The sequence below is a fragment of the Podarcis erhardii genome, assembly GCF_964252035.2.
Source record: "Podarcis erhardii genome assembly, chromosome: 18".
NCBI classification, from domain to species: Eukaryota; Metazoa; Chordata; class Lepidosauria; order Squamata; family Lacertidae; genus Podarcis; species Podarcis erhardii.
Window position 1 is genome coordinate 10,952,658 of NC_138516.1, and position 139,394 is coordinate 11,092,051.

The 139,394-nt window shown below is 47.6% G+C and overlaps 9 protein-coding genes and 1 long non-coding RNA gene across 12 annotated transcripts in view; 4 read left to right on the plus strand and 6 right to left on the minus strand.

The window, feature by feature from the left end:
* Window positions 1-1,593: 1,593 nt before the first annotated feature.
* ANKRD24 (ankyrin repeat domain 24) lies at window positions 1,594-30,469 on the minus strand. 3 transcript variants are annotated; one of them, XM_081846052.1, is made up of 22 exons: window positions 30,369-30,469; window positions 28,727-28,997; window positions 26,768-26,823; window positions 21,498-21,628; window positions 20,351-20,439; window positions 19,867-19,931; window positions 19,319-19,376; window positions 18,019-18,089; window positions 16,999-17,105; window positions 16,122-16,309; window positions 15,113-15,141; window positions 14,899-14,991; window positions 14,449-14,559; window positions 13,529-13,636; window positions 11,544-11,582; window positions 10,623-10,721; window positions 9,612-9,684; window positions 9,254-9,375; window positions 6,835-8,448; window positions 4,708-4,872; window positions 2,383-2,448; window positions 1,594-1,738 (listed from the first exon to the last, which is right to left on the minus strand). In XM_081846052.1, the coding sequence occupies exons 3-22, from the start codon at window positions 26,801-26,803 to the stop codon at window positions 1,661-1,663; spliced, it is 3,342 nt and encodes a 1,113-aa protein (XP_081702178.1). In that variant the 5' UTR covers window positions 26,804-26,823; window positions 28,727-28,997; window positions 30,369-30,469; the 3' UTR covers window positions 1,594-1,660. The 3 variants fall into 3 exon arrangements, with proteins under 3 accessions (XP_081702178.1, XP_081702177.1, XP_081702179.1); XM_081846051.1 differs by lacking the exons at window positions 26,768-26,823; window positions 28,727-28,997; window positions 30,369-30,469 and adding an exon at window positions 25,775-25,961; XM_081846053.1 differs by lacking the exons at window positions 18,019-18,089; window positions 19,319-19,376; window positions 19,867-19,931; ... (3 more) ...; window positions 28,727-28,997; window positions 30,369-30,469 and having other exon boundaries at window positions 16,122-16,304; window positions 16,999-17,078.
* On the plus strand, window positions 30,375-36,974 carry SIRT6 (sirtuin 6). The gene is made up of 8 exons (XM_081846366.1): window positions 30,375-30,503; window positions 31,911-32,038; window positions 32,181-32,363; window positions 32,618-32,677; window positions 33,744-33,839; window positions 34,101-34,181; window positions 34,830-34,953; window positions 36,588-36,974. Exons 1-8 carry the CDS (start codon window positions 30,438-30,440, stop codon window positions 36,882-36,884), a joined length of 1,035 nt encoding a protein of 344 aa, XP_081702492.1. The 5' UTR covers window positions 30,375-30,437; the 3' UTR covers window positions 36,885-36,974.
* A 2,034-nt stretch (window positions 36,975-39,008) lies between these two features.
* LOC309333118 lies at window positions 39,009-112,283 on the minus strand. The gene is made up of 2 exons (XR_014152398.1): window positions 112,193-112,283; window positions 39,009-39,359 (listed from the first exon to the last, which is right to left on the minus strand). It is a non-coding gene; the product is annotated as an uncharacterized lncRNA (long non-coding RNA).
* On the minus strand, window positions 54,707-59,959 carry LOC309333079 (vomeronasal type-2 receptor 26-like). The gene is made up of 4 exons (XM_081846534.1): window positions 59,012-59,959; window positions 57,630-57,848; window positions 56,172-56,298; window positions 54,707-55,953 (listed from the first exon to the last, which is right to left on the minus strand). Exons 1-4 carry the CDS (start codon window positions 59,504-59,506, stop codon window positions 55,052-55,054), a joined length of 1,743 nt encoding a protein of 580 aa, XP_081702660.1. The 5' UTR covers window positions 59,507-59,959; the 3' UTR covers window positions 54,707-55,051.
* Window positions 60,548-68,180, minus strand: LOC309332793 (vomeronasal type-2 receptor 26-like; the record flags this gene model as incomplete). The annotated part of the gene is made up of 4 exons (XM_081845962.1): window positions 68,116-68,180; window positions 62,034-62,209; window positions 60,606-61,029; window positions 60,548-60,562 (listed from the first exon to the last, which is right to left on the minus strand). Exons 2-4 carry the CDS (start codon window positions 62,195-62,197, stop codon window positions 60,548-60,550), a joined length of 603 nt encoding a protein of 200 aa, XP_081702088.1. The 5' UTR covers window positions 62,198-62,209; window positions 68,116-68,180.
* LOC309332961 (procathepsin L-like) lies at window positions 67,876-76,183 on the plus strand. Its single transcript, XM_081846352.1, has 8 exons — window positions 67,876-68,012; window positions 69,585-69,719; window positions 71,056-71,178; window positions 72,852-73,010; window positions 73,706-73,927; window positions 74,690-74,849; window positions 75,727-75,844; window positions 75,974-76,183. Exons 1-8 carry the CDS (start codon window positions 67,893-67,895, stop codon window positions 76,065-76,067), a joined length of 1,131 nt encoding a protein of 376 aa, XP_081702478.1. The 5' UTR covers window positions 67,876-67,892; the 3' UTR covers window positions 76,068-76,183.
* Window positions 82,413-86,747, plus strand: LOC309333012 (procathepsin L-like; the record flags this gene model as incomplete). Its single annotated transcript, XM_081846446.1, has 5 exons — window positions 82,413-82,702; window positions 83,470-83,694; window positions 84,705-84,864; window positions 85,635-85,737; window positions 86,654-86,747. Exons 1-5 carry the CDS (start codon window positions 82,559-82,561, stop codon window positions 86,745-86,747), a joined length of 726 nt encoding a protein of 241 aa, XP_081702572.1. The 5' UTR covers window positions 82,413-82,558.
* On the minus strand, window positions 93,412-119,010 carry ELAVL1 (ELAV like RNA binding protein 1). The gene is made up of 6 exons (XM_081846380.1): window positions 118,875-119,010; window positions 108,800-108,989; window positions 107,721-107,824; window positions 105,216-105,369; window positions 104,117-104,342; window positions 93,412-97,158 (listed from the first exon to the last, which is right to left on the minus strand). Exons 2-6 carry the CDS (start codon window positions 108,969-108,971, stop codon window positions 96,834-96,836), a joined length of 981 nt encoding a protein of 326 aa, XP_081702506.1. The 5' UTR covers window positions 108,972-108,989; window positions 118,875-119,010; the 3' UTR covers window positions 93,412-96,833.
* Window positions 119,011-121,770: 2,760 nt separating this feature from the next.
* AP1M1 (adaptor related protein complex 1 subunit mu 1) lies at window positions 121,771-135,985 on the minus strand. Its single transcript, XM_081846551.1, has 12 exons — window positions 135,886-135,985; window positions 133,302-133,458; window positions 132,272-132,339; window positions 131,402-131,532; window positions 130,943-131,090; window positions 130,153-130,279; window positions 128,303-128,445; window positions 127,583-127,654; window positions 126,456-126,614; window positions 124,692-124,817; window positions 123,690-123,765; window positions 121,771-123,193 (listed from the first exon to the last, which is right to left on the minus strand). The coding sequence occupies exons 1-12, from the start codon at window positions 135,925-135,927 to the stop codon at window positions 123,171-123,173; spliced, it is 1,272 nt and encodes a 423-aa protein (XP_081702677.1). The 5' UTR covers window positions 135,928-135,985; the 3' UTR covers window positions 121,771-123,170.
* A 347-nt stretch (window positions 135,986-136,332) lies between these two features.
* Window positions 136,333-139,394, plus strand: part of RAB8A (RAB8A, member RAS oncogene family) — a 7,985-nt gene continuing 4,923 nt past the window's right edge. The window contains exons 1-3 of the mRNA XM_081845975.1: window positions 136,333-136,493; window positions 137,896-137,956; window positions 138,854-138,914. Of these exons, the coding sequence (XP_081702101.1) occupies window positions 136,370-136,493; window positions 137,896-137,956; window positions 138,854-138,914 (246 nt within the window). The 5' untranslated portion in view covers window positions 136,333-136,369. The remainder of the gene's footprint in view (window positions 136,494-137,895; window positions 137,957-138,853; window positions 138,915-139,394) is intronic.

Sequence of the window (139,394 nt, forward strand, 5' to 3'; positions counted from 1 at the left end):
TATGTGGTCCCGGTGGCCACTCCCAGTCCCCAGTCTGGCTGCCGCATTCTGGATTAATTACAGTTTCGGGGTCACCTTCAAAGGCAGCCCCACGTAGAGCGCATGGCAGTAGTCCAAGCGGGAGATAACCAGAGCATGCACCACTCTGGAGAGACAGTCTGTGGGCAGGGAGGGTCTCATCCTGCGTACCAGATGGAGCTGCCCTGGACACAGAATTAACCTGCGCCTCCATGGACAGCGGTGAGTCCAGAATGACCCCCAGGCTGCGCACCTGGTCCTTCGGGGGCACAGTTGCCCCATTCAGGACCAGGGAGTCCCCCACACCTGCCCACCCCCTGTCCCCCCAAAAACAGTCCTTCTGTCTTGCCAGGATTCAACCTCAATCCGTTAGCCGCCATCCATCCTCCATTCTCCTTCGAAAGGCTAATACAAGGAGACCGAACGAGCAAAGATCGGAAGTCAGCATAGATGCTTTATTGCCATGGGTGGTAAGAAGAAACAAGACAGTGACTTTCTTGAAAGCTCCTCCATTCAGCCCCCAACGTTAACGCAGACCCCCTCCCCATTCCCACCCCCCCCCCATGCTTGTGACCCTGACTCCCGTCCCCCAGCCATGGCCTGCAGACCAGATATTCAGCTGTCCCACTCCAAATATTTGTGGACTCCAAACCGAGTTTATTTCTTCGTCTTTTAATGCAAAATAAAAAATCAATCAATCAATGAGGGTTGCCAACTCCCCGACTGTTCGAGTGCACAGGAGCAGATCCAGGAAAGGAGTTGGCAACCTGTATTTTACTGACTCCATCAATCCACTCATTTTCATGAATCATACAGCAAACGAAACAAAACAGAAATCTTTGGGGTTTTCCTAAAAGAAAATAAAAGCTCAACAGCTCTTGCGGTGTCCTGGTTTTTTGCTTTTTGAAATATAGAAACCCTACATTCCTGCCCAAGAAGGAGGGAAGGAAGGAAGGAAGGAAGGAAGGAAGGAAGGAAGGAAGGAAGGAGGGAGGGAGGGAGGGAGGGAGGGAGGGAGGGAAGGAAGGAAGGAAGGAAGGAAGGAAGGAAGGAAGGAAGGAAGGGAGAGAGAGAGAGAGAGAGAGAGAGAGAGAGAGAGAGAGAGAGAGAGGCTGGCCCGGTGAGCATTGCGAGTGAAAGGGTTATTTGATCCCGGTTTCCGTCGCCCAGAGGCTCTAACCGCTACGCCGTGCTGCCCCTGGCGAGAAACGGCCTCTGCCCAACCCCGCAAGCACCTGTCCCATCTGAAGCATGGGCTATCACAGTGTGACGGCAGGTGGATGTTCCACAGGTGCGGCTTTGCCCAGAAGGGAGGTGCAGTGATGGAGGACAGTTAAACCTGGTGGATTTCCGCCTGCTGGAACGGCCCATTTAAACCCTTTGAAGGTGGTGATGGGGGGGCAAAGTCTTCCTCGCAGGCGCTCCCCGAGGACAGAAAAGGCAAAGTCCGTGAGGATAGGGGTCCAGGAAGACTCTTGAGCAGGCGAGGCAGGCAGCTTGCGTTCGAGGGGAAGGGAGTGGGAAGGGGCTGAGCTGCAGTGCAGGGCTGGCCGGCTGGCATGAAAGGAAGGGAGTGTTCTCCAATATGGAAAAGCCCCCCCCCCCCCCCGGTTTGAAATGGGCGGTCCTCTTTTCCCAAATCTCATCTGCCTTGTTCCTGGAGTCTTTGCATCTTCAGAATCTGGAAGAGGATTCTCTGAATGTCCTCATCCATGTGTCCCTGGAGAGAGAGAAATATTATTATTGTTGTTGTTGTTGTTGTTGTTGTTGTTGTTATTACAGTGGTACCTCGGGTTAAGTACTTAATTCATTCTGGAGGTCCATTCTTAACCTGAAACTGTTCTTAACCTGAAGCACCACTTTAGCTAATGGGGCCTCCTGCTGCTGCCGCGCCACCAGAGCACGATTTATGTTCTCATCCTGAAGCAAAGTACTTAACCCAAGGTAATATTTCTGGGTTAGCGGAGTCTGTGACTTGAAGCGTATGTAACCTGAGGTACCATTGTATTATCATAATCATCATCATCATTTAAAATTATTATCATTTAAAATGATTGTTGTTATTTAAAGTTATTATTATTTAAAGTTATTGTTATTTAAAATTATTGTTATTTGAAATTGTTATTATTATTTAGAATCATAGGCAGCCCTGTTTAGGGAAGTTTTTAATGTTTAATGCTTTATTGTGTTTTTAATATTCAGTTGGCTGGGGAAGCTCAGCCGGATGGGCGGGGTATAAATAAATTATTATTATTATTAAGGAGGATCTGTATGGACAAAGTCTCCCTCCGGGTTGCCCTCCAAGCCTCTGCCCGCCCCCAAACATACCCAGCCCCAATCCCGCAACCTGGCAGGTAAACTCACCTGGATGGCATAGAGAAGGTGTCCCCTGTACAAAGAAACGATATTGCCATGCCGTCGCTCAGCCTCCTGGAAGCAGAATGAAAAAGGTTTCGAACCCGGGAACCACGTCCCCAAGCCATCGTTGTAAGAATTCTAGGCTCTCAAATGGACCGCCCCCCGGCTGAAAAAGTCTGCTGACCCCTGGAATAGGATGTCCCTATTTTCAGGGGAGAAACGTTGGAGGGGATGGAATAGGACGTCCCTATTTTCATTGGAGAAACGTTGGAGGGGACGGAATAGGACGTCCCTATTTTCAAGGGAAAAACGTTGGAGGGGATGGAATAGGACGTCCCTATTTTCATTGGAGAAACGTTGGAGGGGATGGAATAGGACGTCCCTATTTTCAGGGGAGAAACGTTGGAGGGGATGAAATAGGACGTCCCTATTTTCAAGGGAGAAACGTTGGAGGGGATGGAATAGGACGTCCCTATTTTCATTGGAGAAACGTTGGAGGGGATGGAATAGGACGTCCCTATTTTCAGGGGAGAAACGTTGGAGGGGATGAAATAGGACGTCCCTATTTTCAAGGGAGAAACGTTGGAGGGGATGGAATAGGACGTCCCTATTTTCATGGGAGAAACATTGGAGGGGATGGAATAGGACGTCCCTATTTTCATTGGAGAAACGTTGGAGGGGATGGAATAGGACGTCCCTATTTTCAGGGGAGAAATGTTGGAGGGGATGGAATAGGACGTCCCTCTTTTCAGGGGAGAAACGTTGGAGGGGATGGAATAGGACGTCCCTATTTTCAGGGGAGAAACGTTGGAGGGGATGGAATAGGACGTCCCTATTTTCAGGGCAGAAACGTTGGAGGGGATGGAATAGGACGTCCCTATTTTCAGGGGAGAAACGTTGGAGGGGATTTAATAGGACGCCCCTATTTTCAGGGGAGAAACGTTGGAGGGGATTTAATAGGACGCCCCTATTTTCAGGGAAGAAACGTTGGAGGGGATGGAATGGGACGCCCCTATTTTCATGGGAGAAATGTTGGAGGGGATGGAGTTATCCGACCCCCGAGCCGTCTGAAGGTAGCCCTGTATAGGGAAGTGTTTTTTAAAATGTTTCATTTTATTATGCTTTTCATATATGTTGGAAGCCGCCCAGAATGGCTGGGGCAACCCAGGTAGATGGGGGGAGGTGTATAAAGAGTAAAATTATCATTATGCAATGGGACGTCCCTATTTTCATCGGAGAAATGTTGGAGGGTATGTTTCTGCGACATGTGTATGATATTTGTTGGGCGATTTCAGGGCTGGGCAATTTTGAAAGTCTTTTAAAATACCTTTGCTCTGGGTCCTCACCTGTTTGCAGGGGGGGCAGGCAGAACTCAGTTGCAACAGAAAAATAAATATCTTCCTTGCTTTCACTGGATTCTGCCTGCATCCATTCTTTTCTGACTTAGGGGGCACTGAGGAGCTGGGCTACCAAAGCAGACCCTGAATTTTTCCTATAACAGGAGTTGCGTGTAACAATATTCTGGGGACGTCAGCGAGAGATGAACTCCCCTTGGCTCACTCCATAATTAATCCCGTAAACCCAGATTACTTTCCCCAAACACTGACTCATCATGCAGGAATTAATCTGGATCGGCCAGGATTAATTACAGAGCCAAGCCTTTTGGCAAGAGGTCTCGGGACTGTGACATCACAGGCAAGGATCCGCCACGCAGATTACTCGGGCAGGGCGGCCGAATCATGTCATGTTTTCGGTAAGACTCCGTGCGCCGAATTTCAGGGAAGGAACTGGTCATTTTTAACGATGGGCGGCTAGCCGGCAGAACTCACCGCTACAAGATGCCGCGGCGGCCGAGAATGAACGAATGAATGAATATTTGCGTCAGCTGTGCTGATCGCCAAAGAATGGATGTTTTTGAATTATGGTGCTGGAGGAGACTCTTGAGAGTCCCATGGACTGTAAGAAGATCAAACCTCTCCATTCGGAAGGAAATCAGCCCTGAGTGCTCACTGGAAGGACGGATCTTGAAGCTGAGGCTCCAAGACTTTGGCCACCTGAGGAGAAGAGAAGACTCCCCGGAAAATACCCTGATGCTGGGAAAGATGGAGGGCAGAAGGAGAAGGGGACAACGGAGGACGAGATGGTTGGACAGTGTTCTCGAAGCTACCAGCATGAGTTTGACCAAACTGTGGGAGCCAGGAGTGCCTGGCGTGCTCTGGTCCAGGGGGTCACGAAGAGGTGGACACCACTCAACGACTCAACAACAACAACAACAGGGGATGGCCCCCATCGTCCGCTTCCTCAACAAGCTGGCCCCCACGAAATACTCACGGCCAACTGCTGCTCCAGATCTCGGATTCGGCCCTGGAGAGTAGCAACCTCTTGCCGCGACTCGACCTTTGGTGAGGTGGCTTTGGCCGAAGCCTCGCCCGACAGCTCCGAGAGGTCGTTCAGGGCTTCCTTGAGTTTGAAGACTTCTTTGGAAAGCTCTGTGATCTGGAAGGCAGCAAAGAGGCAATTTATTCTCCCGGTGCCCGCCCATTCCGACGTTTCCCCCCAATCAAAGAGCATCGCGAAACTAAAGTTGTTTTGGTATTTCCTCCTCCGTCCAAGCCCATTTTCCTTTCGTGCTGCGTCTCCCGCCCCAACTGCGAATCCGTAAGCTGCTGCAAATATTTTGCAAGGGTTCCTGGGTGCAGCTTCTTGCTAGCTTCGGTATGGAAACTGTGCAAAATTTGTGTACAGGACATTTGATTTTCCATAGTTGTAGCCAAAAGTTAGCAGCGTTGGAATAACAGTTGTAGTTTAAGGGCAAATTTTGGACACAGTGGAGAGATAAAAAGATTTGGGTTATTATAAAAGATTCCGGTAGGATATGATTAGCAATAGGGACCCACAAAGGGGAGGACGGAAGTTCGGGAGATTTTTGTCAACTTGTTTTTATGATTTATGTTTGTTATACAGTGATCCCTTGGTTCTCAAACATCTTGGTTCTCAAACAACTTGGAACCCAAACACGGCAAACCCAGAAGTAAGCATTGCAGTTTGCAAATCTTTTTTGGAAGCCGAACATGCTCAGTTTTGAGTGTTACACTGAGGTCTGTCTGTTTTTGCTATTTATTTTACGTTTTTGTTTCTGCGGCTCTTTTTCGTTTTGTTTTTGCGACTGTGCGGAAGAACCCAGTTCAGCTACTGATGGATTGATTGATTTTGTGACTGCAGCACATTGATTATTGCAGGCATAGGCCAGTTCCGGCCCTCCAGATGTTTGGGACTACAATTCCCATCACCCCTGACTGGTCCTGGGTCCTGTTAGCTAGGTCCTGTTAGCTAGGGATGATGGGAGTTGTAGTCCCAAACATCTGGAGGGCCGGAGTTTGCCTATGCCTGGATTCTTGTTTTTATTTTATGGATTGATAATCTCATTAGATAGTGAAGTCCATGTTAAATGGCTGTTTTAGGGGTTTAAAAGTCTGGAACAGATTAATCCGTTTTGCATGACTTTCCATGGGAAAGCGCGCCTTGAATTTTGGAACGCTTTGGTTTTGGAACGGAATTTCCGGAACGGATTAAGTTTGAGAACCAAGGTACCACTGTACAGTGGATGCTCAGGTTTCGAACATGATCCATGTGGGATGCATGTTCGCAACCCACAGCGGCACATCTGCGCATGCGTGGGCTGCGATTTAGCTCTTCTGCACATGCGCGACCACCGAAACCTGGAAGTAACCCGTTCCGGTACTTCTGAGTTTTGGCGGGTCCGTAACCCAAAAAAACCACAATCTGAAGCGTCTGTAACCCCGAGGTATGACTGTATTTGCAAAATTTCAGTTTGAAAAACCAACCAAATAAATACAGGTGAAACTCGAAAAATTAGTATATCATGGGAAAGTTCCTTGATTTCAGTAATTCAACTTGAAAGGTGAAACTAATACATGAGAGACTCGTGAGATGTGTCAAGCCTTGATTTGTTCTACAGGTGAAACCCGAAAAATTAGAATAGTGTGGGAAAGTTCCTTGATTTCAGGAATTCAACTTGAAAGGTGAAACTAATATATGAGATAGACTCGTGACATGCAAAGCGAGATATGTCAAGCCTTGATTTGTGATAATTGTGATGATCATGGCGTACAGCTGGTGAAAACTCCAAATTAACCATCTCAGAAAATTAGAATATTCAAGGAAATCAGCAAAACAAGGATTGCAAATTGAACGAGATTGGACCTCTGAGAAGTAGAAGCACATCTCGCTTTGCATGTCGCGAGTCGATCTCATATATTAGTTTCACCATTCAAGTTGAATTCTTGAAATCACGGAACTTTCCCACGATATTCTAATTTTTCGAGTTTCACCTGTAAATATTGGTGGGCTTCTAGAGATGAAGCCTTCCGATTTTATTTCCCAAACCCAAACAGATGTGTCTGCTCCTCCTCGGAGCGTATGCACGCCCGCACTCACTTTGCGGTCCTTTTCCTTCACCAGCTTGGCCGAGTCCTCGATGTGGCTGTGCAGTTCTCGGATCCGCTCTGACTCGGCCCGCAAGCCTTGCAGCTGCTTCTCAGCGGCCGCCAGCTGGGCCTCGGCCGCGTGCTTCTCGCTTTTCATGAAGAGGGCCTCTCGCTGGACCTGGAAGACCTCTGTGCAGGTCCGCTCGTGCTTGCGCCCCAAATCGGCCAGCTTGGCGCTCAGGGCGTCTGCCTCGGCCTGCAACTGGGCGCGGAGCTCCTCGTGCGCCTCCTTCGAGACGGCTCCCTTCAGAACCACCTCCAGCTCCTCCTTGAGTCCCGCGATCTCCTGGTCCTTGGCCTTCAGCTCTTGCTCCAGAAGCTTCGACTTGGCCTTCAGCTCCCACAGGGTCCCCTCCAGTGCCTCCTTGGCCCGGGCGTGTTCAGCGAGGGGCACAGACCCACGCCGACAGGTCTCCGCCACCTCCCGCGCTTCCGCCAACTCCTTCAAGGTGCCCTCGTGCCGCTTCTTCAGCTCCAAGAGGCTCTTCTCCGCCTCAGAGAGGGAGGTCCTCAGCTTGCCTGCCGCGTCCTCCTGCTTCTGTCGAGACGCCAACTCCTCCTTGGCGGACCTCAGCTCCTCCGCCAGTGCCTTGTGGCCTTTCCGGAGCTGTTCCGCCTCAGTCTCGGCCGCCTGGCGCTGCCCCTCAAGGGCGTCCAACTGGCTCCGCAGTTGGCCGGCTTCCTCCCTCAGGCTCTGACTCCCTTCCTCTTCCAGCTGCTGGGTCTTCTCCTTCAGCTCCCTCACCTCGTCCTCCATGGAAGCGCACCTTGCCAGCAAGGCCTCCTTCTCTCTGGAGACCTCATCTAAGGAGACCTTCATCTCCTTGTCCTCCTCCACGGCTGCTTTCTCCTGAGCCCTCAGACGTCCCTCCAGATCCTTCACCTTCCGATCTCGCTCCTCAAGGTCCAACCGAGCCTGGTGCAAGGCGGTCTTCGTCGTCTCTGGACCAGCTGCTTCCTCCTGAGCCCTGAGGCGTCCCTCCAGATCCTTCACCTTCTGATCTCGCTCCTCAAGGTCCATTCGAGCCCGCTGCAAGGCTGTCTTCGTCGTCTCCAACTCGGTCCTGGAGCTCTCCAACAGCTCCTTCTCCTCTACAGACAAGATACCCAGCTCCATCTGTTCCTGGAAGAGCTTCACTTCCGCTAGGGCTGCCTGGTACTTCTCCCGGGTGGCGCTGAGCTCCTTGGCCAGCTCCTCCATCTCCTCCTTCCTGGCTCCCGCCTCTGCTTGGCTTCCGTCTCCTTCCGTCCCCAAACCGGAGCTCCCCTCCGCCGCTGTCCCCCCGCCACCCCGAAGGGCCGGGAAGCTGCTTTTCTCCAGGGCCAGTTTGAGGGCCTGGATTTGCTTCTCGTGGTCGGCCTTCAGCTGCTCGTACGCCTCCGCCGGGATGAGCTTGCAGGACGACTCACCAGCTCCATCGACGGACTTCAGGGCCTCCTGGGCTTCTGCGTGTTGCTCCTTCAAGCGGTCAAACTCGGACCGGAGCGAATCGTACAGGATGATGGGGATGAAGTCGGCCGAGATGTCGGCGTCGCTCTCATCCTTCTCGTAATTCTCCAGGACCTGCAAGAGATGGGAAGTTAGTTGGTGTGGAGGACTCCCTGGTCCTGAATGGGGTGACTGTGCCCCCTGAAGGACCAGGTGTGCAGCCTGGGAGTCGTTCTGGACACCCAGCTGTCCATGGAGGCGCAGGTCAGTTCTGTGTCCAGGGCAGCTCCATCTGGTATGCAGGATGAGACCCTCCCTGCCCACAGACTGTCTCTCCAGAGTGACGCATGCTCTGGTTATCTCCCACTTGGACTACTGCCATGCGCTCTCCATGGGGCTGCCTTTGAAGGTGACCCGGAAACTGCAACTAATCCAGAATGCGGCAGCCAGACTGGGGACTGGGAGTGGAGACCCCATAACACCAGTGCTGAAAGATCTTCATTAGCTCCCAGTACGTTTCCGAGCACAATTCAAAGTGTTGGTGTTGACCTTGAAAGCCCTAAACGGCCCAGTATCCCTGAAGGAGCGTCTCCACCCCGGACACCGGGGTCCCTCTCCCGAGGGCCTTCTGGTGGTTTCCTCCCTGCAAGAAGCGAGGTTACAGGGAACCAGGCAGAGGGCCTTCTCGGTGGTGGCTCCCTCCTGTCGGATGTCAAGGAAATAAACAACTACCTGACTTTTAGAAGACATCTGAGGGCAGCCCTGTTTAGGGAAGCTTTTAATGTTTGATGTTTTATCGCGTTTTTAATATTCTGTTGGGAGCCGGCCAGAGTGGCTGGGGAAACCCAGCCAGATGGGCGGGGTATAAATAAGTAATTATTATTATTATTATTATTATTATTATTATTATTATTATTATAGCTGGGAGTTCTCCATTTACCTGTATCTTCTCCATCAGCTCCTTGTTCTTCTGGGTCAGGGAATCAACCTGTCCTTGCAAAGTCGCCAGGAGTTCCTCGGTGGAGACGCTCAAGCTCTTTTTAGAGAGCAGAAGCTCAGCCCCTGTCAAAACAAGAGCAACTTTAAAGAAAAGCCGAAATCCCGCGGCAACGCATTGCGCTGCAGAGTCCGATTTTGACTCAATTCGTCATATTTCAAATGAATCCCAATAAATAACAATAACATGACGGAACGTAACAGAACATCGCAAACGCCTGCCATCTTTGCTGATTCTACATATTCAAATAAGGTCCTCGAGGGGGGGAAACGCGACCATTAAATACTACTAACAACCATACCTGGGAATTCGAGGAGGTCTCCCTCTTCATCTTGCAGGGTTTCAATGTCATAGCTGGTGTTTTCCTTCTCGTTCTGTGTGGGGCAGGGGAGAGCAGAAAAAAGAGGCTCAGGCAGGGCAAGATCAACATGAGCCGCTATGGACTGCCGGCTGCCCATGGAGGCGCAGGTCAGTTCTGTGTCTGCCAGCTCCATGGACAGGTGCGCAGGATGAGACCCCCTCCCTGCCCACAGACTGTCTGGCCAGAGTGGTGCATGCTCTGGTTATCTCCCGCTTGGACTCCTGCCATGCGCTCTCCGTGGGACTACCTTGGAAGGTGACACGGAAACTGCAACTAATCCAGAATGCGGCAGCCAGACTGGGGACTGGGAGCAGTTGCCGAGACCGCATGACACTGGTCCTGAAAGACCTACATTGGCCCCCAGGACATTTCCGAGCACAATTCAAAGTGTTGGTGCTGATCTTGAAAGCCCTAAACGGCCCTGTAGACCTGAAGGAGCGTCTCCACCCCGGACACCGGGGTCCATCTCCAAGGGCCTTCTGGTGGTTCCCTCCCTGCGAGAAGCGAGGTTATAGGGAAGCAGGCAGAGGGCCTTCTTGGTGGTGGCACCCGCCCTGTGGAACACCCTCCCATCAGACGTCAAGGAGATAAACAACTATCTGACTTTTAGAAGACATCCATTTAGGGAAGTTTTTAATGACTGACGTTTTGTTGTGTTTGTAATATCCTGTTGGGAGCAGCTCAGAGTGGCTGGGGAAACCCAGCCAGATGGGCGGGGTATAAATAATAAATTATTATTATTATTATTAGACCAACAAGGTTTCCTAGCCTGACCAAGACTATCAGGGATGCTTGCCCCCTGCAAATCCAGATGTCTAGCATATCCCACCACAGATATTGGCTCGTAGGGAACAATGCTATTATTGGGGTAAACCCACGGAAATAACACCCGTTGTTTTCGCGAATCTGCTGTGTATTTCAAACCCCACCGATGCACATGGCTTGCGATACCTCCACAGATGACAGGCGGCTCCGCAAAGCCGCCAACTCTCTCCCAAGGTTTTCCTTTTCCCCAACTTTCTCCTCCAGCTGTTTCTGAAGCTCTTCCACCTGGTGGGGCAGAGAGAGAAAGAAATTGATCCATTCATTTAGGTAAACGTTTGCAAAACCCCTTATGGTTTTGATCTATGGGCTACCATTAAAACGAGGCTGCATTTCAAATTGTATCTTAACCCGTATTTTAATAAATTGGATGTACATTTCCAAAATATAAGATAGAAAGCAAATAAAATAAAACCGACATGCAGCAACAGTGTTTTGCGTTGTGTCGGCTCCTCTGGTGTAAGTCATGGGCCCCACCTGCTCCCTAAAATATCCCTGGTTTGCTCCTTTCTATATATAGGGTACCTACATTCTGCATGGACTGGTTGCAGGGCAACATGTGCAAATGGCTTGAGATACCTATGAGGTCCATAAATTACCATATAGCATATATTCAACACAAAAAACCAGCGATAATTTGTTGTTAACAAAGGACATATAAAGGGCCCCATTACCTTCAGTAGCTTAGGACCTCATCAAACCCAAATCCGGCCCTGGTTCCAACATTTTAAAACATGAAGCAATAGAAGCAAAAAGCTAGCTGAAAGCAGAGATTGGAGGGCCATCTGTCTGGGCTGCTTTAGCTGAGATTCCCACATTGCAGGGGGTTGGTCTAGATGGCCGCTGGGGGTCCCACCCAACTACGATTCTAGGATCAGCACGGGGGCAATGGGTTCCCTTTTCTAAGAAACGGCATCTTTTAAACTCAAGCCTTTCTCACCCCCTCCTCTCCCGGTCATCTCAATTTGCTGCGGTGTTTAATAAATGCAGTTTTCTTGGTCCTTTTTTAAACCATCCTCGAATATTATCTCGGGCAGATAATAGGCTCACCTGCTTCTGAAGGGTATGCAAAGACCCATCGTCCAGTCGCTAATGGAGACAAAAAAAGGAAGAGATGGACGGGATTAATACAGCCTGAGAATATATATATATATATATATATATATATATATATATACACACACACACACACACACACACACACACACACACACACACACATTTATAATACTACTTTTTCATATTATTTATGTACAAAAGGACCCTAACCATGTCTACTGTGACCTGAGTCCTATTCAATTCAACAGGGTTTTACTCTTAGGTAAGTGGAGCCGTGGGACTCGGGTGGCGCTGTGGGTTAAACCACAGAGCCTAGGACTTGCCGATCAGAAGGTCGGCGGTTCGAATCCCCGCAATGACGGGGTGAGCTCCCGTTGCTCGGTCCCAGCTCCTGTCAACCTAGCAGTTCGAAAGCACGTCAAAGTGCAAGTAGATAAATAGGTACCGCTCTGGCGGGAAGGTGAATGCCGTTTCCGTGCGCTGCTCTGGTTCGCCAGAAGTGGCTTAGTCCTGCTGGCCGCATGACCCGGAAGCTGTACGCCGGCTCCCTCGGCCAATAAAGCGAGATGAGCGCAGCAACCCCAGAGTCGCCCGTGACTGGACCTAATGGTCAAGGGTCTCTTAACCTTTACTTTAAGTGGAGCCATATAAGGAAGCCTGCCATTTCTCCATCACAGCTTTGCACAGGCCGTTACTCAAAAGCACTCTGCACATGCCTCTGTAACCCTCGCTGCCTGTATTCATGTTTAAACGTAAACTACTTATTATGCACTGACGTTTAATTTTGCTGTTTACTATGGCATCCTAATGGGTTATTGAACATTGCTTTATTCGATATGAGCTGTTTATCTCAAAGCCATTGTGACCGTTTTTAATATCGGACCAGATTGTCGCTATTAATGTTTGACATTTTATCATTACAGTGGAACCTCGGTTTTCGAATGTCATCCATTCCAGAAGTCCCGAAAAGTCCGAAAACCAAGGATCAAAGGGACTGCCGGCAAGTTTAATCGGGGAAATTGAGAAACACGCCTCAGAAATCGAACGTTCGTCTCCCAAGGCGCATTCAAAAATGGAAGCATTCGCTTCTAGGTTTTCGGCGTTCGGCTTCTGAAACATTCAGCAGCCAAACCGAGGTTTATATGTGCTAGAAGCGGCCCAAAATGGCTGGGGCAACCCAGCCAGATGGGCAGGGTATAAATTTAATTACAGTGGCACCTTGGTTCTCAAACGCCTTGGTTCCCAAACGCCGAAAACCCGCAAGGAAGTGTTCCGGTTTTTGAACGTTTTTCAGAAGCTGAACGTCCGACGCGGCTGTCGGCAATTGTTTCCGGGGCGCCTTCGCCAATCAGAAGCCGTGCCTTGGTTTCCGAACATTTCGGAAGCCAAACGGACTTCCGGAACAGATTAAGTTTGGTGCTTTTGTTTTCGCTCTTTATTTTGCCTTTTTGAGGCTTTTTCAGTTCATTTGTTTTTGCGACTGTGCAGAACACAGTCCAGCTACTGATTGATCGATTGTGTGGCTGCAGAAACGGCTAAAAGCCCCCCTCCTCCAAATAATGACCATCATCAGTGCAGGTAAAGGGGAAAAAATAATTTCAATTTTTATCATCTACAATACTGTCCTATTTATTTTATAGTACAGTACATTGATTCTTGCTTTCATTTTATGGATCAATGGTCTCGTTAGATAGTAAAGTTCACGTTAAGTTGCTGTTTTAGGGGGTTGTTTTTAAAAGTCTGGAACGGATTGATCCGTTTTGCATTGCTTTCTATGGGAAAGAAGAGTGCCTTGGTTTTGGAATGCTTTGGTTTTGGAACGGACTTCCGGAACAGATTAAGGTTGAGAACCAAGGGACCACTGTATATATGTGTGTGTGTGTGTGTGTGTGTGTGTGTGCTGTACGGCTGAGGGACGGCACGGGAGATAGATCCCGGGGTTCGCCGGGAGCAAGTTCAACCCCGGAGCGCCTCACTTTCTGCTTCAAGGTCTCTTGCCGCTGCTCCAGGCTTCGGATCTTTTGCAGGAGCTGAGCTCTCTCCTGACGCAGCCGCACGATTTCCTCGTAGGCCTCCTGATCTTCCTGGAGGGGGGGGGGGAGAAAGAAACCCAAAGCTGAGCGATGAGGGGCTGGTCCCCTTCCCCACCACAAGGGTGTTATAGGAATTCTAAGGTCTTCTATATATAATATAAACATTCATAAACGTACAAGGCAAACACATACATAAGTATATCAACCACGTATCTGAAATAGTACAGGAGAGCAATCCTGAAGCCATTTGGACTCTCCCAAATTGGCCTCAAATATTTCTCTGCAAGGAGGAAGGAAATGGGGAAAGCTTTCCAATGGTTTTTGGACTGTAGGGGCTCACACCTCCCTGTAAATACAGTCTGGCAAGTATCTGTTATCAATATGCGTAAGAGATTCAGGAACTAAGTATTGACCATCTCCAAGGAATGGCCAGGTCACCCAGAAAAGGCAATTGATAAGGCATGATTGATCAGGTCTCCTGGCAGACAGGAGAGAAGCAACACACTCCCATTTCTGCTGGGGACCACCTCTTTCTGTGATGTATACATGATGTTTTGGGGGGTGGTCTTGAGCTACAGGGTGGGCAATTTCAAAAGTCTATATAAGAGCTTGCACACCAATGTTCGGGGTTCCTCTCCTCCCTCCCTGCGTGTGGGGTGAGCTGGGGACCCTGTTGCAACAGTTCAATAAAGATCAGGCTTACTAGCTGCTTTGCTTCTCAATATTCTCTGCTTGGCCTCTGTTATTTTCTCCTACCGATAAAGAACCTACATAAGGACTCTAGACGGGCTCTTGGGTACCCCATAAGGGGAAAGGAGCTGTTTTTGCTCATAACAAGGGCATCACCGCTAAGGGATCCTCACCGTCACAGCCGGAACAGGAGGGTCATTGTGGTGAGTCCGGGCCGGCTTGGCAGTGATGACTCGGTTGCCCCGTTCGGCAGGAGCCGGGTTGTGGTCCGGCGGGTGGGGGTCCTAATAATAATGATAATAATAATAATGTTTGTTTGTTTGTTGGTTGGTTGGTTGGTTGGTTGGTTGGTTGGTTGGTTGGTTTCCCCAGCCACTCTGGGCAGCTCCCAACAGAATATGAGAAACACAATCAAACATTAAAAACTTCCCAAACAATGTAGCAGTATATATTTAAACTGAAATTCAGCAAGCAGGACGTATACAGTCATACCTTGAATCTCAAACGCCTTGGCTCCCGAAAAAAAACGGCTCCTGAACGTCACAAACCCAGAAGTGAATGTTCTGGTTTTTGAACGTTATTTTGGAACTCGAACGTCCAACATGGCTTCCTATTTTCCCTACCTGGCTGGGGGCACTTCCTGGGGGAGGCGGGGCTTTCCTCTTTCTCGGGCTGCTGTTCTTCCCTTTGGTCAGAGAGTGGCGCGGAGAGGATGTCTGGTTTTTATTTTGGAAAAAGAAAGAAATAGATGCGGAAAACGCAAATGAGGTACGTGAGGAGAATGTGCCCCCAGCAACATCGCCTGCCTTACAAGGGTTGGGGGCTCGAAAATGTTACCTGGGAGGACGCTTCAGTCGATTCTTCTTCTGTGGGAAGCAGAAGGAGAGGGAGAGAGAGAGAGAGAGAGAGAGAGAGAACACAAAGATGGAATTAAATGAGATGGTGAGGGAACAACTAACCTGCGAGGCCCAGGTTCATCACCCTGTTAACAACTGAGATGGCTTAGATGCTGTAATACACTTGCTTGCATGAAAGGGTTAACCTGAGCCCTGAGCTCAAGTTGCCAGACTCGGTCTGGATTCACATGCCCTACCTTCTCAGCCTTCCCTCTTCCTGCTTCCCGGAACAAGCAAGAAGACATGCAGCCATGGCTCCCTGCAAGTGAACCAAATCTCTCTAAAAGGAGATTTCACTGCCTGCGTCTTTGCTAACCCAAATATTGCATGATCCTTTTTTTCGGTAAGGAAACCAACTCCCTCCCTCCTTTAAAGTCATTTGGAACCTTTTTCTTTGCATTATTGCGGGCGAATGGAGACTTGTTTGCTTTGGAATTAGTTCTGGAAATGAGTAAAGCTACCATATTTTTTGCTCTATAGGACTCACTTTTTCCCTCCTCAAAAGTAAGGGGAAATGTGTGTGCGTCTTATGGAGCGAATGCAGGCTGCGCAGCTATCCCAGAAGCCAGAACAGCAAGAGGGATTGCTGCTTTCACTGCACAGCGATCCCTCTTGCTGTTCTGAATTCTGGGATTCAGAATATTTTTTTCTTCTTGTTCTCCTCCTCCAAAAACCAGGTGCATCTTGTGGTCTGGTGCATCTTATAGAGCGAAAATACGGTATTTAGATTTGCAGAGCTGAGCGGCTGTGATTTATTCTAGCCTAAGCATTTTCAGGGGAGCATTTGTTTAAAGGACGACGAAGGCAGGTGCAGAGCTAGCCGAGTTTAAACCGTCTTAGAGCCTGTCTCCTCCTTCTGCCTACAGTTCCTCAGGAACGTGGAGACGCAGAAATGGCCTCCGCTTCTCACCAGGAAAAAGCCCAGTTCTGCGGAGGGAAGGTATCCTTACCGCTGGCCCAGGAGTGGCGCTGAGCAGCTTCCTGAAGGTAGTGCTGGATGAGGGCGTTGCCCACGGCCGCGCCGTAATGGGCCGCATCGTGACCCGTGGCGTCAACGAGGCCGACCTTTGCCCCACCGTGGACCAGGACTTCCACCGTCTCCACGCTGCCGTTCTCGCAGGCCACCATCAGGGCTGTTCTGAAGCAAAGACGAGGCCAGTTAAGTTGAGAGGGGTACAGTGGTACCTCTGGTTAAGTACTTAATTCGTTCCGGAGGTCCGTTCTTAACCTGAAACTGTTCTTAACCTGAAGCACCACTTTAGCTAATGGGGCCTCCTGCTGCCACCGTGCCGCTGGAGCACGATTTCTGTTCTCATCCTGAAGCAAAGTTCTTAACCTGAAGCACTATTTCTGGGTTAGCGGAGTCTGTAACCTGAAGCGTATGTAACCTGAAGTGTATGTAACTTGAGGTACCACTGTAGCTTTGTTTGGACCAAGCGGCAGAGAGGCATTGTGGAAGGAAACGGAAATGGCGGAGGGCTTGATTGCATTTGGATTTGATATCCTGCTTTATCACTACCCGAAGGAGTCTCAAAGCGGCTAACATTCTCCTTTCCCTTCCTCCCCCACAACAAACACTCTGTGAGGTGAGTGGGGCTGAGAGACTTCAGAGAAGTGTGACTGGCCCAAGGTCACCCAGCAGCTGCATGTGGAGCAGGGAAGCGAACCCGGTTCACCAGATTACGAGTCTACCGCTCTTAACCACTACACCACACTTCCTCTGTGATCCAGTCCGCTGTCCGGTGCCACAGGGGGAAATGGGGAGGTGCAGAGGAAGGATGCCGCGCGATGCCACACACACACACCACAGCGGAAAAAGGCTCTCACCGTCCACGCTGGTCTCTGGCGTTGACGGCGGCTCCCCGGTGGAGCAGGTACCGGCACAGCTCCGAGTGGCTCATCTTGGCTGCTAGCATGAGAGGGGTCGTGCCATCCTGCCGCCAAGAGGAGAGTTGACGCAAAGTTAACAGCTAAAACCAGAGAACTTAATGACAACTGTTTCATGGAAGAATAGGTAAAGGTAAAGGGACCCCTGACCATTAGGTCCAGTCGTGGCCGACTCTGGGGTTGCGGCGCTCATCTCGCTTTATTGGCCGAGGGAGCCGGCGTACAGCTTCCGGGTCATGTGGCCAGCAGGACTAAGCCGCTTCTGGCAAACCAGAGCAGCGCACGGAAACACCGTTTACCTTCCCACCAGAGTGGTACCTATTTATCTACTTGCACTTTGACGTGCTTTCGAACTGCTAGGTTGGCAGGAGCAGGGACCGAGCAACGGGAGCTCACCCCGTCATTGCGGGGATTCGAACCGCCAACCTTCTGATCGGCAAGTCCTAGGCTCTGTGGTTTAACCCACAGTGCCACCCGCGTCCCTTTCTCATGAAAGAATGGAAGCCTTTAAATATCATAATACCAGTGGCACCTTGGTTCTCAAACGCCTTTGTACTCAAACAACTTGGAACCCAAACACTGCAAACCCGGAAGTCAGTGTTCCGGTTTGCGAACTATTTCCAGAAGCCGAACATGCTCAGTTTTGAGTGTTACACTTCTGATTTGAGAGCCACACTTTTGTTCTGAGTGCCACACTTCCATTTACCGCTAAAATGGGAAGCATAACACTCAAAACGGAGCACGTTCAGCTTCCAAAAAAGGTTCGCAAACCGCAACGCTTCCTTCCAGGTTTGCAGTGTTTGGGTTCCAAGTTGTTTGAGTACCAAGGCGTTTGAGAACCAAGGGGCCACTGTAAAACTGATTAAAAAGAAAAGAAAACCGTTCCTTCTTGCATCCCTACCCAGCAGCGGCGGAAATAAACTCAGAGGGAGGTTTTCGTGAATTTGGATCGGAGCTTACCTTGTCCTTGGTGTTCAAGGGAGCCTTAAAGTCGCAAAGGATTTCAAGACAAGAGATGCAACCGTTGACAGCTGCGGGAAAAGAGCAGGGAAAAACCTACTAAGGAGCAAACAAGACGTCTTGCAATTTATTCTACAATGTACAAGACTTTGCACAAGCACTGAAAAATTTACAAGGTCTGTATTTCCCATATTATAATGCGTAATTATAATGGCAGTTCATTCCTTGGTTTTTAGGCAAACGTTCATGTAACTGTGCTACGGGAACATGAGATTGTAAATATATATATATATATATATATATGCAGGTTTTGGTGTCCTCGGGTGTCTTCCCGTGTAAAAGTTGGGGTGTCTAGGCGACGTTTCGACGAGGTCTCACTCGTCATCTTCAGGCTGGTGCTTTCGGCTTCTTGTTACTGGAACAGAGCAGGATCTCAGTGTTTGAGTTCCTATAAATACTGTAGAGGGGGTGTGGTGTATAGCCTCCAATGTTCTGGGCAGAGAGGAAGTTCCCAGGCTAGTGTGCCTTTTCTTCTTTTGTTCCTTAATTACTTGAGAGATATCTTGAGTGATTTCTTGAGTGATATCCTGAGTACCACTTAGGTGGCACCTCCGGATGCTGCACCCCCCTGCAATCCCTACACAGATCTGGCTGACACAAGCCACAAAACCACAGCTCGCCCCTATACACGAAGCCAAGCCAGAGCACAACTAAGTACAGTACAGCCATCTTCTCAGGAAAACTCTTCACAAAGTTCAAGAGGTCAAGACACAAAGACTTTAACAACTAATCCACACCTAATGACCCACCTAAGTGGTACTCAGGATATCACTCAAGAAATCACTCAAGATATCTCTCAAGTAATTAAGGAACAAAAGAAGAAAAGGCACACTAGCCTGGGAACTTCCTCTCTGCCCAGAACATTGGAGGCTATACACCACACCCCCTCTACAGTATTTATAGGAACTCAAACACTGAGATCCTGCTCTGTTCCAGTAACAAGAAGCCGAAAGCACCAGCCTGAAGATGACGAGTGAGACCTCGTCGAAACGTCGCCTAGACACCCCAACTTTTACACGGGAAGACACCCGAGGACACCAAAACCTGCATTCCTGTACCCGTGAAAATCTACGAAAGCATATATATATATATATATATATATATATATATATATATATAGCCCAAGTGAGGTGGGGTTATCACCTGAGATTCACCTGAAGCAGCAGAATGCCCCGGAACCAGTGCCCACCCCACCCCACCCCACTCCCTGGGGTTTGGGGAGATGGCGAAATATACTGACCTGCATGGTGGAGGGCTGTGCGTCCGTGGCTGTCTGCTATGTCCACAGGGCAGGATGCCTGGAAGAGAGAGAGAGAGAGGAAGAGAGAGAGAGAGAGAGAGAGAGAGAGAGAGAGAGAGAAATAGAGAAGAGAGAGAAATAGAGAGAGAAAGAGAAAGAAAGAGAAATAGAGAAAGAAAGAGAGAGAGAGAGAGAGAGAGAGAGAGTAAAAAAGACAGACAGAGAAAGAGAAAGAGAGAGAGAGAGAGAGAAATAGAGAAGAGAGAGAAAGAGAGAGAGAGAGAGAGAGAGAGAGAGAGAGAGAGAGAGAGAGGAGAATATTAAGCAGTGAAAAGGATCTGAGCCCGCAACCCTACCTGCGGCTTCCCAGGGAGAAAGCCCCATCCCATCCCAGTGGAAAGACAGCCAATGTGGATCCGGCTGTTGCCTTGCCTCTCCTTGCAAAGCCGTCCTGAAAACCCAAACCCACCCAGTTCAGTTTGGGATTTGGCCAAATTCAGTGCGCAGCCGCAGTTGAAAGCCGCGCTTGAAGATGCCCCGAGAGTTACCTGCAACAGCTTGCTCACGCACTGCGGGTGTCCGTGCTTAGCCGACAGGTGCAACGCTGTGTAGCCTGCGGAGAAGGAAGGAACATGAGATATGGGGTTTTTCATTATAAGACAATGGCCAGTGCCACATTCTGGATTAGTTGCAGTTTCCGGGTCACCTTCCAAGGTGGCCCCACTTAGAGCGCATGGCAGTAGTCCAAGCGGGAGATAACCAGAGCATGCACCACTCTGGCCAGACAGTCTGCGGGCAGGGAGGGTCTCATTCTGCGTACCAGATGGAGCTGCCCTGGACACAGAACTGACCTGTGCCTCCATGGAGTCCAAAATGACCCCAGGCTGCACACCTGCTCCTTCGGGGGTACAGTTACCCCATTCAGGACCAAGGAGTCCCCCACACCCGCCCGCCCCCTGTCCCCCCAAAACAGTCCTTCTGTCTTGTCAGGATTCAACCTCCATAATAATAGCTTTTGCACCCTAAACCCACCTGCACCATCGGTCGTCATGGCATCCGCTCCGTGCGCCAGCATGACTTCCAGGCAATCTGTGTTCCCTTTCGTCGCAGCCAGGTGGAACCTGTGGAACAGACCGACACTTGATCTGCGATTCCCGCATCGCAAGGGGTTGGGCTAGATGACTCGGGAGGGCCCGACTCTACAATTCTAGGATTTTCCTGTTAATCCAGGGTCCCCGGGGTCGGATGAACCAGTGGCCTAAGCACCCAGCAGATCAAGGGTTTAGAAGCCCCTGGGGTATTGCTTGACAGCAGTGGTCTCCTAGTGGACAGTTGTGAGGTGGGTGGTGGGATTTCCTGGGGGGTCACCGGATGAAGCTCACCAATTTAAATAAATACAAATAAATGAACTTAGCAGTTTAGAACTTTGGAACTCCCCGCCACTTGAGATTAAGCAGGTGCAGGGGGTCAGGCTGGATGACCCCAGGGGGCCCCCTTCCAATTCTACAACTCTGAGATTAATTGCACGACTTCACAATGACTCAGTCGGTAGATCAGGAGACGCTTTGTCTCAGGGCCATGGGTTCGAGACTCGCATCGGGCCCCTTTCGGCCGTGCAATTTCCCAACTCTGTGACATGATTTTATATCTCCTCGCAGACACAGATAAGTATGTGACCTGGCGTGTAGCGCTCTTTGCAACTGCCGCTAGGAAAATTAGAGTAAATTATATAGCCACCAACTGTAAAGGAGATGAATTTATTTGACCCTAAGCTATATTCTATCTTTATCACCAAACTCCGAATATAATTGCACATTGCATTAATTAACATTGTTTTTTAACATGTGGTGATTTTAGCCTATAAATTTTACTGTTTAATGTCTTAACCTGTCTATTAAGGTCCTTTCAAAGCTCTGTTCAGAGTAGGTAATGTCTTGAATCAATAGCTGTCAACGTTTCCCTTTTTCTTTAAGGGAAATTCCCTTAATTCCGAATAGGATTCCTTGCAAGAAAGGGGGAAAGTTGACAGCTATGGCTCTTGATAATATAAATGTTTTTTGTATTAATCGAGCATATTTTCTTTTAATTGTTGAATGGTTCTGTGTGCGTTGCGGCAGCCTTTGGCTATGTGCAATAAAACTGACTGACTGATTGGGAAATTCAGGTTATTTGGGCTTACGCCGATTTCCCTTCCGAGTCCAGCTTGGTGGGGACCAGGCCCTTTCGGACGAGGAGCGAGGAGACACGGTCGGCGTCATTGTATTCCACCGCCTGCAGGAGTTTCTCGTCATTTTTGCTCCAGTCCTGGCTCTGTAAACCCAAAAAAAAAGGAAAAGGAAGAGGAAAAAAATAGCAAAAAGGTCAAGCCTTTTTTGGATCAACACGCCTAGAATGAGAGGTTTGCGGAGCGTGCCAAACTGGCAATTTTAACAATGGAAATGGAAATTTAACAGTGGAAAGCAGAGATGGAGAAGAGGCAGGTTTTAGGCTGGACTGGAAATGTTTTGCAGACAGAGTCATTTTAAACATTTAAAAACCGGTCAAAGGGATGGAGGGAAGCCAAGAGCAAAGGATTTATTTGTTTCGTTATTGTGTTGAAAAAGAGATTAATAAAAATCATATTAGAAAGCTAAATAAACATGAGGCAAGGAAGGTTTGAACGGGGAACAGCAGTGAAATATGCATTTGGGAATAAGAAGGGAAGATGCAAGTTTGGCCATCACTGATCTAGAAGGAACTAAAAAGAATGCTAAAACACACATTTTTGAAGAAAAGGCTGCTATGTTTTGCAGAATCCTCCTGGCCTCCAGATTGCGGATTAATCGCTCGTATTCCCCGGAAATCACCTGGTTTCCACGGCAACGCCGGTTAATCCGAAAGGACCTGGTTTTCGAAGGCCGGGCGCCCGGGCAGGGACAAGGTCGCGTTACCTCAGGAGATGGCAAAAGCTTTCCAAATAGCCTGGCCAGGGGGATCTCTAAATCAGCTCTTCCCCTGCCATAAAATGCACACAGACCCCTGGGCTTTGGGGTGCTGAAATGTCCCCTGTCCTGCGCTACAACTCCCAGCACCCGGTGTGGCCAAAGATCAGGGATGAAGGCAGCGTCCAACATCCATAGGGCACCATGTTGGTTGCTGTAGCAGTTCTCAACCTGTGGGTCCCCAGATGTTGTTGGACTACAACTCCCATCATCCCTGAGCTCTGGCCTTGCTAGCTGGGGGGATGGGAGTTGTAGTTCAACAACATCTGGGGACCCACAAGTTGAGGATATACAGGAATTGCCTTTTCCGTAAGGGAAAATATAAAGGCTTCCTTGCACCAAGACAGATTTGAGAGTTTTTTCTTCTTCCCTGCTCAACTCACACCCTCTGTGAGTGTCTCTGTTTTCCAAGGAGGGTACCACATCTACAGAAGCTGTCCCGGTTTCTGATCAGATCCCAGAATGTCCCGCTTTTCCTTGGGACATCCCTATTTTCAGGGGAGAAATGCTAGAGGGGATGGAATAGGACGTCCCTATTTTCACGGGAGAAACGTTGGAGGGGATGGAATAGGACATCCCTATTAGTTTACAACTAATCCAGAATGCGGCAGCCAGACTGGTGACTGGGAGCGACCACCGAGACCATAGAACACCAGTCCTGAAGACCTACATTGGCTTCCAGTACGTTTGGGGGCACAAGTCAAAGACTTGATGCTAACCTTTCAAGCCCTAAACCTCCTCGTCCCAGTAGACCTAAAGGAGCGTCTCCACCCTGGACACCGGGGTCCCTCTCCCGAGGGCCTCCTGGCGGTTCCCTCCCTGTGAGAAGTAAGGTTACAGGGAAGCAGGCAGAGGGCCTTCTCGGTGGTGGCACCTGCCCATTAGATGTCAAGGAGAGAAAGAACTACCTGACTTTTAGAAGACATCTGAAGGCAGCCCTGTTTAGGGAAGTTTTTAATCGTGTTTTTAATATTCTGTTGGGAGCCGCCCGGAGTGGCTGGGGAAACCCAGCCGGATGGGTGGGGTATAAGTAATAAATTATTATTAATAATAATATTATTTCCCTTCCTCTGTCAATTTATGTGGCGGGGGGAGACGGCAGGGACCAGTGATGTCCGAGAGCTGCTGCCTCAATGGTGAGCATCTGGCGAACAGGGGAGTTGCAGGGGGGCGGGTCCATGTCCTTAAAATATCCTAAGCCGGGGCTTCCAAACTAGGTCGGATTAGAGGAAGAAGGGTGGAAGAAGGACAACCGTCGTAGAAGGGAAAACTTAGGACGCCTTGCCCTCCCAAGAAGGTGGAAAGTGTGGACGAGTTTTGGGGGGGGGCTGGGGGTCACTGCAATAGCAGAGGGCAGATTCTGGCAAGCCCCAAACCCCCTTTTGCGGAGCTTTTTGAGAAACGGTTCTCTCTTCTCGCGTAGGCCTCCTTGCAACGACCACCTTGAGAGGTGGGCTAGTCTTAACACTCCCCCCCCCCACTCTGCCGGGGAAGGGGCAGAGAGAGGCAGGGAGGGGGGGCCGCGCTGAGAAATATGCAGCCGGAACAAGAATAAAACCCAGAATTGCCCAAGAAAGATGTCAGATTGTTTTTGTGTGCCACAACTGCAGCTAGAATTTTGTCGGCCAAAAATTGGAAATTACAAGAAGTCCCAACAGTGGAGGAATGGCAGATGAAGACGATGGACTTCTGGGAGCTAGCTGACCTGACCGGAAGAATCCGTGACCAGAAGGAGGAGGAGCGCCAAGAGGAATGGATGAAATTTAAAGATAATTTAGCTAAATATGTTAAGATAATTTAAATAGAATTACTCGCGAGTATCAGATTGGCCTAGGACTTAAATTTGTGACGTTGTAGAATACTATGGTAAAAGTTAAAACGAAAAGGAAGAAAGATGTTAATTGACCAAGTAAATTTTGTGTGAAAATAGTATTGGAAAAGTGCTACAATGATTTATAGGGAAACTCAGCCAAGGGGACTCGAGGAAGTCACCTAACAATGTTAACAAAAATGGAATTATTACAGTTAAGATAAATGTCTGTTTGTTTGTTGATTTTTTTTTAATACTTGTTTGTTATAAATTTGGAAAACTAATATTTTTTTTGAAAAAAAGAAGAAGAAGAAAACCTGATTCAGGACTCTGGGTCATAATTTATTTATTTATACCCCGCCCATCTGGCTGGGTTTCCCCAGCCACTCTGGGCGGCTTCCAGCAAAAAAATACAAATGCAATAATAAAAACCCTTTCGCTGAGATTCCTGCGTCGCAGCGGGGTTGGGGTGGATGACCTTTGAGGGACCCACCCCTCCCAACTTTACGGTTCTAGTGGGTCGTGACCCAGCCGTCATGGGGCCTTTTTTCCCAGCACGCATCCTCTTTTTCCGGATGTTAGCTAAAAGGCTAAGAGAAACAGCAAACACTGGGAAATAGAAGGAGAAGCCTTTTTCCTTCCACAGGGTAACTTGGCTGTAAATGAAATAAGGAATTAATTGATCTCCGTTCAAAGTTATTTCTCAGGTGTCTATCCTTGGAAAGGTGAAAAAGACTTGGGGGTGGAAGTCAGGGGTGTTGCAAATGGAGAAAAGGAATGCAGAAAAGGGCACAATATTGGGTTCTTTTTAAAAAATAAAACAGGTAGATTTAATAACGGAAGAGATTTGATAATGTAGGTAGAAGACAGAAAGCAGCGAGACGCGGGTTCGAATTCCGGCTCCCTAAAGTGACCTTTGGGCCGGTCCCCATCTCTCAGCCTCGCAGGGTTGCTGTGCAGCTGAAATGTGGGGAGGGAAGGGGAAAGCTTATCCCTGGAAGGCAAGGAAAGCTAAAATAGGACTGTAACGAATTAAATTAAATGAGAGAAAGAGAGAGAGAGAGAGAATTATACGTCCCCGACTTCTTCAGCGGATGGGGATGAAGAAAATTGGCCGTTTGCCCAATGCAACAAAGAAGGATTTATTCAGGGAATACTGGGACAAGGAATATATATTCAGGAAATACTGGGACAAGGAATATATATTTATATATTCAGGGAATATTGGGACAAGGAATATATATTCAGGAAATACTGGGACAAGGAATAAGGGACAAATTCAACTCTATCTTCCCTGCCCAAAAACAGAAATCACACAAAAAAACACCACCCCTATTCCTTTCTCTCCCCTGCTAAGGCTCTATTCATGGAGGGGAAAGCACATCTGTGTGTATCCAGCCCCCTCCACCACCACCACCACAGAGCATGTACAGAGTGCATCTCCCTAAAGGCTGAATTCCACCCCACCCCACCCCGCTCCCCCAAGGCAGCCTCTTTCACCAAAAAACGAATAGATAAAATGCGACAGTGGTCATTCGGCTCCGGACCAGGGCAGAGGAGATGGTGCAATTGCGGTGAGGGGGTCATCGGAGGGGGAGAAAAGGGAGGAGGATCGGAGGTGGGGGGGGTTTCCCAAAAAATGCAGAATTGGGGGGGGGAGCCTACCGCGAAGGAGGAAGCAGCGCAGAAGCAAATTTGCTTCATTGTCCCTCCCAGGAAGTATCGGGTAGCCATCCATCCGATCTCAGCCGGCGGCGCAGGAGGAAGGGACCAGGGATGAGGGATGCAGGGGAAGATGAAGGATGCTGGCGAGCGGTCCTGATGCTGGGATAACGGGCAGCAAAGCCGGCTTGCAGCAGCAGATCAGAGGCCAAGGGAGGAGGAGGAGGAGAAGGAGGAGGGAAGCGTCTCCCCCCAGCGGCAGGAGAAAGCAGCCCGGTTCCCTCCCGCCCTGCAAGGTCCTAAAAACCCCACGGCAACCGGAATCCTTCCGAAGGGACCGCGGGGATCAGCTATCCAGTAGCAGGTTGTTCCCCAGGCTTGCTTGCCTGGACTGAAGTTCATTCCAGATAAGACAAAGAGGTTCTATCTAGTAGCAGGTGGTTCCCCAGGCTTGCTTGCCTGGACTGAAGTTCATTCCAGATAAGACAAAGAGGTTCTATCTAGTAGCAGGTGGTTCCCCAGGCTTGCTTGCCTGGACTGAGGTTCAATCCAGGTAAGACCAACTTGCAAGGTCCTAAAAACCCCACGGCAACCGGAATCCTTTCGAAGGGACCGTGGGGATCAGCTATCTAGTAGCAGGTGGTTCCCCAGGCTTGCTGGCCTGAACTGAAGTTCAATCCAGATAAGACCGAGAGGTTTTAGTCCAGGGGTCAGCAAACTTTTTCAGCAGGGGGCCGGTCCACTCTCCCTCAAACCTTGTGGGGGGCTGGACTATATTTTTTGGGGGGAGATGAACAAATTCCTTTTCCCCACAAATAACCCAGAGATACATTTTAAACAAAAGCACACATTCTGCTCGTGTAAAAACACCAGGCAAGCCCCACAAATAACCCAGAGATGCATTTTTTAAATAAAAGGACACATTCTACTCATGTGAAAACACCAGGCAGGCCCCACAAATAACCCAGAGATGCATTTTCAATAACAACAACTCACATCAGACTTCTTAAACCTGGCCTTGAGACTCTTCATCTCAGCTGCGTTCTTGATTTCTGAAACAGACAAGTTAAGAGATCTTAAACATGTAGGGTATTTCTTCAGAAATAAGTCCAAGGGTCTTCGAGTTAAGCATGCCTCCTTTGGGACAGAAATACCCCCGGCCCCCGTCCTCTGCAAACATCCCAGCTGGATTGCTGAGCTGCCCTTGGAGACAACCCAAAACCTCCATCTGCCCCCAAAGGCTTTCTGGCAAGGTTCCATTAAAATCCCATCTTTTGAGATTGTATGGGAAGGGTATAAATAATAACCTTATTATTATCATTGGGCCCTGGATAACTGGTATTAGAAGGTCAGAAGAGACCCTTTTGGCTGATTCTGCTGCCCTCAGAAGCCTTCTCTGTGGCAGCTTCAGAGGGGGCACCACTAAGAAGGACCCGCCAGCCGATCGTAGGGTCTGAGATGGATGTTCTTGGAGGTATTTGGGTCCAAAGCTGTTTAGGGCTTTTATACGCTAGGGGACTCGGCTGCAAATGAAGTGTTTAAAATTAGTAGTAGTAGTATTAGTAGTAGTAATGTGTTGTTAAAGTGCAATATACAAAGGCGGCACTAGATGGCGATGGTGAGCTATGCAAAATTCAACATCTTTTTCAAAACTTCCCCCCCCCCCAAAAAAAACAGGTTTTTAAAATATATGGCTGTGGATTCCACCTAGGACTAATCCTAGCAGAATTGTGATCTCAGCTCCGAGGCCTTCCGTGTTTCGCACCCAGGGCCCAGAAGCAGGCGGTTGCTTGGGGGATCCAACCCACGTGGGACGCAAAACCAGGACTCGGTTCTCTGGATACGGCCGGGCCGGCCTGTTCCCCATCCCCGTGTGGCCTAATTAGAGGGCGTCTTTGCACCGCGCTAGGGGACAGAGACGAACGCTATACTGCTTTGCAATTTGATTGGTTTATCCAGGGGAACTCAGCTCCACATGGGATAACGCAACAGCCAACAGGGGCTGGGAATTCCCTGTAGTTTCTGAGAGTAAGCCGGGCTCTAAGAAGAATCTTGCAGAGCTGGAAATGCAACGGAAGCGACTGAGAGTCTGCAACAACTCCTATTTGCAAAGGTCACAACATGAATATTGGGTAGCTCAGCCAGTAGAGAACAAGATGCTTCATCCGAGGGTGGTGGGTTCGAGTCCTGTGTGGGGCAAAAGATTCCCTTCCATCCCCTCCAATGTTTCTCCCCTGAAAATAGGGACGTCCTATTCCATCCCCTCCAACGTTTCTCACCTGAAAAGAGGGACGTCCTATTCCATCCCCTCCAACGTTTCTCCCCTGAAAAGAGGGACGTCCTATTCCATCCCCTCCAATGTTTCTCCCCTGAAAATAGGGATGTCCTATTCCATCCCCTCCAACGTTTCTCTCCTGAAAATAGGGACGTCCTATTCCATCCCTTCCAACATTTCTCCCCTGAAAATGGGGACGTCCTATTCCATCCCCTCCAATGTTTCTCCCCTGAAAATAGGGACGTCCTATTCCATCCCCTCCAACGTTTCTCCCCTGAAAATAGGGACGTCCTATTCCATCCCCTCCAACGTTTCTCCCATGAAAATAGGGACATCCTATTCCTGAAGCTGGACCATTCAGGGCTGTCCAAAGGAAAAGGCATCTTTGGGTAAACCACGGAACTCCTTGCCACAAGACACAGCCATGGCCAACAGCTTCAGACGAGGGCCAGACAATTTCCCAGAGAAAGAAAAGGCAGTCTTCAATTTTATGTTTCCCCCTCCACTGTTGAGAGGTAGAAAATGTTTCTGGGTACCAGTTGCTGGAGGAGAGAGTTGTGTGCGAATTTCCCTCTAAAGGTGGACCTCTGCACAGAGAGGATGCTGAGATAGATGGCTCTTTGGCCTAATCCATCTCCAGGATCCCTTTTTCCTCTCCCATTTCCTTTTGCAAAACTTACGGTAGGTGGTCTCCCGGTGGGGCGGCCCTTTGCCTCAGTTTCCCCCTTCGTATGTTGACTTTGCAAGCGCCTTGTGCTCCTTCTACGAAGGCGAGAGACAGGGAAAAAGGGGGGGGGGGACAAGATCGGAGGGATCTCCTTACTGGAGCCTGGCTGAAAAGGAGTTTCGACATATCGGGGTCCTTTTTCGCAGCAGCTGGACGTCGTCCCCACCAATGAGCGTTGGATCCCGGGGGAACGGCCTCTCCTGCCAGCGGAATTGAGTTACCACCTGTAACAGGTAAGGTTACCATCCCAGCCTAAGCAGGAGCTTAAGAGCAGCCTTGTCGCTCCGTTAAAAAGGGAAAAAGAGGGGGTCAGGAAGGGAAAACAATTAGGGTTTTTAAAAGGCAGGGTTGTCAGCTTTCGGGTAACACAGGGTTCTGAGACATGAAGGTATTTGAACATCTTTTAATAAAATAACATTTTATTAATTTTCTAAAAACAACAACAATACAAAAACAAATAAAACAACGCAAATTGACTTCCCTCTAGTCCCTTCCATGGTTCTATTATTTATCGACATACCGCACGTCCATTATTAAATTTAAAACCTATTTTAAAAACCTATTTAAATTGATTGTGATTTTATGTAAGCTGTGTTATTTTTACTGTTGTTAGCCGCTCTGAGCCTGCCTTCTGCTGGGGAGGGCGGGATATAAATAAAATTTTATTATTATTATTATTATACATTCATAACAAAATTACAAGCAATCTTAAAACCCTGCTAATGTATTGAACTGTGTAGAATGCTTCTGTGTATATATGCAATAGACATCTTCCATTGCCTCTATGCTGCCTGTTATTTAATTCTGATTCATGTTTACGGTGACTAATTCCGCTTTTTAATTGCAGGGATTATAACGATGGAGCAATTAATAACACTACATAATACGATTTGGCAATTAATGACATGCATCATGCTGTTGATTTAAAACCAAAAGTCATCCAGGTGGCATGTAAGGCAGAAGCGAACATGTTGCAGAATTCAAATGTAAGATAAAATATATGCAAAGGGACTTGACAGGAAGTCATAGTTGAAGAAAATATTTTGGAAGATAAAAGGGGAGGGGAATATTTACTTTCATTATTATCATTTTGTGTGCGGGTGTGTGGACATATGTGTGTTGTTGGATGCAATGTTTGGGAGGAAATAAGACGGTAAATAACAAATAACAAACTAAATGTTGATGTATGTAATTTTTATTTCTTAATTACTATATTTAGTGGTAGTACGGCTGTATTGTTTTTTGTAACATAAAATCATTCAATAAAAATTATTTATTAATTTATAAAATTTATTAATTTTTTTAAAAAAGAGCATGTTGCAGAATTTTTTAAAAAAACACTCAACATATATCTCACAATGTAACAGAATAAATAGCATTTGCACAGTTCTGCAAGAAACAAACGGTGCAGCTACGATGGCGCCCGCTAGATGGCGCTAAACCAGGAAGCGACTCCATCTGCCAGGAACCAAGATGGCGCCGCCGGCCTCCTCCTTCCGAAACGAGCATGGAGACGAAAAACCGCGCGTGCGCAGAAGGAGGCTTTCCGTCTGGCTCCTTTTTCGGACACGCCCCTTCCGGTGAGCAGTCCTTACCGGAAGCTCCTCAACAAGCGGCGGCGAAACTTTATTGGCAGAGGGGAAGGGGGAACAGGCGGCGAGGGGATGTCGGCCAACTACGCGGCGGGGCTGTCGCCTTACTCGGACAAGGGCAAGTGCGGCCTCCCGGAGGTGAGCGGAAGGGAACGGGGGGGGGAAAGGAAGGGTTGCCATGGATACCGAGACTCCCCCCTCCCTCCTCCCATTGGACTCTGCGCGGGGGGGAGGGGCGAGGAGGGCGCCTGAGGGAGAAAGGCCTGGGAAGGACCCGGATGTTGGGGGATGAGTGGGAAGGACCCGGATGTTGAGGCCGAACGGGAAGGACCCGGATGTTGGGGATGAAGGGGAAGGACCCGGATGTTGGGGATGAAGGGGAAGGACCCGGATGTTGAGGGATGAGTGGGAAGGACCCGGATGTTGGGGATGAAGGGGAAGGACCCGGATGTTGGGGATGAAGGGGAAGGACCCGGATGTTGGGGATCCCCTCCCCTCCCCCCCTCCCGCCTCTTGCTTTTCATGTTCTATTTCCTTCGCTCAGTTCACAGTCTGCTTATTTATTATTTATTATTTTATTCATTTATGTTTCCAGTCTGTTTTGCTCTTATGTATTGCTCTTTTCTGTAAGGTCCCTTAATAATAATAATAATTTATTATTGATACCCCGCCCCCCATCTGGCTGGGCTTCCCCAGCCACTCTGGGCGGCTCCCAACAGAATATTAAAATACAGTAGTCCGTTAAACATTAAAAGCTTCCCTAAAGAGGGCTGCCTTCAGATGTCTTCTAAAAGTCAGGTAGTTGTTTATTTCCTTGACATCCGACAGGAGGGAGCCACCACCGAGAAGGCCCTCTGCCTGGTTCCCTGTAACCTCGCTTCTTGCAGGGAGGAAACCACCAGAAGGCCCTCGGGAGAGGGACCCCGGTGTCCGGGGTGGAGACGCTCCTTCAGGTCTACTGGGCCGTTTAGGGCTTTCAAGGTCAGAACCAACACTCTGAATGGTACTTTCCCTCCCTATAAAACTTAAAGCATTAAAAACGTCCCTAAACAGGGAATCTGCCTTCAGATGTCTTCTAAAAGTCTTGTAGTTGTTTATTTCCTTGGCATCTGATGGGAAGGCCCTCTGCCTGGTTCCCTGTAACCTCACTTCTCGCAGGGAGGGAACCGCCAGAAGGCCCTTGGAGCTGGACCTCAGTGTCCGGGCTGAATGATGGGGGTGGAGATGCTCCTTCAGGGATACTGGGCCAAGGCTGTTTAGGGCTTTCAAGGTCAGCACCAACCCTTTGAATTGTGCTCGGAAACGTACTGGGAGCCAATGTAGGTCTTTCAGGACCAGGGTTATACGGTCTCCACTCCCAGTCCCCAGTCTGGCTGCCGCATTCTGGATTAGTTGCAGTTTCCGGGTCAACTTCCAAGGTAGCCCTACATAGAATCCCTGATGGGGAAAAGGAAGGTTATGTAAATAAACAGAGGAGAATAATTGCAACTTTCCCAGCTGACCTATACTGCGCTTCCTCTTCCTTCCGCCCAACCTCCCATTCAGTTTTTTGATCCTCCGGACGAGCTGGACAGAAAAGTCGCCCAGCTGGCCCTCTTGATCCGGGATGCTTCCAACGTGGTTTTCCACACCGGGGCTGGCATCAGCACGGCTTCGGGAATCCCAGACTTCAGGTGAGCGGAGCGACAGGTATTTGGGACTTGGGAACTCCCTACACCCCCCCTGCAAGGCCACTGATTTGTTATGGGTCAACCACGAAGATACTGGGTAGCAGCCCTTCTGTCGGGTAAAGATTTGCCCCTCTGTTCCCTGCAGAGGCCCCAATGGTGTCTGGACAATGGAGGAGCGGGGTCTGTCCCCGAAGTTCGACACCACCTTTGAGAACGCGCGGCCGTCCACGACCCACATGGCCCTCTTGGGGCTGCAGAGAGCCGGCGTCCTGCGGTTCCTGGTCAGCCAGAACGTGGACGGTCTCCACGTACGCTCGGGATTCCCCAGGTAAGGGGACGCTTCCCGTGGCTTTGTGCCGTGTGAAGAAATTGCTTTCGTTAAGCTCTGGGACAGCTCAGGGGGCAGAGCATGAGACTGTCGATCTGTGGGTCGCAGGTCCAAGCTATTTGTCATGAATGCCATGCTCCACAATTCTGCGATTCCATGCATATTAAAAAAAGCAAAGCCTCTGGTCTGATCTCAGGTCCTTTTACAGCATCAAGCTGTCAAAGTTCCACACTTTTTCTCCTCCTCTTCCGCAGGGACAAGTTGGCGGAGTTGCACGGGAACATGTTTGTGGAGGAATGCATGAAATGCGGAAAGTAGGTACCCTCTCCGGCGATGTGGGTCCCTCGGCTTCCTGTGGGTGGTGGCGGTGGCAGGGAGATTCCTCCCCCTGGTTCCAGCTGCCTCCGTTGCAAAATTAAATGCAAGGATGTGGCACAGCAGGGAAAGGGGGAATCAAAACGACTGAGGTTGGGTGGGGGGGAGGAAAGGCCGCAGTATTTGGGGCCTTAATGCAGCAGTGGAGAACCTTTTTGCCGCTGCCCAAGACGCTGCTGAGTCACAACTCCCACCATCCCCAGCCGTCAATCGTGCTTCCATGCAGGGGGCCTGGTGGGAGTGGTAGTTTGGCGGTGCCTGGAAGGTCACATCTGGCAGCCCAAAGGCAGCTCTCGCCAGCCCGGGTGGTGCTGTGGGTTAAACCACAGAGCCTAGGGCTTGCAGATCAGGTCGGCGGTTCGAATCCCCGCAATGACGGGGTGAGCTCCCGTTCCTCGGTCCCTGCTCCTGCCAACCTAGCAGTTCGAAAGCAAGTCCAAGTAGATAAATAGGAACCGCTCTGGCGGGAAGGTAAACGGCGTTTCTGCTCTGGTTTGCCAGAAGCGGTTTAGTCCTGCTGGCCACATGACCCAGAAGCTGTACGCTGGCTCCCTTGGCCAGTAAAGCAAGATGAGCGCCACAACCCCAGAGTCGGCCACGACTGGACCTAATGGTTAGGGGTCCCTTTACCTTTAAGATGCTGCTGAACCTCAACTCCCACCATCCCCAGCCGTCGATCATGCTTCCGTGCAGGGGGCCTGGTGGGAGTTGTAGTTTGGCGGTGCCTGGGAGGCCACATCTGGCAGCCGAAAGGCCGCTGTCACCAGCCCGCATGTTTTGGGAACTGGTAGGACAGTTGCCATCACAAACAGTTGGCCTGGAAAGGTGGGTGGGTGGGTCAGGGAGGAAAACCCCCCGACTGGAATGGACCTTTGCTGCAAGGTCTGAATCGCAGGGGAAGCGGTGGATCGAAGAGGGCAGGGATTCCTCTTCTCATGGCATGACTCTGCTCCCCGCTTGCTCCCAGGAGACCTCCACTCCTCCCTCTGTGTGTTTGTCTTTAAGGCAGTATGTGAGGGACGCCGTGGTGGGCACCATGGGCCTGAAGCCCACCGGCCGGCTGTGCGACGTCTCCAAGCGCAGAGGCCTTCGCTCCTGCAGGTACGTGGTGGGGGAAGGTTAGGGCTGGTAATTTGTCATATTTTAATAGCCACCACACAAAATTTTGACCACCTTGCGAGTTATACCATGGGGTTGTTCTCTAGCAGCAAGAAACTCTTCAGAACTTGCCGTGCATGTCTGGGGTATCGCACCTAGCTGAATAGAATTAAGCATTTCAAATGAAACCCACAAGTTTGTGTTTCTTGTTTTTGTTTATCCATCTAAAACTCTCCCCACCCCAACCCCGCTTTTTCTCAAAAGAGGGAAGCTAATGGACACCATCTTGGACTGGGAAGATTCCCTGCCTGACCGGGACCTCAATCTGGCAAGTGAAGCGAGCAGGTAAGGGTATTTTATTTTTATTATTTTTATTTTATTTGTTGTTTAGTCGTGTCCACCTCTTTGTGACCCCCTGGACCAGAGCACGCCAGGCCCTCCTGTCTTCCACTGCCTCCCGCAGTTTGGTCAAACTCATGCTGGTAGCTTCGAGAACACTGTCCCACCACCTCGTCCCCCGTCGTCCCCTTCTCCTTGTTCCCTCCATCTTTCCCAACATCAGGGTCTTTTCCAGGAAGTCTTCTCTTCTCCTGAGGTGGCCAAAGTCTTGGAGCCTCAGCTTCAGGATCTGTCCTTCCAGTGAGCACTCAGGGCTGATTTCCTTCCAAATGGTGAGGTTGGATCTTCTCACAGTCCATGGGACTCTCAAGCGTCTCCTCCAGCACCAGAATTCAAAAGCATCCATTCTTTGGCGATCAGCCTTCTTTATGGTCCAGCTCTCACTTCCATACACCACTACTGGGAAAACCACAGCTTGAACTATATGGACCTTTGTTGGCAAGGTGATGTCTCTGCTTTTTAAGATGCTGTCTAGGTTTGTCATTGCTTTTCTCCCAAGAAGCAGGCGTGGCTGCTGTCACCATCTGCAGTGATCATGGAGCCCAGGAAAGTAGAATTTATTTTATTTTAATTTATTTATTTTGTCCCCTGCAGGAAAGCCGATTTGTCCATCACTCTGGGGACGTCCCTGCAAATCAAGCCCAGTGGAGACCTTCCTCTGTTGACCAAGAAGAAGGGAGGGAAACTGGTGATTGTGAATTTGCAGCCAACGAAGCACGTGAGTTCAATTCGGGCCTCACCGGCAGCTCAGGAACTGCAACCAGTCTTAGAAACTCAAATATATCAGCTAGGTGCCAAATGCCTCCTTAAACCAAGGTTGCGGTCGGCGAAACAGAATGTCTAGTTGTCACGATTTAAATCATGAATTTGGTTATCACGATTTAAATCACTAGTCAGTAAGACTTGATTTAAATCATTTTATTTTATTTTACAGAAAGACTCAGCCTTGCTGGTATCATCTTAATATTTACAACCAGGGTAGTTTTTACAGTTGTATCCAAAATTACTGATTTGGTTATACTATTAGAAATACATAGACTGGTAATTATGAAATTATGGTGAGGTTTAATAAGTTAACTTTTCTGCTGTACTTTATAGGAAGGAGACGAATAACCATTTCCTTAATAACAATTTAAACAATTTATTTAACTAAAACAATGACGTTATAGCGTATGTGTCAGGGTTGCCTCTAGGTCCCAGCTCACAGAGGACCCACGCCAGGCTGCTATTATGTACAAAAGTCTTTATTGAAGTATAATTTCCATTTTAAAGCCAGAGCGTGCAACCCTACGTCTAGACTCTAGATCGGCGAAGTCCCCTCTGAGTCACTGCCCCTTCCGCACCAGTTTAAGATCCTAGCCCGGCTCCACCTCCTGCGCTGTTCCTTCCTCCTCTGGGTCCTTCTGCCCCCTGGGGTTTCCTCCCTCCTGGACTCTTCTGACGCTGACCCCCCTGAGTCTTGCCCTTCCTTCCGGCGGGCTTTAGGACCTGGCTCCCTATCCGGGCTACTTGCTGTGCCGCTCGCCTGTACATTTGAACTTGGCGCGCGCGCCCAGCCGGTGACTTTCCTCTTGACCGTTTCCCCGCTCTCCGATGGAGGCATGGCCAATCCTGACTCATCTCCTCCCTCTGGTGGTGGGAAGACTGGTCCCGATGCCTGGGACTCCTTCCCCCCCCCCACTACGCTCTGGTGGGGACGCTGGTCCTGATTTCCAACTGCTGCTCAGGGAGTCCCCGCTGGCCCCTTCCTTCTGGGGTTTCCCCCTTGGCACCCCCCTTGCCCTGGCCATCGGCGCTCCTCTCTGTGAATCTTCCGATTCGCTGGAGAGACTCGTGGACTCTCTCTGACCACTGTCACTGCCTACACCCCCCTCGGATTCCTCCTCCTCACTCTCCATTTGCTCCTTCTCCTGTGTCTCTGCTCCTGAACCCCTGACATCATGTATCCATGTTTGTTTACTGATGCGGTTAAACAATTTTCAAAAAAATAAAAACTTAGACTGAGTTTAGGCACACATGGGAAACTTAAAACAAATCCTTATTTCCTGACGAATAGCCTTTGGTCTATAATGTAACTTAAATAGAAAATCTTTAGAAAGATTCCTCCCTCCCCAATAAAGCATTTCATTTTAAAAATCCGATTTAAATCAAATCCGATTTAAATTTTCAAAAATCTGATTTAAATTTAAAAATTCTGATTTAAATGAAAAAAAATCCAATTTAAACGGGAAAATCCATTTTTTAATTTATTTTTTTTAAAAACCCCATTGATTTTCATCCACCCTGCTTCGTAGGCCGCCTTGGCACTGCCAACCCCCGTTCCCCACCTCTCTCTCTTTCGCACCCCTTCAGGACAAACACGCCGATCTGCGGATCCACGGCTACGTGGACGACGTCATGGTAAAGCTCATGAAACACCTCGGCTTGGAGATCCCCGAGTGGACGAGGCCGCTGGTGGTGGAGAGCGCGAAACTCGCCGAGACCAAAGCGTTCGCCAAGCCCGGCACGGACTTTAAGTTCCTGACCAAGGCGGAGCCCCTGGGGGAAAACCCCGAGGACGGCGCCTCTCCGAAACAGGAGCCCTGTGCGACTCTGGACAGCGACCGCGTCGTAGCCAAGCGTTTGAAATTGGAGCCTCTGCCCACCTGATGGATCCCATGCGCATTCGTCCGCGTAGTCTGTCTTAGAAACATTTTTTTTACTTGTATATAGGACTTTTCAAAAGACCATCCCTCCCTGTTTATGTGGGGTTTTTTTCCCCACCGTAGGAAAGTTTGTCTCCTTTTCACAAGTCTACTTGCACGCTCCGTCCCCACAAGATCGCCTCCAAGACCTCGTTTGTACCTAACGAGGCAGCCACAATTTCCCACTGAGGGGTCTTTTCCCCCGCACATTCCCCACCCTCCTTCCCGCACCGGCAGAGAAGTTTCATCCGCATACGGACAAAAAAGGGAAAACACATACTAAAATGCTGGCGGGTTTTCACGAAGTTAAAAATAAATCGCCAGATTCCTGGAGAATGGAATTTAAGTTCAGGGGAAGGAGGAAACCAAAAAGTGGCAAATTTGTCCATCTCTAATCCAAAATAAGCACTATAATAGGAGTGGAAGAATCAGTGAAATTATAAAATGATTTCCCAGAAGCAATTTTCCTCGAGTTACTGGGTCTGCTACATGAATTTTTGGTCATGTCAATGGTTCCTTGAAGCCTTAACCCAAGGTATGTTGTTATTATTATTATTATTATTTATTATGTGATGGCACTCATTGGATTGACCCAGCCACTCTGGGTGCTTGGTGCTCAGAATAAAGTTTCCCTACGTTCCCTTGGCGAGCAAACCACTTTGGGATTCTTATTTATTACGATGCTTCCGAAACTGCCTCTCTGCCCGACAAACAAATCGGAACCTGGCCCAGGTGTGGTTGTGCAAACATGTTTGGAAAGCGAGCTCAGGGAGCAAAAGAGCTCAGTGCCGTGGGTCGTCACTCAGTCTCCCCTCTGCAATTACAGAAACAGCAGTCATTGCAGCAATTACTTTGCTGAACGATGCCCAAAGGGAGCAAAGGACTGGGCCAGTTTTCCTTCGCTCTCTGCAACTTTTGCAGCTGGTCTCTCTGCAGCTGCTGCTGCCCCTGGAGTCTCAGACCTTTGCTCCTCCAAAACGCTTCCTTTCCCTGGGTGCAGCCACAAATAGGGAGGGGGGCACTGAACTAGTTGTTGTTGTTTCGTCGTTTAGTGGTGTCCGCCTCTTCGTGACCCCCTGGACCAGAGCACGCCAGGCACTCCTGTCTTCCACTGCCTCCCGCAGTTTGGTCAGACTCATGCTGGCAGCTTCAAGAACACTGTCTCACCATCTCGTCCTCTGTCGTCTCCTTCTCCTTGTGCCCTCCATCTTTCCCAACATCAGGGTCTTTTCCAGGGAGTCTTCTCTTCTCCTGAGGTGGCCAAAGTCTTGGAGCCTCAGCTTCAGGATCTGTCCTTCCAGTGAGCACTCAGGGCTGATTTCCTTCCGAATGGAGAGGTTTATCTTCTTGCAGTCCATGGGACTCTCAAGAGTCTCCTCCAGCACCAGAATTCAAAAGCATCCATTCTTCGGCGACCAGCCTTCTTGATGGTCCAGCTCTCACTTCCATACATCACTATTGGGAAAACCAGAGCTTGAACTTTTGTTGTTGAGTCGTTTCATTGTGTCTGACTCTTTGTGACCCCCTGGACCAGAGCACGCCAGGCACTCCTCTTCTACTGCCTCCCACGGTTTGGTCCTGTTCGTAGCTTCGAGAACACTGTCCAACCATCTTGTCCTCTGCCGTTCTCTTCTTGCAGTCCATGGGACTGAACTCTTGGCTTTGCCTAAACTCAAATCCCCCCGGTCTAATATCCCAAGTGCTGCAAGATCCCAAAAGCGCCTGAACTAAAACGGTCTATCAAAAAATTCACTCTGGTGGTTTATCACCACAACAGCTACTCACTTTGGGTTTTGGTAAAGCAAACAGTCTAATTTGTTGGTGCCTAAATGATAATTGAGCGTCAGAACAACTTGGCCACAAGAAGGAGATTTTGCCCATGGCATGACTATTTTCCACCTACGCATTTTGACACTCTGGCACCCTATCTACAAAACCTAGCAATTTTAAAATATAGAAGCGCTTTTACCCTCGGAAGATTGAGTGTCTTGCCCTCGGCTGGACTTCAGCGAACAGGTTTCTTCGCTTTCTAGAAAGCATTTGTTGAATATTATTTTTTGCTCCGTCATTAAAAACTCTGAAACAGCAGTGATAATCAGTGGTTGTTTTATTGTATGTGTTATATATAACATCTCGCTTTCAGGCCGAGGGAGCCGGCGTTTGTCCACAGACAGACATTGTTCTTTGGTTTCCAACTTTTCTTTCTAACTTCCAGTACAGTGGTACCTTGGGTTACATACGCTTCAGGTTACAGACTCCGCTAACCCAGAAATTGTACCTCAGGTTAAGAACTTTGCTTCAGAATGAGGACAGAAATCGGGCTCTGGCGGCGCGGCGGCAGCTGGAGGCCCCATTAGCTAAAGTGGTGCTTCAGGTTAAGAACAGTTTCAGGTTAAGAACAGACCTCCGGAGCAAATTAAGTACTTAACCCGAGGTACCACTGTACTTCTGTCTTGGGGGGGGCGGGAGATTTTGGTGTTCAGGTCTTTTCCTGACGATGCAGCCTTCCTTTTGGGGGGGGTTGTCTTTTCCCTAGCAAGAGCTGCAGGGGGTGGGTCTCTGTGCCTCTTCAGCCCCCCTTGCAGGAAGGGGGGACCCCCAAGAGGGAGACCCCACCCCATGCTGGGGGTGTCTTTTTTGTGGGGGGGGGCGGCGTTAACGGCCCCACTGTGTTGGGGGGGTGGCCCCCTCCCCCCGGACTTACGTGGCCGGGGAGCTTCTCCGAGGCGGGGGCGCCGCTCCCCCCATCCTGGGCCCGCCGCTGCTCCCCCGGCTGCCATTTTGGCGCGCCTCCTCCTCCCCGCGACCGCGCGCACGCTCGCTCTCGGGAGCCAGGCCGCGCGTTTGCGTCACCACGCAGCGGCACGTCGCGAAACGGCCTCAGCAGCCAGGCTTGGGAAAGGCAGGCGGGGAAAGGAAAGCAGGCGGAACCTTTCTGGCGAGGGGAGAGGGAGGAGGCAGGAAGGGAAAAGGGACCGGACCACAACAGAAAAAGACCGGATGCGAGGGAGGAGGGGGAAGCCGGAAGGAGGGGGGAGAGAGAGAGGGAGAGGCCTAGAGCGGCCCGGACAGAGGAGCAGTAGAGAGGGGAGGAAGCAGCGGGGAGAGAGGTGGAGACGGAAGGGAGAGGGAGATAGGAAAGAGGGACACACGCCCTCAGAGGGAAATCGTGAGGGGTTCTGGGTAGGGAAAGGGCTGTAAGAGAGGATAGACGTGGGAATGGGTAGAGGGGCCTCAGAGGTAGGAAAGAGGTAGAGCTCTATGGTCCCTCTGCTCCTTTCCTACCTCTCAGGCCCCTCTACTGTTTTCCTAGCTCTATCGTCCCCACTTCTCCCAATTCGACCTCTGAGACCCCTCTACAGTTTTCATAGCTCTGTGGTCTCATAGACCACAGAGCTATGAAAAGTGCAGAGAGGTCTCAGAGGTCGAATTGGGGGAAGTGGGGACCACAGAGCTATGAAAAGTGTAGAGGGGACTCAGAGGTCGAATTGGGAGAAGTGGGGACCACAGAGCTATGAAAAGTGTAGAGGGGACTCAGAGGTCGAATTGGGGGAAGTGGGGACCACAGAGCTATGAAAAGTGTAGAGGGGACTCAGAAGTCGAATTGGGGGAAGTGGGGACCATAGAGCTATGAAAAGTGTAGAGGGGTCTCAGAGGTCGAATTGGGGGAAGTGGGGACAATAGAGCTATGAAAAGCGTAGAGGGGACTCAGAGGCCGAATTTGGAGAAGTGGGGACGATAGAGCTATGAAAAGTGTAGAGGGGACTCAGAGGTAGAATTGGGGGAACTGGGGGCCACAGAGCTATGAAAAGGGTAGAGGGGACTCAGAGGTCGAATTGGGAGAAGTGGGGACAATAGAGCTATGAAAAGTGTAGAGAGGTCTCAGAGGTAGAATTGGGGGGGGGAGTGGGGACCATAGAGCTATGAAAAGCGTAGAGAGGTCTCAGAGGTAGAATTGGGGGGAAAGTGGGGACCATAGAGCTATGACAAGCGTAGAGGGGACTCAGAGGTCGAACTGGGAGAAGTGGGGACCATAGAGCTATGAAAAGTGTAGAGAGGTCGAATTGGGAGAAGTGGGGACCATAGAGCTATGAAAAGTGTAGAGGGGACTCAGAGGTCGAATTGGGAGAAGTGGGGACCATAGAGCTATGAAAAGTGTAGAGGGGTCTCAGAGGTAGAATGGGGGGGGGAGTGGGGACCATAGAGCTATGACAAGCGTAGAGGCAACTCAGAGGTCGAATTGGGGGAAGTGGGGACCATAGAGCTATGAAAAGGGTAGAGGGGACTCAGAGGTAGGAACGTAGAGGGGCCACAGAGCTATGAAAAGGGCAGAGGGGTCTCAGAGGTAGAATTGGGGGAAGTGGGGGCCACAGAGCTATGAAAAGGGTAGAGGGGTCTCGGAGGTAGAATTGGGGGGAAGTGGGGACCATAGAGCTATGACAAGCGTAGAGGGGTCTCCGGGGTAGGAACGTAGAGGGGCCACAGAGCTATGAAAAGGGCAGAGGGGTCTCAGAGGTAGAATTGGGGGAACTGGGGGCCACAGAGCTATGAAAAGGGTAGAGGGGTCTCAGAGGTAGAATTGGGGGAACTGGGGGCCACAGAGCTATGAAAAGGGTAGAGGGGTCTCAGAGGTAGGAACGTAGAGGGGCCACAGAGCTATGAAAAGGGTAGAGGGGACTCAGAGGTAGAATTGGGGGAAGTGGGGGCCACAGAGGTATGTAAATTTTAGAGGGGTCTCAGAGCTATGTAAAGGGGGTAGAGGGGCCACAGACCTATGAAAAGGGTAGAGGGGCCTCAGAGCTATGAAAATGGTAGAGGGGCCACAGACCTATGAAAAGGGTAGAGGGGTCTCAGAGGTAGAATAGGGGCAGAGGGGTCTCAGAGCTATGAAAATGGTAGAGGGGCCTCAGAGGTAGAAAAGGGGTAGAGGGGCCACAGACCTACGAAAAGGGTAGAGGGGCCACAGAGAGGCCACTCCTTCCCTCTAGCAGTTTGAAAGCACGTCAAAGTGCAAGTAGATAAATAGGTACCACTCCGGCGGTAAGGTAAACAGCGTTTCCGTGCGCTGCTCTAGTTTGCCAGAAGCGGCTTAGTTCTGCTGGCCACATGACCCGGAAGCTGTACGCCGGCTCCCTCGGCCAATAAAGCAAGATGAGTGCCACAACTCCAGAGTCGGTCACGACTGGACCTAACGGTCAGGGGTCCCTTTACCTTTACCTAAAACTATTCACCAATATTTCTGGGCATATTTACACTGCCGCCACCTACGTATGAAAGTTCCCTCGATCTCTTCTTCACATTTCCAACACAGTTTGGAACCTCTCTTGTACATGTTAGCCAATTTTACTGGGCGTCAGGTACCACCTATAGAGCATTTTTTCCTTTTTCAGTGATACGGAAGGGGGGGGCATGTCTTCTTCACCTTCTTCTTCGCTACAATATATCAATTTATTTCCAATTGTCAATGTCAAAAGGGACTAAAATCTATAAAATTCATAGAAAATCAACGTGCCAGTTTGCCCAATTTCTCTAGGACTCCATCACACCTCCCCTGTCCAGCATAATCCCTCAAGCAAGGTGTTAAGACCCTAATCCTGTCAAATCGCTCTGCTCAGCCTTTCCTCCAGGCAATGTCAGGTGGCAGACTATGCATATTTGGGACCATTGTTTTCTCATCCCCAGGAAGTGTTTATCTGTGCATATCTCCAGCTCTGCATATTCCCCCCTCCCTCCTCCATATGCTAATCTGTGTAACCCAACCTCCCTTTAAAATATTCATGATGTAATCTGTCTAACCAAACCTCTCTTTAATGTATTCATGATGTGTTTTGCACTGTATTCTGGGACATGGAGGGAGTTTCAAAAACTCATGTCACCCCTTTCTCACTGTTCAATCTCGCCTTGAACCTGTTGCGCAATAAACTTGGATCTTCTGCAGTTTGCTCCTGTCTACGGCTGAGCTCATTTTTCCTCCGCAGGGACCCACGGACTTAGTCCGATGAGCTGGGTGGCAGAGCAGCCTCGCACCCAGATTTTGCCGTAACATCAGATAGTGGCTTCCTCCTCTTCTGAGCACATCAAGTGAAAACCTCCGAGCAATTTCATAAAAGCCATATACCTAACTGAATTCCTTTCTGATTTATTTCCACATATTCAGCCACATTGTGTACTCATTGTTTGAGCGGAACTCTCTCCCTGCTTCAGTCGGCCCCCGGTACGAGTGCCAAAGTGCGGACCACTGGTGTGAACAAAAATCTCAAACAGAACACAACCTACAAACAAATGCAGAGAAGCCTTGGCTCTATGCAAATATTCACTCAAAGAAGCCAGATAGATGCTCAATTATTATTTTTATTGCTTAAAGGGAAGAAGATGTTGCTCTACACGGTCTGTTTCCAGGAGGTTATTTCTGCTCGATCTGAGAGCCGTGAAATAAGAAGCGAAGGGGAAGATTGCTGACGATTCGTTGCTCTGAAGCTGATCAGAAGAAGAGGGACCACAGAGCCTTAGCTGGTTACACGGGAAAACTTGCTTGCTGTGCAACAGCACATGTATTTTTCCCTCTGAGCAAGTACAGGTAGCCACCGACACCCCACGTAGTGCCCCAGCTACGGAAGGAAGAGAGGGAGGGTGTTAAGTTGTGGGTGAACATATCAGACGACACAGCGATTCTTCAAACAGCTCTTGTTTATTCAGAGGCCAGAACAGAACTGAACTGAAGGGCTCAGTCAGCCTGCTTATATAGAGCTCCAGTACAACGTTACTGTAGCAACTTTCTAAAACTATCCAATCATTGAACGTCACTTTCGATCCTTCATTTGCATAACTATCTACAGTATCCGCTGCTGGCCCAGGGTGAGAACTTCAGTACACAACAGAGGGAGAGGGTCATTTTAAGAAGGAGAGCGTGACGCATTTAAGCATTGGTCATTGATGGACCGAATAGGTATCTCAAGCCATTTGCACACATTGCCCTGCAACCAGTCCATGCAGAATGTCAGCACCCTATATATAGAAAGGAGCAAACCAGGGATATTTTAGGGAGCAGGCTAGCAGGTGGGACCCATGACTTACATCCTAGGAGCCTACACAACACAAAGCATTGTTGCTGTATGGAGGTTTTATTTTATTTATTTTTTCTCTTATATTTTGGAAATGTACATCCAGTGGTTTTTTTCCCTTTACATTTTTTGGGGGTCCCCAAGAGAGTGGGGCCCTAAGCTATAGCTTGTTTAGCCCATACGAAAACCTGGCACAGACTTGGTGGTGGTGTGTGCAAGCTGCTCTGTGATCTTTGGTGGCATATAAATTTAATTAATAATAATACTAATAATATTGGAACCAAGGTGGAACTATGCAGATGACGGACTGAGATGCTTTTAACAGGGTGCTTTTAACAGTTTGCCCCTTGAGAATGTTTCCTCCGGCTGCAAAAAATCATCTATAAATATCAGAAATAAGTGAATGTCATTTGCTTCTTTGGAAACGGCTGTGAGCCTTTTCTCCCGGAGGTTCCCTTAAGGCAGTGATGGCCAAACTTGCCCCCCCCCCGCCGCCGTTTTAGGAGTTGGGACTACAATTCCCATCATCCCACTGGTCCTGCTAGCTAGGGATGATGGGAGTTGTAGTCCCCAAACAGCTGGCGGGCCAAGTTGGGCCATCACTGCCTTAGGGGTTTCCAGATGGTGCTCCTCTCCATCCAGCCAGTTCATGACATTACACGACGGTAAGCCCTGCCACACAAATGTGACTCCGTCCGGGGCCTGTCATCCACTGATGGGGCGGTCAGAGGAAGTTGAGCATCTGTCTAGTGGTGGCGATCCAGGATTTTAGCCAGCCTAAAAAGTGATACCTTTAGATGGGGGGCTGAATTTGGGACCTTCTGGATGCAAAGCAGACGCTCCACCACTGACCCACCACCCATTTCCTCCATGCTGCCCTTCTCCACAATGATCAACACCTTGCTATTTTCGTTAATGGCATAGCTGTCAACTTACAGATTTGAAAATAAGGGACCAGCAGCCTCGGAAATAAGGGACCAGCAGCCAAAATAAGGGGTTTTCTGGGCACAGGTATGTTCAACTTCTGAGCCCCTCCGAGCCAAAGGCAGAAAGCCCAGCCAGCAGCCAAACGAAGCCTCAAGCAGTGGTTCCCACAGCGCAGCAACCCGGCAAAGGGGACGCAGCAAGGAAAACCACCGTCCCCCCTCCGCTGGGAAGCGCTGAGCAAAGGCGAGTCCCCAGGCAAGGCGGCCGATTTGATCGGCACAAGGCATGCAAGCTCCACCCCCCAGTCGTTCTTAGACTCCTTATTGGGTGAGCAACGCAGCCAAGCAACACAGTTGGAGCCTCCCTCCTCCCTGGCCGGCAGGGAGGGAGGGAGAGGAGCCGCTTCCTTTGAAACCCGGGAAATTTAAGGGACATCATCAATAAGGGACAGCAGTGGGACACGGCGCTGGGATAAGGGACTGTCCCGACAAATAAGGGACAGTTGACAGCTATGGTTTATGGTCCCCAACGAAACACACAAAGCACAAGCATTCTCTCTCCTGCACCTTTCATTCCCACCTTACCTGTTCTTTATAATCCAATAAGGAACCCCGCGTTTTTCACCGTAGCCAACCACCAGAGCAGCATGGGTCACCTTTCTTCCACAGTTGGGGTTGCTATAGATTCCTGGACAAAGGAGAAGTTGGGGACAGAGGGAGGGGAAACAATTCAATCATTAAAAGTAGTGGATTTTGGGGGGGGCGTTCCTGGTACTTCCCTGAGTTGTCTCTGTGAGAGGCAACTCGCCTATGCTTTTGCTGCCCCTCTGCACTGACATCACGGCAAGAGCAAAGGTAAAGGTAAAGGGACCCCTGACCATCAGTTCCAGTCGTGGCCGACTCTGGGGTTGCGGCACTCATCTCGCTTTATTGGCCGAGGGAGCCGGCGTACAGCTTCCGGATCATGCGGCCAGCAGGACTAAGCCGCTTCTGGCGAACTAGAGCAGCGCACGGAAATGCCATTTACCTTCCCGCTGGAGCGGTACCTAATTATCTACTTGCACTTTGTGCTTTCAAACTGCTAGGTTGGCAGGAGCAGGGACCGAGCAACGGGAGCTCAGCCCGTCACAGGGATTCGAACCACCGACCTTCTGATTGGCAAGCCCTAGGCTCTGTGGTTGAGACCACAGCTAGAATAAAGGTAAAGGGACCCCTGACCATTAGGTCCAGTTGTGACCGACTCTGGGGTTGCAGCGCTGATCTCATTTTATTGGTCGAGGGAGCCGGCGTACAGCTTCCAGGTCATGTGGCCAGCAGGACTAAGCCGCTTCTGGCGAACCAGAGCAGAGCACGGAAACGCCGTTTACCTTCCCGCTGGAGTGGTACCTATTTATCTACTTGCACTTTGTGCTTTCAAACTGCTAGGTTGGCAGGAGCTGGGACCAAGCAACGGGAGCTCAGCCCGTCATTGCGGGGATTCGAACCGCCGACCTTCTGATCGGCAAGCCCTAGGCTTTGTGGTTTAACCCACAGCGCCACCCACGTCCCTGTTATTCAGCATCCAATTTACCTGAACGATAATGGTGTAAGAGGGAGACATCCAGTCCAACAGAAACTGGCCCAAAACTGGCCACAGCTCGTTGCAAAGCAACCTCATCATTTCTTCGAATCCGTCTGTAGCCTTTGCAAGTCCCTGCTCGGTTAGAGGCACGGTACCGGCACTTTCCAACCTGCAAAGAAGTGGGAAACCAAAACTTGCATTTTCTATGCTGGGAAGGGGGGAAGCAATTCTCTGAAACGCACCCAAACCAAACCGTTTATTTAAGAAAGCATCTTCTTCTAACAGAGCAGTGCGTCGTTCATTTGAGAGGGTTGGTTACGTCCTTTTAAAGCCATCTAGCTCTCTGTGTATTTATTTGATTCCTTTGCTACGGCTTTTGGCTGACACAAATTTAGATTCTATCCATCTGTCTCCCTTGGGATATGATAAGGCCACCATCAGGCTGAGTTTGCAAAAGGCAGCCCTGTGCCAAATCTGCCACCTGCCTATTGCTAAATCTATCGTTTCCTCCTTCCTGGTGTCCAGAAGCCTGGACACAGTCCTATGAACTGGGAAGGAAGGAATTATTATTATTTTTTTGACAATCCTTTGGGGAGGAGGGCAAAACCGGACTGGAACTGGCACCCTGAGACAAAAGTCACACCTATGCTTAAACAGGTGGAGACGGCTTTTCCCTATGGGGGGGTCAGTGGGTCAGTCAGTTCCCTTTCCCAATACTTTTTTAAAAAAGCAACCTGCATCCAAATTTTGTTTCTCTTTTCCGCCCTGCCAAGCACTGCTCAGGGAAAAGAGCTAGGAAATAATTATCTGGATTTTCTATTATTTCCCCTTCCACCATAAGTTTTGTTATCGTGTTCTGTTTTTGTCTCTTCCTTAGTTGCCAGGCTAACAATTCGCCTGGTTTATCTGCAAACTCAAAACTTCTTTGATTTAAAAATTTAATTTTCCATTCAATCTCTTGATTTATCAGTATCGAAAATTGTACCTGCAACATTTTTATATTCTGTTTGCCTTGGCTATCTTTTGGATTGGTTGCTAATTTCTTTTCATTACATATTGTTTGTTATAATATCTCTTCTTTTCCCCTCTCTCTTAGTCTTTTTTGAATTGAGTTCTGCTGTATCCAAAATCCTCTTATTGCAGCCTTTGAAGAGTCCCATTCCACATTTATATACACTCCTTTATTTAAGTTAAGTTCAAAATAGCCCTTCAATGTATTTTGTGCCTTCTCCAGTATTATTTGATAGTCTAGCAATCCATCATTCATTCTCCATCTAAATGAAGGAGGTTCTGTTGAACCTGCATGAATAATAATAATAAGAAGAATAGTTTGGATTTGATATCCTGCCTTTCACTCCCCATAAGGAGTCTCAAAGTAATTCACAATCTCCTTTCCCTTCCTCCCCCACAACAAACACTCTGAGAGGTGAGTGGGGCTGAGAGACTTCAGAGAAGTGTACAGCTGCATGAATACAAAATTGCAGGTCTTGTCCACAGTTTACCTTTCCAGTGTATGGGTAGGAGGCCCATGAAGCGATACCCTTGTTTGCCCCCACATATTGGAAGGCTTCCCTTGGCAACCCTCCTTGGCACCCATGGCTGCCCTGTGGCCCGGAGCAATCCACCAGGTTTTGCACGCTCAATGGGACCAGCCTTTTAGTCCGACGAGCATTCAAAGCTTCCAGGGCTCCAGCGGCGCTGAACGCCCAGCAAGATCCACAGCTATTTGGATACTCCTGTGGGAAAAGATAAGCAGTTTGATCCAGACTCTGTTCAGGCCATTCGCTCTCCAGCCACGTTGTCGAACCCTCGGCTAAGAAACACACTCTATGAATGAGACCCTGAAGGACAGGAATCATGGCTGGATAGGAGCAAAAACCAGCAGAGAGCAGGGATGTTGGAGAACTCTGCCACAAATGGAAATCGCCACCCGATGCATATTCGTCAAATGTCAGGAAAGGAAATTGCACTAGCAAATTACAAATAGCATTCGCTACTATCATTCAAAGCCTGCCAGTTTTATGTAAATAGTTGCATTGTTTTCTGCATTTTTATTATTAAATTTCGACTGTCCTTCCTCTGAAGATCATATCTCCTTTCCATTGAAATGGATTGAAAGTGATAATGTGATTAGTTGCTTATGCAATAGCAAGATGACTGCATTGGGTATAAAAAGGTAAAGGTAAAGGACCCTTGATTGTTAAGTCAAGTCACGGACAACTCTGGGGTTGCGGTGCTCATCTCGCTTTACTGGCCGAGGGAACCGGCGAACAGCTTCCAGGTCATGTGGCCAGCAGGACTAAGCCGCTTCTGGAGAACCAGAGCAGCGCATGGAAACGCCGTTTACCTTCCCGCCAGAGCGGTACCTATTGATCTACTTGCACCGAACTGCTAGGTGGGCAAGAGCAGGGACTGAGCAACAGCAGCTCACCCCGTCATTGCGGGGATTCGAACTGCCGACCTTCTGATCGGCAAGTCCTAGGCTCTGTGGTTTAACCCACAGCGCCACCCGCGTCCCTACCACCCTCTGTAGGCACTTCCTATCAGTTGATGTCAAACCAGCATCCCACACCGTGATGCAGTATGAAAGGACACTTTCTGTTGTGGACCAGTAGAAGGAGATCATCAAATGTTGATTGACATCATTGATTGACAAACAGCTTTCTTTGGCTGAAGCTGAATTGCAAGAGACTGGAAGGGGAAGTGCGCACGACAAATAGGGATGCTCACCTTCGTAACAAACTTGGCCACTTAAGGCTTCTCACGTGGTGTTCTACTCACCTGATTTTTCACTGGGGTGACATAGCCTTTCCTGCGCCAGTCCAAGGAGCGAGGAATCTTCAGATTGAGTGATTCTTCAAAAAAGGTCTCGTTGCCTTCATCTTCTCTGGACGGCTCAGAAAGACACCCTTTCAAACGCTTCTCAAACTCTTCTTGAGTCTGAGGAGAGAAGAGACATCAACGCCAACACTTCACTTTGTCTTCAAATGTCTTCAAAACTCCTGTCATATCACAGATCAGACCGTGAACCAGCAAACCATCAGCTGAAATACAGCCTCACTCAGCCTCACATTCTTTAATCAAAGAGCAGAAATGGTTTGCTGAATATTTACAGACAACTTGTAAACAGATAAGAACATTGGCAGGGTTATTGTAATAACCTGCAGTTTCATGAGGAGGAGAAGGAGAAGAAGGAGAAGAAGGAGGAGAAGGAGAAGAAGGAGAAGAAGGAGAAGAAGGAGAAGGAGAAGGAGAAGGAGAAGGAGAAGGAGAAGGAGAAGGAGGAGAAGGAGAAGAAGGAGAAGAAGGAGAAGAAGGAGGAGAAGGAGAAGAAGGAGGAGGAGGAGGAGGAGGAGAAAGAGGAGAAGGAGAAGGAGAAGGAGAAGGAGAAGGAGAAGGAGAAGGAGAAGGAGGGCACAGAGGTGGAGAGAGGATTAGCTAGCTGTGAGGTCCAGGATATGAGCCACAGTCCACTTACCAAATCACTGAACTGATTTATCCCCAACCTATGGGTGTGTTTTCCTTGGGAAGCTTCGCGGTTGTGTTTTGCAATGACCCAGAGGTTGTCCTCCCATATCGCTCTCCGCCGCTCTTCTTCACCCTTCTGCAAGGAAGCCTCTTGGTTAAGAATGAACGGACATGAGTTGGCCAAAATGTATAGGTGTCAGGACAAATTATGTTGGAAATGTAAGGTGAAGGAAGGGAACTTCCTACATATGCGGTGGTCCTGTGCTAAGGTTAAGGCTTTCTGGGACATTATCTACAATGAATTAAAAAAGATACTAAAATATAACTTTAGCAAAAAAACAACAACAGAGGCTTTCTTATTAGGGCTAAGGCTCTGTGGTTTAACCCACAGCACCACCCGCCTCCCTTACACCCACAATTACTCCTGCCTTAAAGAGGGCACAGGGAGGCCTGGAGGACCGTAGATTTGGATTTCACTGAGGCACCAGAACTGGGTTGGCTGAGGACTTGGTGGCCGTAGCCAGACAAAAGCTAAAACTCTTTACACCCTGCTTTGGAGAAAACCCTACTGAACCCAAAAAGACTCCCTTCTGCATAGACAATAATGGGCTTGTGGCCTTCACGGATGAGGCAGCCTGAGCCAGCAAGATAATTTCTGTGCCAGTACAGAGAGATACCTTGCCCTCAGGATTTCTTCCCTGGATTGGCACCCTGTGCATGTTCAGAAACACATCCATATTTTGAAATCCTGGTTACATTGGCACAAGCTCACCAAATAGTAGTCTTTGTTGTGGGTCGTCTTCCAGTCTCTCCAGGCTTTATCCAGGGCTGAGTTCCAAGCTGTGGCAAATGTCCCCAGCAAGACCAGCCCGGTCAGGGCCACCAAAGAGATGAGATGCATTTCTACATAGGAAAAAAATTAGTCATTTGTCACTAAAAAAAAGAGGTCAAATTCTAAGCCTACCTGTCTGGAATCCCTCCTTGAATCAATGCCCCATGTCCTTTATTTATCTGCTTGTTTGCGTCTTAGTTCAATAAAAATATCATGTGGCAGGGAGTTCCGCAGGAGGGGCTTAAATTTCAGGAGGCAAGTCCTTTCTCGGATATTCATTCCACCTCTTTTCAACCCCCTATTTTGAAACAACTGATTCTGAATAATTAAATCGGAACTGCATCAGTAGGAGTATAGCATCTAGATCAAGGGAAGTAATAGTGCCACTGTATTCTGCTCTGGTCAGACCTCACCTGGAGTACTGTGTCCAGTTCTGGGCACCACAGTTCAAGAAGGACACTGACAAACTGGAACGTGTCCAGAGGAGGGCAACCAAAATGGTCAAAGGCCTGGAAACGATGCCTTATGAGGAACGGCTAAGGGAGCTGGGCATGTTTAGCCTGGAGAAGAGGAGGTTAAGGGGTGATATGATAGCCATGTTCAAATATATAAAAGGATGTCACATAGAGGAGGGAGAAAGGTTGTTTTCTGCTGCTCCAGAGAAGCGGACACGGAGCAATGGATCCAAACTACAAGAAAGAAGATTCCACCTAAACATTAGGAAGAACTTCCTGACAGTAAGCGCTGTTCGACAGTGGAATTTGCTGCCAAGGAGTGTGGTGGAGTCTCCTTCTTTGGAGGTCTTTAAGCAGAGGCTTGACAACCATATGTCAGGAGTGCTCTGATGGTGTTTCCTGCTTGGCAGGGGGTTGGACTCGATGGCCCTTGTGGTCTCTTCCAACTCTATGATTCTATGATTCTATGATTCTACGTCTCCACCCAGAACTCAGCTCCTCGTTTCAAATGCCGGCATCAGAAGTCAGCATCGCCCCAACTCACCTGCTTAAAGGGTCATGTCTGAGTGAATAAAACCAAAATTTACCACTTGAGATATTTGAAGAAATGCTAATGTTGGAAGGCGAAGTCTTTGCAAATGCACACCCAGGCAGAGTCTGACGTCAAAAGGGTGAGAATCTTTTAACCTCATCCCAGATACCCCACCAATATTTTTTTCTCGTGTTCCCAAACTCTCTCCAATATGGGTTTCCGTTCCCCAAAATGCAACATACCTCTCTTCCCACCAAAAGGGTCTTGTCCGTCTGTTCTTGTCCTTCTGTCCTTGTCTCGATTGTCTCTGTAGTAAAAAGCATCGCTGGTCCTCTTTTTATAGGTGAGACTGCACTCAACATCCTGTCCACAATTCCTTGCGACATTCTTGCCTCATTGATTCTGTGGGAGTCCAGAAAACCCATGAATCTGAGTGCTGGGTTCTGGGTTCATCTTTCCAAACTCTCAGATTGCACAACTTTTCTAAAGAAATAACATTTTTCAGGGTGGAGCAGAAATCGGTTCGATTTTTATCCGTTGCCGTTATTTGCAAAATATTTGTTCAGCCTTTATTGGCCTTATTTAGAGAATAAAATGGTTGCAAAATATGTTGGTAGCGTAAGGGTGATATCTCAAGAAATCTCAAATCCATTCGATTTTGGACAGGGATCTGGGCAATGAGTCCCTTGTAATGGCCATATGAACCTGAGGAGCTAAATCACAGAATCTCCAGAGATGAGAAGAAGACAAAGTCCAGACCAGAGAATAATGGCAGATTAAGTTGATGGATTATGGCAAAAATGACCGGAAGAACCAGAAATCAGGGGGGACCATAATTTTCAAAAGGAATGGGGAAAATACATAATTTATCTTAAAAACCATTATAAAAGGCTAAAGTAATTAGTAGGATTGGAATGACACTTGTATGTTGAATTTTGGATAGAATGGAGATGTAAAAAAAATGGAGTATTATAAAAGATGCAGCATGGAACTGTTAACAAAAGGACCCACAAAAGGGAGATTCTCTGGAATCTTGTTTTTAAGATGGTTGTTGGATAATTGATTGGAAAACTTCAAAATGAAAAACTAAAAAAAAAAAATTCCAAAAAATATCACAGAATGTCAGTGTCTGAAATGGAGCCTAAGGAATCAGGTCATGAAGGCATTTGAGCACCAAGTTGGTTACATTTCTGTAGATTAATGCAAGAATCCTGAACTCTGCATCAGTAGAAAATTGACAGCCCTTGCAACTCTCTCAGCAGATCAGGAACATGTTTTCCAGGAACCTTCCACCCCGGCAAACGGCAACGGCAAAACTGCTCTACCTATAGCGACAGCGAAGAGGACCTTCTTCGCTGCCTCTATTTTATCTGTAGAAACCAGCAGCAGGAGACCCTTTCAGGGGGTTTGCAATTTAACAATTTCTTAGGAAGCCAGAGTGGTTGAGCTTTTTTTTTATTCTTTTATTATTTGGGGGGGGGAGGAGATCCCTGAGGGACCAGAGATCTACTAGGAAGATCTACCAGTAGATCGCGATCTACCTGTTGGACGTGCCTGAAGTTGATGAATAAATGAGCTGGTTAAGTTAATTTGGAGATGCAGAAGGTATTGAAAATAAATGGAAAGAACCGCAGAAAGCGGGGGAAGGAAGTCAAATCTTGAAAAAGAAGTTACTCTATAGATCCCAATGCCTCCGTTCTCAGCTTGCATCACCAGGTTTTTGGTCAGAATTAGCTAGTCAGATGTAAAGCAGGCAGAGAAATAACAGAGTAGTGGAGGTCCTCTTCTTCTTCAAATTTTATTTATGCTTTTCAAGTTTATGCATTTCACTGATTTTACAATCATTTTAACATTTCAAAATTTGACTTCCTTCCCCCTCTTTCTGCGGTTCTTTCCCTTGCAAGGTTGTGGCCTCTCCTTCCTTGAAGGTTTTTAAGCAGAGGTTGGGTGGCCATCTGTCAAGGAAGCTTTACCTGAGATTCCTGCAATGCATGGGGTCAAACTAGATGACCCTTGGGGTGCCTTCCGATTCTACGAAAAGTCTTGATAAAATCATGCTTCAGATGCTGACGCGTTGCCACAAGCCCAAGGATTTCTTAACAGGTTTCCAGATAACAAATCGGTATTTTGTAACAGGATCTACTGACTGTTTCAACATCACCAGATGTGCATCGATAGCACCAGATGCTTATTTCAGAGTTGCAAATGGAGGTGCGTGGGCCCATTTTTAATCTGGTGGAAGAATAACAGGGAACAATATGGCCATTCAAATGGAATTTGTTCCTGTTAGCAGGTGGTAAAGTAAACTTGCGCTCTATGTGGGGCTCCCTTGGAAGGTGACCCGGAAACTGCAACTAATCCAGAATGTGGCAGCCAGACTGGGAGTGGAGACCACATAACACCGGTCCTGAAAGACCTACACTGGCTCCCAGGACATTTCCGAGCACAATTCAAAGTGTTGGTGCTGACCTTGAAAGCCCTAAATGGCCCAGTAGACCTGAAGGAGCATCTCCACCCCCATCGTCCATCCCGGACACCGGGGTCCCTCTCCCAAGGGCCTTCTGGCAGTTCCCTCCCTGTGAGAAGTAAGGTTACAGGGAACCAGGCAGAGGGCCTTCTTGGTGCTGGCGCCCGTCCTGTGGGACGCCCTCCCATCAGATGTCAAGGAAACAAGGAGGGGATGGAATAGGACGTTCCTCTTTTCACGGGAGAAATGTTGCGGGGGGGGGGGATGTGTGCGTATGATATCAGCAAACAATATATATATTTTTGTCAAATCGTTTTTATTGATTTTTCCAAATCAGCCACAGATTAAAACAAATTTAATACAATGTTTCCAGAAACTGATTTCCCGCACTTTTGTTCTTAAAGCATCCAAGGTTTCCCTCTTGTTGCTGCTTTATTTTCCTAGTTCCCCACTTTTATTTTTTATTTTCCTAGTTCCCCACACCACAACAGAGTTGATTTATTTATTTTTTTAATGGTCTTTCCCGGCTCCTCAATTTTATTTCCAACAAACTGGATGATTCAAGAAGAAGAAGGAACATTTAGCAAAGCATAGAAATACGTGACTATCTTTTTTTGGCTAGATATTTTTTAAAAACAGAATATATAGCTGTAAATATTAAATGGTCCCCCTATCTTAACTCAAATAGCAACAATCAGCTTCCTCTCAACTCCAAGAAAACTACGACACTAATAAACAGCGGCACAATAGTCAGAAAAAACCAGATACGGAATGGAATTTATTTATTTACTGTACAGAATAATTTAACTTTAAAATTCTGTTAAATTATCTTACACTTTTTTCCTAACTAGATGATCTTTGCTGTTGAGGTGAGGCCTCAGGAGAATAATGTAACATTTGGGGAAGAAAACACAACCCAGGAGACCAGCGCCAGAAGCCAAGATGGAGAAGATCTCCACGGCCACCGTGAATTTTCCCTTGGTGCTCAGGTAGGTTGGGACGAAGGAAACCCAAACGCTGCAAAAGACCAACATGCTGAAGGTGATGAACTTGGCTTCGTTGAAACTATCGGGCAACTTTCTAGCGAAGAAAGCCACCAGGAAGCTGACCAGGGCCAGAAAACCCAGGTAACTCAGGACGGTGTAAAACATGGCGGCCGAACCTTTGTTGCATTCGGCTACAATCTCTCCCTTCATGGAATGGAAGTCCAGATTTGGGAATGGCGGAGAGGTTGCGAGCCAGACGGCACAGATAACGGCTTGGATAAACGGGCAGGCCACCACAATGGAGTTGGCCGGTTGTCTCCGCAAAACCTTCCTCGCGACGTTTCCCGGCTGGGTGGCCACGAACGCCAGGACGACCGTGATGGTTTTTGCCAGTACGGAAGAGACGGCAACAGAGAAAACGGTGCTGAAAGCCATTTGACGGAGAAGGCAGATGGTCTTCTTGGGATGGCCGATGAAGAGGAAGGGGCAGAGGAAGCAGAGCTGGAGGGAGACGAGGAGGACGTAGGTGAGGTCTCGGTTGTTGGCTTTGACGATGGGTGTGTCGCGTTGTTGGATGAAGATTGCCAGCACTAGGGAGGTTGTGAGGAACAGCAGGAGAGCCAGAGAAGCTAAAACCATCCCAAGAATATCTTGGTAAGAGAGGAAGTTGGTTTTCTTGGAAATACACTGGTCTTGGTTTTTGTTTGGGTATTGATCTTCGGGGCACTTGGTGCAGTGAGCGGCGTCTGGTACAAAGAAACAGAACTGAGATACTTCACACATGCAATGAAGTTTCTTTTTGTGTTATTGACCCAATGAGATGGCGTCATTCACCCAAACATTCCTGGAAACCTTATCCCTTAAACTATTCCTCTTCTCCTCGCCCCAGGTCTCTGTCTCTCTCCAAGCCACTCTTGTCTAAACAACTTCTGCGCTTTGATTTGGGTGCCTAAGTTGGACCTACCTGTCTGGTTAGAGAAGGTCCCTTCTGGGCAAGAGACACATTCGTAGCAGCAAACCGGCCTCCCCTCTAGAACTTTTCTGCTCTGTCCCGGAGGGCAACTTTCTACACACCTGGAGAATGGGGTCTTCTAAAATGGAGGGGGAAAAATAACATTGCTAGATTTTTGTCTGCACAAGATGAACGTTTCTCTCTTGCTACTTCGAAGAACTTCTGTCTTGCTGGTCACAGGTGGACAACTTGTGGGGTGAGGGAAACATATTGATAAGTTATTTGGCACCACAAAAATAGAAACCCAAATCTCTTAATAATAATAATAATAATAATTTATATTGTGTCATCTATGTGCATAGCTCTGTACAGAACTAAGCAATAGAATAGAATAGAATTTATTATTAAGACCCAGCCCATCTGGCTGGGTTTCCCCAGCCACTCAGGGCAGCTTCCAACAGAGTATTAAAATATGAACAATGCAATACAAATTAATAATTTTAACATGCATCATTCAGAAGTCATTTCATTACATATCATAAAACCAGCTAGCCAAAACAGCTATTGCAATTCTGGGCTGCATCAACAGAAGTCTAGTGTCCAGATCAGGGGAAGTCATAGAATCCTGTGTCCAGTTCTGGGCAGCACAATTTAAGAAGGATGTTGACAAGCTGGAAGGTGGGCAGAGAAGGGTGACCGAGATGGTCAAGGGTCTGGAAGCCATGCCTGATGAGGAACGGTCGAAGGAGTTGAGAATGTTTAGCCTGGAAAAGAGGAGGCTGAGAGGAGATATATCTTCAAATATCTGAAGGGCTGTCACATGGAAGCGTGGTACAATTGACACACCAAGGAAGTGATACCCATCGCAGCCTTTTGTATGAAAATGAGAGGATTAACATGAGTTTCTGGGGAACCAACCCAAAGGCGATTCCAACAATCTAAGCAAGAAATAACCAGAGTTTGAGCTAAAAATATATTATCATTAGCAGCCTGCAAGACAGAGCTATTCCACCAGGCCTTTGGCCAGGGCACAGCCTGACTCTCTCCCTCGGCAATCTTCGCGGAGCTCTGGCCCAATGGTTGCCAGTGGCTTGAATTAATTAATTTTATAATGAATGATTTTTAGAGTGTTGTTGATGCTGTACTTTTGTACTGTTTTATTGTTGTTAGCCTCCCTGAGCCCGGCTTCAGCTGGGGAGGGCGGGATATAAATAAAATGTAATATTATTATTATTATGCTAGCTACGTTGCGGAGAATGAAATCTAGTGCAATAGTCAATATTTAGTCAAAAACTCTCAACTAAATAAAAGCCATTGGTTTGATTCGGCAAAAGATGCTGTTACATTCTCAAAGGATTTGGCAGCAATTTTTCAAGCAAGGGATTCGATAGCAAGTTGACATGCTCTTGTCTTCTGTCTGCCCCAACCTAAGAATTGGACATGAATATGGAGTATTCAGATTGTCTGCACCTGAGTAACCCACACGATTGCATCGGGGTTAACGCTGAAGTCCTCTCCTGGGGCTGTGCGAGGATCCAAACCTCCAACTTTCACTTCGGCCCACGATCCGTTGGGGAAGAAGACGCCGTTCAGAATATCATAGGCTGCCGGTCTCTTGTCATGTTCCGTAAAATATATCTCATCCCCCGCCGTGTTGTTAAACCGAATCTTCCTCAAAGAGGACAGAATCTGAAATTAAAGAGATATGTGATAGTATTTCTAATACCTGACAAATTATCTAAAATGTATAAGAAGGTTTCTAATAAGTGCTGCAAGTGCAAATAGATGGTTCTCTTTTTCCCCCCATATGCGGGGGACTTGTAAAAAAGCGAGGGTATTTGGGGAAATGATATGTGATTAGCTAAAAAAGATGTTTGAACCGAATATACAAAAAACAGCAATAAACAAACACTCCTGAAGCTTTTCTTCTAAGGATTATAGGGATAGAAATTGCAAAGAAGATGGTTAAGTTGTTTATGTATATAACTACAGGAGCTAGGATTCTTTATGCTCAGAAATGGAAAAAGTTCCCAGTAGAGAAGAACAGATCAGCAAAGTTATGGACTATGTCGAATCAACAAAGCTAACAGCTAAAATGAGATTGTTGGTGTTTTGATGGTTGGGGTTTTTTTGTTTTTTTTTGTTTTTTTTTTTGGTTTTTTTTTTTTTTTTTTTTTTTTGAACAATGGAAGCATTTCCCCCCGGGTTATTTGAAGAAATACTACAGCATGAAGAATCCGCCAGCAGGTTTTGAACTATGAGCCACAGAACGATTAAAGATTATTGCCTTACGACTATGTATTTTAAAAATAGGGGAGACAGGGTTCGGCAAAGCAGGGGGTGGATAAGAGAAACATGGGAAATGTGGTGGGAAGTTGATAATGTTTAAAATAGGTGTTGGAGTTTTTACGTAGAACTTTTGGATATTTAATCAGAAGTGAAATGAAAGAGGTTTGTCAAGTTGCGGTTGTGAAACGGGTCTGGAGACATATTGTGAGACAACCATTGTGGTGAGTTGACTTTGGACCTGCCCTCTGTTTTTCTTAAAGAGAAAAGATTGCTGCGACTCGAATTCAAGTGAAGGTCAGATATCTGGTCCAGGTGGGGAGACTGAGCAGCCTTTCAGAAAAAGCCCCATGGCGCCTCTGGGCTCTTTGGAACTTCCTTGACCCTCACTGACATCTTCTAGGGACTCCAGAAAGGGTCTTCTCATGAGCCAACTCTCTTGCCATTTCCAGGTTCAAACCCAACGATTTGATGGTTTCCTGGCGCCACGCGGATACGCAGTTGCACACGAGTCGATCGTGCGGAAGTGGGGAACACACCTGTACCTGATTCTGCGAAGACGTTACCTGCCAAGGCTGGAGAGTCAGAAGCCTCTTGCCGCGAGGCACCATTGCAAGTTTGGATCCAGCTGAATACATGGCGTCGTGCAACGCGTGGGCCATAGAATAGACAGCGTTGTAGATGCTGTAACTGTAACCAGTCATCTTCTTTGAAAACACAAAGGTTGGGAGATCCTCTGGTTTTTCCCGGCCTGTGCAGTTCCGCTGGTTCTTCGAAACATTCTGGTCCGGTTTCAGAAATTTACAGTCAAATACCACTTCCCACCAGCCACAGAGAAAGATGTCTTCTGGAGACCGGTATGGATCTAAAGCAGAGAGAAATTTGTCGAACCCAGGCACTTTTCTCGTGCGGATTTTGAAGAAAATGGACCCATGGAAATGTTTCAGATACTTAAACGTTCTGGCGGATCTCGCAGCGGCGAAATCCCACCGGGATGTCAGGATCCAAACCTTCCCAACTGAGGTCCCCTTGCTTTTCATCGGTTGGGTGATGGGCGCCATTAAATATCTGATGGAATTGGCGTCTACAAAGAAAACCACCGCCTGAGCCTCACTCCTGTAAACCTTTGAAACTTGTTTCGCCCATTGTTTCAAATGCGGCAAAATGACGTGGGTTTCTGGCACAGCCTTTTCCGTGAACGCCACACAGATGTCGTTTCGGGCGAGGAGCAGTGCCAAAGACTGGATGAAAATTTCGCCGCTGTCATCCTCCGAAGCGATGAGTCCCACCCAATTCCAGCGGAAATGCAGGAATAGCGAGACTAAACCCCCAAACTGAAGGGTCTCGTTGGGGTCGATGCGATAGAAAGAAGGAGATGCAAATCCCAGTTTGGGTGAGCCGTAACCGAGCTGAAAAAAGGAATGGCTTTATTTCCGATACGATAATCTTTATTGTCATTCTCCCATATAGAACAACAAAACTGAAAAAATCTACATCAGTCATTCAAAAACCCACAAGCCTGCTATTCCAGCCTGGTTAACCCCCTAAAAACTCTGATACCCCATAAGTGAATACAATATACTCACATAAAGACTACCTTACACTGCGTTTAAAACCAATTGCATTTGGATATTGTTTCTCAGGAGGCTAGTCCTAGTCTTTATAACCCTGTACCTTCTTCCAGGAGGTAGAAGCTGAAAGAGATCATTTCCAGGGTGTGCTATTTCTGCAGGTTTCATATGGCATCTGGAAGCGTAGATTTGATCCAAGGTAAGGAGAGTGCGGGACACGGGTGGCACTGTGGGTTAAACCACTGAGCCTAGGGCTTGCCAATCAGAAGGTCGGCGGTTTGAATCCCCGCGACGGGGTGAGCTCCCATTGCTCGGTCCCTGCTCCTGCCAACCTAGCAGTTCAAAAGCATGTCAAAGTTACCTTCCCGCTCTGGCGGGAAGGTAAACAGCGTTTCCGTGCGCAGCTCTGGTTCTCCAGAAGCGGCTTAGTCCTGCTGGCCACATGACCCGGAAGCTGTACACCGGCTCCCTCGGCCAGTAAAGCGAGATGAGCACTGCAACCCCAGAGTCGGCCACGACTGGACCTAATGGTCAGGGGTCCCCTCCCTTTAAGAAGAGTGCACCCAGTTATTCTCTCCGCAGTCTTTACAACCCTGGACAGCATTGTTGTTTTTTGCTGGTCGAGAAGGTGGCCCACACGCCATGGAGCTGTTTTGCAGAGTGTGTATTTTGTATCCCTGCGCCGAAGGAACCCAGAACCCTGATCGATTTCTCTCCTTACCTGTGGGATCTTGAAGGCACTCAAGATCGACGCCATCTGCCTCGACGTCTTTGAGTCGAGGCTGCCAATGACGGACAGCAGCTTGTCTTGCTTGTCGCAGTTGTAGTTTGGCACCATTTGTCTCCGCGTGGAGATGAGGGCAAGGCTGGCTTCCGTGGGCTTGTTTGCAAAACTGCTTTCCTGGTAGATACGAAAGCCCAGAGTGGCGTTGGGCAAAAGCATCAAGTCCCTGTTGAGTTCCTGGATGGCAAAACCCAAAGCCAGAATATACTGGTAGTTCTTGGGCATGGGGCTACAACAAGAGTAGTAACATTTTCTGAGAATCCTCCGGAAAAACAGTCTCTCAAAGGACCTGCTGATGGCATTTTACCACTGTACTTTTGAGAGAGTATTAACTTATGGTCTCTGTGTGTGGTTTGGGAGCTGCACGGTCAAGAAAAAACAATGCTGTCCAGGGTTGTAAAGACTGCGGAGAGAATAATTGGGTGCACTCTTCCCACCTTGGATCAAATCTATGTTTCCAGGTGCCATAAGAAAGCAGCAGAGATAGCGCAGGACAGTGCGCAGCCCGGAAATTATCTCTTTCAGCTTCTGCCCTCTGGGTTATGAAGACTAGGACCAGCTGCCTGAGAAACAGTTTCTATTCAAATGTGATTTTTATTTTAAACACAGTGTAAGGTAGTCTCTGTGGGAGTATATCTGATATCAATTATGAGATATCAGAGGTTTTAGGGGGCTAACCAGGTTGGGATAGCTGGGATAGCAGGCTTGTGGGTTTTTGAATGTCTGATGTAGTTTTTTTTCAATTTCATTGTTCTGTATGGGACAATGACAATAAAGATTGTCGTATCTTTATCGTATCGTGTGTAATAGGGGTTTAACTTTTTAAAAAATGATTTCCTGTATCATAAAGGGCTGAACTTTTGCTTAGAAACTCTGAAAAGGGGACCAATTCTTCTCAGTTGCAAAGTACTTTCCCTCCCAAAAAATACTCAGGGTCTTTTCTGTTTAGGGATAAACAGCTGAAAACGCTGGCAGCATTAAGATAAATTCAACAGTGTGAATAAGTTTTGATGGATGCAGTAATGGAATACTGAATATTGTTGTTTTTTGGGAAATGTGTAAAATGAACCATGGAAGGAGAAGAAGGGAAGTCATTGATATCTTAAGGATGTAAAAGGGAGGGCTTTGAATTGTGACACAGAAAATTTAATAAAAACTGGATATAAAGGTTATTATTGCACTTTTTAAAAAATACTGGGCTAATCCACAATTTCTGCCTCTCCGAGAACTTACATGAAATGGGGGGAGTCCCCTTCTCTGAAATACTGTTTAAAGGATAACTTTCTGACTAGAGCTCTGAAGAGAGGCAAATTCCCACCGACAATGAGATCACCTGGGCTGTAGCAGTTTTCCTGGAGTCGCAAAGGTCTGATGAATTGTCTTATGATCTTCAGCATCGCACAGCTGTCCTGCAGCAACAGCCAACACAAAAACATCAACCACATTATCTGCAGCCGGAAAAATATTATCTCTCCTACAGCAATTGCGCTTTTGCAGAAACCGATTTCCGAACCACCCAATTTCATCAGGGGTTTCAGATAATAGGATAAATATACCGTGGTCAAAATTGCCATTTTTCCCATCCCAGCCCCTCCAGGAAAAGCTCGGAATATTATTATTTGGTTTTAATCACAGGCATTCTTTCTTGCGTTCTTCGTTTTCTTTATTATTGGTATTTAGAAACCCCCAAGGGGCGAAGAGGAATTGCGACAACTTTAAAGAAAAGAATGAATGCCCTCTGCGTAATTCTAGGTTCTCCCCGCAATTTGGTGAGAAGCGGATGGGGGAAAACATGTTTTCGTCGCAGGGACTGGGCTGTTGTTGTCAAGTTATGTTTTTTCGGGAGGATGTGAAATGGAACGCCTAAATCAAAAAATGGCAACCAAAGCAGCTCACACAAAGTCCCTTAGTCCAGGATGAATGGTTTGGAAAAGGCTGGGGCATGGTTGAATACAGTGCCAGATTTACGTAAACAAGCTCTAGCTTAGGGCCCCACTCTCTTGGGGGCCCCCAAAATTATTTAAAGGGAAAAAACAACAACTGGATGTACATTTCCAAAATATAAGATAAAAGACAAATAAAATAAAACCTACATCCAGCAACAGTGTTTTGTGTTGTGTCGGCTCCTCTGATGTGAGTCTTGGGCGCCGCCTGCTAGCCTGCTCCCTCAAATATCCCTGGTTTGCTCCTTTCTATATATAGGCTGCCTACATTCTGCTATTTATCATTCTTAGTAGTTTGCATCATATATTTGCACCTCTTATTATTTCATGTTATAGCAAGTTTCCAGAGACTAGATGATGAGTCTTTGTAAACGGTGTTTCTAAAGGAACTTTTGTCCTTGCCAAATGCCAATGTTTGCATTATTAAGCTTGTTATGAATCAAAAATCATTTTAAGTTAGAGCTTAATGATTATTTAACTATTAATCTACTACTTCTTCATTGTATTTCACTATTAATATACTTCTTATTAATTGTATTTCAGTTCAACAATGACTTTGATAAACTACATATTTTGCTATGTGCAAATGCTATGTGCTTTGGATACCTATTAGGTCCATAAATGACCATATAGCATATATTCAACACACAAAAAAGCAGCAATTTGTTGTTGACAGCTTGACATATAAAGGGCCAAATTATCTTCAGTAGCTGAGGGCCACACCAAAACTGAATCTGGCCCTGCTAAGCAGACAAAAACATTAGCAGGATCTCTGTAACTCTTGTAATGTAACAAACACTATGGACAATATGGATAGATACAACATATCGATTATGAAATAATACATAGTTGAAAATGTTGACAATAGGACCCATGGAGGGGATGGTGGGAATTCGAAAGATTCAGATAGATAGACAGATAGATGATAGATGATAGATAGATAGATGACAGAGATAGATAGATAGATAGATAGATAGATAGATAGAGATATAGATAGATGATAGATAGATAGATGATAGATAGATAGATAGATAGATAGATAGATAGATAGATAGAGATAGATAGATAGATAGATAGATAGATAGATAGATAGATAGATGATAGAGATAGATAGATAGATAGATAGATAGATAGATAGATAGATAGATGATAGATAGATACATAGATGATAGATAGAGATATAGATAGATAGCGATAGATAGATGATAGATGATAGATAGATAGATAGATAGATAGATGATAGATAGATAGAGATAGAGATAGAGAGATAGAGAGATAGAGAGATAGAGATAGATAGATAGCGATAGATAGATGATAGATGATAGATAGATGGATGATAGATAGATAGATAGATAGATAGATAGATAGATAGATAGATAGATAGATATAGATAGATGATAGATGATAGATGATAGATGATAGATGATAGATGATAGATGATAGATAGATAGATAGATGATAGATAGATAGATAGAGAGAGAGAGAGAGAGAGAGAGATAGATAGATGATAGGTAGGTATTTGGCATTGTTACAACTTGAAGTTTGTCAAATCAAATAAAAACGATTTTTTAAAAAAAAGATAAAATATTCCGTCATTTCTGCAACATCTGTCCTGCGATCAAATCTTGGGAATTTCGCTAAGCAGGCGCTGGCTGCAACTGTTGGGAGTTGTAGCACAGACTGCCCAGAGGGCGCCAGCTTAGCAACGCCCGGCTGCAAGACAGGAAAGTAGCCCAGGGCTTCGAGATCTGATGCACCGATTTTGGGGTTGAAGAGAGAAAAACAAGGGGAAGAACGTCCGCCTAACGCATCCTTAGCACGAGGCAGCTGCTCTGTATACGCAGGCGCGGAATTGGGTAATGACAATACAGACCACAAGGACTGACACAATTGTTGTGGCTGAGACCTGCGGTACAGGGAGGTGTACAAATTTAATAGTGATACTTCCTTTTTAAGTTCCTTCGAGTTACAGGCTGTGCTTTAAAAATCAACACAGATTTGGAGATTTTAAAACAGAAGCATAGATTTGGCGATATAAGGGAGAGAATGAGTCAGATAACCATGAAATGAATTAATTAGCAAAGGTAATATAAGCAGGTATGTTTGCTTTTCTTTTGTTCTTCGAGGGCACATTGTAGTCTGCAAAGGTTGAAAACGCAGAATCAGGAATTTAACGGTGCGGCCCAACGCAGGTTGACTCAGAATCAGGGACGTGGTGGTGGAATTCAGTGAGGTTTGCATTTTCCAGATTAGAAATTCAATTCGTTCTGCGTTTTAAAATGTGAACCAACCTATGCTCCAAAACAATACCGAAACGAAAGCACAACCGTCTTTTGAAATTTGCACAGTTTTGAATTTTGCAGTGTACAAACAAATGGGAGAAAAGCAATGACAAACCTAGACAGCATCTTAAAAAGTAGAGACATCACCTTGCCAACAAAGGTCCGTATAGTTCAAACTATGGTTTTCCCAGTAGAGATGTATGGAAGTGAGAGCTGGACCGTAAAGAAGGCTGATCGCCGAAGAATGGATGCTTTTGAATTCTGGTGCTGGAGGAGACTCTGGAGAGTCCCATGGACTGCAAGAAGATCAAACCTCTCCATTCAGAAGGAAATCAGCCCTGAGTGCTCACTGGAAGGACAGATCCTGAAGCTGAGGCTCCAAGACTTTGGCCACCTCAGGAGAAGAGAAGACTCCGTGGAAAAGACCCTGATGTTGGGAAAGATGGAGGGCACAAGGAGAAGGGGACGACGGAGGACGAGATGGTGGGACAGTGTTCTCGAAGCTACCAGCATGAGTTTGACCAGACTGGGGGAGGCAGTGGAAGACAGGAGGGCCTGGCGTGCTCTGGTCCAGGGGGTCACGAAGAGGCGGACAAGACTAAACGACTAAACAACAACAACAAACAAATGCACAGACAAGGGTGAACTGTGCACATATTAGTGCTCGTACTAGTGAAAATAACATCAAAATGCATTCCATTCTGTAATATCGCTTTGCAAAAAATATATATGTGCATATTGTGAGAAATTTAGACTGAAAGTGCTGTTGAAATCTCAGGAGGACGTTGTTATAAAATATCCACAAACTGATGTGGAAATACGGAGAACTATAAAAATGAGAAGTAGAGATAATTAATCCACATTTACTCTCACCTGCTCTATAGATAAAATACAAGTGAAACTGAAAGATTTTGAAGACATAAGGGATTTATTTTGAAGAGATAAGGGTCTGATTACAATTTCACCAATTAAATTATACTTTCAAGACAGACAAAAAGAAAGGTTTAAGTCGTGAGACCTCAAGGTTTCAAAAAGATCTGTTTAAAAACAATCCAAAACTACTGTCGAAAATGGACAGATTGCTTTTGGGGTCGTATACAAAAGATGAACAGGTTAAACCTGTAAGGACACACTGGGCAAGGGATTTGGGGCATAATATTCGGCTTTCAGATTGAGAAAGGTTATGGAAAGCAGACTTGAAATTTTACGCTAAAAGAAAATGATATGAAAATGATCTACCGGTGGTGCATCGAGAGAAAAACAAGGGGAAGATCGTCAGCCTAACGCATCCTTAGCACGAGTCAGCTGTTCTGTATACGCAGGCGCGGAATTGGGAAACGACAATACAGACCACAAGGACTGACACAATTGTTGCGGCTTGAGGCAAGAGGAAATGGGTTACTCCACTCCGAGGGACTGGTGTGCTTCGCAGAAAAATAAGCGTTGTTTGGACGCCAGGACGCAATGATCTGCATCCATTTGTTGTTGTTGTTTATTTGTGTCCGCCTCTTCGTGACCCCCTGGACCAGAGCACGCCAGGCCCTCCTGTCTTCTACTGCCTCCCCCAGTTTGGTCAAACTCATGCTGGTGGCTTCCAGAACACTGTCCCACCATCTCGTCCTCCTTCGTCCCCTTCTCCTTGTGCCCTCCATCTTTCCCAACATAAGGGTCTTTTCCAGGGAGTCTTCTCTTCTCATGAGGTGGCCAAAGTCTTGGAGCCTCAGCTTCAGGATCTGTCCTTCCACTGAGCACTCAGGGCTGATTTCCTTCCAAATGGAGAGGTTGGATCTTCTTGCAGTCCATGGGACTCTCAAGAGTCTCCTCCAGCACCAGAATTCAAAAGCATCCATTCTTCGGCGATCAGCCTTCTTGATGGTCCAGCTCTCACTTCCATACATAACTATCTGCATCCATATCCTTCTTGAAATGTAAATTCCTGATCTCTTCTGAGTCTACATTGCAGGGTTGTTGTTGCGAGCATCTGTGGAGGGTCTTGGGATGCCGTGGGCTCCTTGCGGGGGCTCTGGGCCAAACATGAATGACTAAGTAAAGAAACACAGAAGTTGAGAATAACAGGAGAGATTCAGATGAAGGACTTCCAGCCAGGGCCGTCTTTACCCAGGGGTGCAATGGGTGCGGGCACCCGGGCGCTGAATTCTGGGTGCTGAAGCCACCTAAGCTCTTAACTATCTACCTCATGGGTAGGCAACCTAAGGCCCGGGGGCCAAATCCGGCCCAATCGCCTTCTCAATCCAGACAGTCCGGGAATCAGCATGTTTTTACATGAGTAGAATGTGTGCTTTTATTACAAATGCATCTCTGGGTTATTTTAGGGCATTGGAATTCATTCATTTTTCTTCTTCTTCAAAATATAGTCCGGCCCCCCACAAGGTCTGAGGGACAGTGGACCGGCCCCCTGCTGAAAAAGTTTGCTGACCCCTCTCGGTCTTATCCGTATTGAACTTCAGTTCAGGCAAGCAAGTCTGGGGCTACCTGCTACTAGAACATGTGATATAAAGGTTAGCTTTGAAAGCCAAGAGGTGGGAGGGAAGGAAGTCCATAGGCTCTAAAGGGCCAAAGAGGTAAAGTGGAAATAATGATGTGATTATATATGATTAAATGGAAAATGAATTAAAATGGTTTTTTAAAAAAAAATAGGCTGAAAGGATATTTTGCATATAACGGCAACAGAAAAAAATCGAACCGATTTCTGCTCCACCCTGAAAAACGTTATTTCTTTAGAAAAGTTGTGCAACCTGAGAGTTTGGAAAGATGAACCCAGAACCCAGCACTCAGATTCACGGGTTTTCTGGACTTCTGCAGAATCAATGAGGCAAGAATGTCACAAGGAATTGTGGGCAGGAAGGATGTTGAGTGGAGTCTCACCTATAAAAAGAGGACCAGCGATGCTTTTTACTACAGAGAGAAACAAGACAAGGACAGACGGACAAGGACAGACGGACAAGACCCTTTTGGCTGGAAGAGAGGTATGTTGCATTTTGGGGAACTGAAACCCATATTGGAGAGAGTTTGGGAACACGAGAAAAAAATATTGGTGGGGTATCTGGGATGAGGTTAAAAGATTCTCACCCTTTTGACGTCAGACTCTGCCTGGGTGTGTATTTGGCAAAGACTTCGACTTCCAACATTAACATTTCTTCAAATATCCCAAGTGGTAAATTTCGTTTTTGTTCACTCAGACATGACCCTTTAAGCAGGTGAGTCGGGGCGACGCTAACTTCTGATGTTGGCATTTGAAACAAGGAGCTGAGTTCTGGGTGGAGACGTTCTTATTTAATTAATCAGAATCAGTCTTTTCAAAATAGGGAGTTGAAAAAAGACGGAAGGAGGGTCTCATTTAAGCCCCTCCTGCGAAACTCCCTGCCACATGATATTTTTATCGACCAACTAAGAAGGAAACAAGCAGATAAATAAAGTACATGGGGCATTGATTCAAGGGGGGGGTATCTGGGACGAGGTTAAAATTGAAATGATCGCCTTCCCGCAAAAAAAGGCTCTCCCCCTGTTGATATCAGACAGTCTCTGGAGTGCCAGTTACAGATAGGTAGCCGTGTTGGTCTGCCATAGTCAAAACAAAACAAATTCCTTCCAGTAGCACCTTAAAGACCAACTAAGTCAGTTCTTGGTATGAGCTTTCGTGTGCACGCACACTTCTTCAGATACACTGAAACAGAAGTTTCCAGACCCTTCTATATAGTGAGAAGGTGGGGAGGGGTATTACTCAGAAGGGTGGTGGGAATGGGTGATTGGCAGATAGCTGTGATGAGCCTGTTGACGACTCTTAACGACTGCAATAGGTCTTACAGGAAAAAGCAAGGGGTGAAAAGGTGAAAAATGGCTTTGTCATGTATAATGAGATAAGAATCCAAGGTCTTTGTTCAGACCAGGTTTCTCCATGGTTTTGAGTTTGGTGATAAGTTGTAATTCAGCAGCTTCTCTTTCCAGTCTATTTCTGAAATTCCTTTGTAATAGAACAGCTACTTTGAGATCTTGTATAGAATGTCCTGGGAGATTGAAATGTTCTCCTACTGGTTTCTCTGTCTTGTGACTCCTGATGTCCGATTTATGTCCGTTTATTCTTTGGCGTAAGGTCTGGCCTGTTTGTCCAATATAGAGAGCTGAAGGACACTGTTGGCATTTTATGGCATACACAATGTTAGACGATTAAAATACAACATTAAAACATTAAAAGGCTCGGAAACAAGCCTTTAAGCAGGGGAGTGGGGGCTATGCTGAATTTTGACGCCGGCGTTTGAAACGACGAGCCCAATTCTGCCACAGAGGCCCAATTCTGTCCACATGCTATAAGCGGAAATCATTAGGCAAATGGAGTGGAAGAATTCCTTCTCCTTAAATGCACAAACCAACTGTGGAACTCCTGCCACAAGAAATTCCAGCGGCCTGTTAGCAAAATAAGTGAAATCGACGGGGATGATTCTAGAGGAGACAAACTGACTTTCGACTTTTCTCGCTGTAAAGATGAATGAGTCCTACGGGGGGGGGAGCAAATATTGAGTGATGACACTTTGGTCTCCTAGGTAGAGATGCTTCACCTGTGGGTGGTGGCCCTGACCGGGCTGGTCTTCCTGACACCCCTCGTCACAGCGCAGGATCCTGCCCTCGACAATGCCTGGAATCTCTGGCAAAGAACCCATCCAAGAATATATGCCAAGGTGAGTTTTGCTCCCTGCTTCTGTGTCGAAACTTATGCAACCTGAGCCGTGTTCTCCTGAACATGTCCAGAGTGCAATTTGTGTATCAAGTTATGGTAACTAAGTATTTGCAGCGGATTTGAAATTTTGGGGTTCCAAAACTCTCGCTGGATTCAACAAGGCGATTGCTCTGGGATCTATAGGGAGCTCAGCCCATAGACAGAAAGATGCCCTTTGCATTAGCCAGGAAAGGGGTCTCAAAGGAAACTCTCTGCCTTCTAACACAAGGTGGGTTTGAGGTCACACAAAAACTGTGCATGCTCAGAGGCACTCGCTTCTCCAGTCCTACTGCATCCCAGCGCAGACAAATCCTGGCCATTTCCTGGCGCCCAGTTCCAGTGGCCAACTGGTGGTGGCTTTCAAGCCGGGGAGGGGGGTGAATGAATGAATGGATCTTGATTTGCGTCAGCCATCGCCCATAGCAAATTCTGATTGTCCCAGCTAAAAACCTTGCCACCTTTGCTGTCACCTGCTCATCTGGATCTGCCAAGAGAAAGGACACTCTTTCTTTCTTTCTTTCTTTCTTTCTTTCTTTCTTTCTTTCTTTCTTTCCTTCTTTCCTTCTTTCCTTCTTTCCTTCCTTCTTTCTTTCTTTCTTTCTCTCTCTTTTCTTTCCTCCTTTCTTTCTCTCTCTCTCTCTCTCTCTCTCTCTCCCCTTTGCTCTCTTTCTCACTTTCTCTTTCTCTCTCTCTCTCTTCTCCATCTCTCTCTCTCCCTCTTCCTCTCTCTCTCTCTTTCTCTCCCTCTCTTTTTCTCTTTCTCTGTCTTTCTCTCTCTCTCTCTCTCCTCCATCTCTTTCTCTCCCCCCCCCCATCTTGATCTGCCAAGAGAAAGGACCCTGGGGCAATGGCTGGGCGATTCGGAATGGGCAATAAAAGGGGGGTGATAATCTCATTCCTCAAGTCTTTACAAAGAGGGCAAGCCAGAAGGGCATGTGCCACCGATTCGGAACTGCCGTCTCTGCAGGGACATTTTCCATGTGGAATCTGTTGGCATCGTCCCTCAAGTCCAGTCGAGGGCAAGGCATTCAATCTTGCGAGAGTCAAAGCGCGTCTATATTTTAGAATTGCCCAGTTATGCAGAGAGGGTGCCGGAGAGTCGAAAGGGGAAGGTGGAAAATAGTCACACCATGGGCAAAATCTCCTTATTGTGGCCAAGTTGTTCCGATGCTCGATATCATTTAGGCGCTGACAAATTAGACGGTTTGCTTTACTAACACACACACACACACACACACACACCCCGGCGGGGGGGTCGTATATGATGTGCAGCCTTAACAATTTCGTCTTCTCGCCAGGGGGAAGAGCATCTCCGCAGAAGTTTGTGGGAGAGCAACCTGAAAAAGATCGAACAGCACAACCGCGAGGCTGCCCAGGGAAAACACACTTATAGGCTGGCAATGAACCGGTTTGGGGACTGGGTAAGCAAACGCATGTCGTGGGAACTGCGGGCAGCTAATTCTCCCTCGGCCCAAACTGGCTGTGCCCAAACTCTGACATTCTGCCTGTCTTCTGCTCCAGCTTTCAATCAGTCGACTTCTAAACATCTCCACTCTCTCAGGGACTAGGATTTCCCTGGATCTGGACACTAGACTTCTGTGGATGCAGCCTAGAATAGCATTAGCTTTTTTTGCTGCTGCTCCTGCATCTTCTTCTTCTTCTTCTTCTTCTTCTTCTTATTATTATTATTATTATTATTATTATTATTATTATTATTATATTTCTACCCAGCCACTCTGGGCGGTTCCCAACAGAGCACTAAAAACAAAATAAGAACTTCAGGCATTAAAAACTTCCCTAAACAGGGCTGCCTTCAGATGTCTTCTAAAAGTCAGATAGTTTGTTTATTTCCTTGACATCTGAAGGGAGGGTGTTCCACAGGGTGGGTGCCACCACCGAAAAGGCCTTCTGCCTGGTTTTCTATAATGTAATTTTATTATTTATACTGGGTTTCCCTAGACAGAGCTGCTTTCAGATGCCTTCTTAAAGGTCAGATAGTTGCTTATTTCCTTGACATCTGGTGGGAGGGCGTCCCAAAGGGAGGGCACCACCACTGAGAAAGCCCTCTGGCTGGTTCCCTGTAACCTCGCTTCTCGCAGGGAGGGAACCGCCAGAAGGCCCTCAGGAGGAGGACCCCGGTGTCCGGGGTGGAGACACTCCTTCAGGGATACTGGGCCGTTTAGGGCTTTCAAGGTCAGCACCAACACTTTGAATTGTGCTCAGAAACGTCCTGGGAGCATCACACTGTTGGGTCTCGTTGAGCTTGTGGCCCACAGAGACCCACAGATCCTTTATCACATGCCCTGCTAGTTAGCCAGGTGTCCCCCATCTCATATTTGCACATCTGGTTCTTCTTGCCCAAGTGCAGAACCTGATAACATAACTATGCCCCTCTGCAAGGTAAAGGTAAAGGGTTAAGGGAGCCCTGACCATTAGGTCCAGTCGTGGACGACTCTGGGGTTGCGGCGCTCATCTCGCTTTATTGGCCGAGGGAGCCGGCGTACAGCTTCCGGGTCATGTGGCCAGCAGGACTAAGCCGCTTCTGGCGAACCAGAGCAGCGCACGGAAACGCCGTTTACCTTCCCGCCGGAGTGGTACCTATTTATCTACTTGCACTTTGACATGCTTTCAAACTGCTAGGTTGGCAGGAGCAGGGACTGAGCAACGGGAGCTCACCCCGTCAAGGGGATTCGAACCGCTGACCTTCTGATTGGCAGGCCCTAGGCTCTGTGGCTTAACCCACAGCGCCACCCACGTCCCATGCCCCTCTGCAAACCGAGTCTCTAAATCTATACTGCTCCACTTTTCCTGGGCATCTTCAGGAACCTGGTCAGAAGCGGGCAAAGGGAGAGGTTCCCATCATTCCTCGCCAGAGCTGTAATCCTCAGTCTGGTCTCTGACACATGTCACCTCTTGCTCACTGTAGAGGGTCGAGGGTTAGGATTGCACCCCAAAACTTCCAGCACAGCCAGGCAACATGTCCCCTAAGGGCTCGATGGGCTCATTGCTTGATCCGTGACACAGGAGGAGTTCGGGGGACGACGACACACAACTCCTGATGATTTTGTGCTGATGACTTTGGTCTCCTCCCCAGACCAATGAAGAGTTCAAGCAGAAGATGACCGGATTGCGCTTTAACCAGACCGGACGACGCAACGACAACGCAGAGTTATTCAGAAAACTCTCTGAACGGCAGTCTCCCGATTTTGTGGACTGGCGCACAAAAGGTTACGTGACCCCAGTGAAAGACCAGGTGGGTTGAAGGCCACAGGTGAAGATTCAGGTGTCCAAGTCAGAAATTTGCTACTGCGATGTGTTTATTTGCTTGTTTCTAAAGTTTGACGGATTGGTTTTCAAAAGTAGAAATATCTGCAGCTTCCCTGCCCCCTTTATTGGCATACATATATATATCTATTACAGTTGTACCTCGGAAGTCGAGCGGAATCCGTTCCGGAAGTCCGTCTGACTTCCAAAATGTTTGGAAACCAAGGCACGGCTTCCGATTGGCTGCAGGGAGCTCCTATAGCCAATCAGAAGCCGTATTGGACATTCGGGTTCCAAAGAAAATTTGCAAACCAGAACACTCACTTCTAAGTTTGCGGCGTTCGAGAGTCAAAACGTTCGACTTGCAAGGCAACTGTATGTATAATCTTCTTTTTGTCAGAACTTGACAAAACTTGGGGCAATCAGAATAAGATTCACTATTTGACCGTTGATTCAAAGCCCTAAAATGTATTTTATACAACTGACTTTTCATTTCTATTCTTCGTATAGTGTATTGTTGTTTTATTGCGATGGCCGACGTCTGACGCAAATGAAGATTCATTTGTGCGTTCATACTGCCCTCCCCACTCCCACCCCCAAGACCTCCTTCTGGAAATGGTGGCATTTCATTTTCAACGTCCGCATTTGACACCCAACGGTCCCTCTCTGTTTATTTCCTTGCAGGGCCATTGTGGCAGCTGCTGGGCGTTCAGTGCCACGGGAGCATTGGAAGCCCTGCACTTCAAAAAGACGAAGCAGCTGGTGTCTCTGAGCGAGCAAAACCTCGTGGACTGCTCCAGGAAAGAGGGAAACGAGGGCTGCCACGGAGGCTTGCCGACCAAAGCCTTTGAATACGTGAAGCGAAACGGCATCAACTCAGAGCACACCTATCCCTATGAGGTGCAGGTAAATAACACAGGCAAGGCCTTCCATTTTTGTAGTCACGGGCGCAAGGTTAAAGAAAACCTTATTTCTTTCACCTTTCCTTTCTGCTCCCCTTCCTTCCTGTTTTCCTCGTTTCTGTCCCAAAGCCACGTCCCAACGAAACAGTCGTGCATGTTCACGGTTGAACCGTATATGGCGGAACCTCGGTTTTTGAACGTAACCCGTTCCAGAAGGCTTCTGAGATGTTTGAAAACCGAAAACGGTTGTAGATTTGCGAGACGTTTTGTAAGGTGGACTATTTGAAATATTGCAAAAAAAAAAAAAAAAAAGGTAATGAGGGGAACTGTTAGTTAAGATAGTTAAAGGCAATAGGAATCTAAGAAATGCAGAATAAGTGATAAGAATGGAGGATCATCAGAAGGGCTGGTGGAAGTCCAAAAAGATTGTATAAGAAGTGAGATTCCAGCGCTGATTTGAACTCGTTTTGTACATTTCTGCAATTCTACTCGGTGTTAGATACCAACGACACGTCATTTTCCTATAGTTTTCTTTCAGCGAACAGCAGGCACTCAATTTCCTTTCCTCTTTCCATCACTTTTCCCAAGATGGAAGTTGGATATTATACCCCAAATCTCTAGCCCAATGTATCATCACTGCCTTGACTTCTGGGCAAAAGGTTCCTGCATTGCAAAGATCCTTTCTCTATCTCTCCTGCACCGTTCGGACAGAGAACGTTCCCAATTTTAAAAAGAGTTTAAGCCTTTTTTCGTTGTCTGTTTGCAGAATGGAACCTGTCGTTTCAAGAAATGGGACATTGCAGCAAGATGCAAGGGCTACGTAAACATTCCAGCAGGGAATGAGAAGGTTCTGGAAAAAGCGGTGGCGTTTGAGGGCCCGGTTTCTGTTGGAGTAAACGCTTTTGACTTCCAGTTTTACAGTCACGGTAAGGTGCCCTTTTGGGAAACGATGAGACTGTTGTTGCTGCAATGGAGAAGAAAACCACGGGGTAGCTTTGGAAGCAGAGTAGTCATCAATGCAGGAGATTTTGGGGAATATTGTGTATTCCGGCCAACTACGGCCACACAAAGGGAATTTGCTCCAGCTCTCTTTTAAATCAGAACCAATGAAGGTGGTGAAGGTCCTGTGTGAGTGTCTGGAGAGGGTTGGAGGATGGATGGCGGCTAACAGATTGAGGTTGAATCCTGACAAGACAGAAGGACTGTTTTTGGGGGACAGGGGGCGGGCGGGTGTGGGGGACTCCCTGGTCCTGAATGGGGTAACTGTGCCCCTGAAGGACCAGGTGCGTAGCCTGGGGGTCATTTTGGACTCACACCTGTCCATGGAGGCGCAGGTCAGTTCTGTGTCCAGGGCAGCTGTCTCCCAGCTCCATCTGGTATGCAGGATGAGACCCTCCCTGCCCACAGACTGTGTCACCAGAGTGGTGCATGCTCTGGTTATCTCCCGCTTGGACTTCTGCCATGCGCTCTCCGTGGGGCTGCTTTTGAAGGTGACCCGGAAACTACAACTAATCCAGAATGTGGCAGCCAGACTGGGGACTGGGAGCGGCCGCCGAGACCACATAACACTGGTCCTGAAAGGCTCACATCGGCTCCCAGGACGTTTCCAAACACAATTCAAAGTGTTGGTGCTGACCTTGAAAGCCCTAAATGGCCTCAGCCCAGTAGACCTGAAGGAGCGTCTCCACCCCGGACACTGGGGTCCATCTCCCGAGGGCCTTCTGGCAGTTCCCTCCCTGCTGGAATAGACGCTTGTTCCACAACGTGCCAGAGCCATGTTCTCTGTTTTTCCTCCTCTGCCAGGAATCTACAATAACCGCCAATGCGGCGACCACCTAGACCATGCGATGCTGGCCGTTGGCTATGGGTTTGAGAGACATCAAGGCCAGAGACTGGTTGACTACTGGATCCTAAAGAACAGGTGAGAAAGAGGGGCTTGAGGCTCCCCGCAAGGTCTGGGGAACAGCGGACCGGCCCCCTGCTGAAAAAGTTTGCTGGCCCCTGCTGAAGAGGCTCTCACCATCTCTCCATTTCTATTTCCCTCCCGCAGCTGGGGCTCGGCTTGGGGTGAACATGGCTACATGAAAATGCAGAAAGGAGTCAACCTCTGTGGAATAGCAGAGGATGCAAGTTATCCCTTCTAACCAGCTGTCGTTTCCTTGTCTACTGGATCCATGCAGTTCGGACCAGCGAAACCTCAGCATTTATTGAGCCCCTTCCTTCCTTCCTTCCTTCTTTCCTCCTCCTTTCTCCTCCTCCTTTCTCCTTCCTTCCTTCCTTCCCTCCTTCCCTCCTTCCTCCCTTCCCTCCCCCTACTCCTTCCTTCCTTCCTCTTCCTCCTTTCTCCGCGGCTTCCGGACAGAGCATAAAAATCAAGTTCTCCAATCCAACTCCGTAGGCTGCATGTCAAGTTTTCAAATTTGCTTCTTTTCAAAACAATAAAAACCATGTATTTGTGCGCTTTGAGCGAATGTTTCTTGCTTTGATCCGCTGCTGTCGATGAAATCGGCTCGAGTTCAAGTCTTGCAGCGAAAATGTCTTCTATTGACCTGTGTTTACTACAGTCATACCTCAGTTTACAGACGGTTCAGGCTGCATTTATGGACCCGCTGAAACCCTGAAGTACCGGAACTCTGGGCGGCTTCCAACAAAATCTTAAAATACAGTAATGCATCAAACATTAGAAAGCTTCCCTAAATTTAAATGCCTGTCTCCTTCGCATAGTAGTATTTTTAGATATGGCCTCTGAAACAGAAGTCGTCGGAAACGTGAAAATCCCAGGCAGACCTCACCCCCAAGGCTGGCTGGTGAAAGTGTGGGAATTAATGTTATCAGAACAGCTGAGCCGTCCCAGCAGGCTTCCCTGAAAAATGGCACAAGGCGATAACTTTATTGACTCGTGGTTTCCATTTACAGCGATTGCTAACCAAACAAAACAAAAATAGCCAAACCACTTCAACCTCCCGCAATTAATGACTTCCTGAAGGACTTGTTGAAGTGGATGGCACAAACTGGCACGTAGCAGAAATTGCCAGTGTGCCCTGGCTTGTAAGCTGTCCTTCTCTCACCTCGTAGAAAACCCCGCCCTCCTGGGGAAAAGCCTGCAAGTGCCACACACACACGCTCCACGCGGCTCGTGAAAGGGAGTGCTGAGCAGAGCCTGGAGTGCATACAGCGCTCCCTTAAAATAAAATAAAAATTCTTGCATTCCCCCTCTAAAAACTAGGTGTGTCTTGTGGTCAGGCGCATCTTATGGAGTGAAAAATACAGTTTGTTGTTGTTTAGTTGTTTAGTCATGTCCGCCTCTTCGTGACCCCCTGGACCAGAGCACGCCAGGCCCTCCTGTCTTTCACGGCCTCCTGCAGTTTGGTCAAACTCATGCTGGTAGCTTCGAGAACACTGTCCCACCATCTGGTCCTCTGTCGTCCCCTTCTCCTTGTGCCCTCCATCTTTCCCAGCATCAGGGTCTTTTCCAGGGAGTCTTCTCTTCTCCTGAGGTGGCCAAAGTCTTGGAGCCTCAGCTTCAGGATCTGTCCTTCCACTGAGCACTCAGGGCTGATTTCCTTCAAAATGGAGAGGTTTGATCTTCTTGCAGTCCATGGGACTCTCAAGAGTCTCCTCCAGCACCACAGTTCAAAAGCATCCATTCTTCGGCGATCAGCCTTCTTTATGGTCCAGCTCTCACTTCCACACATCACTACTGGGAAAACCAGAGCTTTAACTATACGGACCTTTGTTGGCAAGGTGATGTCTCTGCTTTTTAAGATGCTGTCTAGGTTTGTCATCGCTTTTCTCCCAAGGAGCAGGCGTCTCTTAATTTCGTGACTGCTGTCACCATCTGCAGTGATCATGGAGCCCAAGAAAGTCAAATCTCTCACTGCCTCCATTTCTTCCCCTTCTGTTTTCCAGGAGGGAATGGGACCAGTGGCCATGATCTTTGGTTTTTTGATGGTATTGAACACAAAAGAACAGCGGCAATTTGTTGTTGACAAAGAACAGCTGGACATATAAAGGGCCCCGTTACCTTCAGTAGCTGAGGGCCACATCAAACCTAAACCCAGCCCTGCACTCTAAGCATGTCCAAAGCACACAGCGTCCCACAAAGGACCCCGGGAACCGTAGTTCGCCCCTTCACAGTTCCCACACCCGTAACAAGAAACAGTTCCCAGGACGGTTTGGGTGATGCCACATGCGTTAAAGTTTCGCGGCAGGGATTTGACCTATAGTGAACATATGCTCAAAACAGAAGGAAGTTGAAACCGTCCATTTCTGCATTTGGGGAGAGAAGGGACTTTGACAGAAGAGGTGAATGTCCTCTGTGACCCAGAGCTACAGAAGACCCCAGACTAGGTGTAAAAGAAAAAGGGGAGAAGACTTACAGTATTTTGTTTCTTTGCACAAAAGAACAGGCCTTCTTTGCCTCCCTTCTTGTGGTCCAGGCAAAGTTTCCATATGCTTTTCAAGGACAATCTTAGAGTTTATCACATCCCCTCTCTCTTTATGAGGCAGGAGTTATTGCATGGAGACATTTATCAGATAATGGAATTTCAGTGGTGCCTTGGTACTCAGACGCCTTGGAACCCAAACACTGCAAACCCAGAAGTAAGTGTATCAGTTTGCAAACTTTTTTTCAGAAGCTGAACGTGCTTCGTTTTGAGTGTTACACTGAGGTCTGTCTGTTGTTGCTATTTATTTTGCTTTTTCATTTTCTGCAGCTTTTCCGTTTTATTTTTGTGATTGCGTGGAACACAGTTCAGCTACTGACTGATTGATTGTGCGACTTCAGTACGTCGTTTATTGCCTTCATTTTATGGATCCATGGTCTCGTTAGATAGTAAAATCCATGTTAAATGGCTGTTTTAGGGGTTGTTTTTAAAAGTCTGGAACGGATTGATCCCTTTTGCATTGCTTTCTATGGGAAAGCGTGCCTTGGTTTTGGAACGCTTTGGTTTTGGAACGGAATTTCCGGAACGGATTAAGTCTGAGAATCAAGGTACCGCTGTGTTCCTAAATTATTCCTAAATCTGATCCAAGTGACGCGGCCGTCATCTGCCCCACTGGTCACGGTGAAGGAATACCCTGCCAGACATCTTCTGCCCACTTCACAAGGCTAACACCTCGAACCTTTGAAACTACTGTATAAGTACAAGATGTTGGGGGGGCGGTTTCCCCCGTAGGAAAAGAAATTGAGCAAGATGAGATTTTGGGCACCCACAAACTCCCGGCTGCGGCTTTTCCCACTAGTCGTGGCAAAGTAAACAGGCACACGGCGTTCTTTGACCATGAAACGCCACTTCCACTCAGTCACGTTCCCAAGAACTTAAAGTGAATTGGACTCCGTGTCTATAAAAAAGGCAGTTCTGGCTCATTCTGAACCCAGGCAGGTTGAGAGGCAGACGAGATCCTAGTCTCTAGATCTTTCGATTCGGGCGAGAAGGTAAGGTTTGGCGGGAAACATTTTGGGAGAGTGGCTGTGAACATCATCATAATTATTATTTATTGAATTTAAGAAGGAGTGGTAGAACATGTTGAGGCTGCACCGTGCATGGTGGAAACAGGGGAAATAAGACTATTTTAGAGACAAACCAGAAAGAAGGGCATGGATACTACAGCATGTAACAATAACAATAACAATAATAATTTATTATTTATACCCCGTCCTCTGAGCAGCTCCCAACAGAATATTAAAAACACAAGAAAACTTCAAACATTAAAAACTTCCCTAAACTGCCTTCAGATGTATTCTAAAAGTCTGGTAGTTGTTTATTTCCTTGACATCAGATGGGAGGGCATTCCACAGGGAGGGCGCCACCACCAAGAAGGCCCTTTGCCTGGTTCCCTGTAACTTCGCTTCTCGCAGGGAGGGGACTGCCAGAAGGCCCTCAAAGCTGGACCTCTGGGCTGAATGATGGGGGGATGGGGGGAGAGACAGGAGATCCGGGGAGGTCACCTACAATGGAACTGATCAGGAGGAGATCCGGGACCAGACCAAAGAAAGGGCCTTTCTTTGCACTGTTATCTGCTAGCCTGCAGAACTCACGGCAACAAGGTTTTAGGAGAATACTCAGGAACATAGGAAGCTGCTACATACTGAGCCAGATTCTGAGTTCTTAAAGGGACATGGGTGGCGCTGTGGTCCAAACCACTGAGCCTCTTGGGTTTGCCAATCGGAAGGTCGGCGGCTTGAATCCCCGTGACGGGGTGAGCTTCCATTGCTCGGTCCCTGCTCCTGCCAAGCTAGCAGCTCGAAAGCACGTCAAAGTGCAAGTAGATCAATAGGTACCACTCCGGCGGGAAGGTAAACGGCGTTTCCGTGCGCTGCTCTGGTTCGCCAGAAGCGGCTTAGTCCTGCTGGCCACATGACCCGGAAGCTGCACGCCGGCTCCCTCGGCCAGTAAAGCGAGATGAGCGCCGCAACCCCCGAGTCGGTCACGACTGGACTTAACCGTCCAGGGGGTCATTTAACTTTTTACTCCAGCCCCATAGGCCTGCAACTTGACCTTTTTCTTTTAGTGTCAACTGACTAGATTTTCCCCTGTGTAGACATGCATCTGATCTCTTTGGTGGCCCTGACCGGGCTGGTCTTGCTGAGGACCTTTGCTGCAGCGCGGGACCCAGCGCTGGACCAAGCCTGGAGAGACTGGAAGATGACCCACAATAAGGTTTACCGCGAGGTGAGTCCCCCCTTAACACATCCCCCAACCCATTCTCCAGCTGGTCATGAAATTAGAGCAGCCAAATTGTGCTGCTAGCAGGGTGGATAAAAATCAACGATCTTTTTTTTAACTGAATTTTAAAAAAAAATTTAAATCGGATTTTTAAAATAAAATGCTTTTGGAGAAAAAATCTTTCTAAAGATTTTTCTGATTAAGTTACATTAAAGTCCAAAGTCTATTCATCAGGAAATAAGGATTTATTTTAAGTTTTTCATGTGTGCTCAAACTCAGTCTAAGGCGGTTTTTTTAATTAAAAAAAACCACTTAACCGCATCAGTTAACAAACACAGATATATATATGCTATACTATTATTGTTTTAGTTAAATAAATTGTTTAAATGGCTATTAAGGAAAGGATTGTTTTTCTCCTTCTGATAAAGCACAGCAGAAAAGTTGTCCAAATATAAGCAGTTGTTAACTTATTAAACCTCACCATAATTTCATAATTATCTGTCGATGTATTTTCCAATAGTAGAACCAAATCAGTAATTTTTGATACAACTGTAAAAACTACTCTGAAAATTTATTATTCCAAAAATGAAACCTTCCTCTGGTTGTAAACATTAAGGCGGTATCAGCAAGAATGAGTCTTTCTGTAAAAAATAAAAAATGATGTAAATCAAGTCTTACTGACTAGTGATTTAAATCAAGTCTTACTGACTAGTGATTTAAATCGTTTAAATTGATTTGATTTAAATCAAATCCACCCTGGCTGGTCGCATCATTTCCTGGAGCAGGGCTCTGGCCTCAAGGTCTCCTAAGGTCCTTTTTGGGGAAGTTGTGGTCCTGGACCACATTCATTATTCTTAGCCAAGTGTCTTCCTTGCAGAGGAACTCAGAGGACCACCGGAGAACCATATGGGAAGAGAACTTCCGGATGATTGAAGAGCACAACCGCGAAGCTTCCCGGGGGAAACATTCCTATCGGATGGCAATGAACCACCTGGGAGATTTGGTAAGAGCTCGGCTCGTATCATGAACTAGTTAATCTTCTCTTGAGGCCTCAAATCACCAAAGGATTCACGACAGAGGGAGGCGAAGTTTGAGCTCAGGGTTTTGCCAGCTGACTGATCAATTCATCATCATCATCCTTTTTAATTTGTATACCGTCCTTCTATCTTACAATTCTCAAAGTGGTTTACAAGCTGACTTGAAGAACAATCTAATGCAATACAAAAATGTGATGATGAAACAACTTTAAAATAGGCAACCTACATGAAAAAGTAACATTCAACAATCATTAGAATAGTATAAAATGATATCAACATATATAAGTTAAACCGAAATCCACTCAACAGTTACAATAAATAATATCTAAACTAGAATCACATGACATTGCAGGAGCTTTGAGCTCAAAAAGAGCTGCACTGCGGGGCAGCCCTGTTTTGGGACATTTTTAACATTTGACGTCTTATTTGTGTTTTTACTTGTGCTGGAAGTCGCCCAGGTTGGCTGGGGAAACCCAGCCAGATGTGCGGGGTATAAATACTAAAATAGCTAGCACTATACTAATAATAGCAATGATTTATTATTTATAGCCTGCCCATCTGGCTGGGCTTCCCCAGCCACTCTGGGTGGCTCCCAACAGAATATTAAAAACATGATAAAATATCATATTTTGGACTCACAGCTGTCCATGGAGGCGCAGGTCAATTCTGTGTCCAGGGCAGCTCCATCTGGTACGCAGGGTGAGGCCCTCCCTGCCCGCAGACTGTCTGGCCAGAGTGGTGCATGCTCTGGTTATCTCCCGCTTGGACTACTGCCATGCGCTCTCCGTGGGGCTTCCTTTGAAGGTGACCCCAATCTGTTAGCTGCCACTCATCCTCCAACCACCTCCAGACACTCACACAGGACATTCACTGCCATTTTTGTTGTTGTTACGACTACTTTTCTCTCCCCCCCAGACTAAAGCAGAGTTCATGGAGCGGCTGAATGGACTCAGCCCTGAACTGCCCAGAGAGCGTGGCCGGAGGACAACATTGTTCCAAAAATCTGACAACCCGTCGCTTCCATCCTCTGTAGACTGGCGCTCCAAAGGCTATGTCACCCCGGTGAAAGATCAGGTGAGTTTAGCATCACCACTTGGGAAGGCTTAAATGACCAAAGCCAGGGATTCAAAGTTGGCTACAATTATGAGAATCCCTCCATTGTGGGGAGGGGTGAAAGTAGGCGCCATTTCTCCACCTGCCCCCAATGCATCCCGTCCACTCGCTGCTTCTAGCCTGCTGTGATTCAACTTGTGCCAAAGAAAATGGTTTCATTTCACTTCCCAGGAGCAGGAGAACAGTATAGATTTGTAACAGTGGTTTGCAGAGGGACATAGTTCAGAAGGCAGAAGCTGGGAAATATCAGATGGGGAACAGCTAGGAGAAGAAACCCTGGAAGAGAAAGGGTTAACAGATTCAACGGGATCAAACGGGTTTTTACCAGGTCGCCAAATGAAAAACAATATAAGGAATATAATAGATATTATTGAATATCTGGATATAAGAAACGAGAAACAAGCTGCCTTATTGTTTATCGATGCTGAAGAGGCCTTTGACAACATTTCATGGACTTTTATGAAAAAGATGATAGAAAAAAAGAATTTTGGGGAATCATTTGGGAGAGGAATAGAAGTGATGTAGCTTAATAGGGATGGAAGGGGGTGTTATCCTTAACTGGGAGCACCGCCATTCCTAGGAGATGTATTCTTTGTTCTCTCGCTGTGATTATTAGAGTTTCTAACTGGTAAGAAGACTCCTTTTCCTTTCTTCTGCTTATCTACTGCCATGGGGGGAGGAAGCTGATTCCCTGAAGCCTGACACAAATTGCTTGTCCCTTTTCACAGGGTAGCTGCGGGTCTTGTTGGGCGTTCAGTGCCACCGGAGCCCTGGAAGGTTATCTCGCCCGGACAACTGGCAGGCTGGTCTCGCTGAGCGAACAAAACCTGGTCGACTGCTCCTGGAAGCAGGGCAACCAAGGCTGCAATGGCGGGTGGCCAAGCTGGGCTTTCCAATACGTGATGGATAACCACGGACTCGACTCGGAACAAAGCTACCCCTACGTCGGACAGGTAACTTCCAGACGAAACCTACCATTCTGTGATCCTGTGGCCTGTTCGCCACACTCAACAGAATCTCTTTTCTTTCTCCATCTTCACTCCTTTGGGGCCAAACTTTAGTTAGGTACAGAGGATAATTATTTTATTAAGTTTGAACTGAAGGGGCTTAACCCACCTCATCGGCACTTTCAGAAGTACAGTGGTACCTCGGGTTACATACGCTTCAGGTTACAGACTCTGCTAACCCAGGAATAGTGCTTCAGGTTAAGAACTTTGCTTCAGGATGAGAACAGAAATCGTGCTCTGGCGCGGCGGCAGCGGGAGGCCCCATTAGCTAAAGTGGTGCTTCAGGTTAAGAACAGTTTCAGGTTAAGAACGGACCTCAGGAACAAGTTAAGTACTTAACCCGAGGTACCACTGTAATACGGGACCCAAAACACTGCCATTCTTCAACATTCTCTATTCCCTAAATACTGCAACATGGTCCGTCCCCCTGTCCCCCAATCAGGTAATGTGCCCAAGGTTGAATGTACTGTGTTAGTATATTGGTGAAAAAATGTATAATTTGTACGGTTAAAACGGGAAAGGGTCAAACCATCGTGAGAGGTGTTGAAATTTTCGAAGGTTGGATAGTTACAACGGAATGGTTTTGGTGGTGGGGTGCACAATTTTTATTATTTATTTACAATGCTTTTTGCTAAAGAAATTTGGCAAAACTTGGGTGTCGTCTTATACATGGATAGTGAATGTGGGGGGGGGTGCGATTAATGGCAGCAGCAAGCAGGAGATTGGCAGCGGCGATTGGGAGGGTGATTGGTGGCTGCAGCAAGGCCTGCTGGCGATTGGCTGCGGCCGTGGCAAGTGACGGGCAGGCGGGGGAGCGATTGGCGGAAGTGACCTCCCCCACGCCCCCCAAAAAGCTAAACAACTTAATTTTGGGTTATAGAAAATAGGGGGCGTCTTATACATGGGGGCGTCTTATACGTGGTAAAATATGGCAATTGCTTGCTGTTTCTTTGCAGGATCTAGCTTGTACGTACAAATCCGCAAACCTCGCAGTCAGGATCAACGGCTACGTGGATATCCCGAGTAACGACGAGGCTGCCCTCCAGGAAGCTGTTGCCACTTATGGGCCAGTTACTGTGGCCCTGGACGCCTCCGACTTTCACTTCTACAGCTCAGGTAAAATTCTGGGGAAATGCAGCGACGAATCAACTCCCTGGGTAGAATTGAAAACAGTCGTCCGTATAGGGAATCTGGAGAGTTGCTTTATGATCCAACATAGGAAAATATCGAAAGCCCTGTTAGATTGGCTCATTGCCCCCTCTAGGCCAGCTTCCTGTCCTTACAGCGGCCAACCCTGATGCCCACATCAGTATCCTGAACCCAGGACCTGAGGTCAACAGCCACACTCCCCAGTTGTGATTTCTGGGAACTGGTTTTTGAAGACAGTAGAAGCAGAGTACAGCAAACCCTCCAAGTGTCCCTATGTTCCAGGGACAGTCCCAGATTTACAGAAGCCATCTGGTTTCATATTTGACCCCGGAACATCCCACTTTTCCTTAGGACGTCCCTATTTTCAGGGGAGAAACGTTGGAGGGGATGGAATAGGACGTCCCTGTTTTCAGGGGAGAAACATTGGAGGGGATGGAATAGGATGTCCCTATTTCCATGGGAGAAACGTTGGAGGGGATGGAATAGGACGTCCCTATTTTCAGGGGAGAAACGTTGGAGGGGATGGAAGAGGACGTCCCTGTTTTCAGGGGAGAAACGGTGGAGGGGATGGAATAGGACGTCCCTATTTTCAGGGGAGAAACGGTGGAGGGGATGGAAGAGGACGTCCCTATTTTCAGAGGAGAAACGTTGGAGGGGATGGGGTTATGCAACACAAACACCCCAAGGCAAGGAGACAAGTAACGATATGACCTTAAATTTGTTTCCCCTCCATCCAGGAGTCTTTGACTACCCCAACTGCGGGACATCCTTGAACCACGCCGTCCTGGCTGTCGGCTACGGGACTCAGAACGGGACCCCTTATTGGATCATAAAGAACAGGTAGGGTGGAGAGCCCAGGTGCCAGAAATTGATGTGCAATGCTGTGGAAACTTATTGATCGTTGTCGCGGAGGGTGAGGAGGGAGGCTTTGCCCAGCCACACAGGGGAAATTGGGGTACCAGGGTAGACGGAGTGTCCACATTGCACCTAGGGGGTCCCAGATCCAAGCCCTCACATTTCCAGGGCGCACTGGGTGAGACCTCTGCCTAAATTCCTGGAGCTGCCACCATAACCAGTCACAATGGACAATACTGAGCTAAACAGGCCAATGCAAGCTTAGGTAAAGGTAAAGGGACCCCTGACCGTTAGGTCCAGTCGTGGACGACTCTAGGGTTGCGGCGCTCATCTCGCTTTACTGGCTGAGGGAGCCGGCGTACAGCTTCCGGGTCATGTGGCCAGCAGGATTAAGCCGCTTCTGGCGAACCAGAGCAGAGCACAGAAATGCTGTTTACCTTCCCGCTGGAGTGGTAGCTATTTATCTACTTGCACTTTGACGTGCTTTCGAACTGCTAGGTTGGCAGGAGCAGGGACCGAGCAACGGGAGCTCATTCCGTCGCGGGGATTCGAACAGACCTTCTGATCAGCAAGCCCTAGGCTCTGTGGTTTAACCCACAACGCCACCCGCGTCCCAATGCAAGCTTCCTTATACCCAAATTTCATACAGATATGCACTCACTGGAGAAGTGTTTGTGAACTTTCACCGAGGGGTTCAAATTAGAAAAAAACCAGTAACAAATCGCTGCAGAAATGGGGAGAACTGAATTTTAGACTGGAAGGATGTGAAACAAAGGGAAGCAAAACTAGCAGGTCCATGCATCCTTCGTCTGACCCCACCTGGGAGTCATCCCACTCGCCTCTCGTTGCTTTCTGAAACTACGACCTATGGAGACTCTCTCTCCCCATCTTCCTTTCGCAGCTGGGGTCCCGAATGGGGTGAAGGTGGCTACATTCTGCTGAAGAGAGGATCCAACCAATGCGGTGTAGCAGAGGTCGCTAGTTACCCGGTGTAACCAGCTACGGGTCCACAATCCCTCCTTCGGGGATTTTCCACCCGTCAGAGCAACAAACCATCAGGAGCCCTGACCTTCCCCTGCACCTCTTTATCTGGTGCTTGCCAAACAGAAACGACATTCGGGAACCAAATCATGTCAAGCACCTCCTTGATATTTTTAACAATAAAGATTTGAGCATGTGGTTTGGCGGTTTGGAGCGAGTACTTGCATAAATGCCTGCGTGTCCTGGAGGTTGCATTCAGTTTGAACGGGGGTCCCTACCCTCAGGGACACAACTTCCCCTGAACTTCAGCTACAGTCAAACCTCGGTTGTCAAACGTAATCCGTTCCAGAAGACCATTCAGCTTCTGAAACGTTTGACAACCGAGGTGTGGCTTACAATTGGTCGCAAGAGGACTCAAGGACGCTCGGCTTCCAGGAAATGTTCGAAAACCGGAGTATTTGCTTCTGTTTTTTGGGCGTTCAGGAGCCGAAACGCTCGAAAACGGAGCTGTTTAGGAGCCAAGGTTGACTGTACCTCAAGTTTCCCTCCCTGAGACAGTGGTGGACTTTGGGCTTTGACATCTCAGTGGCGCCCTGTGGAAAATCTGCCTTCCGTTGTCCATCATTTTTTGCAGTGCCATTTGGGCAAACCGGTCCTGCCGCCCTAAATCAGACTCTTGTCTAAGATCGCAACGACGTCATTCTTACAAAGCTCCCCCTCTTCCAGAAATGTCACAATACCTCCCCACTCCTCATTCTCTGACCCATCGGCAGGTCCACACACACGCCTCAGTTTCTCCCTTGTGTGTCAGGGAGACTTTGCTGGATGTGGGGCTCAAGGGCAAAGCAAAGGGGGGGAGGCCTGACCCCTCACCTCCTCTCCCCTACTGCCTCTTGTAGACCAGAGATATTGAGCGAGGGAATGTGCAGCGACCAGAATTTGGATTGCCTCCCCTCACGGGATGGAGCCCTAACAGAAGGGTAGCACTACCCCGAGAAAAATAGAAAGGAAACAAAGTTTGGGGTCCACATTTTTCATTTTATTAGATCCACTTACCTCTGGTGGTCAGTCGGGGTTGGACGTCCGAGATCTGGAGATGTCGACCAGGAAGGGGGATTGCAGCCTAGCTGAGGGTTGGCCAATGGTCGTCTGGACCTCGGAGCAGGAATTCCCCAGGGGTCGGGCCCAACTGGCCAATATTCATCGCTTTGGTCCGTTCCCAGTGCTGGGGGGGGGGGGAAATGAGGCATCCCCCAGCCTCCTTGTGATTTCATTGTTGGATCTCCCACCATCCTTTACTCATTCATTTTGCTTTCATGCTAGACCTTGCGTCAGCCGCCATATTCGGGGCCAGGCAGCACTCCCCCCCCCCCACTTGGCAAATCGGCTCGTGGTTTTCGCCTACATCATAGCAATCATCACAACCGTGCGCGGTTAGGCATTGGGAAGAAAGGTTTTCCTTGCCTTCCACACGACTGGGTAGTACACAGAGCCATTGCTAGTGTTTTGTTGAAAATATTGGCACTGAAACTGATAACTTCTCTCTTTCATCCTTTGGGAAATGGGTCTGCTTTTGTTTGGGTAAGGGACCAAAATGCAACTCAGCTAATTTTCTGGGAACTGACACACCGTGATAACGAATTGCCATTGAGCGTTGGGGAATATGCGTGGCTTTGCAGATTTGGAATACAAAAACCTACCTCTTCCTCAAAAAAGAGAAAGTTAGGCTTGTAAGGCGGGGAAAACAGCTGAAACTGGAGAAGTAGGTTTCAAGGGCAGAGCGCTCTCTGCTGGAAAAAGTTTTTTATTTGAAGGAGAGAGAAGAGGGAAGTTTCTAATGTTAGTTGTGGAGCGATGGCTGCAATTGCCAGTTGCCACGGTACAGAATTTGGCTGGGGGAAAAGATTCAAAAACGGCTATTAAAGGGCTTCCAATTTTTAAAGAGCAAGGCACTTGCTTTCAGGATAACCTCATCTACCTAGTTATTGAAGTTTGGACTGGTTGCACACAAACTGACACACAAAAGGTAAGCACTGTTCTGTGATCCTCAGTGTGGCACTTATGCCAGCCTGTGCCTACCGGCTCCTCCTATGGCATCCGGAAAGAGTTTTGGCAAACCATCTCCTCAAAACTCAACAATGCATGAGTTTGCTCTCCCTACTCAATTCCTCTTTCCGTGGCTCGGCCTCTCCCGCCCAAAACAAGCCCATGTTCCCCTGGATGCCAGGACTGGGCAGCCCTCCCCTTTCTGAACAGAGGTGGTACAAAAAGCTTCTCTCGGTGAGTCGGCACCACCATGGCTGAGGTGGGAGCCTTGTCCCCCAATGACTGGGGAGTTTGCCGGCATCTGGTCTGGTATCCTCCAGCAGCCCATGTCCTGCCACACACCCCAGGATGCCAGCGGTGCCCGCCTGCCCCCCCAAAAGGTTGTGGCAACCCCAAGCGCAGTTCTACCTTTGCAGAAACCGCACTTCTCACGAAGCTGAAATTCGAACTCTAGTATGGACTGCATGTCCACAAGCATGTTAAGCAGGGAATGTGGAACTAGCTGCAGAATTAATTTTTTTACGATACGATAATCTTTATTGCCATTGTCCCATACAGAACAAAGTTGAAATTGATTTTTTTCTCGAGAGAAAAGAAGGTGGGGGGGAGCAAGCTCAGCGGTAGGCCCCCAATGCCAGAGGCAGGTTAAGTAAGGTGTGTTTTGTGTTTGTGGCGTGGAAAGGGGCTTCAGCAGACCTGTGCTGCTTACCTTTCCTGCAACAAGCAGTCTAGGATCTATTTTATACAAAGCCAGAGACGTTATACAAGCCTGTTCAATGTGTGCAAATTATGCCTGGCAGTAGCTAGTGTCACCGTTTTTAAAGACACAAGTATCGGGACACACACATACACACACAATCCCAACCAGGGCTGCGTTCACGCTCACAAACATACTTTGGGTGGTGCAAAAGAACAGGAACAAAAACCCGCAGCTGTTCTGGAATCAGCGGCAAATCCTGCATGCGATTTGGTTAGCTGCGTGCAGGAGGACAAGTGCTATGGATTCAGGTGAGAAAGAGAGAGAGAGAGAGAGAGAGAGAGAGAGAGAGCAGGTGCTCATAGCTTCAGCACTATTCCAGAGGCGTCCAGACTGGAGACTTTCTCGTTTGTTTGTTTTTGTGTGACATGGGCTTTTCAACATGTGGTGGTTGAAGCTTCCTTTTGGGGGTGTCAGACAGGGCCGGTCCAAACCATTTCAGCACCTAGAAGAAGGGAAACCCAGCTGATACCCTCCACGAAATCAGAACAGGGTACAAGGGGGAGCGGTTAGGGGATGCTTGGCATCGTGCGAGAACCTCAGGCTTTGTTTTATTAAAAGAAAAAGAGGTTTGTAGGCCTAATGGCTGAAGAGGTGCAACATCACCAGTGATGTCTGCTAAAATAAATCAGAAGCTAGACAGGTGGGCAAGTAAGGTTTTCAGTTGAGGGTGAAGTTCGGTTGACTATAAAAATAAAAATCAGAATTGTGCAAATCCGCCTATCGGAATGCAATATTCATCTTTCTCTAGCACAGGTTCTGGTTTGGGGCAGATTGCACACATCTCCCCTCACTCTTGCCCAGCTGCCAAAAGTTTCAACAGGACACCCAAATAAAGGAATTCATGGTGTTGTGTCGTCAACGAATCGCAGAATGTTTCCGCTCCTGGTTCTCGGGGATTGTCGTGTGAGAGAAGCCTGCCTTTAACTTTCCCTGCGATGAGATCCCCAACTTTAAATGTCCGACCAAGCTAGCAGGAAGCCTTGGGTGCGATTTTCTGAAAACGCCAGGGGCGCTCAAAAGACAACGAGGGGAAAATTCAACTGCGGCTTAGACATCTGGATAGCAGCGTCATACTTTATTTAAAGTAAACCCATGTTAAAAACAAAGTTAAAATGAAAAAAGTGGTACCTGAAAAATAAATTATTTGATATAAAACAAAATCAATAACTTAAAAACACGCTAAATATACAAAAAAAAGTCTTAAGCATATATACTGTACAGTATGGGGGGTGGGTGGGAACCGATTAAAAGCCTTCTGTTTGCACAGGCAGACGACTTTATTAGAAAAAAGGGAAAAGAAAGGAAAAAATAAGGTTACACTAGAGATAATAGGGAAGCCGAGTGAGACCAAGGGAGGGTGCCATTTACAGCTTACTGAACTCAATCGCAAAACTGGCATTAATGGTTGCAGATGGCACCCGCCCTGAACGTACACGGACTATTTCAACTTACGGGCGAAAGGAGAGCTGCGTCTCAACATAAAAGCTCCGAATATCTTTCCACTGTTCCTTCTTAAAATGACCTCGTGGGGTGGGAAAGTTGCTCAATATACGGCGAAGCGTTTTTTTTTTAAAAAAAACAAAACGAAAAAACAGGGAAAACCAAAACCGTTCTCAGCGAGAATCCTTTTAACCTTCCTTCGGAAACGTTAGCACAAATAAAGCAATGGCGTTTTTTATATATATATTAAAAAAAAAAAATCGAATCCGGCTGGGTTTTCGTTAGCGTTAGACGAAAGTATAGAAACTCCACGCAACAGGGGAAAAGAAAACCAAACCAAAAAATAAATTATAAACAGAAACGAAACGGAAACTTTCAGTAAATCTATAAAAGGAAGTTGTCAGTGGGATGTAAGAAGGGTCAGCAGCACGGGCCAAAGGCGTGCCAGCCCCTGCGTGTGATGTGGGTTCACACTTTGCTTGCCATACTAATAATAATACTTCTTACTTTTTTAAATCATGCACTGGGAGAAATAGAAGAGCTTATGCTATTCCGGAAACGGATCGTTTGCACTACACAAAAATGATAAAAAGACGTGGCAGATAGAAGTGTCATGTACCCGATTTTGGAACTTGAAAAAAGAAAAAAGCAAGCAACGTTGATCGTGAGCTGTGATTTCTTTTTTTAAAAAAACCACAACAAAACCTTCTATATTACACCAAGCACCTTTTTAAAAAAGCAGGAACAGAGTTAAGATAATGAAATCCGCAAATTTTCATTATGCCTGGGGAAGCGGGGATGACCGCTCCCACAGCAAATTTCCATATATGCAAAACTTTTAACTATTAGGTTCGATCGTTTGGCTTGTACCTTTCCCTCCAGTGGGATTTCTGAAACTGGGACAGGACCGTGGGTCACTTAAAAGCACTGAAGGAACGGGTGCAGCTATGTCCTGGCTCAGTGACGTTTGTGGCTGCAGGGGAGCTACATCAAGGTGTGTTTTCTTATTCAAGAACTCCTCGTCCGCAAGAAGTTGGGAGAGGAAGATGCAATGTTTTGGGGCTGAGATGGATGGGCTAAACTATCATGAAACAGAAACACACAAAACACTCATAATTTGGCAACATTATAGGGGGAACGTGGAAATCGCTGCCAATCGTTCCTCTTAAGACATGCTTCAAGACATGGTTTCCAAAAAAACACACACAAAGCCACTTGTAGCTAACTGATCAAAGGGCTCAATTCATTTTCTTTAAGTCAGGGTGGAAATATTGAGCGGTAAACCTCAAGGACATGAAAATGAGGAAGTTGTGCAAAGCTTAACCCTGAGTGCCAAACAAGCCCTTTGAGATAATTTGAGATCACCATCTTGTTAGCCCAACAATGGGAAACTCTTTTAACAGCTAATGTAATAAGCCAGGGAGATGTTTGCACTGAATATTTCGATTTCTCTCAGGGAGGAAGGGCATTTAGTTTGCGCCAGTCAGCTTAGGAGTCTTCTACAAAATGGTTGCTGTGTTGTTCCCCAGCCACCAAAAAAGAATTGCAATGATAAGCAAACCTGCTTTACCTTTTTTTTTTTTTTAAAAAAGGAAACCAAATCTGTCCCTGTACAAATTTGCATTCCTTAAAAAAATAAAGGGAATCCAAGACAGCTGGCCGACCTGAGATTATGTAATAGGCTACCACATGCAGGAAGTATTCCAATTACACAAATTGACTTTCCCTGCCATCTTTATATTCTGACGCGAGTGATGGCTTTTGCCAGCTTGGGGTGGGGAAAGCCTTTTACTGCTGCAGCTTAAGCCAGCGATTCCGTTGAAACGCAGCGGCTCAGGCTCCCTCTACCCAGCTCAGCGTGTGCTGGCGGGCTTTGCAGAATTGGGTATGGCACCAGGAGAAGCTGTGGGGCGACAGGAAGGCATAGCTTTAAGCATGGACTCCACAAAGTGATCTTTATTTCCTTGCAGGGCTTCGTGGATTAAGAGACTTCTGCGCCCGGGACTGAGAGCAGGTCCTTCCCCGAGAGAGGAGACATGTAGAAGAAATGAAATCCAACGATTTGCGATCTTATCGAGAACGGGCCCTAATCCACTTATTTGACTGCTGTCGATTCATATTGATGGAGCGCACCTGTAGCTCTCGTCGAGATCTGCATGAAGGCAACTCTGGAGGGTTAAGAGGCAAAGCTGCGATATTCGCCCAAGAGGAACTCAAGCTGGAACTCAACGAAGAACAAGAGGATGCTGTTATTCCAGGATGAGACAAACACAGAGATATTTGGCACCTTTTGCAACCGATTCCATTTTGGGGAGGTGGATGCTGTTTTACTGCAATCAGATTTTCATGAGGGGGGAAGCAATCTAATGAAAATACAGAAAGTAACTGCAGCCATACAGTAGGAGAGCCCAATGTTGTGATTACTTAGGGGCTTAGGTCTACATCAGATTCGGAAATGGACTTCCAATGCAGTTTTGCCCTTGCTGGGAGCCCCTCCAAGCATTTCCTGGAAATTTGCTTCAGAGTTCAAGAGCTGCTGCAGACCTGCCAGGATGAACACAGCATAGGAGAATGTGAGTCCTGGGAATTAGGTTTGGGCAGATGGCAACCGGGACAAGACTCCGGGAAGACGCAAAGTGAAGCAGAGAAAAGGTTATAAATGCAAGGACCACGGGAACCTACAAGATCCAAAACTGAGCTTCCTGACTGGACCCAAAATTCCATTATCTGAATGGCAGAGGGGCACAAATATAGGAGGAACAGAGCAATTCCTGACAAGCTACGACCACCCAGCGTATAAAGTACAGCGCTTTCCATACGAAGCGGCATTAAAAGGGGAGAAACGAAGGAAGAAACATTAGAGGAGTTCTTAAAGAGAGAAAACGACGATGCCACAAGGACATTCGCTGCTGAAGACTTCCAGGTGACTTAAGAGGGCTCTGTAAAAGTAGCTCTGAAGAGCTGTCTTTGAATGCTAGTGGACATATCCAAGAACGCACTCCATTGGAAAAGTGTGCCTGGATGCCAACCCCACTGAAATTAAAGCATAGATTCCACAAGAGGGTTATTTGTTTCAGTGAGGTGTGCAAAGGAGAACTCCAAACTGAATTGTGCCCTCGTACTCTTGCGAGATGCCCAGGGACTGCAATAGAGAGTGCATTACCTAGCAGGAGTTCGCAGTGGTGCTCTCAAAAACGCCAGCTTGGTGCCACGTCCTTAGATTCCAAACAGCTGAACTGGGTCTGAATAGGGTATCAGGTCAGTTCCCAGTTTACAACCCCAACATTTCCTGTGGGACACTGGCAGGAGGGAGGGGAAAGGAGCCTGAACGAATGCGGTTTGTGGTCAACCGATATTGAGAACGGCACACAGCAGAGATGTGGATTGTCTCGGGACTTTGAGAAGTCCACAACGACGGCAAAACACACCAAGCAAACTAGCAAGAAGGCTTCTAGCTCAAGCTGTTCTGTAAATTCATCTTGTTGGATTATTTCCACAGGCCAAAGACTTCTTAATAATCAGAGCATTTCCAGAAAGATGCCGGAAATCGCGATGAAAACCCCCAAGAGGATGGGGAATTAGGGAAGCCGTTATCTAGAGGGTCTGCTTAGTTTGTAAGAGAAGAACATCATTGTATGTGTGATGTACATCTGAGACCTCAAGAAATTGGTTAATGAGGTGATGCACTCTCTCAGAAGCCAAGCAAGTTACTTGGAATGGGGCTAATTAGCTTCCTGATGAAGATATGCAAGGGCATCATTTCCTACAAAAAACTTGCCTTTGCATAACGAAGATGTACGAGAAATGTCGTAAGGTGTGCACACAAAAAGCAGGGATGCAACGCATCATAAGGATACAGAAATCCCAACTCCTGAGCAGGCTGGAACAGCATTGTTATGAAAGACGGCCCACTCAAAGCCAGGAAAGGGCCCAAAATCTCCCTCGGAATTGCAACTTGCAGGCTTTGCCAGCAAGTCCTTTTTCTGACGGCAGATTTATGGGTGTGGGTGGTGCAGCCAGTCTGGGGCAACCCTCCCCTGCTGTGCCAGGGGGCTGCTCCAAGTCCTCCTGGCCAGTCCTCAGTGCGGTGGCAGAGAATGGTTGGGGTGCGGCTGTAGATGCAGGCAGCCTTGGGGCAGCTCGAAAAGAATGGAGACTGGGGGAGGATTCCAAAATGCAATGACCGAGCCCCTCACCGGGCATGCACAAGGGGGCTTCTCAAATGTGGTATGTGGCAGACTTAAGTCATTCTTAGGATTCCCTTGGGCACAACCTTTCTGCTTTTTGCACACTCTATGGACCTACTGCCTACATGTTTGCAGAAAAACTATTGTGCCCTTACAAACCCTCGCTATGTCAAAACTGGTTGCAGAGGATTCGTATATGTAAGCCTTCAAGTCTCCTAACTGGTCAGGTTTATCGTTGTGGCACTTTAGAAACACCAGATCGTTCCTACTGGGGAAAAGAGCTGCTGTTAATCTTTCATGTCGGACGCCGTGTAATATGGAGTGGGGGTTAAAAATTAAAATAACAAACCAAAACAAAATTTGAGCAAAACCAAATCAAATTTAATTGGTCTTAAATGCAAAAGTAAAAACAAACAAAAACACAAAAAAGCAAAAGAAAATTAACAGAAAACAGAACTCAAAGTTTCAAGGCAGCCTGCAGAAAACTCAGGGGATTAACTAAAATCGTATAAGTCTACCCCAAAAAAGGAAAAAAAATCATTTATTTTCTCTCTTAAATCTCTACCTTCCAAGTTTTAATGTACTTTTCTGCTGAGAGTTCAAATATGTAAAGCTATCGTCAGAACAAACCCCTATTAAAATAGTGGGGGAAATCGTCTAGTACTTATTAGAAAGGATGCAAAAAAATGACAATGCTCAAATGTTCATTAACAGCTTTATATATATATATTTTTAAAAAAACCCCTAAGGATGCAAGAATTCGAACTAAAAAAAATTATATTTGAAAGGAAGTTAATGTTAGATCATGCCACATTTATCTGACCAGAACGTAACACAATACGATGTGCTACCTGGAGGTATGAACTCCAAGGAAGTGGCAATGCTGGGTTTGGAGTTTCATTTTTACTCTGAAATCTTCCCAGAGTTTCTCTGAAACTCTTTGGTCCTTTCTTATTGGAAACTGGGCTTTTGAAAGTGGGGGCAGGGACGGGCTAAAAAAGCTGTTCCAATTTGACATATATAAAAAAATTGTGCCTACTGACCAACGAGCTTGGTCAATGGTGTTAACTGAACGCTGGCAGGCTCTCGTTTAACAGAGTCTCTTTACAGACACTTTCCTTCTGTGGATTAACAAACTTTTCCGCTAACTAAAAGTTCCAGTTTCCAAGCTTTGCCCTCGGCTACCGGGGGCAATGTTATGTTGAAATGCCCCAGTCCTGGCAGTGAAATCAACAGCTAACCTTTTAAGGGAAAGCAAGCCTGGCCGTTTTCAGGGCTGGTCTGGATTCTACTTGGTAATTGTTGAGATATATATATATATATATATATGTATTATTATTTTTGGCTCGGGGACAAGGTCATGAAACAGAACCATTTAAAATTAAAAACCGATAAAACAATTGCAGGACTTTAAAAAAAAAAAACAACCCGAAACATTTGAACATGTTGGTGGCATCCCAAGAATATATAAAAACCCTTTTATCCCACTTCTCATTTAGACTAAAGACAAACAACTTTCTTTGTGTGAAAACCGGCGCAAAACAAAAAAAGAGAAGAAGAATCGAGTTGTACACTAACGGAAACAAAAAAAAGAAAGGTAGGTTTCAAACTTTTTCCGTCACTCGGTTATCTATTCCATACAAAAAAAAGAAAAGCCACGAGCGAAATTATTTGTGGGATTTGTTGGTTTTGAAGGAAACCTGCAAGATTTTGTCCCCCAGCCGGTAGCCGTTAAGACTCGCTATGGCCATGGCGGCTTCTTCATAGTTTGTCATTGTCACAAAGCCAAAGCCTTTGCACTTGTTGGTGTTGAAGTCGCGGATGACTTTGACATTAGTCACCGCGCCAAAGGGGCCAAACATCTGCCAGAGGATTCCCTCATCGGCATCTTGGCCGAGGTTGTAGATGAAGATGCACCATCCCGAAGAGGAGTTTCCTGGGACATTTACACCAGAAAGCCCACTCATGTGATCTACACCCATAGGAGAGAACCTACCAAATAAAAAAGGACATAAAATAGTTCATGTAAACAAAACAACAAAACAAAAAAAGTCAGTTTCAATCAAGTTCAAAAAAAAAGAGAAGCTCATCGGGGAATTAAAAGGTTAGGAGCGCTGGGCCGGGGGGGGGGTAGAATTCAGAGCACCTGGGTGCTGCATTTTTGCAAGAAGACAGAGTCTCCCTGGGACGCCTTAAAGGCTGTCGGATTTGGTGCAGCGTCAGCATTTCGTGGACTAGGCCCTGCTTCGTCAGATGCGCTGTTTTTTTAAAAAACTATTTGTTTGCTTTTACTTTAACTGGTTTACATGCAGCCCTTTTAGGGATACAGTGGAACCTCGGTTTTCGAGTGCCTCGGAAGCCCAACGCCAAAAACCCGGAAGTAATTGCTTCCGTTTTTGAACGCGCCTCGGAAGTCGAACGGCTTCCGCTGCATGTTTTTAAATTTTCTCAGTGGATTTGGCCGGCCGCTCATTGCTCCTCGAACTTTCGGAAGTCAAACGGTCTTCTGGAATGGATTACGTTCGACAACCGAGGCTCCACTGTATAATCATTCATAACTGTGAAACATCAAAACACAGAGGCATTGGTTAAAAACCAGGCTATACACCCCCCCCACACCAAAAAAAAGATTGAGCAGCAATAATATAAAGACATTGAATAAAAGCAGTACATAAAAAAGCAATGAATTAAAAAGTGGCCTGAAATAGGAACCTTATGCTTTTTCTAAAAACATTTTCTCTAAAAAGATGGGGTTAGGAGGTGTTGTCCACAGTCGACCATGGAATTGCCTCTCTCACACACAGAGCTACGTTATGCTAGGAGTGCGAAAGAGACCCACAATCCTGATTGTGAAACCCACAATCCTAGGACCACACGATGGAAATCCACGATTCAAATTGGGGCTGTAGATCTCTTTCGCGTTACAGGCACTCAGTTAGCATTGCAGGCTGCTAACATAACCAAGATTTGCTGTTTTATAAATGGGCCACTTTATTCTTCGCCTAAACACCCGTACTTTTGCTTCTGCCCCATGGATTTCACGACTTGTTTGCATCTTGTTATGCATCTGATGAAGCAGAGGCTCTAGTCCACCAAAGCCCGGCCGCAGTAAATTTACTTGTCATCTTAACGATGCCGCCAGTCCCTCTGCTGTGTTTTACTGCAACAGACAGAGGCAGCTGCCCCTCTAGAATTTGCCAGGCTGAAAGCCATTGATCTACCAGGAATGTTCCCTGCGCAGGTCCCAGCAAAATGAACCAGAGCAGGCTGGGCACAAATTGCACTCAAGCTGCTACCACCCACACCAGCAGGGCTTGCATAAACATTTTTCGGAGGCTGTGCCCTGCGCATTGTCAGGCTTACAGTCCTGTCAGCGATGTCAGAGGGTGATGTGGAGACAGCCTTGGCAAAGGGCTTGTGCCTTGCCCCCTGCGGACCCCAGCGGTCTGTCTCCTCAAGTGGCATTCTGAAAGGGCCCACAAGGAGCACTCGATATTGGGCAAAAGGGCTCTGGGCGGGCTTTCTGGCCCCTTCTACATCATACATTTCTACGACTTAGATCTGCCATTTGAGCCAAGCGACCTCTTGGTTCAGTGTTCAGTAGTCGGGAATGAGGCAAGTGGAGCTGGATGCACAGGGAGATATTAAGGCTCTCATCCTCCTTCCCTAGCAACTCTGCCGTACTCGCCACCCCCTTCCCAATAACGTGAAAGGAAACTCTCTGCTGTTAGGCCTGGCATCTTTCTAGCACACAGCACAAAGGGCTCATTCCCCTTTCAGTTCGTCCGTGACTTTCTCACCGCTACTTATTCTCCCTCCCTCTCGGTGGCCTAGGTTATCTGCAAAGTGACCCCCCCTGGGCTTGACCACCTGAACCTGCAGAGCATATGAACACTGTGTGCTTTTCTAAAAACAAAAACAGGTTATGTAGGACTGCTTTTTCTGACAAGACAAAATAATGCATCCTTTATGAAGCAAAACCAAAGGGCACAGCGGCTAGCAACTATTTGGTTGTGGAAGAGTAGCACTGCAAGGTTTTTTGGGGGGGGGCATTGCTACACACTTTGTTCTTAAGGAGCATAGAGAATTGCTTAGCCAAGTGATTATTCAAGGCACCAGGCCCATACAATATGGCCACCGTTTGCCGCTAAGGATCAGTTCAGATGATCCTCCAGTCTGGAGGATTGCGACTGAGCCACCGATAGACACGATCCCTTCTCCTCTCCCTTGGGCGGATTCCCTTCTGTTTCCCATCTGGGTTAGCCATGACGTGTGGATACACTGACGCCGACAGGCTGTGGTGAGCGCTTCCCCTCCAAAACCAGAAATAGGCATTTCTGAAGGAGGCTCAGGAGGAAAGCTCTAACCACCGCCCCCCAGATTCAGACATGGCAAACATGAGAAAGGGAAGGTTGCATTTAAAAGTGTTTCGTTCTGGGCCCTGCCACACCATAGCTTGCCATATCATCTGAATTGAGCCACTGGTTCCGACCCCGAGCCAGTTACAGTCAACGTTTAGGGCTGTAGCACTGTCAGAAACATTAACACAGGTGGTTGTCTTGTTTTTTCGGGGGGTGGGGACCATCATCTTACATGGAAGAGGCTGAGTACAGGCAGATAGAAGAACATGTATTTATTTAACATGTGACAAGAATTCTACGACAAGAATTCTGAAAGATACCCATCTGACTCTACACTTTTGGAGAAATTAAAAAGAAAAACATGCAAGGGATTCACTGAAGAAGCAACTACTAAGAAGGAGTTTACAACAAGCATCGTGTGAAAAATGAGTAAGGACTTTTTTTAAAAAAACAACCAACAAAAAAGGACACATAAGCAAGTGAAATAAGAAATCCAAAAAACCAGAGGAACAGTAAATTAGGAGAGGGCCATCTTGACAGCACGACTAGTGTTCTGTTTTGTTTTGTTTTCAAAAGTGTGTGTATGCCTAAGTTGTGGTAAATGAGTTCTCGAAAGTCAACTGCTGTAGATACAGAGGATATAACTAGCTTTCCAAGGGAAAAATTATACCCCAAACAGAGCAAGTTATGAACTGAACTGTTGCTTATTAACTGCTGCTATTAAGTCTTTTGAAGAATGAACTACGTATTAATGGTTTTTAAAAGGGTTTTTTTAAAGTAGCTGATTTAGCGGTGCTGGGCGGGACTCAGCAGGCTAAGAGGCGTGAGAGATCTTGCTAGCTCATTCCCCACTCAACAGAAGGAGTGACTTCTCTGCATTATTATTGATTTGTCTTTTCTGTACGAAACTTACAGGTTGTAGGACTTGGCCCACATTACGGGCTTGAACTTTAGTGAATGGTACTTTATCAACAATTAAGGAACTGCTAGTATTTCTGTGGGACTTTCTGACGGGGTAAAAGCAAATTCTCACGCTGTGCTCCGAAGGACGCCCGGCACCGCTTTAAAGATTTTCATGGCTCCTCAAGAAGACCAGTAACCATGAATGAGATTCTCAGGAAGTCCAAGAGCGGCCACATCCGAGAGGCCCACAAACAGAAATTGGCTCATAGCCAGCCTGTTTGTACTTGCTATCCGTCCCTTTCCTCAATCACTCTGGTGTGCAAAGGGGGCTAGACGCAGAAAGAGGAACTGCTCTCATTTGTACTAGGATGTGGTTAAATTGGGGGGGGGGGTGGCCAGCACTGCATGCTTCGAACACACTGGGTTTCAGGGTCAATTTCCCATTTAACTCAGGTACCAAGAGCTGGATGTGGTCCCTCTCTGCTACAGCCACTGCCAGTCAGAGTAGACAGTGCTGGACTAGGTGGCAGCTTTGCCTATGTATCTGCTCTCCGGCTTATGCAAGGAGACAGCCAGCTCCAAGTTGAGGATTTGTTTATTTTCTCCCAAATGAGGCTTGTGATCAATGACATCATAAAGGAAAAACTTAGGGAACTGCTATTCCGTTCTGGACTGCAGAACTGCACTGCTACACACTAGGGCTAGCGCAACAGGTTTTGCCAAATGAGAAAGTGATAGAAAAACCTTCAAGGGGTATTATGTATGGCAGAGATGACTGTATCCATTATTGTGAAGTTTCAAAGACAAGGTGAAGGCTATTGAACCTTGAGATAAGAGATTATATACTCTTTCCACCAGCTACAAGGAAAGTTCTATTCTAATTTTGTTTTTTAGACTGACTTAGGTCTTTTGGATCAGGAACAGATGCAAATAAAGCACATATTAAATTGGTCAGCAAGTAAAAAGTAGCAGCTAAATTCATGAAACTAGTGTTAGACAGAAAATAATAATATATGTATATATCATCAATATAGGAAACATTTATCAATAGGGGGAGCTTATCAATCTTTTAATTATGCAACGAGAAGAATGAGTGAAAATTTTATCTGCTATTTAAGAAATGGAACTTTTCAAGCGCTATCTTTTTTTAGAAGCAAGAACACCGATGTGTCGAGAACACTTTAAAAACAAAAACAGTAATCAAATAGATGGCTTTTGTAAGAACTGAACGGGAAATGAAAGTGGGAAAGTGTGAAGAATAGTTTAGGGGGGGGGGGAAATAACTATCAAAAAATGAAAACAAACCACAGTACAAGGGATGAGTTTGTAGCCTGTTAAAAGTATGTTACTCCCTAGACCTGGCTGGTAAGTTTAAGTTTCAGAAATATCTGAACAGAATCCCAATTCCTAACACTACACAAGGCAAAAGAAGTTATGTTTCTCCAGCAGCTTCTTTTGGGGCGCAGGGCAAACCCAGCTATTAAAAAGATCTAGGCCTTAGGTCCTCAAGACGCAAAGGTAACTGCCCAGGGTGGTCTGTGCCGTATTAACCTGGCACAGTCCATCATTCTGCTGCAGTTAAGTGCGGCTGAAATCAGAGGGTCAGTCTTAGGCAGAAAGTAAATACAATGCAAGCAGCACAATATTATGCATTTCGCTTTGAATTCAACGGAACTTCTTCCCTGGCAGGCGTGCATCAAATTCCGGGCTTAGGCTGCGTGAATCTCTCCTTTATTTCTATTTTAAACACAAAACTAATATTGGGAAGATGAGAGCTTGGGCATTAGTAAAGGAATGCCGTTATGTGGCATGCCTAATTTGGACTTTTCTTCTGAGTAACTACACACCGAAGGATTTGGGTTGTAAGCAGGGTTGTAAGCAGGGGATCCTAATTACGCCTGCCTTGCCAGACAAGGGGGTCCTATCAGTCAAAGCAGCAATGTGATCTTTTCTCATGAGAGCAGGAGTCTCCATTCTACTTTTCTTTATTAAGTCGCATTCCTGTCTCCAACCTGCTTCCCCCAAAATTAAACGTACTGATCTAACTTAAGTGCTCAGTATTCCTCCCTCAGTTCGGAAGTCTAAGATTAATACACTTTATTACAAGGGACACGCACACACGTTTCCTGGGAAAGTGTCTTAACTGCACACCCTCTTCCCTTTTAGCGCTGTGCCGCACGGTATGCGCATTGTAACCTCAACTGCAGAACAAACCATTGCTTTTGCTTTTTCATTGCCGGCCTGCAACAACTGCCTGAAAACCTGCGGCTTTATTTGGGGTGCTAACCCACAGGCAGGCAAAGTTCGTTTGAGGGTTCTTAAAAGATCACAGGTATTTGTTGCTCTCTTATTAGCCGTAATCAGGACTGCGGGGCATGCATTTTAGATCTCGGAACCAGAGCTGAGGTTACTGCAATCTGGTTTTATTTAAATTGCCTGCTCCTCCACCCCAGCCTTACAATATAGTGTTTTTTTTACTTCTATAAACTACCTGGAGCACTATTTTTAGTTAGGAAAGCAGTACCAAGTAGCAGAACAACTCTGGCCTGGAATTAAGCGCAGCTGCACAAGGCCATTAAAAAGAACAAGTTGTTTTTAAAATGACAAGAAGCCTTTTAAGCAAAACAAAAAAAAGAACAAAAAAAAACTTGCTTCGGCAATTTTAGACTATGAAAAGGAACAGGTTTTTACATGCTTCAGAATACTGTTTTAGCGGTACTGGCATTGCACCATATGAGAAATAAGTTCATTACAATCAAGTACCAGACCACCCCATTCTTGCAGATTTTTTAAAATGCCATCTTTTGACACACTGTTGTGAAGCATCAGATCAGACAGACCAATTTTCAATCTTTATTAACCGGGGTGGGTGGGGACGGGGAGGCCCTGGAAGGCTTTTTAATCCTCTATTTAATTAAATTCTATTTTTTGAGGGGGGAGGGAGTGAGATAAGAAGAGAGAAATCTGATGGAACAGAAATAAGAAAAGAAATGGACATCAACAATGATTACTGACATACCGTGGGAATACATATTCATTTGGGGGGACAGAAGCACTCAACTGCCATTAATTTTGAAAGATCTTTTTTTTTTCAGAACTCTCTAAAGTTATACAGAATGAACTTTAAAAAAAAAAAAAATCTAATGGAAGAAGTTGGAGGTGCAATTGGGACCAAGCTGATGGGTTCCACGTGAACTGTCAAGAAATATTGGGAAAGAGTTGGTTAAAGTAATAACAGAAATCACTGGATACAAATTTTACATTGAATCCTATTGCGACCCCTCCTTTTGGGATATCCAATATAATGCTGCCTACGGCTGATATAAAGGCTTAGCTAGCATGGAATACCCTGGGCAATATAATTAGATAAAACACAGTAGGATTAGGCTGTATGAAGGTAGGCAACAAGTAGTATTCCAAGAAAAGTGGTCTTTATTGACTAATTATCGGAACAAAAGCTCTTCACATATTGTTAACCCTAGTATTTTGGAACGGATTAACATTTATGTCGGTGTTTTACTCCTCTCTCTTTAACTATCTACTGGAAGTGTTTCGCCTGGTGATGAGCAGTAATGATTTTAAAACAAAAAACAAAAAAAAAAAAAACCAAGAGAGGCAGAGGAAGAGAGAGAGAGCGCGCAACACACAGCACAGACCTTCAACCATGTCAGCTCTTCCTAACCTACCTGAATCTCTGAGCCTGGTGGTGGACGGGACCCCCGAACCGTCTGGCTGGGGAGTGGTACAGCTGCGACAGCAGTGCTACGTTTTTGTTCTGGTTGGGGTTGGCGGCGAACTTCACCGTGATTGGTTCGGAGGAGCCGGGGGGCTTGTGGCCGTTGAAGTTCGAAATGGCCTCTTCGGCTTCCGAGCGCTTGTCGAACCGGATGAACGCCACCCCTCTGGACAGACCTTGAAACCGAAGCGACAAGAACACGAGAGTTAAGTGCGTCTCCTCCGCTCCCCCAAATGTGCCCAGGTTGCCTGGAACAAAGCTGCACAGCAATGGGAAGGGGTGGGGGGGAAGGAGGAACAGAATCCAACCTCCATCTGGCTGCCTTTTGCCAGCCGGTAAAGACAATCCAACTGCCTAAGTACCTTCCATAAATCTCATGTTCTATATTGGCAGCTGGCGCTTTTGACGCACTTCTTACAGTATTTTATAACATGTGTTTTAAAATGTTTTCACCCTGAGCAGTGCACAGGCGCTAGAAGAGTGCTACGGAAATCTCTATGCAACCAGAAATGTTAAGCATGTCCCGCTTTGTGGACTTTGATGGGAGATATAAAACACTCGCTTAACTTGACTTTGGCAGAGGCAAGTTCCTAGAGAGAGCACATGTTGTTGTTCGGGATCTTGGAAGGGCTCCCAAAACGAACAAGATCAAAGCGCTTGTTGAGTGAGGGTGGAATCGTATTTGGTCAACCACCTAACCTGGACAAGAGTTCAAAAGCTATGCAAATGGCCTTAAGGAGGTTCATGGTTCAATACGTCCAATGGAGGGATCTCCGAAACAGCAAATCTGTTCCAGTCATGGAGGGGGTATTTCAAGAGAGTCATCACTAGGGGAAAGTTCTCACAAGCAGAGTGAATTATTAAGGGGGGCTGGGGGGCTGGCCACCTCCACAAACTGTAGCCATACCGTCCTGCTAGCTAAGGTAAGAGTGAGAGGGGGAAGGGGGGGGGAGAGTTTCCAAGTGACACATGTGATAGCCACTCTTGTGCAAAAGGAGCCAGTCAAAACTCCAGAGCTTCTAAAACAAAACCATCGCCGCCTTTCACACCTGTAGTTTGGTCAACCAGCACGCGCGAGTTGATAATGCGTCCAAACCGTGAAAACATGTCCTCAACATCTTTCTGTGTCATTGTCCGCGGCAGTCCGCTAATGTACAGGTTTGCGTCTTTGATAACCTCAGAGCTTGGGCGGGCATATGAAACCTAAAAGGAAAAGGAAAACCGCTGGTTGGGCATGTGAATTCATCAAGTGTCCCTCCAGAAGTTCTAGCATCAATTCGGCTTCCTTCTTTTGCAGTTGCTAACGAGATCATCCCTGCAGTTTGGCCCAACTTCTACCCCTTTTTGGGGTAGCCATCTGTCCCGCACAATGAGGACTTGGACAAGGAGGTCACTTGCAACAACAGTGGCAGGCAGTATGCTGAGGCCATTTCCCCCTCACTTGACCGCCAGCTGGACATGTTACTGCTGCTTATTGGGAGGGGCAAAGTGGAGGTGGTTCAGCGCAACAAACACATGGGCAGAACCACTCTGGTGCCCCTGCCAGCGGGTCTGGAGCTGCAGCAACCTCGCCCCTCTACCTCCCAGAGATCGGGCACCAAGCTGTTCAAACTTGAGCGTTCAAATTTGGGGCAGGAAGAAAAGCAGCAGGTGCAATTTCTGTACGGATGGTATGCTCAGGGCTTCTAAACTCTACCACAAAGGTAATTGCAATTGCCTAAATCGGAGCTGTGCCGCAGTGGCTGCTCCTATCTTGCATGCCCCCTTACTGTAACCAACTGAGGTATAATGAAGGAAAGGATGTAACTGTCTGGAAGTTTCCTCTAAGGGATCGCACACCCACGGAATTACTCCTCCACAAAATACTTGGCGAAGCAACAGACTGAATGCCTGCAGGGCTGTTGTTTTTAAGAGAGCATAAATATGGGCATGGGAACTAACGGCACAGAGCTAATCACAAAAAAATGACCCCTGGGCAAGCCTTTAAGAACCTTCCTGGGTGTGCCCCTTTGGCCCTGTACACAATTTGCCCCCTATGCAGCTCTTGGAACACACTACTATTCAGAGACAAGACTACAATGCAGCAATTAAAAGTCAGGGTTAGCTTTCTCATCTGACAACCTCCTCCCAACAAGGCTTTGGTAAGCCAAGAGAGAGAGAGAGCGACGCTTGGAAGGATACAAGCAGCTCATTCATGGGTGCGCGGCCGCCAGCACGCAGTCACGCGATTCGACTCTCAAAGCAGCGACAGCTGTGTTGCTCAGATTGGGAGGCAGGTCAGGCCACCCTCTCACTTATTCCCCCCCCCCACTTCTTCCCTGACCCATGGCTTGTCCCTTTTGTCTTGTGAGCCATGCAGCTGGTAGAGAGCCACGCCCGACCGCCGTGCTGCCTTAACATCTCCCCTTCCACAAAGGCGACAGGCGCACACATAGATATCACATTTAGGGCTGCAGGGTTGAGGCCGCTAATTGGTTAGATTCGTACATCAGCACTTTAAAATGAATCAAATGTTCCCCCACTGTTTAGTCACTGCTTATAAAATTAATGCATGGCAGTGCCATCTTAAAAGAGGCTTTTCCTCACGAGAAGGGAAATGACTCTTCCACGATTATACCTGCTATGACACATGCATGTGAATTACTAGTGTTGCTGTTGTTAATTGAATTTATATACCACCCTATACCTGAAGGTCTCAGGGCAGTTCACAAGATAAAAGCAGAATGTAAAACCACAAACTACATAATCAAAGTAAAAACAACAACCACCCAATAATGCATTTTAAGAGGGCATAGGTTGTCAATCAAATCAACCAAAGACCTTTTTTAAAGAGGAACGTTTTTGCCTGGCGCCTAAAGGTGTATAATGAAGGCGCCAGGCAAACCTCCCTGGAGAGAGCATTCCAAAGACAGGGAGCCACTGCAGAGAAGGCCCTGCTCTCGTGTTGCCAGCCTCTTGAGGAAGAGGCATGCAAAGAGGTGCCCCAGAAGATGATCTCAGGGTCCGGGTCTTCATATGGAGAGAGGCAGTCCTTGAGGTATTTCGGTCCTGAACTAAGCTTTCCCCTCTAGAACTACGGTTTCTCATAAGCAAACTTGCATAGTTTTAACCAACCAACTTAAAACATGAAATTAATCAGCCAAAATGTCTTGCATGCTATTGAATATATTAAAATACAATATGTAAAAAATGATATAATGTACACACTCTCTCTCTTCATTGTTCACATCGTGTATGATTAAGTAGGTTTAATAAATGTGTCCACTTTTAAATGTCACACAATTATTGGCTGTTTCTCCTGCAACTGACTAATAAATCTGCTCTGCTAGAATTCAGGTTTGCACATTTTTATTGAACATGTATACACTGCCTCCCTGTCCATTGAGTTCAAGGCTAATGAAACAATAATGTAACATAAAACATTTTAAAAATATACATTCATGACCATTGTAGGAGGCGGAGGGGGGGGGAGAGGAAAGGGTTGGACAGTCAAAAGTAAGCAAAAATTCTAGATGAAGACTGACTCCTGCTAGCCACAGTTGAGTCACTTTTACCTTGATCGTTTTGGACTGGAGTCGCAAGCCATTCAGCGTGTTTATGGCTCTTTCAGCATCTTTCGCTGTGACGTAGTTCACAAAGCCGTAACCCAAGCTGTGACCTACAGGGACGAAGGTTAATTAATTAAACATTGCCTTCTTGAAAGTAAGTGGGGAGGTGGCAGAGGAGAACCACTTTGCTTCAACACCGGTTTAAACGAAGCACTCCTTACCTGTACTAATTAGGGACCTGGTTTATTTTGCATATGAATGGCAAAAAAGCCACGTGAAAAACTGCACTATAGGAGTTTCAGAAAATGGGGACCACTTACGTGGGGATTACGTTCCAGGCCCCAACGTACACAAGTGAAATCGCATACAGTAGGGAGCACCCCACTTTAACAGGGAGGGCGTGCAGGAAGAAAGGAAGGGGAGAGACAGTGTGCACAGCCTTTGGGGTAGGGAGGCTTGGAAGCTGGCAACTCTCCCCCAGGATGCAGAGAGGCAGCAGCAGGGAGTGAGGTGGACCAGGCGATCATCAGGGGGATGAGGCTGGGCTAGGCAGGCTGACCTTCTCGTCCCCTCCCCTCTGCCCAAACCAGGTCCAGGAGAGGCAGAGCGGGCACCTCATTCCCAAGCAGGATATTGGGCCGCTCCGAGTGCACAAAGGCTCCACCCTGAGGCTGCTGAGCCACCCAGGCCATGGCATCCGGTTGCAAGCAGGGCAAAAGGGCCAGGAGGGCAGCCGAAAGCAGCTGCCACTACAGTACGTCCTCTCCCCACCTCCAGTGTCGCCATGGGTGGGCAAGAGCGTCTGTGCTGCCCCAGCCAGAAGGCAGACAAGCAGGCGGTTGGAAGCCAAGCTAAGGCGCCGGGAGGGGCCCCCTGCAGTCTCCTCCCCTCCAGCAATTTCAAGGCTTGCGGGCTTCAAACGTGCCATGGCCCCTTCCCTCACTCACAGCCCCGAGAAGGTAAGTCCAATCTGTTTATTTATTTCACAGCGACCCGCATAAATATGGTCAAGCACAAGTGTGATATGAGTAAGTGGGGGGCAGAGGGTGTCCTGTATTTCAGGACAGGCTAAATGTTATTTTTACCTGCCACTTTGTCTCGAATAAGCTTGGCGGATTCAACTTCCCCAATGCTGCAGAACAGGCTCCGTAATTCATCCTGGGTCATGTTCTGAGGAAGGTAGTTCACAATTAGGTTTGTCCTCCCGATATCGTCCCTGCAGTCTTCAGCCATGTGATCTTCATAACCATTAGACATTTTAATTAGAAAAGAAATCTGCCAAAAGGGAGAAAAAATACAAATTGTTCAGCTCTGCAGGTTCATGTGGTTAAAAAGAAAGAAAAGACAACCGGGAGGAGCAGAAGCATGCGACTGGCCCAGTGCTTGAAATTCCCCAGGCCGGGCACGTTATGCTATTAACGCGGGTCCAATTGCAACAAAGCGGAGATTTCTGGGCGCCGTGTTGGCCCCTAACATCTCCATTGAGGCGGCTGACTCGCGTACCGCCCTCAATCATCACATCAAGCAAAGTGCAGAGCTGAGCAGAGCTGTGTACTGCACATCTGACTGTGCTGCAACCTTGCCACAAGCCACTAGGGCCGCTGCCACCACTATGGTTGTCTAAAACGGATAAATGACGATATCATCGATCACCACACAGCCTTCCTCAGCAGGTGAGCCAAGTTGAATCCAAGCAGGACTTTGGGTTGGAGGCTTGGCTGCCAAATGGTGGTATTCAGGACAATCCAAAGTATGGCGATGAGTCACAGTGAATACAAATAATCTGGGGCTGCCAGGCTGCCAACAGGCCAGCCAGGCAGCAGCGGGGGGAAACAGTATCAGCCTTGATTAGGGTCCAGAAATTGTATATTCATGGGGGTGTTAAGAGGGCTGATGGAGGACCCTGGATGACACACATTAAAATGTTAAAAAGAAGAAGGTGCTTTCTTGGGCTTGTCAACTTAGAAAACGAGCCCATCTAGGGGAAGAAAACTTTTGATCCTAACCCTTCGCAGCCTTGCAGAATATTATTGGAAGAAAAGGCTAAGGAGTAAACCCGACACAAATCTGGAGTAGAGACTCTTAAGAAGGTTGGATATCTTCTTGCGTGCCGCCTCCTGGCAACTCCTGCAGCCAAGCTACTGCCAAACACATTGCTCTGCTTTCCTTCGGATGCCGCCAATGAGGCCAGGAGGGAGGTCTTGTCATCTGGGCAGTCCAGGACCTCCACACACGCTGCCCAGGCTTACACCATGGGGGGGGGGAGGGAGTCCCCTTCAGTGTTGCCAACGCTGCGGGTTGACTTCAACCCCTGAGGCGCACTCCATTGTCTCTCAAGACAGACGGATGCAGCAAATGACAGCAGCAGCAGCAGCAGCAGCAACATGGTGGTTTCTGTATGCAAATGTGCAAGGATTTAGGAGTTTTCTTCACCAAAGCTGGTAGTAGCCATAGCACCAAATGAAGGGGAAGTTGCAGAAGGGAGGGCATGCAGCAATTTGCCTGGGAGGAAGGTCAGAGGGAGTGTTTAGTTCCCCAGTCTTCGGCCCACCACGATTAACCATGGCACCTGCACCAGCTCTATGCTGGGTTTCACATTACCTTCTCCCTTCTTTGAGTTACCAGGCCGGGGAGCTCTCACAGAGCTGTCCTGCATTGAGGCAGCAGTTCTGCCTAAATTCTTCCTACCAGCTCAATCTCACTTCCAGCTGAAGGAGAGCAACTGGGGGGGGGGGAGAGATGCTGTGTGAGGCGTGCAATTTCCACAGAAAAGTGGCCTCCAGGAGAGGCAATTAATCACCCCCCAGCCGTTTTTGCCCTGGATTTCTCTCTTAAAGCAAAGGTTCCAATCCTGCACCCGCCTTGTGGTGGGACAAGGCCGTTAAGCAGTAAAGTGGGGAGCAGAGAGTAGCCAGAGTATGCCTCTCCACCGCTTTTCTTTTTAGCTGGTCAGCAGCACCCCAAGTTCCCAGATGAGTCAGGTGGGCTAGAATGCACCTCCCACAGCAGAGAAGGTTTGGAGGAGAGAATCTTAGTTCTGCCTACAATATTCCTGAGCCAACTTCGCAGCCTGAAGCAGGGCCATCGCATCTCTATGTAGCTCCTTTGGGCAAAAATCACAGAAGCTCCCAAACCCCAAATACTGTGATATAAAAAGTACAATGAACATATATAAGTAGTAGCCACTGTTGTGTAACAAACATTTCTCCAAACCCATCAATTTATAACAATGAGATAGCCTGACATTTTGCCTCTCACTAGGGCTTTTGTTTGTTTGTTTCCCATGCTTTTGTCTGTTGTTTCTCATACTCTTAGGGACCTTCTCTGTTTTGGTTGTCTCTCTTGGCAAAGCACTTAAATTAGACCCCCCCCCCCAGCACAAGCTCCAAAGGAACCAGTCTTGACAGTCCTTGTCTAATAGCATACTCTGATCCTCTGAAACAAGGAAGAAAAGAGGTCAGGCCGTCTCAGCTTGTTCAAGCCTTGCGTACCCGATAAGAGCAAACAAATTGAGATTTAAAACAAGAACTTCCTGGCAGTAATGATTTCCAGGTGAACCTGTCAATCTGAGGCATCACTTTTGGAGTCGTCATTTCCTTCTCCATTCAGTACAAATGCACACGCACACTATGGAACCAGGGCTAATTCACATAAATCTCCCAGTGTACAAAAGCTCGTTTCATGCTCAAGGGTGAGAAAGAGGAAGTGAAAATCACTGGAGCCGATGATGGACAAAATGCATGATTAAACAGAAGAAGCCTTTCAGTGAAGGAAACCACTCCACATTAGAAACTTGAAATTCTACCGCTCACTAATTCTGAATCTGCTGCTTTGGTATTCCTGCTTCTTCCCCTCATCTCAAAATGGAAATACCAATGTATTTTAGGGCATTTAAATTCCTGTACACGCAAAACAGACTGATTATTTGAATAAATATATTAATCCTGTGGTACCCTTCCTCAACTTTAACTGTATTTGTCAGTTCCATCGTGTTTCCTTCAATTATATTCATACATCCCAAAGAGGAAGCAGCAAATCAGTTACTTTCTCTCAGCCCAGGAGAAGCAATGCTGTGACCCCTTGATGTTGCTTTGACTCAAACTGCCATGAACCCTGACCACTGACCCTGCTGGCTGCCGGAGCACCTGCGTGTTGTAGACCAACAAAACTAGAGGGGACCAGATTAACTATCCTGTCTTGGCGTAACCCAACTTACAGGACTGCCGTGAGGATAAAATGAGAGAGGAGTATATTGCTAAACAGTGCAATGCTCTAAACGTCTGTTTCAAATGACTGCTAACATAAATGCTACATACTATTGTTTTTAGTTGGGTGGCTTAGAATTAAGCACATTTTTAGCTTAGCAATACGAATACTGACCTACCTCATAGGGCCCTGTATAGATTACTGAGATGCGCTTTGAACAAAGCTTACCATTTCCCCTTTATTTCCCTCATCTTAAGGAATGGTTTCAGTACAAGTAATAGTTTATTATTTATACCCCACCCATCTGGCTGGGTTTCCCCGGCCACTCTGGGTGGCTTCCAACCAAATATTAAAAACACAATACAGCATTAAGCGTTAAACAGGGCTTCCTTCAGATGTCTTTTAAAATACAATGGCTTATTGCCTTGACATCTGATGGGATGGCGTTCCACAGAGCAGGTGCCACCACTGAGAAGGCCCTCTGCCTGGTTCTCTATAACTTCGCTTCTCACAGTGAGGGAACCGCCAGAAGGCCCCTGGACCTGGACCTCAGTGTCTGAGCTGAACCTTGCAAAGCTGTTGTCTGTCAATAATGTGTGTGTGCGCACCTGCAATGTTTACCTGTGCATGTGTACACAGCAAGGCCTCAAAAAGACCAAGCCTTTGGGTTGTGCCAAATGATATTCTTACTCAGGGTAGATTAAACTTCCTCTCATGCATTATTTCAATAGGTCTGCTCCAAGCAGCTGGGACAAAACCCCACTGCTGCTATTGCAATTGGCTTGCACCGGGCTCAAATTCCTTCCCTGCGAGGGAGCAAGCTGCCATCAAAATCATCCAACACCCCCACCGCAAAATTGCAAATCAGGTTTATTATCAAAATTTACAGACTTCCAGCTGTTTGTAAGGAGCAGATCAAACAAAAGCCATTGAAACATCTCCAACACAACAGAAGCTTCAAGCGGGTTCCACCCCAACCCGCCCCCCAACCTGCAAAAAGAATCCAGCTAAAAACTCAACTTTGATTTTGCTCGCTGCAAATTTTGATAATAAACCTGATTGCTGGGGGGGGGGTGTACGATTTCAATCACAACCGTGACTCCCTGCGCACACACACCCAAATTCAGCCGGAAACGCAACTTTGATTTCTTCTGTGCAAATTTTGATAATAAACCTGGATTTGCCATTGGTGGTGGGGGAGGGGTTTGAATGTGACGGATTCCGATGGCAACCGCGACTCTGATTTTCCAGCACCCCACCGCCCTACCCCCCCCCCCCCCCCCCCCGTTTGCAAAAACAGCAAGGCTGGTCCTCCTTGCAAAAAGGCAGAAGCCTAAAGACAACAATAGCAATCAATAATAATAATAATATGCTGGTGATTATGATGATGCTGACTATAATATGATCATCCAGCACTGCAATCATATGATGATAATAATAAAAAGATGATAATAATAATATATTATCCACCGCTGCGATAATAATATGATGATAATACTATGATGATAATAATAATTGTAATAATATGATAATAACCACTGCAATCATAATATGATGATGATGATAATAATAATATGATGATGATGATGATAATGATAATGATAATAATATGATAATATGATAATAATGATAATAATAATAATATGATGATGATGATAATAATGATAATGATAATAATAATAATATGATGATGATGATGATGATAATGATAATAATATGATAATAATGATAATAATAATAATATGATGATGATGATGATAATGATAATGATAATAATAATAATATGCTCCTCCACCGCTGCGACCAGCCCTGCCTCCCTTCCCCGCCCTAACAAAAGACTCCGCGCTCCCCTCCCTCCCTCCCTCCCGCGTGCTTTTCTTTCTCTCTCTTTTTTGGGAAGGGGGGGGGCGGGAGAGAGAGAGAAAGGGGGGGGAGGGAGCTGCGCACGTTCGCCGCCGGCCCCGCCCCCTCCGCGCTCCAGCCCCGCCCCCTCCTGCGTCACCGGCCGCGCAGGCCGCAAGGCGAGCCTGGCCCGCTCTCCCTCTCGCCGCCGCCGCCGCCGCGGCCTCCTCCTCCTCCTCCTCCGACCAACCGCCTCTTCCCTCAGCGGCGGCGGCGGCGGCGGAGGCCTCACCTGACGACGTCCGGGGGGGGGACGGGGACGACGACGACGACCAAGCGGGGCGAGGCGAGGCGGCGGGCCGACGAAGCTGAGGGTCCCTCCGGCCGCGCGACGAGCCGCTCCGCTCCCTCAGTCGCCAGAAGCAGCAGCGGAGGGAGGGAGGGAGGGAGGGAGGCGGGCTCCGGCAGCGGCCACGCCCACCCCGCCGCCCGCCCGCCGACGCTCATTGGACGCGGCGCGGGCGCCCGGCAAGCCCATTGGACGGCGGCCGCGCCGGTTAAAGGCGCGCTGTGGGTGAGGGAGGGGGGAAAAACGGACGCTCGCCTTCGCGCCCGCGCATGCGCGGAGGGCCCTCCTCCTCCTCCTCCTCCCCACCTTTTTTTTTGGGCGTGGCCGCGCGCTTTTCTTCCCCCCCCCCACCAGTCACGCGCTCCTCCGAACCATCTCCCCGCGGGACGCGCGTTCACACGTTACGTTTGCAGCGCGCGTGAAACCCGAGGCTTTTTGTGGGTTTTTTAAAAAAAAAACCAAAAAACACTCCCCCACCAACCCCTTTTTCCGGCGGAGCGTCAACACGCAAGCATTTAAATGCGTTAAAAATAATAATAAAACACGGATTACGCAGGCCTAACAGTAATCATCCGGAGCCCACGTTTTTTTAAAAAAATTAAAAATGTGGTATGGCTGCTCTGCCCACGTGCAAACGCACACGCAACCCTTCCCCTCTGCAAAAAAGAAAAACGACTTTCAGTAAAATATAATAATATAACCATTATTATTTAAATTTGTATACCGCCCTGTACCTGCAGGTCTACAGACTGTATAAAAAGACTGTATTTAGATGCCCAAGAGATTATGGGTGACATGAGAAAGCTCAAACCCTTATTGGAAACCGGCCCTTTTTTAAAGGTTGGCTTGCATTGATTAAATGGTTCGTTTCATCGTATTACGCACAGGCTGGTATTATTATTTTCCTACCATCATCATAGATGAAGCTATACAATTTTGTAAGTCATTAATTGTTCATTGGTGGTATTGGGTTTTTTTTTTAAATCCTAAGGGCAAATAACCTAAAAAGTGACTTCTTTTTAAAAAAATCAAATTAAAATTAATTGAGTCATGCGCACTAGAACCCTGCTCAAACGATCTGAGGCGTAATCGAGATATTGGAAGGGAAAGAAAGCCGCCTGTCGTGGTTAGAAAAGGCCGATTAAAACATTTCCCCTCCATTTCCTTAAAAAGATCTCTATCGCAGGTGTGGTGAAACAGCTTAGATAAATAACGTTTGGACCGCAAGGATTTGCGAGATAATTATTCAGATGCTTTAAGGCTCTTTAGAAGATCTGAATCTACCAGTGCTGGTTTGAAATCTTTTAAGGAAATTTATTATGATGTTCCTAGTACAATCCTCGCCATGCCGACTCAGATGCAAGCTATACATTCGGCACTATACATTCGGAGCAGGACCGTTCTGTTTAAAACAATCCTGGCTTTCTCTCTGGGAACTGTAGTTTGTTCAGAGCTAACGATATTATAGGCTGCATCCTCAGAAGTCTAGTGTCCAAGGAAGTCCTAGTCCCTATTTATTATGCCACGCCTGGAATACTGTGTCCAGTTCTGGGTACCACAATTTTAGAAGGATGCTGACTGACCGAACCCAAAGTGTGTTTATTACTGGTTCCTCAGCATCCTTGGAAAAAGTGACCAGTGGGGTCCATAGGGTTCTGTCCTGGGCCCGTTGTTGTTCAACGTCTTTATAAATTTGCAGGCAACATCGAACTGGGAGGAGTTGCCAGTGTCTAAAATCCCTGGTAGAGGACAAGGATCCTGAGATCACGTTAAGGGTAGCCAAATTCTGTGTGATTGCCATAAAACCTAGGGAACGAGCTGTGCTATCATAAAGATTAAGGTTTTAAATGATAATTTCAGGTTATATGTTAGTGACTAAGTTTTAATTTATATATTTTTAACTGTTGCTATATCTGTATTGTCCCTGTTATACCTAATTGCAAATTCAAAAGTATCCCCATCGTGTTCTATGACTTCCTTGATACCGTATGTGGGCTGGAACTGGTCTGTGACCGAAATAATAAAATGCATTATTTGGGAGGGGTAGCCAACGCCACAGAAGACAGAATCGGGATTCAAAATTACCTTAAAAGAACTGGGTGCAAGCTAACAAAATGAATTTCCGCAGGGACAAGGGTCAGGTTCTGCACTTAGGCTGGAAGAACCAGATGTGCAAATATAGGATGGGGGACACCTAGCTAGACCGTGGTACCCATAAAAAGGATCTGGGGGTCTCAGTGGACCGCAAGCTGAACGTGAGCCCACCGTGTGATGCAGCAGCGAAAAAAGCGAATGCTATTCCAGGCTGCATCCACAGAAGTCTAATGTCCAGATCAGGGGAAGTCCTAGAGCCTCAATATTCTACCTTGGTCAGACCACACCTGGAATCCTGTGTCCAGTTCTGGGTAACACAATTTAAGAAGGATGTTGACAAGCTGGAAGGTGGGCAGAAAAGGGAGACCGAGATGGTCGAGGGTCTGGAAGCCATGCCTGATGAGGAACGGTTGAAGGAGTTGAGAATGTTTAGCCTGGAAAAGAGGAGACTGAGAGGAGACAGGAGAACCATCTTCCAATATCTGATGGGCTGTCCCATGGAGGCGGGAGAAAGCTTGTTTTCCCACTTACTTGGAAGTAAAGCCCATTGAATTCAATGGGACTTCTGAGCAGACATGGTTAGAACGGCAGCCTTCATTTGTTAAGCTGAAAGCCGTCCCTGGTGAAAACCACAGTGGTTGTTTCCAAATAATTTTGTATATTTTGTGCACGCAGAATTGCTAAAAAGCAGCAAGCATCAAAATGTAAGCAATAAAATAAGTGCAGAAAACATAAAATAAGTGCAGAAAACATTATTGTTAGCCGCCCTGAGCCCGGCTTCGGCTGGGGAGGGCGGGATATAAATAAAAATTATTATTATTATTATTATTATTATAACATGACGTAATGCAAGATAACATCGTCGTCAACATGATAAAAGTAACGGCTGTTTTAACATAATTTATGTTCGGTAAATTTTAGCATTGGAAACGCAGGATGGCTGCGAAACTCAGGAGGGAACACAAAGTAAATTCCATTCCATGTTTATTTGTATTAATTAATAATAATATATATATTTATTTATTTGTATTAGTGATAATACACAGGTGGGGGTTACTGCTCCTAAACAGCCATTTCTTTATATTCTTTATTTCCCTGTAACCAAACTCTAAATGATTTTATTGCTGTTGTCAGCCATACAACCTCAACCAGTTTTTAGAGGAGATTAATAAGCTAAACACCTTTTTTCAGCTAAATCAGTTTTTCAATTAAATCACCTGGCCACAGAGATAATTTGGCTGCCCCCTCCAAAAGGGCAATACCAAATTGGGGGTCTCCCTTTTGGGGTTGGAGTATGATTGTACGATTTACTGTGGTGTATTTGTATCATTTCCTATGATTACATCTCATCTGCATTTTAAATTTTCTCTGACGGTCAAAAAGGCCTAAGAGTTGTCAGGCCTGAAAGCACATATACCTAGGCCCCAGGAATCAGGTCTGCTTTGGGACAAAATAGGCTGTACTCAGAGTACAACCACGGAAATTAATGCACCCAATTTAGTCAGGCCTATCCATTTCAACGGGTCTAGCCGCGAATAGGGCTAATGGCTCCCCGTTTGCAGGATGCTATCCCCAGGGAGGTTCGCCTACTGCTGCCTTCCTTATTTATACACCAGTTGAAAACATTCCTCTGCAACCAACACTGTGCTGTGGAAGAGGGGGTTATCTCTGTTTTTATGTTTATCGTGTCTTTTTTATATTTTAATTTTATGTTGTGAACCTCCCATAGTCTACAACTATGGTATATTAATAATAGTAATGATGACAATGATGGGTGCAACCTGCACTGAACACAGATAACTAGGCAGTGCAAAATGACGTCATAGCCATGACATCACGACACACATCTCCCTATCCTGCCTATTTCAAAATCAACCAGACTTCCATTTTTATTACGTACATATTTTGTCCTTTTTATATTTTAATTTTATGTTGTGAACCTCCCTGAGATCAACAGGTATAGGGCAGTATACGGCTACTACTACTAATAATAAAAATAATAATGGATGCAACCTGCACTGAACACGCACCTAGGCCGTGCAAAATGACATCATAGCCATGACATCATGACGCACGTCTCCCTCTCCTGCCTCCTTCAAAATCAACCAGGCCTCCATTTTCATTTTTATTACGTATTTTGTCCTTTTTACATTAGTATACTACTAATAAAAATAATAATGGATGCAACATGCACTGAACACGCAACTAACTAGACAGTGCAAAATGACGTCATAGGCATGACGTCACGACGCACGCCTCCACCCCGCCTATTACAAAATCAACCAGGCCTCCCTATTCGAATTCCATCCCCGCCCCCTTTTTTTCCCCGTTGCCATGGCGCTAGAATTCGGGCCACGCCCACTTTCAAAGCAACGGCCGCGGGAAGAGATGGGAAGAGCGAGCCGCGCGCCTGCGCAGAAAGGGGGGGGAAGCCGTCCTCCCGCCCTGACAAGATCTCGCGAGATCACGACGCGGTAAAGGGGCGGGGCCGGCTGCTTGAAGGACGGGAGGGGGGAAGGGAAGGGAAAGCATTAGATAACCATGGAAATGGGATAGAGCGGCGCGCGCACGGCTGCCGCCGAAGCCGCGCCGATAGGAGAGGCGGCGGAGGCCGCGAGATATTCCCGGGGCTCGAAAACGCGTTTAGAAAAAATGAAAACCCTTTTTACCTCAGTGAGGAAAAGACTCGGAGCGGCCCGCCAGCGAGACTCCTTCCCGGCACTTCCGCTTCCGGTCTGACGTCAGAGGGTCGCGGCGCCGCCATAGAGATGCGCGCGGCTAGAGCGGCCGCTGGCCAGGGCGCGCTGACTTCCGGAGGACAGAGCTACGAAAGGATAGAGGAGCCACAACGGCAGCAAGAATTTTGTTAGTGAAGAATTGGAAAACACAGGAAAGATTGGCAGGTGAAGATGATGGATTTTTCAGAGCTAGCCAAGCCGACTGGAAGAGTACGTGACCAGGAGGAGGAGGAGTACCAGGAAGAATGGACGAAATTTAAAGACTATTTAGTTAAATATGTTAAGTTAACTTAATTGGAAAAGCTTGCATACTGGGAAATGATCTATAATGAAATTAAGAAAATCCTTAAGTGGACATTTATAAAGAAACCAGAGGCTTTTCTCTTGGGCATGGTAGGCCAAATGATTCCAAAGAAAGCTAGAACATTTTTTATGTACGCAACAACAGCAGCAAGAATTCTTTTGGCGAAGTATTGGAAGACTAAAGAAGTACCTACTCTGGAAGAATGGCAGACCAAGGTGACTGAATTCATGGGACTGGCAGAGATGACCGGCAGAATTCGTGACCAGAAGAGAGAGACAGTGGAAGAAGACTGGAAAAAATTCAAAATCTATCTTAAAAATTGTTGCAAAATTTCGGAATGTTAAGATGTCAAGGGATTGGATATAAAGAATTACAGCTGTAAAAATTGAAATTTAGAAAAAAAAGCTTTAAAGAGAATTAAATATAAAAAGGGATGAAGGATTGCTAAAAAAATTTTAAAATAAGGATGCAGTGAAGGGGAGGTTTGGGGAAGTCGTGTTATGTTTGTTTGTTTTTTGTTTATGTTGTAAAATTAATAAAAATTATTTAAAAAAAAAAATTAATTGGAAAAGCTTGCAAATACCAGATAGGCTTAGGATTTAAATATGTAATGTGATGAATATGTTGAATGCCAAATTTGAAAGAAAGAAACTTGTTAAGTGATTAAGTTAATTTTATAAGAATATTTATATTTATATTTATATTTATATTTATATTTATATTTATATTTATAAGAAATCAGCCCTGAGTGCTCCCTGGAAGGACAGATCCTGAAGCTGAGGCTCCAAGACTTTGGCCACCTCATGAGAAGAGAAGAGTCCCTGGAAAAGACCCTGATGTTGGGAAAGATGGAGGGCAGAAGGAGAAGGGGGTGACGGAGGACGAGATGGTGGGACAGTGTTCTCGAAGCTACCAGCATGAGTTTGACCAAACTGCGGGAGGCAGTGGAAGACAGGAGGGCCTGGTGACCTGGGGGTCACGAAGAGTCGGACACCGCTAAACGACTCAACAACAACTATAAGAATATTGGTTTTGGAAAACTGTTAAAATGATATACACTGAAATTCAACCAGGGGGATACGAGGAAGTCACAATGTTACTAAGATTGGTTTAAATAAGGCTGGGATTTATGTTTGCTTGTCTAAAAAAATTATTGGAAAATTAATTGAAAAAATGAAAAAAAGAAGAAAGCACTAGAGGATCACATCGCCTCCTTTGCACGGAGACATTCTTGGTTCGTGTTGCTAAAGGGGGAAGGATGAATTCAAAGGTTGCTTTGGCCTCGTTTTGATCTCCCCAGATCCCCTCAAAGGCAGCAGTTAAGTTTAGGGTTCATGCTCTTCCTAACAGTTATTTTCTTTTTAAAAGCAATTAAAGGTTCCCCAGCCAAGGCAGATTCTGGCGCCAAAATAGCCCACGTTGCAGCTTTAGGGCTCACAACAGCCCTGCAGTGAAGGCTGCCCTCAATGCTCTGCCATGTAGCTTTGGGCTGGCACCCCAAAAACGTATTGCACCCTCCGCACAGCAATAATTCCCAGCACCGTTAAGAAACTACACTTCCCAGGATCCTGGCAGAGGCCCCTCCCCCCAGGACAGGCAGCACCTGAAATCTGTACCAAGAAATATGTGTGGGGAGGGTGCAGGGATAGAATAATAGAATTGTAGAGTTGGAAGGGGACCTCCCAAGGTCATCCAGCCCAACCCTTACAATGCAGGAATCTCAGCTAAAGCGTCCATGACAGTTGGCCACCCAACCTCTGCTTGAAAACCTCCAAGGAAGGAGAGTCCACTGCTTTCAATCGCACGGTCAAACAGCTCTGACCGTCGCAAAGGACGTTGAGTTGGCATCCCCTTCCTTGCTACATGAAGCCATGGGTTCGAGTCCTACCCTCCCAGAGCAGGGGGGAAACAAGCTCATTCCCTCTTCCTTTCGTGTTGGCCCTTGAGATGTGTGTCGAGAAGAGTTGGTGGAAGAAGAGTGGAAGAAGTTTAAAGTTTATCTTCAGAAATATTGTAAAATTAAGGAATGTTAGAAAGATGTTGGGGGGGGAATTATGTGGTTTTAGAAGAAAGGATATAAAGGATTAAGTAAAAATGAGTTGGTGAAAGAGAGAAGGTAAAATTATAATATGTTAAGATAAATTATTAGGATAAAAACAAAGTTGGAAGGATTTGCTGGAATATTTAATTGAATTAGAATACAAAAATGGGAGGTGTGAGGAAGTCAAGGAAATAAGTGAATGTAAATAAGTGAGTTAAAGGTTTGACTTGTTTTTTTATGTCTTTTTTCTTTTTTCTGTTTTTTGATATGTATTGTTTTTTCTTTTTCTTCTTGATTGATTTTTTTCTTCTTGACAGTGAGTCCCCCACTGGTGTTGCAGCCAAGGAAGGAATCCCCTCCTTTTGGGGGTCCATGCCAGCTGCCCCCTGCTTCTGCTTCTGCACGCCCATTGCAGAGAAATGCTCCCCTCCCTCATATTCCCTGACCCACCCACCCCACAAAGAGGCAGAGGCCAGACGGTGTTTCCAGCCCAAATACTGATCAACAGAAGCTCAATTTATTTGAAACAGACTTTTCGGCAACAAGTTAACAATGGCCTCTTCGGCAGGAACGGTGGTTTGCTTGCTTGGTGGTGGTTCCGACAGCTGGGGGCGAGGAGGGGGCAGTGGTGGTCCCCTGGCTTCAGCAGGTAGCGCTAACCCGGCCCCAAACGTCACCCCGAGCCAGTCTGTCAAAGAAAACCTTCACAGGCAACCACAGGGGTGTCTCCATTTCCGCAGCAAGATCCACAATGGATTTTTTCCTGTGGCTCCAGCAGGGCCTCTAAAGCTGCCTAAAGGAAGGCGAGGAGATCCGAAACTTGGCTTTGTTTACTCTTGGGAAAGGCAGACTCGAACACTGGATTACCGGCACTGAATACATTTCGAGCCAGAGTTCCGGGGAAGGGAAGGAGGCAGAACGAAAGAAAGAAAGGGAACGCTGACGTGGGGGGGGGGGAGATGTGCTTCCTAAACAGCAAAGCCCGAATGGTCACTGAGTAAAGGCAAATTGCTCAGGAGCAGGTGGAGCTTGAGGAGGAGGCGGGAAGAGGAAGAAAAGCATCGACATCCATCCAATTTTCTACACACACCGTTAGAAGCCGGACACTCGCAAGAACACTGCTCCTGTCTTCTTCTGCTGGGAGACCCGATTGCTGCCTTTTCAAAAGCAGCGTCAGACATGATGGCAAAACAAGGAGAGGAAGCTTCCCGCACCCGAAAATGAGGCTAATTTTCCAGATGCAGGGACTTTTCTACCACCAAGGAGCAGCCCGGCATGGTCCAGGTATGGATTTGCCAGCTTGGCTGCTGCTTATGAAAACTGCAGAAATCGGTTCTTCCCCCTCGGCTCCAGAATCGGTGTAAATTTGCTCAGTCCATCCGCTCTGAATTCCCTGCCCTCGTGGGAAGGAGAGAGAGCAGGTTTTCTGCAAGCAATGCGTCGTCCGGAGTCTCCATTCCGAATGTCGGCAAAACAGGCCTGCGCTAATAAGTGTGGGGGCTTTGAGGGGCGTCCGCAGAGGTCAAGCAAGGGTTTCTCTGGCAAGAAGGGCTTGGCTAATACTCAGAAGCGGCTCTGGAAAGCGGACCATAAACGGTGCTCAGGCTTCTGAAGTGCAGAAATAAGACTGGCCAGGTTTTTCCTGAGGTCGGCTCTCCCTCAGGGCAACAGCTAACTCCTAACGTGATTAACACTGAACAAGAGAAACACACACACATTCACAAGGTCGGTGCCGAAGGCTGCCGGATTTGGGACTCGGGCTGGGTCCCGCTTCCAGCCGGCCAAACCTTCCCCACCCCCCGAGAACCACCTTCCGAGCACCAAACACGTTTCTGAACTGGAAGATGCACCGTTTCCTCGGTCGTGGCTGTTCAGACGGTCCTCACTGCGTCCGGAGTTGGTAATCTAGGGCAGAGGAACAGGAACGGACGGGAGACGTTTAGAAACTAGGAGGAAGTGTTTTACTGAGAGCAAAGAAGGAGGGAAGGAGGGAAGGCGAAAAGTCCATTTTAAAACTGGTGCTGAATCTGAATTGGTTTGTTATTAACTTGTTTAAAATTTGTAGAACTGGTCCCTGCCAGAGAAGAATGGCAAGTTAAACTGTTGGGCTATGCCGAAATGGCAAAACTGACCAGGAAGCTCAGGAACCAAGAAGACCAAAACTTTAATAAAGAATAAATAAATATTTAATAAATAATAATAAATTATTACATTATTATAAGTTGAGCCCCTACTCCTGCTGCTTCGCAAGCCCAGACCCTCCTGTTCTCCGCTGCCATTCACACATGTATTTGCAACACCAACAAGGCAAGCCCCGCCCCAGACCGTTACCCCTTTCCCAGGTGCAAGGAGGGGGAAGAACACGCGCCACAGGCACGGGTGAAGACGCTTCTCCACCTACCTCCGTTCTGAGTGATGTAACGGACCCAAGGCAGGGCTTGGTACCCGCTCTTCTCAATTATCTTCAAGTAGCGTACCTGCGCGGGGGGGGGGAGGGGGGGAGAAAAGCAGAGCGAGTCACTTCCTCTCTCCATATGAACCTACCCGGACTCTGAGATCGTCTTCCTTCGTGTGCCTCCTCCTCGAGAGGTGCAGAGGGTGGCAACCATAGCTGTCAACTTACAGATTTGAAAATAAGGGACCAGCAGCCTCGGAAATAAGGGACCAGCAGCCAAAATAAGGGATTTTCAGAGCACAGGTATGTTCAGCTTCTGAGCCCCTCCGAGCCAAAGGCAGAAAGCCCAGCCAGCAGCCAAACGAAGCCTCAAGCGGTGGTTCCCACAGCGCAGCAACCCGGCAAAGGGGACGCAGCAAGGGAAACCACCATCCCCTCTCCGCTGGGAAGCGCTGAGCAAAGGCGAGTCCCCAGGCAAGGCGGCCGATTGGATCGGCACAAGGCATGCAAGCTCCACCCCCCAGTCGTTCTTATTGGGTGAGCAACGCAGCCAAGCAACACAGCTGGAGCCTCCCTCCTCCCTGGCAGAGAGGGAGGGAGGGAGAGGAGCTGCTTCCTTTGAAACCCGGGAAATTTAAGGGACATCATCAATAAGGGACAGCAACGGGACACGGCGCTGGGATAAGGTACTTTCCCACCAAATAAGGGACGGTTGACAGCTATGGTAGCAACACGAGTGCGGGGCCTTATCTGCAGTGGCTCCGTCTGTGGAATGCTCTCCCCAGGGAAGTTCGCCTGGCGCCTTCGTTATACGCCAGGTAAAAACGTTCTTATTGATATTGATGGTTGCATAAATTAACAGAACTTTGTAGAATTAGTGAGCATGACGGCCAAAGTAAGAAACTGCGGGACTGACATGACGCCTTGCTTAGCCCGGCCCCCCATCTTTGCAGCGGACAACCCCAGCCCCCCACCGTCCCGTCCCCCCGACAGCGAAGAGCTTATTACCTGGATGCCGGAAGTGGTGAAATACGGGATTTCGAACTTAACGCTGATGGGTGGCTTCCCCTCTTTGTCCTCTGCTTCCACGCTGGGGAGCCCAAAGTGAGCTCGCATCAAGTACTCCTTCCCGCCCTGCGGGGAAAGGGAGAAAGTCAGGGCTCATAGCTCCCCTCCCTGAATTGGGCTGGAACCATTTATAAGCCCCCTAAGGAGGATGGAGAGAGCCAGGCTAGGCTGGGAAGGCTGCTTTCTCCCTTCCTTCCAGACCACAAGACCCTCAGAATTCCCTGTTCCCAGTCGAGCGAGGCAAACCCAAATGTCCGAAGCAGGTCCCACGGCTTCATGGAAGCCACGCGGGGTTTCTTGAGTGTTTTGGAAGTCGAATGGACTTTCGACTTCCGAGGCACCACTGTATAGAAGGCTGATGGCCGAAGAATGGATGCTTTTGAATTCTGGTGCTGGAGGAGACTCTTGAGAGTCCCATGGACTGCAAGAAGATCCAACCTCTCCATTCGGAAGGAAATCAGCCCTGAGTGCTCACTGGAAGGACAGATCCTGAAGCTGAGGCTCCAAGACTTTGGCCACCTCAGGAGAAGAGAAGACTCCCTGGAAAAGACCCTGATGTTGGGAAAGATGGAGGGCACAAGGAGAAGGGAACGACGGAGGACGAGATGGTGGGACAGTGTTCTCGAAGCTACGAACATGAGTCTGACCAAACTGCGGGAGGCAGTGGGAGACAGGAGGGCCTGGCGTGCTCTGGTCCAGGGGGTCACCAAGAGGCAGACACGACTAAACGACTAAACAACAAATAAAAATTAGTATCGGTTCATTTGCCTTCTGACATGCCCTCCATCTCGGCCTCCAGGTTCTCACCCGGGGTCCAAACAAACGCTCACCTCACCCACAAAAGTCTGGCAACATTCAGAGGTGCTAAATGGGGGCCAAGCGAGGGGTGGAGCCGCTGTTCCAAAAGTGGCCACAGTCAGATCCCCAAACCGACTCGATCTCCTCTCTCCAGGGTCAGGGGTTCCCCTCTTTCCAGACACCCCAACAGTGCCAGATTTACATCTAAGCTAAACAAGCTCTAGCTTAGGGCCCCACTTTCTTGGGGGCCCCCCAAAAAATTAAAGGAAAAAAGGCTGGATGTACATTTCCAAAATATAAGATGAAAAACAAATAAAATAAAAACTACATCCAGCAACAGTGTTTTGTGTTGTGCAGGCTCCTATGATGTAAGTCATGAGCCCTGCCTGCTAGCCTGCTCCCTAAAATATCCCTAGTTTGCTCCTTTCTATATACAGTGGTACCTCGGGCTACATACGCTTCAGGTTACATACGCTTCAGGTTACAGACTCCGCAAACCCAGAAATAGTGCTTCAGGCTAAGAACTTTGCTTCAGGATGAGAACAGAAATCGTGATCTGGGGGCGTGGCGGCAGCAGGAGGCCCCATTAGCTAAAGTGGAGCTTCAGGTTAAGAATAGTTTCAGGTTAAGAATGGACCTCCGGAACGAATTAAGTACTTAACCCGAAGTACCAGTATATAGGGTGTCTACATTCTGTATGGACTGGTTGCAGGGCAACATGTGCAAATGGCCTGATACCTATTGGGTCCATAAATGCCCATAGAGCATATATTCAACACATAAAATCAGCAGCAATTTGTTGACAAAGGACAGCCGGACATATAAAGGGCCCCATTTCCTTCAGGAGCTGAGGGCCTCATCAAACCTAAATCCAGCCCTGCACCCAAAAAACCCAGACAGGCTTACCGGGAAAGACTTGACCGACCAGACGATGGCGCTGTTCTCGGGCACCCACTTCACGCTCCCGACGGTGGTTTTGAACTTTGGCGAATCTGCGTCGTTCGGGACAGGGATGTGGATTTCCACATTGTTGGCTGTCGACCTGCGCTTGAACTGGCTCTTTGCCTAAGAAAGAGACCAGCACAAAGGAGAAACGGGAGTCTCGTTTTTTGTCCGTCCTCCCCACCATATTGCTTTATTAGTTTCGAAAAGAAAAATTACTGTCAGTCAAAAAGAACCAAAGTGTAATACAATTTACAAACACCAGGCTAGACTGAAGGGAAGAAGAAAGCAATAAACCTGCAATAAACCCAGATGCCAACTTTGCTGCCACATACACCCGGACAACACCATTACTGGCCCCAACAACATCACACATACCATCTCGGGACTATTAAATTGCTCATCGTCTAACATTGTGTATGCCATAAAATGCCAACAGTGTCCTTCAGCTCTCTATATTGGACAAACAGGCCAGACCTTACACCAAAGAATAAACGGACATAAATCGGACATCAGGAATCACAAGACAGAGAAACCAGTAGGGGAACATTTCAATCTCCCAGGACATTCTATACAAGATCTCAAAGTAGCTGTTTTACTACAAAGGAATTTCAGAAATAGACTGGAAAGAGAAGCTGCTGAATTACAACTTATCACCAAACTCAAAACAATGGAGAAACCTGGTCTGAACAAAGACCTTGGATTCTTATCTCATTATACATGACAAAGCCATCTTTCACCTTTTCACCCCTTGCTTTTTCCTGTAAGACCTATTGCAGTCGTTAAGAGTCGTCAACAGGCTCATCACAGCTATCTGCCAATCACTCATTCCCACCACCCTTCTGAGTAATACCCCTCCCCACCTTCTCACTATATAGAATGGTCTGGAAACTTCTGTTTCAGTGTATCTGAAGAAGTGTGCATGCACACGAAAGCTCATACCAAGAACTGACTTAGTTGGTCTTTAAGGTGCTACTGGAAGGAATTTGTTTTGTTTTGACAATTTACAAAGGGTGAATTGTATTCTTACAACACAGCTTCCGTTGTGACTTCCAGTCACCCCAAAAGAGACGGGGGAGGATCCCGCTCACCTTGATCATATACTCAATGCGGCTGTGGGAATGCTTTTCTATGACCGACTCGATCCAGATCAGAGGTTTCACCTGCGGGCGAAGAGAGAAAAGGGGTGTCAGGAGCCTGCTGAGTCAGGATAGGTACCGCGACTGGAAAGCAGGAAAGCCCCCGGACACAGTGGCTGCGGAGAAGAGGGGTCATTCTCTGGGCTGGCAACCAGGCCAATAATTTGGGAGAGGACTTTGCATGGAAGGTCTAGCATAATAATAGCTATAAGAATTCAATATTTATACGCTGCCCATCTGGCCGGGTTTCCCCAGCCACTCTGGGCGGCTCCCAACAGAATATTAAAAGCACAATAAAACATCAAACATTAAAAGCTTCCCTAAACAGGACTGCCTTCGGACGTCTTCTAAAAGTCAGGTAGCTGTTTATCTCCTTGACATCTGACAGGAGGGCGTTCCACAGGGTGGGCGCCACCACCGAGAAGGCCCTCTGCCTGGTTCCCTGTAACTTGGCTTCTCGCAGGGAGGGAACCACCAGGAGGCCCTCGGGAGATGGACCCCGGTGTCCGGGCTGAACAATGGGGGTGGAGACGCTCCTTCAGGTATACTGGGCCAAACTGTTGTCCCAAAGAAGCTGGAGACCCAAGTTTGGAAAACACCAGGCTAGACTGAAGGGAAGAAGAAAGCAACAGAAAGGAAGGGGGGAAGGCATAAGGATCAACACAGACTCACGTGAGTGTTCAGGCGATAAGACATGAGCTCAAACTCCCCATCGGGCGGGATGAACGAAATAGTCCTGTCATTTTCAAAGCGAGAGAGACGGACGCACTGGTGGAACTTCACATCCTCCAGTTCCACAGATTTGCTTTTGCCTCCTGGAGGGAAAAGAAGAAGAAGAAGATGATGAAGATTAAAGATTAAAATGAAAAGAGCCTGCAGTTATTTTGCCCTGACATGGCCCTAACTGTCCAGGAAGGAGAACTGGCAATGATTTGGGAATAAGGAGGGAGGCTGCAGAGAGACAAGTGGCCCTGAAAATGCAAGGGAGAATCTGTTTTCCTACTCACACATCCCCCTTGGTTCTCAATCTTAATCCATTCCAGAAGTCCATTCCAAAACCAAGGAGCACTGCTTTCCCATAGAAAGTCAGGCAAAATGGATTAATCCATTCCAGACTTTTAAAAACAACCCCTAAAACAGCCATTTAACGTGAATTTTACTATCTATCGAGACCATTGATCCATAAAATGAAAGCAAAAAACAATGTACTGTGCTACAAAATAAAGAAGACAGTATTGTAGATGATAGCAATTAAAATTATTATTTTTTCTTCCCCGCACTGATGAGAGTCATTGTTTGGATGAGGGGCTTTTATCCATTTCCGCAGTCACACAACCAATCCATCAGTAGCTGAACTAGGTTCCGCACAGTCACAAAAACAAATGAACCGAAAAAGCCTGAGAAACAAAAACACAAAATAAAGAGCAAAAACAAAAACGCCAAACATACAGTGGTGCCCCGCAAGACGAACTCCTCGCAAGACAGAAAACCCGCTAGACGAAAGGGTTTTCCATTTTGGAGGCGCTTCGCAAAACGAATTTCCCTATGGGCTTCCTTCCCCACTGTCCTCGGACCTCCTCCGAAGGCTGGCGGTGGGGCGGAGAGACCTCCTCCCGCCGCCAGCCTTCGGAAGGCTGCTCCGAAGGCTGGCGGCGGGAGGAGGTCTCTCCGCCCCACGGGCAGCCTTCGGAAGGCTGCTCCAAAGGCTGGCGGCAGGAGGAGGTCTCTCCGCCCCACGGGCAGCCTTCGGAAGGCTGCTCCAAAGGCTGGCAGTGGGGCGGAGAGCCCTCCTCCCGCCGCCAGCCTTGGGATGGCTGCTCCGAAGGCTGGCGGTGGGGTGGAGAGACCTTCTCCCTGCGCCAGCCTTCGGATGGCTGTCCTGAAGACTTGTGGTGGGAGGAGGGTTTTCCTTCCCACCGCCAACTTTCAGAATGCTGTTCTGAATGTTGGTGTGGGGAGGAAAAACCCTCCTCCCACCGCAAGCCCCGGGAACAGAGGAGAAGCGCTGCGCGCCTTCCTCTCTGTTCCCGTACCTGTCCTGAAGGCTTGCAGTGGGGAGAAAAGCCCTTCTCCGCACCGCCAGCCTGGCAAGCGGTCTCCATAGGAACGCATTAATTGATTTTCAATGCATTCCTATGGGAAACTGTGCTTCGCAAGACGAAAAACTCGCAAGAAGAAAAAACTTGCGGAACGAATTAATTTCGTCTTGCGAGGCACCACTGTAATCCGTTCTGGAAGTCCGTTTGACTTCTGAAATGTTCGGAAAACCAAGGTGCGGCTACTGACTGGTGCAGGTGCCCTGGAAACAACAGCCGACAGCCGCGGCGGAGGTTCGGCTTCCAAAAAACTTTCAAAAACCAGAACACTCACATCCGGGTTTTCAGCGTTTGAGAACTAAGGCACCACTGGAGTTGAAAAGACGCCCTGATCCTGACCCACCTCTCTCTGCACAAAGGGTGAGTCCCTCAAAGAGGCAAGGAAAGAACCCGAAACGTTTTGGGAGCCGCCGCAGACATACTCACGGCCAGTGTTGTCGAAGAGGACTTTGTCGTTTAACCCCAGGCGGAGTTCTGGCATCCCGGAGAGGAAGACCCTCATTTTGATAGAGCCCACAATCTCGCTGCGCAGAACGTTCCCGTTGGCGCTCACCTAGGGCGGGAGGGAGGGGGGTCACTGGACGAGGACCGACAAGACACCGACCAGCCGCAGGAGGCCACTTTTTGAAGCCTGCCAGCCGATGGCGATGGCTCAGGCAACGGCCAAGGGGTATAGACAGATCAAGTGAGTGTGCGGAGGCAAGAACAGACACGAGGAAATTCTCCAGCCCCCACCCCAAAACATGGAGGTCAAGTGGTCAGCTTCCAGGTCACTGGATCAGAGGGCTTCCTTGTCCTTCAACCATCTCGTGGTTTGACATTATCGAACTTGCCAGCTCAGGCTGCACAGGAAAAGCATTTCGCTTCCCGAAATTGATTCCGGCAGTGCAGATAAAATATAGCGGACAGAATTCTACAGGGTGGGGCGTTAAGCATGCGAAAACAGGCCAGGTTGCAGGCATCTTCTCTTGGTCGTCAAGCAGACGATAGTGAAGTTGCCTAATTTTGAATGCTGTTCTTAGAAGGAAGGGAGATTTGGCGATGGAGCTGAGGGCAGTGGACTCTCCCTCTCCGGTCATCTGTGTGCAGGCCGTGGGGTGTGCACGTCCTCCCGGAGAGGGCCCTCTTGTAACGCTGCCCCCAGTGCAATGGGTCCACACCCTACAAGCGTAAGGGACCTTCCTCCGAAAGCTCATAAGCAGAAAGGCATACTCACCAAGAGGTTCACCGATTCAATGACGTCCAGGAAGACCTCGTTTTTCCGGTACTTGATCCCTTCCGAACGCCAAGACACGGCGTTGGTAACGGTGGCCGGAGGGCGCGGCGCTCCCGTCTCCAGCTTGTGACCTTCTTGGGTGATGTACCTTTCCGAAAACACAGGCAGGAAGTCAAAACGCAACGCTCTGCACCTTTCCGCCCCAGAGACATGCTTAAAACGATTCCCCAGCTGGCCGGAAAATGACTAAGAGGTTTAAGCGTAGTCCAACCAGGCCAGACAGAGGGACACACCACCGATCTCTTCTCCCTCAAACCCCAACTTGTGTCTCTAGACTCAGAGACACAAGAAAAGGCCCTCCACCCATCGGTAGCAACTCTCTCCTCCTCCTGCCAAGATTTCAGCAGCCAATTTTGAGTCTCTGGCTGCTTCTCTCGGAGATTCAGCCCAGACACTTACTCTTGTAAAATCTTGCTGTCTGTGGTCTGCGGGTATCCGAAATCCATCAGCTCGTCTAAGAGTTCGTAAATGATCACAAAGTTGTCTCGGATGCTCTCTTCCTCCAGCTCTTTGAAATACTCGGAAAAGACCTGAAACGGTCAAGAAACAGGACAAGGTCACCCAGGACCGAGTGTTAAAGTGGCAGATAGCAGGTCTCCTCAAATAAAAAAAAGGTTGTTCACAACCTTTGAAACTGCTAACGCTGGAAAGGTGGAGAATGCATTTGACAACCACCCCAGATACCTCCATCATTGTTGGTTTAATCCTGTACAGTGATACCTTGGTTCTCAAACTTAATCCATTCCGGAAGTCTGTTCCAAAACTAAAGCGTTCCAAAACCAAGGCGCGCTTCTTTCCCATAGAAAGTCATGCAAAACGGATCAATCCGTTCCAGACTTTTAAAAACAACCCCTAAAACAGCCGTTCAACATGAATTCTACTATCTAACGAGACCACTGATCCATAAAATGAAAGCAATAAACAACATACTGCAGTCACACAATCAATCAGTCAGTAGCTGAACTGGGTTCCACACAATCACAAAAACAAAGAGAGCTGCAAAAATGCAAAATAAATAGCAATACCAGACCGACCTCAGCGTAATACTCAAAATGGAAGTGTGGCATTCAGATCGGAGCACTTTCGGCTTCCGAAGGAAGTTCGCCAGCCGGAACAGCTACTTCCTTGGTTTGGGTTGAGAACCAAGGGACCACTATATTAGGCTCCTTCGCCCAAGGGCATGACAAAATCCACATGGGGGAAAACCCTCAGGGCCTCAGCATCTCTGACTCAGTACATCTGCAGGAACACAGTAATTGCCACACTTACCTGAACGACCTTGTAGAGGAACGAAAACACCAGAGAGACACAGGCATTCTTCTTAGAGGTGGCAACCACTGGGAGGGGGGCTGTGTTGAGGAGCTTGTCAATTAAAAGGGTTGGGGGGGAAGGATCAACAAACACATTTGCAGGCTTTCAAGTTGACGGTTCTCTGTATTTCTTTTACATTTTATTCGGTTTGCTTTGCAAACTTGCCTCCCTGTTGACCAAACGCCACAAGGCGGATAACAATGCTAAATTTAACCATCTGAAATCTACCAGGGATGAAGCACGGCAGACCTTTTCCTGGCACTGGCTAGATTTAAATAAACACAAGCCCCTGTGATGCAAAAGGATATACCGTATTTTTTGCCCTATAGGACGCACTTTTCCCCCTCCAAAAATGAAGGGGAAATGTGTGTGCGTCCTATGGGGCGAATGCAGGCTTTCGCTGAAGCCTGGAGAGCGAGAGGCGTCGGTGCGCACCGACCCCTCTCGCTCTCCAGGCTTCAGGAAGCTCTCCGCAAGCCTTGCGCGCCCGGCGGGAGTTCCCCCGGGCTCGCAAGGCTTGAAGATAGCAGCCTGTTCTGGGGGCTGGGGTCGGGGGAAGCTCGGGCTTCCCCCACCCCCCAGCCCCGTGGCTGGGGGGGGATTTTTTATTATTATTCATTTCCCCCCCCCAAAAAAAATGAGGTGCATCCTGTGGGCCAGTGGGCCCTATAGGGCAAAAAATACGGTAATCAGTTATTAAGTCATTCAAAATATACAAACAAGCCGCTTCAAAATGATGTATATATTGTACAACACATCTCACAAAATATACAAGTAACTACAAGTTACTACAAGTAGGGGGGTGTTCTACATGGAAAAATACGGTATTTTATATTTGGGATCTTGGAATTCTTATAAAAAGGGGAATTCGGGAAGGTGGGGGCTGCCACGGAGAAGGCCCACCTCCTTCATGGCAACCATCTGCCTTGCATCGTGAAGCAGCCCTCCAAGCAGAAGAACTTGCATGTTTTGCTTTGGCAAAGGATACGATATAAGTTGTTGTGTTTGATCCACATAAATCGGACGCCTCCATGGGCCAGGATGGGAGACAGAGTCCCTTCCTCTTCCTTCTCCATGAGGATCGGCATGAAATGCTCGACTTCTGACATGTCCACATCTCCGCGGTAATTTCTGCAGATGAGGACCTGGAATCGACAGGAGCGTGTGGGGTGGTTTGGGGCAGAGAGAGAGGAAAAAGAGAGAATCTTTAGCAGCTGAAACGGAAGTCTAAACCATGACATTGCCACTGTTCAGTCACACCCAGGAACCGTCCCCTGCAGAAGCACCACCACCACGTCCGGGGCCCAGAAGGAAACCACTGGCTTCCTGCTTTCAAGAAGGAGCGAGGCCCAGAAATCTACAGGCTGCAGGGCTCCTTTTGCAAAAAATAGGCAGCCCCTGCCCAGTGACAGGCAGGGACTTCCTCTAGGAGCTAACTCCCTGGTCGCTAATAATAATAATAATAAGAAGAAGAAGAAGTATTAGCATAAATAGTATTAGTATTTATACCCAAGCTGGATGACTCTTTGGTCGTCAATAATAAAGATAATAATTAGTATTAGTATCAATACTAGAATTGGTATCCCATCCAGCTAACTCCCTGGTCCCCAAGAAGAAGGAGAAGAATTAGTATTTATACCGCAGCCGGATGACTCCCAGGTTGTCAATAATAATACTAATATAATGATAATTAGTATTAGTATTAATACTAGTATTGGTACTCCATCAAGCCAACTCTCTGGTCACTAATATTAATAATAAAGGCACCCCATCTGGATGACTCCCTGGTCATCAATAATAATAATAATAATAATAATTAGCACTAATATAAATACTAGTATTAGTACCCCATCCAGCTAACTCCCCGGTCACTAATAATAACAATGATGATGATATTCATATTATTATTATTATTAATTATTTATTATTTATACCCCAGCCACTGACCCCATATCATCCTAATTTTATTATTCCAACCCGGCCATCTGTCAGCGTTTCCCCAGCCACTGTGGGTGGCTTACAGGATATATATACTACAGTGGTACCTCGGGTTACATATGCTTCAGGTTACAGACTCCGCTAACCCAGAAATAGTGCTTCAGGTTAAGAACTTTGCTTCAGGATGAGAACAGAAATCGCACAGAAGCCCCATTAGCTAAAGTGGTGCTTCAGGTTAAGAACAGTTTCAGGTTAAGTACGGACCTCCGGAACGAATTGAGTACTTAACCCGAGGTGCCACTGTATATGATTTATGTATATAAAAGATCGTAACCAAACGTCAAGCCTTTCAGACGTGACAGGGTTGCCTTCCGAGTCCTGGCCAAGTGGGCTGCTTTTGGCCAGGGAGGCTCCATAATAATAATATCTTTAGTTACAGATAGGTAGCCGTGTTGGTCTGCCATAGTCAAAACAAAACAAATTCCTTCCAGTAGCACCTTAAAGACCAACTAAGTCAGTTCTTGGTATGAGCTTTCGTGTGCATGCACACTTCTTCATCACAGCTATCTGCCAATCACCCATTCCCACCACCCTTCTGAGTAATACCCCTCCCCACCTTCTCACTATATAGAAGGGTCTGGTGACTTCTGTTTCAGTGTATCTGAAGAAGTGTGCATGCACACGAAAGCTCATACCAAGAACTGACTTAGTTGGTCTTTCAGGTGCTACTGGAAGGAATTTGTTTTGTAATAATATCTTTAATACGGTCAATGACCAGAAAGCAATTTATAAAAGAAAAACAACATTATAGCAGTATTGTGCTACAAATAACAGTGGAAATATGGCCAATTCACAGAGTTGGTGCTTATATTCCCTTTTCCTGTGCTCATCCCTTGGGGGGGGGAGGCCCACTGGAGCCCCCCCCCACTCAAGGGACCCCCCTCCCCGGCCCCTCCCCCCCCACACTCAAGGGACCCCCCTCCCCGGCCCCTCCCCCCCCACACTCAAGGGACCCCCCTCCCCGGCCCCTCCCCCCCCACACTCAAGGGACCCCCCTCTCCGGCCCCTCCCCCCAACACACTCAAGGGACCCCCCTCCCCGGCCCCTCCCCCCCACACTCAAGGGACCCCCCTCCCCGGCCCCTCCCCCCCACACACTCAAGGGACCCCCCTCCCCGGCCCCTCCCCCCCACACACTCAAGGGACCCCCCTCCCCGGCCCCTCCCCCCCACACACTCAAGGGACCCCCCTCCCCGGCCCCTCCCCCAACACACTCAAGGGACCCCCCTCCCCGGCCCCTCCCCCACACACACTCAAGGGACCCCCCTCCCCGGCCCCTCCCCCAACACACTCAAGGGACCCCCCTCCCCGGCCCCTCCCCCACACACACTCAAGGGACCCCCTCCCCGGCCCCTCCCCCCACACACTCAAGGGACCCCCCTCCCCGGCCCCTCCCCCCCACACACTCAAGGGACCCCCCTCCCCGGCCCCTCCCCCACACACACTCAAGGGACCCCCCTCCCCGGCCCCTCCCCCACACACACTCAAGGGACCCCCCTCCCCGGCCCCTCCCCCCCCCCGCTTTTTCCCTGTCAGGCGGAGGCGGGTAGACTGCTCCTGCCCAGGGAGGCTCACCTTCCCTTTGAGGTCCAGCACGTAGACGGCGCTGGCGGACATGGCGAGGCGCTCGGGGGGGGGGGGGGCGGCGAGGCCCACAGGCGACCCCTCCCGGGCAACAGCGAGCTGGCAGGCGCCGCTTCTTCCCCGCTTCGGAGCCGGAGAGGCCGCGCCAACGACGCGCGCGCGGGCTAGAGCGGCGCTCTCTTCCGGCGCGCGGGTGGTGACGTACAGCTAGAGCGGCCCTCTCCCTCTGGCTCTTTCGGCGCGCGCGTCATGACGTAATATTGGAGCGTCCCTCTCTCTCTCTCTCTCTCTCGGCGCGCGCGTCATGACGTCGCCGCCAACGGACGTTGCTGACGTGGCACCAATGGGATCCCCGGGCCTCTGCCGGAGGCGGGAGATCCGTCGGCCTCCTCCAATGGGAGCCTCCCCGCCCCGCGGACTGGCAGCGCCGCGGACCTATCGCCACCCGCGGCCGCCGCTTCCCGGCCTGAGGAACATGGCGAAGACCTACGACTACCTCTTCAAGCTGCTGCTGATCGGCGACTCCGGGGTGGGGAAGACGTGCGCGCTCTTCCGCTTCAGCGAGGACGCCTTCAACGCCACCTTCATCTCCACCATCGGTGCGCCCGCCCCCCCCGCCCCTCCCTCTCCGTCGCCATGGCAACCGCGGAGCGCCCCCCCGCCCCCCCCCGAGGAGGCAGACAGACAGACCTCGCGGGGTTGGTGGGAGGACCCGGAAGGGGAACCCCCCCCGCCAGGGCTTATTACGGGGGGGGGAGGCTCCAACTGACACCCCCCCAAGATAATAATAATGCAGATGACAACCCGCCAAAAGAATAATAATGCAGCTGACACCCCCAAAATAATAATAATAAAAATCATAGCCTGCTGACACCCCCCCCCAAAGAAGAATAATAATAATGGCCTGCAGCTGACACCCCCCCAAAAGAATAATAATGCAGCTGACACCCCCATAATAATAATCATAGCCTGCAGCTGACACCCCCCCAAAATAATAATAATGCAGATGACAACCCGCCAAAAGAATAATAATGCAGATGACACCCCCTAATAATAATAATAGCCTGCAGCTGACACCCCCCAAAAGAATAATAATGCAGCTGACACCCCCATAATAATAATCATAGCCTGCAGCTGACACCCCCCCAAAAGAATAATAATGCAGATGACAACCCGCCAAAAGAATAATAATGCAGATGACACCCCCTAATAATAATAATAATAAAAATCATAGCCTGCTGCTGACACCCCCAAAAGAATAATAATAATGGCCTGCAGCTGGCACCCCCCCAAAAGAATAATAATGCAGCTGACACCCCCTAATAATAATAATAATAACCTGCAGCTGACACCCCCCAAAATTATAATAATCATAGCCTCCAGCTGATACCCCCAAAAAAGAATAATGCAGCTGACACCCCAAAATAATAATAATAATCATAGCCTGCAGCTGACAACCCGCCAAAAGAATATTAATGCAGATGACACCCCCAAAATAATAATAATCATAGCCTGCAGCTGGCACCCCCCAAAAGAATAATAATGCAGCTGACACCCCTAATAATAATAATAATAATAATAATAATAGCCTGCAGCTGACACAGCTAACACCCCCCTAATAATAATAATAACCTGCAGCTGACACCCCCCAAAATAATAATAATAATCATAGCCTGCAGCTGACAACCCCCCAAAATAATAATGCAGCTGACACCCCCTAATAATAATAATAATAATGCAGCTGACGGTGCGGGAAACACCTCTGGGGCTGGGATGCAAAATGCAGGTGGGGGGGGTTAGCTGGCAAGGCCCTGGCTGAAACCCCACCTTGGCTTCCCCTCCTCCGGATGGAAGCACCTTGCGGGATAAGACGGGAGGAGAATAAATGGAGTTCCAGGGGGCAGCAAAAAAGGGAGACAGAGAGCTTAATATTAATTAATGATTAGAATTGTCAGCTGTCAAGTGCCACCTGTTAACTGGCGGGCGGTCTTCTCTGTGCAGGAATCGATTTCAAGATCAGGACGATAGAGCTCGATGGCAAGAAGATTAAGCTGCAGATCTGGTAAGGCAGCCTAGGAAATTATCATTTCCAGTTTGTTGGGGGGGGGCAAGTCCCTGAGACTCCTAGGATGAAGGGGCAGTGCCATAGCTGCCAACCGTCCCTTATTTGGCGGGAAAGTCCCTTATCCCAGCGCCGTGTCCCGCTGCTGTCCCTTATTGATGATGTCCCTTCAATTTCCCGGGTTTCAAAGAAGCAGCTCCTCTCCCTCCCTCCCTCTCTGCCGGCCAGGGAGGAGGGAGGCTCCAACTGTGTTGCTTGGCTGCATTGCTCACCCAATAAGGAGTCTTAAGAACGACTGGGGGGTGGAGCTTGCATGCCTTGTGCCGATCAAATCGGCCGCCTTGCCTGGGGACTCACCTTTGCTCAGCGCTTCCCAGCGGAGAGGTGACGGTGGTTTTCCTTGCTGCGTCCCCTTTGCCGGGTTGCTGCGCTGTGGGAACCACCGCTTGAGGCTTCGTTTGGCTGCTGGCTGGGCTTTCTGCCTTTGGCTCGGAGGGGCTCAGAAGTCGAACATACCTGTGCCCCTTGAAAAATCCCTTATTTTGGCTGCTGATCCCTTATTTTCGAGGCGGCTGGTCCCTTATTTTCAAATCTGTAAGTTGACAGCTATGGGCAGTGCCCCTGAGATGGGTGGCAAGCCTACAGACGATCCCTGACAAGGCCACTGCGATGGCAGAGCAGTGGCACAGCTTGTGTTGCTGCCGCGGCGGGTAGAACACAGAACATCCCAAAATGGCACAGCAGCAGGAGCAGCACCCTAACCTCCTGGGCCTTCTCCCGGCACGGCGGGGCTTCTGCCCCACGCTAGAGCTTCTTGGCCAGCGTAACTTGAGGGCAAGGCTGTGGGGGCCCTGCCTGGCTGTTGTCCTCATTCCTCTTCCTATGCTTTTCCTCCAGGGACACTGCTGGGCAGGAACGCTTCAGGACGATCACGACGGCTTACTACAGAGGAGCCATGGTGGGTGCAGGTCTCCCTTTGACTCGGGTCGCTGCTGACCTCTTTTTTATATGCCGTATTTTTCGCTCCATGAGACACACCTGACCATAAGATGCACCTAGTTTTTAGAGGAGGAGAACACGGAAAAAAATATTCTGAATCAAATGTTGTACTAAACTATTTAAAGCAGCAAAGCGGTCGGCTCCTGTCCGCTTTGCTTCTTTAAAGCGAGCCTCAGAGGAGGGAAGGAAGGAAGGAAGGGGAGTCATGGCCATATAACAACAAAAACATCTTCAACCATTTTTTTTAAACCATAATTTTGATTGACTTCACTCCCCTCCCCCTCTTGGTTTCATTATTTAATACTTTTTCATGCACGTTCCTAGAACCTTATACTCTTCCAGTTTCAATTTTAAATTTTCGTCTTATTACAAGTGGCGTATAAAAGTTTTCCTAATGTAAGAATCTATACACAAAGGTTTTAAAAAATATGCAAACATT

Bases quoted from the DNA above. Each gene is read 5' to 3' on its own strand.
- LOC309332961 (XM_081846352.1), top strand. From the start codon at position 67,893: ATGTTGAGTGGAGTCTCACCTATAAAAAGAGGACCAGCGATGCTTTTT. The intron at 73,928-74,689 runs GTAAATAACACA...GTCTGTTTGCAG, and splicing joins CCTATCCCTATGAGGTGCAG to AATGGAACCTGTCGTTTCAA. The intron at 75,845-75,973 runs GTGAGAAAGAGG...TCCCTCCCGCAG, and splicing joins TACTGGATCCTAAAGAACAG to CTGGGGCTCGGCTTGGGGTG.
- SIRT6 (XM_081846366.1), top strand. From the start codon at position 30,438: ATGTCGGCCAACTACGCGGCGGGGCTGTCGCCTTACTCGGACAAGGGC. The intron at 32,364-32,617 runs GTAAGGGGACGC...CCTCTTCCGCAG, and splicing joins GTACGCTCGGGATTCCCCAG to GGACAAGTTGGCGGAGTTGC. The intron at 33,840-34,100 runs GTACGTGGTGGG...TTTTCTCAAAAG, and splicing joins AGAGGCCTTCGCTCCTGCAG to AGGGAAGCTAATGGACACCA.
- AP1M1 (XM_081846551.1), bottom strand. From the start codon at position 135,927: ATGTCCGCCAGCGCCGTCTACGTGCTGGACCTCAAAGGGAAG. The intron at 133,459-135,885 runs GTGAGCCTCCCT...TGTCGATTCCAG, and splicing joins TGCTGGACCTCAAAGGGAAG to GTCCTCATCTGCAGAAATTA. The intron at 130,280-130,942 runs GTGAGTATGCCT...CTCCCGCCCTAG, and splicing joins TTGAATCGGTGAACCTCTTG to GTGAGCGCCAACGGGAACGT.
- LOC309333079 (XM_081846534.1), bottom strand. From the start codon at position 59,506: ATGGCGCCCATCACCCAACCGATGAAAAGCAAGGGGACCTCAGTTGGG. The intron at 57,849-59,011 runs GTAACGTCTTCG...CTTTAATTTCAG, and splicing joins TGACTCTCCAGCCTTGGCAG to ATTCTGTCCTCTTTGAGGAA. The intron at 55,954-56,171 runs GTAGGTCCAACT...TCTTTGTACCAG, and splicing joins GACCTTCTCTAACCAGACAG to ACGCCGCTCACTGCACCAAG.
- ANKRD24 (XM_081846051.1), bottom strand. From the start codon at position 25,843: ATGGCTACCCGATACTTCCTGGGAGGGACAATGAAGCAAATTTGCTTC. The intron at 10,722-11,543 runs GTGAGCCTATTA...CTGCCCCACCAG, and splicing joins TGCATACCCTTCAGAAGCAG to GTGGAAGAGCTTCAGAAACA. The intron at 2,449-4,707 runs GTGAGTATTTCG...TTCTGCTTCCAG, and splicing joins ATCTGGAGCAGCAGTTGGCC to GAGGCTGAGCGACGGCATGG.
- ELAVL1 (XM_081846380.1), bottom strand. From the start codon at position 108,971: ATGTCTAATGGTTATGAAGATCACATGGCTGAAGACTGCAGGGACGAT. The intron at 104,343-105,215 runs GTGTGAAAGGCG...TTCGGTTTCAAG, and splicing joins GCTGGTTGACCAAACTACAG to GTCTGTCCAGAGGGGTGGCG. The intron at 97,159-104,116 runs GTAGGTTAGGAA...TTTATTTGGTAG, and splicing joins CACCAGGCTCAGAGATTCAG to GTTCTCTCCTATGGGTGTAG.